This window comes from Schistocerca nitens, unplaced genomic scaffold (genome assembly GCF_023898315.1).
Source record: "Schistocerca nitens isolate TAMUIC-IGC-003100 unplaced genomic scaffold, iqSchNite1.1 HiC_scaffold_376, whole genome shotgun sequence".
Taxonomy (NCBI): Eukaryota; Metazoa; Arthropoda; class Insecta; order Orthoptera; family Acrididae; genus Schistocerca; species Schistocerca nitens.
The window spans coordinates 4049913-4194091 of record NW_026045910.1 but is presented as its reverse complement, the minus strand read 5'-3'; the positions used below and the strand labels follow the sequence as shown (position 1 = coordinate 4194091).

At 41.4% G+C, this 144179-nt stretch overlaps 2 protein-coding genes and 2 non-coding genes across 8 annotated transcripts in view; 1 reads left to right on the top strand and 3 right to left on the bottom strand.

The window, feature by feature from the left end:
* LOC126229618 (uncharacterized) overlaps nt 1-348 on the bottom strand; it is a 215277-nt gene extending 214929 nt beyond the window's left edge. For all 5 annotated transcript variants that reach the window (XM_049942361.1, XM_049942360.1, XM_049942359.1 and 2 more), the window contains exon 1: nt 214-348. In XM_049942361.1, coding sequence (XP_049798318.1) covers nt 214-324 — 111 coding nt within the window. In that variant the 5' untranslated portion in view covers nt 325-348. The remainder of the gene's footprint in view (nt 1-213) is intronic.
* Nucleotides 349-76203: 75855 nt separating this feature from the next.
* Nucleotides 76204-76276, top strand: Trnav-aac (transfer RNA valine (anticodon AAC)). The gene has a single exon. It is a non-coding gene; the product is annotated as a tRNA-Val (tRNA).
* A 14646-nt stretch (nt 76277-90922) lies between these two features.
* Nucleotides 90923-90995, bottom strand: Trnaa-cgc (transfer RNA alanine (anticodon CGC)). The gene has a single exon. It is a non-coding gene; the product is annotated as a tRNA-Ala (tRNA).
* Nucleotides 90996-95909: 4914 nt separating this feature from the next.
* Nucleotides 95910-137703, bottom strand: LOC126229623 (anamorsin homolog). The gene is made up of 5 exons (XM_049942366.1): nt 137479-137703; nt 113361-113698; nt 102103-102295; nt 96421-96542; nt 95910-96330 (listed from the first exon to the last, which is right to left on the bottom strand). The coding sequence occupies exons 1-5, from the start codon at nt 137630-137632 to the stop codon at nt 96217-96219; spliced, it is 921 nt and encodes a 306-aa protein (XP_049798323.1). The 5' UTR covers nt 137633-137703; the 3' UTR covers nt 95910-96216.
* Between the last annotated feature and the right edge of the window lie 6476 nt (nt 137704-144179).

Here is a 144179-nt window from a genome sequence, read left to right as displayed (position 1 = left end):
ACAACTATAATGTACTCTGTTTTGGATAAGACAGCGGTCTGTCGCCAGTTACTTCTTTCTGACGTATCATTTCGAGCACTAATTTACATTTCTCTCGGTTACAAGCTAGATGCTGGGTTTTTTCTTCCATTTTAGAAACCTCACACAAGAAAGTGACTGTTGCATCACCGAATACAGTACGATAGAATTTCAGCACTACGATAGTGAGCCTACCTTCTGCATGCGCAGCCGCATGGGAGGTGGCTCGACCTGGCCTGCTGCAGCCACCTGCTCCTCGTATTCGGCGGACGGCACCGTCACCAGGAACAACACGCCGTTCGACATGGCTCTTGCCTTGCACTATCTATACGTGTTGCACAGCACAGCGCACCGCACATCCGTTACTGCCCCACCGCCGTCAAAGCTCGCCAGAGAATTTGTACTTCCGCGTAAAGAGACGCAGCACGTGTCTCGTGTCTACCATTCGCTAGAGCGAGTAAACAATGTAGATAGCCACTAGCTAACTCTCCGATTATCTCACCCTTTTGAATATCTCATCGCAAACAGCTGCCGAATAGAATATTATATTTTCATTTCCATCTGAACACATTAAGGTGCTATTGTTGCAGTCATATGTAACTAGTGAATACAGAAATGTTACTGCACTACCAGACGTAAATTGTGATTGAAACTAAGACGAATCATTCAGAACATGTTGGCGAAAAAGTACAAGTCGTCTTCCCTGCCTCACATATTTGAAGATAAAAAAAATTCATGAAACACTCCGCCCCATAAATCGGGGATCAAAAAGTGACTGGTAACAAAAAAGACTGGTAACTCGCACAGTCACATTATGTTCCACAACCACCACAGTACGGATAAGGTTGAATGGTATTATTACAAGACTCCATGTCCCCATTTACTTTGTATTCACTGCTCAAGTAGCCGCTATCCGAACTCCCACTTATCAAGAATCTCTCGCGCATAGCATCTGTTTATAAGAAAAAGGAAAGAAGATTAACTGAGTTATTAAGAGACGGAGCACAGGCTGTGTTTGATACATATATAATTAAAGTCGGAGAAAGTAAGAAATGATAAAGTTGATTTTTCTCGCACAGTCAGTGGAACACCTTAACATTTGTTAAATTGTATCGTTGGAGCTAGTGATACGAATTTTAAAAATAGCCAGCCCTGTGAAAGTGCTAGCGACTAAGCATCGGAGAGACGTCGCACGTTACAACATATCACCAGGCCTGACAAATCCTATTATTTCGTTGTTATAGCTTAGTTTAAAAAAAATTGTATGCATTTAGGTATTTATTCCAATACGAAATAAGAAACAAAGAAATCAGTGTCGTAGGATAAAAAGATCTTATAGTGTTCCGGTTAAAATACTCTATAACCCAATGAAACAGTATCGCCCCAGTGTGCCCCCTCCCCCCCCCCCCCTTCTTTCCGCCCTGTGATATTTGAGCACTGGAGCATCCAGACTGGTGAATCATCGATTAGTGGCGTAGGAATGCATGTTTATCTTTTTTTCTCCTCTGTAGAAACTTAGTTAACAGCTCATCGGAGACGAAGGAGAAGAACGAGGTAGCAATGCCTGATTCGCCTCCAGTGATTTAGAGAATCACTGATAACTCCTCTTACGAATACGACTTCCATGTTGTGCTGACCACCGTTCCGCTTCACTCAGATTTCTGTTTGAGAGCAGACTTGTATGGGGCCTTGTTGGGTATCCATCGCACCACGTGGCTTGGCAGTGTTGGATCACACTAATGAAGGAACTGGAAAAAGATAAGACTACAACATCTATGTGTTAGTAGGACAGACAATAGATGTCGCTGTATAGAGTCCAACTACAGAATTAAATTTGAAATAGGTGGTAGAGATATTAGCAAGAATTTTTCACGATTTTTTTTAAACGGTTTAACTGCATACCATTGAAAGATGTCTAAGCTTATCCGTCACTTTAAAGACGCTGCAGCTTCATAATTACTTTTAAAATAAGCAATAATTTGTTTAATAACTTAGTAACATATTGCTTTAGTTTTGTCTAACAGGAGCAAGTTTGAGTCCTGCAGGAATGCTTATGGATGCTGAAGGCACTGTTGATAATTCAGTGAAGAAATGTGCAGTTCGATGAGTATATGTGGGGTATACACACGTGCCAGTTGTCTAGATATAAGTTTTAAGCAATGTTTCGCACTCACTTTGAAAATGTGTCAATGGTTCCCCATCCAAAGAGTCACACATTTGTTCGACTTACTGTTGCATATGTGCAGGTGTAAACTGCGTTCTTTTTCTATCACGGGGGCAGGAACGAGACATTCTTGATAAACTGAGACAGGAAAGAAACTAACTCGGCAGCGAATTCATTGTGTAGGCTTTAGGAAATATTTCCACATTTGTTTAGGTGAATATATCGCTGGCTCCCCCATTTCCGCCTCAGGTATATAATACACGAAATCACACACAACAGAATTCATACCATTCTCAAATTCTATTTCCCTGTCCTTCAGTTAAGATAGTGTTGTGGCAATAATAACAGCATGTGAATTGAGCACGATGAACAGTGGCTCATCAGGTGTGGGCCCTGCAATGAAACCAGAAGCATTTATCAGATGACACTTAAAGATATTATCGACAGCTGATGTTTTAAATTGAACTCAGTAAAACACTGATGTACAAAAGTTAACTGCAGTGAAAAAAAGGACCATATTTCTTCAGAAGATTACGAGAACAGGTACTGAAATAATTGCTAGTAAATCTTATTCACAGAACATTTGGCATACAACATGGTCGAAAACGTGATTACAAAAGTTATGGATGGAAAGCTAAGAGTTTCGAAAGCAAAGAAAACAAAAAATAAATAAATAAACTGGAAAAATCTCTTCGACAACAACACAACCAGGAACACGAATACGTTTGTATGTCTATCCTTGCCAAAGCACATGCTTGGCAGCGGCGTGGCGAGTTTTGTGTGAGGGGGTTCAAGAGTTCTATTGGCAGTCGATCCTGTTCCTGAAAAGAGCTGTGATGAATTCCAAGAATCCTTGATTGTTGCAGAAATGATCTACAGAATTCAGATCCGCCGATGTCCGTGGGAATTGCACGTGATGGCTATCTTCAGCGACCATAAAAACATCTACCAATTCGATGCGGACGAGTAATTTTGTGCAAAACAGAAAGTCTGGCCCGACCGCATCTCCAACTCGCACGTGTGGTTACATACTCACAATACCACAGGGTGTAAACGTTATTCTTCCGGTAACGAGGAAACTCTGCGTCCCCGACGGAACTGCCAAACTGCGCACTACTCCTCCCCCCCCCCCCCACGAAAATCTGCTTTTCTGCAAATGTTTCTACGTATGGGTAGAAAATTTTCATTCGGTGAGTAGGTTTAATAACACCTTTTGAAAATATTGTAATGTAGTCATGCACTTCATATTTTAAAATTTTGAACAATATATTTACTACTTTAATGGCTTCTTATACCAGGTACCGTAATTGTTTGAAATTTTCAGTAAAACTTAAGTCTTCGTAGAGGATGTGACTTTTTGCACCAAGTGCCAAATTTATAATGTATTTAAAAAGTATGTTATTGATAAAAGTTAACTACAATTAACGATTTTTTGTTGTGGTCATAAAGTACCTCTCCCCCCAACCCATTCCTCTCCTTGGTATCATAAGTTATGGAAAATGTGTTGGTATTGTTAGAGTTAACTCAATGCCACAGATGTACAGACGGTCATAGTGTTTAGCGAACACAATATTTTGACAGTCAGACATGTCGCCATCGTCAGGTGCACTGGCGAATTCTTCTCCTTCTTCTTATTATTATTATTTGAATCTTTCACTCTTTTGCTGGAACGCGGAAAGGTGGCACTTGGAGAACCTTATTGTTTTGCGCTTTGACTTAACTTGTGTTATTCTCGTTTGACTCAATTTATCGATAGATTTGCAAGGGCAAAAATATATATATGTATCTCTTGCATGGCGCAGGGGGTGATGGAAGTCCGACATTTACCTGACGGCGAGGGAAGACCACTTGCCCTGCTGGGACTGATCGTGCGCGTTAGCACTTTTGTGCCTCTTCTGTTGCGGAATGGATTGCCAAATTTATCCTATATAGAAACTTGGTTTCGAGCTAATTGTAGAGTCTCGTCACCGCCGTATCACATAGTACTTCGATCTTAACTTCAGTTCTACGTCACATGTCATCTGCTGGTCTTGCGTCGCCTTCCGTCAATACTACGACTTTTCGCCGAGTTCCAGCATAGCCTCCTTTCGACCCATGCTGTGCGATCGCTGAACGTTGGCGTAGGCCTATATCAGTCGAGTGTGCCGCTGATTTTTCGACAGCGCTCTTCGGTGATGGAATTTTATATATGTTTGACGGTCATATGAAATTCAAACGAAAGTATTCAGAAGTCATTCTCCCACAAAATAGAAAATAACAAACACTTTTGAAGACATAAACGTGAAGCGTTCACTGATTGTAAACAAATGCGCTCTGGGCGTGACATCATTTGTCTCTTAGAATTTACATCTACCCTTTGCCAGTCACCTTATGGTGTGTGGTGGAGGATACTTCTAGTCCACTATCACTCTCCTCTTCGCTGATCGATTAGTGAATTGTGTGTGGGAAGACGAGTGTGCAGGTAAGTCTCCGTAAGGGCTCTGATTTCCGTAATTTTATCGTCGTAGCCACTTTGCGAGATGTAGGCCTATGTAGGAGCAAGTAATATGCTGCCCAACTCCTTTTGCAACGTCCGCTCTCGGAATTTCAACAGTAAAACTCTCCCATAATGCCTATCTTGTGTCATCTGCCACTGGAGTTTGTTGGTCTCCGTAACTGTTTCACGTTTATTACAAGATTCCGTGACAAAACGCGCCGTTCTTTGTTGGATTTTTGCTGTCTCTTCTATTAATCTAACCTGTCACTTGATTCGTGGATGAGTTGCATGTCATTAACATTTTTGCAATGCGTCTCAGCCTGCCATCTGCTTTTCCTACAACTATTTTTTTGCGGTCGTGACACTTAAGTTCGCTCCAAATGTTTATTGCTAACTACTTTTGGTTTTATTGTTCCCATTGATTTTTCTCCAGTATTATAATCGAACAGCAACAAATCTCTTCGACTATTCCTGCAAAGATCGTTACTTTTATTCACGTTAAGGGTCAATTGCCGCGTATCAGTTGTTGATCCTCCTGCGTTTCTCTACAATGTTTTGTCCTATAGACAAAAATGAGAAGTCTCAAGGACCTTTCGACGTTAAACACTAGATCATTCACGTATGTAGTACACAGTAAATGGGCTGTACCAACCCCCGTGGGTACATCCGTAATTACCTTTACATCTGTCGACTCTGTCCTGCTCCTAGAAGAGCCAGACAATAAATCCCACGAAGATAAAATTAGAGACATTCGAGCCCACGCGGAGGTGTACCAACAATCGTTCTTCCCGTGGACTATTCGCAACTAAGCCGTACACCATGGGGTAGCTTGCAGTGTATAGATGTAGATACAAACGGCGGTGTCTTGTTCAAGGTTCTATCACAAAATTCGTTCGAAGTGTTGCAGGAAAATAACCGAACATGTATTTATCGTGACAGGAATTCATTCCCAGCCGGCCGCTGTGGCCGAGCAACCTAGGCGCTTCAGTCCGGAACCGAGCTGCTACTGCTGCTGCCGTCGCAGGTTCGAATCCTGCCTTAGGCATGGATGTGTGTGACGTCCCTAGGTTAGTTAGGTTTAAGTAGTTCTAAGTCTAGGGGACTGATGACCTCAGACGTTAAGTCCCATAGTGCTTAGAGCCATTTGAACCATTTTTTTGATTCATCCCCTGAAATCCCAAATATGAGTCCTGTGTCTTAATTGCAACGCCATTTCGCTGCGTGCTTAGTGTGAAAGCGTTCGCTGTTCGGTAAGTGCGTGCTGAATTTTACCCACTCTTGTCATAACATCAATTAGTACGAATTCTCCCAAACAAAGCGCTCTCTTTTGTTATGAGGTCGTCGTCGGTTAGCGTAAAAATTGCCCCTGCCACTGCTAGAGAATATTGTTCAAAACACACACAGGCTAACTCTTGAAGTCTGCTCTGCCTTGTTTATTTCAGGAGCTTCTCCGTTGCGATTATTTCACTCTTCCTAATATCCTTTAATTTTCAACTATATAATTTAACAACCATACGAAAAAAATCGTATAAAGTCACACGCGTTGTTCTATTCGACTGTAATGATTCATGTACTCAGTCATTCCTGCCTATGGCATGCACTAACCAGTCAGTAAAAACACGATATCATTAAACATTAGTCGTAAATGTTGACATTACTTCAGTCTTTTGGAAGAACCTACAGAAACGGGAGTGGAATTCACACCATCTGTTCAAAAGTATCCGGACACGTATTAGTGGACACTAACATGGGGTGAGCTAGCATTTCGCCTTGATGACGGCTTGAACTCTCATAGGCACACTTTGTAATGACATGGCTGAAAGGCTGTGGAAGAATGGCTGCCCATTCTTCTCAAAGAGCAGAAACCAGAGAAGATAGTATGTTATATACTGGGGTCTGGAACGAAGTCGACAACTGACTTTCTACTGCGTAAAGGCCGGGACTCTAGGAAGTCCACTGCATTTCAGAAACCTTATCGTCCACAAACTATTGCCTCACAAACAGGGGCGGTGGCAAGAGGAGGCTATGGGGGCTATAGCTCCCCCCCCCCCCCCCTCCCCTGCTGGAGTATCATATTACACTGGATAAAATGACTTTAGAAATCGACGAATTCATAACTTCAACAGATTCAGAAGGAGAGCTGAAACTACGAACGAAGAAGTGGGTTGATGAAAGTAAAAGATCTGAAACAGCAACTGAGGCTTTGAAGAACTGCGACAAGCAGTTTTTCTCAAATATGTATGTTTTACTTGAAATATTTGGGACTATTCCCGTCACCGCAAGCACTCCCGAAAGCAGCTTCTCTACATTGAGACGAATAAAGACTTATTTTCGTAACACAATGGGGAAGGTGAGACGAAATGGATTGGCTCTTGCAAATATCCATAAAGAAAGAGATATGGACATTGAAAATATCATTGACATATTCACTAAAAAGAAACAGAGACGAATAAGCATGACACATTGGGCAGAAGACGGAAATAACCAGTGAATTTTGTTACAGAATTATTTTTTATATTCATGTCAAGTTCAAGTATTTACATTCATGTCATCTTCTGTATCCAGAAAATTAATGAAAACTTATTTGTTGTAAGTTGACCTTTTTTATGGTTTATGTAATGTATAAAATCTACCATGTTAAAATAAGTTTTTTTTTTTTACCCGAACTCCAAAACAGTTACGAAAAACTACTTTAAGCAACACCAGAATTTACCAACACTTTTGTTAAAAGATATTCTATTCCCCCCCCCCCCGTTTGACCGACTTCTAGAATTGCTTCTGCCCACAGATGCTGCTTTACGGTAGTGTGCACTGTCACACTCATGGTCACACTGATACAAACGTAGTCTCTGTACTGTTTTTATGCTACAGGCGGTGCAAAACGCTATAAAATGTGTTTGTAGCCTTTTGCATTTAGGACTTTCTTAAACGCAATAAGGGGACCACACGCAAACCACGATAGCACCTTCATTCCGTAACAACACCTCCCCCGTACTTTACTGCTGGCACCGCATGTGATGGCAGGTAACGCTTCCCAGGTGTTCGCCAGATCTAAAACCTTCGGTAGGATTGCCGCAGGGAGTAGCCTGAATTGTCACTCAATTCTTTTCCAGTCATCCACTGTACAATGACGTCACTTTTTACACCTATTCAAGCGTCAGAAAAGTATTGCGTATGATGTACTGTTCGACCATTCTACCCCATGCCTTTTAACCCCATATGCACAGTCATTGTGCTAGATGGGCTGCTGGTAGCACGTTGGAACTTTTTACATCAATGCTTGTAACGGTACCACCTACCACCTTGAAACGGCAATCGATACTAACGTTATACCTCTGCGAGGAATTTTTATGTAGTTGACTGTGAGGTAACCTAATGGAAACAGAACAATCAAACTGCGATTTGTTTCTGAAACACTCCAGCAGAGTATAACTAACAGTGAACAAGTGGGTCAGGAACAGACCTTCTCCCAGTAAGAAAGTAAGTTGTAACATTACATATTAAAACCGGTCGCCATACTAATTAGGCGTTCTTGTGTCAAGCAAAATGATAAAGCAGAAGGCAGTGCTAAGGCTAACCTAACCTGCCTTGACACACACACTAAAATCTTTCCTTATAGCTGTTCATACTACAACACAGTGACCTAACCTTGCAGATACATGTGCTACTAACAAACAAATGGCCAATGAGATAGTAAACAGTAACATATGCCTCCCAACAACACGTATCTTAAATGAACTAGGTGTAACAGTTTATAAAACCAATTTCTGACACACATGAAACTAGTAGCAATAATGAAAATGGAAGAAGTTTGAAATGATTCTGAATTTAAATCAAGGGGTCTGCTAATAATGATAATCTAGAACTTTATTGCTTATTACAGGCCTCTATGCCTGTGCATTAGAATAGATAGTTCTTTTTTAAACTCGGTTTCAAGCAACCAAAGAGAATGCAGATCTACCTACACTGGCTCGAGAAGGAACCTTTGCAGTGCTTCATTAACTAACTAGCCTAGTATATGAGGACCCTTAAACTTTCATGGTTTGAAGAACCATGCTCATTAAAAGAACTACACCAGTTTGTACGAGAAATGGTAAGTATTCTTATCTTTTATTATTAAATAAGGAAAGCTCAACAAACTATAACTCTTTAAATAACAAATGTGCTTTGATAAGCAGTCTTTTGACCTACTCAAACGTATAACTGTCCGTACAAATGACAACACAACATTAAATTCAAGCTCAATCACTTTCTCATAATAAACTAGGACACTCGGAATTAAGTTCACTAGGATACTATTCCTGTCCAGGTTTGTGATTTGGGATAATCACGGGTGCAAGATATGAGCTTTTAGTTAACACCACGATTATTATTAAAATCAACCAAATTTCACAAACACCTGGTCCACTTAGAGAGTGCCAAATATAAACAATTTAGTGGAAGGCTGGTGGTACTGGTGCCGTAATTTGCAGTGGCTGTTAACCTGCCGGCGATCCAATCATAGCAATACTGTTGGCCTCGCCCTGTTACATATCTTCTTGGAGTCAGAATTATATTTATAGGGCCAGAAACAATGCCATGACAATGGTATCACCAAAAGCTGCATCCGAGGCCCATAAATATTGCCCTTAACCTCTTCTGGCCTCAAAAGTCCAGAAATATGAGCCACAACGATCCGCTACTGCTACCAGAAAGTTGTTTACAGAATTTAAAATACTAACTGTTCATAATTTGTTTGTACTGAAGATAATCATTATGGCAGTAAACAGTAAAAAACAATAAAGAAATACATCATCACAACACTGGAGGTTGAGAGAGACTCCACATCATCTCTCATAGAGCAACACTTTATGAGAAAAGCCCTCGCTATGCAGGCATAAAACTACTGAATTGCTTCTATCCTAATACCTCGAAATTGCCCACTACAAAACTAAAAAAGAAATTAAAATTATGGCTCCTAAAGAATCCGGCATATTCAATAGATGAGTTTCTAGGTTTAGTACACTCGTATGATGGAAGATCACCTATCTAAAAATATATGTAATCTCAGACTGTGTCACAAACTGTAAATATTTGAGGCTCAGATCTGAATACTGTGTCACAAACTGTAGATACCTTAATCTACGTATTCCAATAATAAGTTATTTTTATATGTAGTCCATATATTAACACTGTTCTCTCAACTAAATTTAGAAAAAGTTGTGTAGATAAAAATGCCAGGTAATAATATGTAACTCAAGTAAGTAAGGCTCTGACTTATCCAGAAGACTGTTTTTTGTAATCAGTTGATGTTGGATCAAAATAAATAAATAATCACAGCACTGCTCAGTCCAGACTCCTTACTCGGCACAAAGGATGAGTTGCCACTTGTGCGCCAACCACATCTTTTCCACTCCACCAGGCTACTTCCGTAGCTGCGGGGCTTCCCCACATCTTTTACATTCAACACTAGGTTCCCTAACTATGGATCAAGTCATTTACAGTACATTATATGACAATCATTTCAGTAGTTATTTAAATTCACAAGCGTAATTTAAACAACATCATTCAAAAGTTCACGTAACTAACATGTATACAAAGTCAAAGAATTTCCATGACAGATGCAATACTCCACATAAGCAACACAACAAACTGACATAGAAATATCGATACACATACAAAATAGGTTGAAAACAGGTGTTACATGATCTGTAGGGCTAACTGGCTTCTGTTAATCGGTATATGAGGTCTGCCTGGCCTTGATTTAGCTGTGGCTGTTCCTTCGCGTTTCCACTCCACAATCCCATCACCAACAATCGACAAGGGCAGTTTTAGAAGAGCCGAAATATCCCTGATAGATGTGTTACTCGTGTGACGTCTAATGACTACTCCACATTCGAAGAGTCTGAGCTCTCCCGACCGACCCATTCTTCTGTTAACTGCTTCTCTACAGGCAACACAACAGTTCTAACTTGCATTTATACTGACGGGTCCGCCTCTCGTTACTTCTGATGGTGATTTCCACATTACATAGTCGTGTGTGGACAGTTTTGATCGGATTGTGTATTAACAAGACTGCGATTCGCCTAAGCTACTTATTCGTATTTCAGTGACTATCCTGCAGGTGCAGAATCGAATGACAAAGAAGCAAGATTTGGAAAAATTGGTTACGTTCGTTCATTTTTTATATTTTTCCATGACAGCCTCACATAATCATTTCACAATACTGTGACAGGTTTCTAGCAACCAGTGGTCATCTTCAGACTAAGGTATATGCTACAAGCGGTTCCCAATGCACAGTTCTGTCGTAAGAAATGTATAAAACGAAAGAACAGGTGCAAGAAACATTAATGCCAAAACCAAAGGTTAAGGCGCGGAAGAGGCAAAAATCGTTTAGGACTTGCGATGGTATGCGATTTTCCATACATTTTATAGCCACAGTTTGAAAGTAAATAATTTCGTTGAGTGGAAGTGAAATCTCGTACTCATTTTGAATATAAATGAACAAGCTTTATTAGTTGAATTATATGCATTTTTGATATCGAGGATAATCGTTCAGAATAAAAAAATTTAATCATCTTGTAAGAAGATTTATTAGGGAACAAGTCTTGTTTTGCGTATGTTATTGTTTGCATCAGGTGCTCCTCCTGGACTTGATGCCGTTCCAAGACAGTTGAAGAATTACAAGGAGTCGTGACGGCCAAGTAGTCAAAGGCGGTAAAGAGCCTTCTGCGCCAGCGACGCTGTCAAGGAAGACCAATGACCAAACGTTTACATCAGTAACGTATATATGTAGGTACTGAAAAAAATAACACTTGTTATTCGTAACCCAGAAGGTCTCCTGTAACAAGATATTTATCATCTAATATGTCTTGCATTGAAAGGTGCAGTAAAAGCATTAAGAAATCGGACTTGCCAAGTCCCGATTTTTAGTAAAAATTAAGTTATTCTACAGATAAGAAGAATTTTTAGCGAGTCGGGGTTCGCAGACTACTCCGAGCTGAAGATCACAACGAGGTAACTTAAAATATCAACGAACCATCGCAGACTCGTCGTAAAGCACCAGGATTGCATACAATCGTGTTGTGCTACAGGATTTCATTCATAAAAGGCAAGACTAAAAAAACAGGGGATTCATTCTATCATTAGCAGATATTAAACAGTATCCTCAAAAACATTTCCTCATAGACATCCTAAGAGCAACTGTTAACGTCTGTCTAATGCCTACAATGACAGATGTTCAAGTCCCCGTCCAGGAATTCAGCTTTAAGCTTCCCGTGATTTTGCTAAATCGCTCCAGACAAATGTCGGGATTGCTCCTTTCAAAGTGCATGGCCGTTTCCCTCCCCCATCCTTTCATAACCCTATCTTGTGCTCCGTCTCTAACGAACATACTGTCGATGGGACGTTAAAATCTAATCTCCCTTCTTATTTTACACTGACAGACGATTTTAAAATTTTGTCGTAGACACCTAGATAAAGAGAGATAGAATCTCCCAGATTGGTCTTTTCCATAAGAGATCGTTTATGAAGCAGCAAATTTAGACACAACATAGCTTTAAAAGAAGTTAGAAGACCAGGCTGCAGTGTTAGACTCCATAGAACTGTCGTTTGTGGCTACTCATCAATGAGAAATTAAAGTTTTAAAGAAATGTTGTCAGTTAGTTAATTAGTTAGTTAGTTACGTGTTCCATTGATCAATAGCAATGAAAACCGTTATTATGTGGAACATGTCAAATACACAAGAAATGCGCACAGGAAATAAGTTTATTTTTCTTTTTTCTTTTTGTTTACATTATAGTGTTATACCTAAATATTTCTATTATCTATCCCATTCCCTTAAATGGGGAAATGAATCACATTTTATGTGGACAGATGGTCGTTGGCATTTACGGCCCTGCGACAATCGTCAGAAGGGTCCAGGTTGGAGGAGGGAGCGTTATGGCCTAGGAAACGTTTTCGTGGCATTCCCTGGGCGATCTCGTCATTCTGGAAGGCACAATGGATCAACAGAAGTATGCACCTGTCCTTCAGGATGGTGTCCATCCCTGCATCCATTTTGTTTTTCCTCGGCATGATGGCATCTACCAGCAGTGGACAGCAACGTGTCACACAGCTCGCAGTGTGTGTGCATGGTTTACAGAGCACTGGGGTGAGTTTACCATACTCCCCTGTCCACCTAACCCTGAGGATTTACACCGAATCGAGAGTCTGTGGGACCACTTCGATCGGACTATCACACCACGCATCCTCATCCGTGAAACCTAGCACATCTGGGTACAGGATTGGGATTGGCATTCCATATCCTTGGTGGTACTTTCCAAAATCTGACTGACCCTCCAGCTCCACGTCCAAACTACAAAGGGTTGTTATTCAGGCTTTTGACAGATGGTCACATAAATGTGACTGAACAGCTTATATTTGATGGTTCTTCGAGAAAATTAGGCAAAAACACTAAAAGACACATTCCAACGCAAAAAGTATCGGGACATCTCACCCAAAGGTCTCATTGTGGTATCAGATTACGCATCTTGGGGGGTAAAAGGTGCAGAGAAAATCTGTCAAAATCACAATATTTTTCAGGATGAGCCAACAGACAGATCTGGTTGAGCTGTAACTGAAATTGGGTGCGAGTTTGGGGATTCCATCCGAGGGATTACATAGGGGTTACATGTGCTGAGACCTACTGGTAGTGATGGTATTGGGGGTAGTCTCTGGGAGACTTAAGAAATTAACTGATTGGTCCCAGTGAAGTCTAATGGTCGCAGGTGGTGAGCAACTGGATTTGCACTGAAGAGGAAGAAGGTTCAAATCACTGTCCTTCCATCCGTATCCAAATTTCCCATGCCTCTCCCAAATGGCTAAAATCGAAAAATAGGAGGGACTGATTGAAAAGGACATGACGGTTTGCTTCCTGCCCATCAAAGTTTGTGCTCTGTCTCTGATTACTTATCTATTAATGGGCCGTTTAACATTAGGCTATATTTGCTTCTTTATTCCGCCAACCATCTTACAATGTTTAGCGAAGGGTACGTTGAATAGCAAATCATGCTGCCTCTTTCTCGTTCCATTCATCAATGGTGCACATTAAGTGTGATTGTCAGTAGAGTATGAAATGTATTTTTTCGTTGTATTCATTTAACGATGTATATCTACGAGGAAATAATATGTTCCTTGCCTCTATTTAGAACACACAATCTCAGAATTTAATGTTAAACCTCTCCTTGATGCAGAACGTTTCACCTGTAGTTTGAGACTGTTCAACTTCTCTGTAACACTTTAATGCTTGTGAAGTCCTTGAAGAAACGCATAGCTATTTTATCTTTCTATGTTTTCTATTGATGAAACGTGATAACGATCCCGAAGTGAAAATCAATACTAAAGAAAGGGTCTTACGAAAGTTTCGTGTCGTAAATCGAATGAGAGATTTCAACCCACTGGCCATTTTATCTATGAGGGGCAGTCAAATGAAGACCAAACACCCACCACAACGGAACCGTGGTATGGTTCCATTCAAAAGTAATCACCACACACGTCAATACATTTATTCCACTGGGAGACGAATTGATCAATTCCTGTTTCGCACAATGTGGTCAGCCGCTGACAGATCCCCAACCGTACACATTCTTGCACTTCCTCGTCCGACTGAAACCAACTTCCACACCTGAATTTCCTCAGGTCGCCAAAATGAGAAAATCACACAGTGGAAGATCCGGGCTGTGCGGAGGATGCTGCAGTGTTCCCCAACCAAATAGCTGAAATGTAGCCTTTGTCCGATTGACAGTGCGGGGGCAGGCGTTATCGTACAACAGGATGACTCCATCTGATAGCATTTCGACAGCCCAAGGGCAAATGGTAAAGCCAGCAGTGGAAACATCCTACATCTCCCCTGAATCTACATCTACATCACAACTACGTGATTACTCTGCTATTCACAATAAAGTGCCTGGCAGAGGGTTCAATTAGCCACCTTCATGCTGTCTCTCTACCGTTCCACTCTCGAACGGCACGCGGGAAAAAGGAGCACTTAAATTTTTCCGTGCGAGCCCTGATTTCTCTTATTTTATCGTGATGATCATTTCTCCCTATGCAGGTGGGTGCCAACAGAATGTTTTCGCAATCGGAGGAGAAAACTGGTGATTGAAATTTCATGAGAAGATCCCGTCGCAACGAAAAACGTCTTAGTTTTAATGATTGCCACTCCAATTCACGTATCATGTCTGTGGCACTATCTCCCCTATAACAATACAAAACGAGCAGCCCTTCTTTGTACTTTTTCGATGTCATCCGTCAGCCCCACCTGATGTGGATCCCACACCGCACAGCAATACTCCAGAATAGGGCGGGCAAGCGTAGTGTAAGCAGTCTCTTTGGTAGACCTGTTGCACCTTCTGAGTGTTCCGCAAATGAATCGCAGACTTTGGTTTGCTCTACCCACAATATTAACTATGTGATCGTTCCAATTTAGGTTATTTGTAATTTCAATCCCTAAGTACTGTATTTAGTTGAATTTACAGCCCTCAGATTTGTGTGACTTATCGCGTAATCGAAATTTGGCTGATTTCTTTTAGTACTCATGTGAATAACTTCGCACTTTTCTTTATTCATCTGCAAGCAATCTAAGACGGCTACTCAGATTGTCTCCTATGTTGTTAATATACACTCCTGGAAATGGAAAAAAGAACACATTGACACCGGTGTGTCAGACCCACCATACTTGCTCCGGACACTGCGAGAGGGCTGTACAAGCAATGATCACACGCACGGCACAGCGGACACACCAGGAGCCGCGGTGTTGGCCGTTGAATGGCGCTAGCTGCGCAGCATTTGTGCACCGCCGCCGTCAGTGTCAGCCAGTTTCCCGTGGCATACGGAGCTCCATCGCAGTCTTTAACACTGGTAGCATGCCGCGACAGCGTGGACGTGAACCGTATGTGCAGTTGACGGACTTTGAGCGAGGGCGTATAGTGGGCATGCGGGAGGCCGGGTGGACGTACCGCTGAATTGCTCAACACGTGGGGCGTGAGGTCTCCACAGTACATCGATGTTGTCGCCAGTGGTCGGCGGAAGGTGCACGTGCCCGTCGACCTGGGACCGGACCGCAGCGACGCACGGATGCACGCCAAGACCGTAGGATCCTACGCAGTGCCGTAGGGGACCGCACCGCCACTTCCCAGCAAATTAGGGACACTGTTGCTCCTGGGGTATCGGCGAGGACCATTCGCAACCGTCTTCATGAAGCTGGGCTACGACCCGCACACCGTTAGGCCGTCTTCCGCTCACGCCCCAACATCGTGCAGCCCGCCTCCAGTGGTGTCGCGACAGGCGTGAATGGAGGGACGAATGGAGACGTGTCGTCTTCAGCGTTGAGAGTCGCTTCTGCCTTGGTGCCAATGATGGTCGTATGCGTGTTTGGCGCCGTGCAGGTGAGCGCCACAATCAGGACTGCATACGACCGAGGCACACAGGGCCAACACCCGGCATCGTGGTGTGGGGAGCGATCTCCTACACTGGCCGTACACCACTGGTGATCGTCGAGGGGACACTGAATAGTGCACGGTACATCCAAACCGTCATCGAACCCATCGTTCTACCATTCCTAGACCGGCAAGGGAACTTGCTGTTCCAACAGGACAATGCACGTCCGCATGTATCCCGTGCCACCCAACGTGCTCTAGAAGGTGTAAGTCAACTACCCTGGCCAGCAAGATCTCCGGATCTGTCCCCCATTGAGCATGTTTGGGACTGGATGAAGCGTCGTCTCACGCGGTCTGCACGTCCAGCACGAACGCTGGTCCAACTGAGGCGCCAGGTGGATATGGCATGGCAAGCCGTTCCACAGGACTACATCCAGCATCTCTACGATCGTCTCCATGGGAGAATAGCAGCCTGCATTGCTGCGAAAGGTGGATATACACTGTACTAGTGCCGACATTGTGCATGCTCTGTTGCCTGTGTCTATGTGCCTGTGGTTCTGTCAGTGTGATCATGTGATGTATCTGACCCCAGGAATGTGTCAATAAAGTTTCCCCTTCCTGGGCCAATGAATTCACGGTGTTCTTATTTCAATTTCCAGGAGTGTAGATCAGGAACAATACAGGGCCTATAACACTTCCTTGGGGAACAGCGGATATTACTTCTGTTTTACTCGATGACTTTCCGTCAGTTCTACATCTACATCTACATCTATACTCCGCGAGCCACCTTACGGTGTGTGGCGGAGGGTACTTATTGTACCACTATCTGATCCCCCCTTCCCTGTTCCATTCACGAATTGTGCGTGGGAAGAACGACTGCTTGTAAGTCTCCGTATTTGCTCTAATTTCTCGGATCTTTTCGTTGTGATCATTACGCGAGATATATGTGGGCGGTAGTAATATGTTGCCCATCTCTTCCCGGAATGTGCTCTCTCGTAATTTCGATAATAAACCTCTCCGTATTGCGTAACGCCTTTCTTGAAGTGTCCGCCACTGGAGCTTGTTCAGCATCTCCGTAACGCTCTCGCGCTGACTAAATGTCCCCATGACGAATCGCGCTGCTTTTCGCTGGATCATGTCTATCTCTTCTATTAATCCAACCTGGTAAGGGTCCCATACTGATGAGCAATACTCAAGAATCGGACGAACAAGCGTTTTGTAAGCTACTTCTTTCGTCGATGAGTCACATTTTCTTAGAATTCTTCCTATGAATCTCAACCTGGCGCCTGCTTTTCCCACTATTTGTTTTATGTGATCATTCCACTTCAGATCGCTCCGGATAGTAACTCCTAAGTATTTTACGGTCGTTACCGCTTCCAATGATTTACCACCTATGGCATAATCGTACTGTAATGGATTTCTGCCCCTATGTATGCGCATTATATTACATTTATCTACGTTTAGGGAAAGCTGCCAGCTGTCGCACCATTCATTAATCCTCTGCAGGTCTTCCTGGAGTACGTACGAGTCTTCTGATGTTGCTACTTTCTTGTAGACAACCGTGTCATCTGCAAATAGCCTCACGGAGCTACCGATGTTGTCAACTAAGTCATTTATGTATATTGTAAACAATAAAGGTCCTATCACGCTTCCTTGCGGTACTCCCGAAATTACCTCTACATCTGCAGATTTTGAACCGTTAAGAATGACATGTTGTGTTCTTTCTTCTAGGAAATCCTGAATCCAATCACAAACCTGGTCCGATATTCCGTAAGCACGTATTTTTTTCACTAAACGTAAGTGCGGAACCGTATCAAATGCCTTCCTGAAGTCCAGGAATACGGCATCAATCTGCTCGCCAGTGTCTACGGCACTGTGAATTTCTTGGGCAAATAGGGCGAGCTGGGTTTCACATGATCTCTGTTTGCGGAATCCATGTTGGTTATGATGAAGGAGATTTGTATTATCTAAGAACGTCATAATACGAGAACACAAAACATGTTCCATTATTCTACAACAGATTGACGTAAGTGAAATAGGCCTATAATTATTCGCATCTGATTTATGACCCTTCTTGAAAATGGGAACGACCTGTGCTTTCTTCCAGTCGCTAGGTACTTTACGTTCTTCCAGAGATCTACGATAAATTGCTGATAGAAAGGGGGCAAGTTCTTTAGCATAATCACTGTAGAATCTTAAGGGTATCTCGTCTGGTCCGGATGCTTTTCCGCTACTAAGTGATAGCAGTTGTTTTTCAATTCCGATATCGTTTATTTCAATATTTTCCATTTTGGCGTCCGTGCGACGGCTGAAGTCAGGGACCGTGTTACGATTTTCCGCAGTGAAACAGTTTCGGAACACTGAATTCAGTATTTCTGCCTTTCTTCGGTCGTCCTCTGTTTCGGTGCCATCGTGGTCAACGAGTGACTGAATAGGGGATTTAGATCCGCTTACCGATTTTACATATGACCAAAACTTTTTAGGGTTCTTGTTTAGATTGTTTGCCAATGTTTTATGTTCGAATTCGTTGAATGCTTCTCTCATTGCTCTCTTTACGCTCTTTTTCGCTTCGTTCAGCTTTTCCTTATCAGCTATGATTCGACTACTCTTAAACCTATGGTGAAGCTTTCTTTGTTTCCGTAGTACCTTTCGTACATGATTGTTATACCACGGTGGATCTTTCCCCTCGCTTTGGACCTTAGTCGGTACGAACTTATCTAAGGCGTACTGGACGATGTTTCTGAATTTTTTCCATTTTTGTTCCACATCCTCTTCCTCAGAAATGAACGTTTGATGGTGGTCACTCAGATATTCTGCGATTTGTGCCCTATCACTCTTGTTAAGCAAATAGATTTTCCTTCCTTTCTTGGCATTTCTTATTACACTTGTAGTCATTGATGCAACCACTGACTTATGATCACTGATACCCTCTTCTACATTCACGGAGTCGAAAAGTTCCGGTCTATTTGTTGCTATGAGGTCTAAAACGTTAGCTTCACGAGTTGGTTCTCTAACTATCTGCTCGAAGTAATTCTCGGACAAGGCAGTCAGGATAATGTCACAAGAGTCTCTGTCCCTGGCTCCAGTTCTGATTGTGTGACTATCCCATTCTATACCTGGTAGATTGAAGTCTCCCCCTATTACAATAGTATGATCACGAAACTTCTTCACGACGTTCTGCAGGTTCTCTCTGAGGCGCTCAACTACTACGGTTGCTGATGCAGGTGGCCTATAGAAGCATCCGACTATCATATCTGACCCACCTTTGATACTTAACTTAACCCAGATTATTTCACATTCGCATTCGCTAATAACTTCACTGGATATTATTGAATTCTTTACTGCTATAAATACTCCTCCACCATTGGCGTTTATCCTATCCTTGCGGTATATATTCCATTCTGTGTCTAGGATTTCGTTACTGTTCACTTCCGGTTTTAACCAACTTTCCGTTCCTAATACTATATGCGCACTATTTCCTTCAATAAGAGATACTAATTCAGGAACCTTGCCCTGGATACTCCTGCAGTTTACCAATATTACGTTAACTTTTCCTGTTTTTGGTCTCTGAGGACGGACGTTCTTTATCAACGATGATAATGTTCTCTCTGGTAAGCCGTCAGGTATTTTATCGTTTCGCCCAAGGGGGGGTCCCTCTAACCTAAAAAAAACCCCCGTGTGCACGCCACACGTACTCTGCTACCCTAGTAGCTGCTTCCGGTGTGTAGTGCACGCCTGACCTGTCTAGGGGGGCCCTACAGTTCTCCACCCAATAACGGAGGTCGATGAATTTGCAACCATTATAGTCGCAGAGTCGTCTGAGCCTCTGGTTTAGACCCTCCACACGGCTCCAAACCAGAGGACCGCGATCGACTCTGGGCACTATGCTGCAGATATTAAGCTCAGCTTGCACTCCGCGTGCGATGCTGGTTGTCTTCACCAAATCAGCCAGCCGCCGGAAGGAACCAAGGATGGCCTCAGAACCCAAGCGGCAGGCGTCATTCGTTCCGACATGTGCTACTATCTGCAGCCGGTCACACCCAGTGCGTTCAATAGCTGCCGGAAGGGCCTCCTCCACATTACGGACGAGACCCCCCGGCAAGCACACCGAGTGCACACTGGCATTCTTCCCCGACCTACCCGCTATTTTCCTGAGGGGCTCCATAACCCGCCTAACGTTGGAGCTCCCTATAACTAATAGGCCCGCCCTCTGTGACTGTCGGGACCTTGCCGGAGAATCGGCCACTGGCCCAACAGGCGAGGCATCCTGTGGTGGCTCGGAAACGATGTCATCACCACTAGGAAGCACCCCGTACCTGTTGGAAAGGGGTAAGGCAGCCGCCACGCGGCCAGATCCCTCCTTCGCCTTTCGGCCAGGCACGCGCGAGCCCACCACTGTCCGCCATTCACCCTGGAGTGATGGCTGACCGGTAAGATGCTCACTGCCGGAAGACGCAGCGACATCAGGGGTTCCATGTGATTCCAAGGCCACCGAAGTAGGCATAGGTCTCACCACAGTTGCCCCAACGCCACTACGAGCCGACGCCTGCGCCTCGAGCTCGATGAGCCTAACAGACAAAGCCTCCACCTGTCCCCGAAGAGTGGCCAATTCTCCTTGCGTCCGCTCACAACAACCACAGTCCCTACACATGACTATGTTTACCCTACTCTATACGGTGACAAATTCCCAAGATAATCTTCTGATGAGCTACTCTGATAATCAAGAAACACTCACTGAAATACGAGACGCGAAAACTACGCTAGGTTTTCCCAGAAAAACTATTTAAAAGCTAAGCGCAGCAAATAAGTACAAAAACACTGTTATTGAAATAAAAGGTTCTACCTAGTAAGCACTCGAACACGCAAGAAATTACAAAAATAAACTAGTAATTACACAGATAACTGAAAATAAGTCGCTGCTGTTTGTAAAATATGTAAGAAGCAAACGGTGTACTCGCCTTAGTAGTAGCAGGAGCTAGCGATGCGCTCTCGCTGACGGTCTAACTGACACTGACTCGAACTGTGACCTTCCTGACAGGAAATCACGAATCCAGTCGCACAACTGAGGCGATACTCCGTAGGCACGCAGTTTGATTAGAAGACGCTTGTGAGGAACGGTGTCGAAAGCCTTCCTGAAATCTAAAAATATGGAATCAATTTGACATCCCCTGTCGATAGCACTTATTACCTCATGAGTATAAAGAGCTAGTTGTGTATCACAAGAACGATATTTTCTGAATCCGTGCTGACTATATGTCAATAAATCGTTTTCTTCGAGGTACTTCATAATGTTCGAATACAGTATATGTTCTAAAACCCAACTGCAAATCGGCGTTAGTGATATAGGACTGTAAATCAACGGATTACTCCTACTTCCCTTTTTGGGTACTGGTGTGACTTGGGCAATTTTCCAGTCTTTAGGTACGTATCTTTCTCTGAGCGAGTGGTTGTATATAATTGCTAAATATGGAGCTATTTTATCAGCATACTCTGACTGGTATACCTGACTGGTACACAATCTGGACCGGAGGCCTTGCCTTTATTAAGTGTTTTAAGCTGATTTGTTACACCGAGGATATCTACTTCTATGTTTCTCATCTTGGCAGTTGTTCTTGATTGGAATACAGGAATATTTACTTCGTCTTCTTTGGTGAAGGAGTTTCGGAAAACCGTGTTTAATAACTCTGCTTTAGTGGCACTGTCATCAGTGACTTCACCGTTGTTATCGCGCAGTGAAGGTATAGATTGGTGCCTTGCCACTGGTGTGCTTTATGTATGACCAGAATCTCTTTGGGTTTTCTGCCAGATTTCGACACAGAATTTCGTTGTGGAAATTATTAAAAGCATCTCGCATTGAAGTACGCACCATATTTCGAACTTCTGTAAAACTTTGCCAATCTTGAGGATTTTGCGTTCTTTTAAATCTGGCATGCTTTTTTCGTTGCTTCTGCAACTACGATCTGACCCGTTTTGTGTACCATGGGGGATCAGTACCATCACTTATTAATTTATGTGGTGTATATCTCTCAATTGCTGTCGATACTATCTCTTTGAAAACATTCCACAACTTGAAACTTCCTAGCAGATTAAAACAATGTGCCCGACCGAGACACGAACTCGCGACCTTTGCCTTTCGCGGGCAAGTGCTCTACCATCTGAGCTACCGAAGCACGACTCACGCCCGGTACTCACAGCTTTACTTCCAAAGGAGAAGGTAGGAGACGAGATACTGGCAGAAGTAAAGCTGTGAGTAACGGGCGTGAGTCGTACTTCGGTAGCTCAGATGGTAGAGCACTTGCCCGCGAAAGGGAAAGGTCCCGAGTTCGAGTCTCGGTCGGGCACACAGTTTTAATCTGCCAGGAAGTTTCATATCAGCGCACTCTCCGTTGCAGAGTGAAAATCTCATTCTGGAAACATCCCCAAGGCTGTGGCTAAGCCATGTCTCTGCAGTATCTTTTCTTTCAGGAGTGCTAGTTCTGCAAGGTTCGCAGGAGAGCTTCTGTAAAGTTTGGAAGGCAGGAGACGAGATACTGGCAGAAGTAAAGCTGTGAGTACCGAGTGTGAGTCGTGCTTCGGTAGCTCAAATGGTAGAGCACTTGCCCGCGAAAGGGAAATGTCCCGAGTTCGAGTCTCGGTCGGGCATACAGTTTTAATCTGCCAGGAAGTTTCATATCAGCGCACACTCCGCTGCAGAGTGAAAATTTCATTCTGGCATTCCACAACATTTCTACATTTGCATGATCAGATCGGAAGGAGTGAAGACTGTCTCTTGAAAAGGCGTTAAGAGCATTTTTATCAGCTTTTTAAAATAGGTATACTTTGCGTTTCTTTTTGATGATTTTAGGTGTTACTGTATTCAGCCTATCAGCAACTGCCTTGTGGTCGCTAAACCCTGTCTTCATCACAACACTCACTATTTGTCCAGGCTTATTTGTTGCTAAAAGGTCAAGTATGCTTTCGCAACCATTTACGCTTCGAGTGAGCTCATTAACTAATTTTCAAGAGAAAGCATTCAGTACAATTTCGGATGATGTTTTATGCCTGCCGCCGGCTTTAAACGTATAATTTTTCCAACATATTGAGGGTAGATTGAAGTCACCACCTACTATAATTGTATGAGCGGGGTAATTATTTGAAATAAGACTCAAGTTTTCTTTAAACTGTTCAGCAACTGTGTCTTCTGAGTCGGGGGGTCGGTAAAACGATCCAATTAATAGTTTAGTCCGTTTGTCAGGTATAACCTCTACCCATACTATTTCACATGAACTGTCTACTTCAATTTCGCTACAAGGCATACTACCTCTGACAGCAATAAATACTCCACCACCAACTGTATTTAATCTATCCTTTCTGAACACTGTTAGATCGTTTGAAAAAATTTCGGTTGAACTTATTTCCGGCTTTAGCCAGCTCTCTGTACCTACAACTATTTGAGCTTCAGTGCTTTCTATTAGGGCTTGGAGCTCTGGTTGTTTCCCAACACAGCTACGACAGTTTACAACTACAATACCAATCGTTTCTACAACTACCTTACTGTGTTTTACCTGCCCACTTTCTGACGGACGCCCCTTCTGTGGTTCCCTGAGACCCTCTAACCTAAAAAACCGCCCACTCCCTTCCACACAGCCCCCGATACCCGTGTAGCCGCCTCCTGTGTGTAGTGGACCTATTAAGCGGAACCCGGAAACCCACCACCCGATGGCGCAAGTCAAGGAATCTGCAGCCTACACAGTCACAGAACCGCGTGAGCCTCTGATTCAGACCCTCCACTCGGCTCTGCACCAAAGGACCTCAGTCGATTCTATCGACGATGCTGCAGATGGTGAGCTCCGCCTTAATCTCGGAAGCACCGCTAGCCACCCGAAACCAGACAGAAACTGCTCCGATCCAAAGCGACACACGTCATTGGTACCGACATGAGCCACTACCTGCAGTTGACTCCACCCTGTACTCTTAATGGCATCCGGATACACCCTTTCCACATCCGGAATGACTCCCCCCGGAATGAACACAGACTGCACACTGGCTTCCTTCACCTCCTTGGCAGCCATGTTCCTAAGGGGCCCCATTACGTATCTAACATTGGCACTCCCAACTACCAGCAAACTCACCCTCTGTGAATGTCCAGACCTTGTGGGCCGAGAAGCTTCCTCTGGAACGGGGTGGGCGACTGCATCCGGCTCAGAGACATCGTCAGCCACAGATAACTCCCGAAACCTGTTCGCCAAACGAACCAGGGAGGCCCTATGATCGGCCCCACGGAAAGTTTTTCGCTGCCTGCCAGACTTTGGAATGATCTCCCACTCGGCCACGGGTGAGGGGTCAACCTCAGTGCAGGCAGTACCCGGGGAGGTCACAGCGGTGGACTAATCGGAAGACACGTCGGACGTGCTCGACATCGCTTGCATTCCCGCGTCCGATCCCCCACAGTGACGCCCCTTGGCAGCAGCCTCAAGCTGTGTGACGGAAGCCAACGCAGCCTGAAGCTGTGAGCGAAGGGTCGCCAGCACAGCTCGCATCTGTACACCGATGTAGATGTAGATGTAGATCTCCCCTGCCAAAGAAATCCACAGCTGTTCACTCAAGTTCCGATACTCTCATGATGACTCCATTCTTTGACTGTGGGGGCCCCCTACTCGTCAAGATCCTCGAGCACGGAACCAGAATCAATGCACAGCTCCATGAAGACACTTTGTAGACACTTCTATGCACCCTAAAGTCAAAACGCCAGTGAATCCTGTTGCACGATAATGCCCGCCCCATGTTGCCAATCGACAAAGGCTACACTTCAGCGTTTTGGTTGGTAACCACTGTAACAATTTTCGTACACTCCAGATCTTTCACCATGTGATTCTTACATTTTTGGCGACCTGAATAAAGACAGAAGTTCAATCGGACGAGGAAATGCATCTCCTCTCCCAGTAGAATACATGTCGTAACGCATGTGGTGATTACTTTGGAATGAAACCATTCCAAAGTCCCTTTGTGGTGGACGTTCGGTTTTCATTCGTCAGGAGGAGCCCTTATATTTGGGGCTTTGACACAAAACCCCACGGTAGACCAGACGCTGCAGAGACTAACAAAGGGGCCTTAAGGCCTGGCCTTCTTCCATTTCCTTGATACTTTTATGGAACTGCTTCAGAGATTTTGCTTTAAAAGGTACACTGATTCACTGATTCACGAGGCACGCCTGTGTATTAAGCTATAAATATTTCGTATAAATTGTCTGAGTGATGATGTATTAATGTTGTGAAAACAATGCCATTGCCACCCAGCGAAGAGTCGCCATATCTCGAGAGAACAGCAGTGACACGAGAGTGCAGCAAGCATGATGAATTTTGCATCTGGTGTGGTGGTCTATAGGTAGAGCCTGTGACTAGAAACCGAGAGGCTGTGAGATAGAATCCTACTTGGGTCAGTTTTTTCGTACTATCTTTTAACCTCTACGATGTGAAGACTCGCGAGAAAAGAAACGTGGCTCGTATTCCACGTTACCTGGCTCCCCTGTCCCCAGCTAGGTAACTGGTTAGGCACATGCATTCGCTTAAGTAATATCCAACAGCTTGCAATCGTTTTAGAACAACTGCGTAGCAAAAAAGCATGCAAATCACAAAATTTGCGGTTTTTCCATTTTTTAACCGTAAAGTAAAACGATTTCGAAAATCTACTTTGGCATGGGATGCAGCTTTGGCTCGTTTATACAGGCTGATTTTTTTCCTCCGAATACAAACGCTTGGGATTGATCGATGAGAGGAAATGGAACAAATAAGGTCTAATGGACTTATGTCCGGAAATGCATGGTTTCCATGCTAGAGACAGTTTATTCAATCCTATTTTGTTACAGAGATTGCGGTCTAATACGCACTGTACAATACAGCCACAGTTATAGTATGCATGGTTTCCTCCTAGGGGATGGTACTGTTCCTCATACGTCATGCCCTAGCCCCCTCTCCTGCCATAATGACTGGTAATGTTGTGTCCAATTCACTTCTCTTGTTGACTCACCTTGTAGTGGATGTGATACGGCGTTGTGCACAGTGGTTCCCTAATCAAATCGAGAGCCTGCCAACACGGTGTTTGCTTAGGTAAAGGCAAGGGCGGCGGGCAGCAAGGTTGTATCAAGAGACCTATCCCTCCCCCGATAGCAACCACAGCATTCAATGTTTGCAACAGTATTTCGCCGTTTGTCTGAGGCAGGAGCGTTTCAGGAAGCAGGAAATCATGAAGGATGTACCCAAAATGTTCGAACACCAGACTTGGAAGAAAATGTGATTAACACTGTGGAATGCTACCTCTGTGTTAGTATCAGGCAGTTGGCCCATCAGTACAGAGTAAGCCTCACGACGGTGTGGAACATTCTCCATGACAATTGTTACTACCCTTATCACTTACAGCGTGTGCAGGGCTTATTAGCATCAGACTTTCCACATTGGGAGCAGTTTGGTAACTGGCTTCTTCTCCAGGCAACCATGATTTCGACTTTGTTTCATCCATCCTATTCACAGATGGGGCCACCTTTATGCGGAGTAGTATCTTCAACTTTCATCTGTGGGATAGTGTACAGAACCCCCATGGTATGGTGACAGCGAACCACCAGCATAGGTGCAGCCGGAATGTGTGAGTATTGGGACTCTGGATTCCAGCGGCTATCTGATTTGGTGAAGGCTGCCGGTCTTGCTTACGAGATGAAGGCAGAGCTCACCATTTGCAGCATCGTTGACAGAACCGACTGTGGACCTTTGGCGCAGAGCCGGGTGGACGGTCTGAATCAGAGGCTCAGACGGTTTTGCGACCGTGTTGGCTGCAGATTCCTTGACTTGCGCCATAGGGTGGTGGGGTTTCGGGTTCAGCTGAATAGATCAGGAGTTCACTACACGCAGCTGGCGGCTACACGGGTAGCGGAGGCTGTGTGGCGTAGACTCGGTGGTTTTTTAGGTTAAAAGGCCTCGGGAAAGTACGGGGTGGGCTGCAATCTCAAAGGGTGCATGGCAAATACAGGACGTGCTTGGATCAAGGAACAGTCGGAATTGTAGTTGTAAATTTTTGTAGTTGTGCTGGGAAAGTCCCTGAGATTCAAGCGCTAATAGAAAGCACAGAAGCTGAAATCGTTATAAGTACAGAAAGCTGGCTAAAGCCTGAAATAAGTTCTGCAGAAATTTTTACGAAGTCTCAGACGGTGTTCAGGAAAGATAGATTAGGCAGAATTGGTGGTGGAGTGTTTGTGCCTGTTAGTAGTGGTTTATCTTGTAGTGAAGTCGAAGTAGATACTCCGTGCAAATTGATATGGGTGGAGGTTATACTTAACAGCCGAACTAAGTTAATAATTGGCTCCTTCTACCGATCCCCAGACTCCGATGATATAGTTGCTGAACAGTTCAGAGAAAATTTGACTCTCTTAACAAATAAATACCCCACTCATACGGTTATAGTTGGTGGGGGCTTCAACCTTCCCTCGATATGTTGGCAAAAATACTTGTTCAAAACCGGTGGTAGTCAGAAAATATCTTCCGAGATTGTCCTAAATGCTTTCTTCGAAAATTATTTCGAGCAGTTAGTCCACGAACCCACGCGAATTGTAAATGGTTGTGAAAACACACTCGACCTCTTAGCCACAAACAATCCAGAGCTAATAGAGAGCATCATGACTGATACAGGGATTAGTGATCACAAGGTCGTTGTAGCTAGGATCAATACCGTTTCTTCCAAATCTACCAGAAACAAACGCAAAATAATTTTATTTAAAAAAAGCGGATAAAGTGTCATTAGAAGCCTTCCGAAGAGACAATCTCCATTCCTTCCGAACTGACTATGCAAATGTAGACGAGATGTGGCTCAAATTCAAAGATATAGTAGCAACAGCAATTGAGAGATTCATACCTCATAAATTGGTAAGAGATGGAACTGATCCCCAATGGTACACAAAACAGGTCTGAACGCTGTTGCAGAGGCAACGGAAAAAGCATGCGAAGTTCAGAAGAACGCGAAATCCCGAAAACTGGCTAAAATTTACAGACGCGCAAAATTTGGCACGGACTTCAATGCGAGATGCCTTTAATAGGTTCCACAACGAAACATTGTCTCAAAATTTGGTAGAAAATCCGAAGAAATTCTGGTCGTGTGTGTAGTACACTAGCGGCAAGACGCAGTCAATACCTTCGCTGCGCAGTGCCGATGGTACTGTTACTGCTAAAGCTTTTGACACCGTTCCTCACAAGCGACTTCTAATCAAGCTGCAGGCCTATGGGGTATCGTCTCAGTTGTGCGACTGGATTCGTGATTTCCTGTCAGGAAGGTCGCAGTTCGTAGTAATAGACGGCAAATCATCGAGTAAAATGAAAGTGATATCAGGTGTTCCCCAGGGAAGCGTCCTGGGACCTCTGCTGTTCCTGATCCATATGAATGACCTGGATGACAATCTGAGCAGTTCTCTTAGGTTGTTCGCAAATGATGCTGTAATTTACTGTCTAGTAAGGTCATCCGAAGCGATTTAGAAAAGATTGCTGTATGGTGTGGCAGGTGGCAGTTGACGCTAAATAACGAAAAGTGAGTTCCAAAAGAAATCCGTTGGAATTCGATTACTCGATAAATAGTACAATTCTCAAGGCTGTCAATTCAACTAAGTACCTGGGTGTTAAAATTACGAACAACTTCAGTTGGAAAGACCACATAGATAATATTGTGGGGAAGGCGAGCCAAAGGTTGCGTTTCATTGGCAGGACACTAAGAAGATGCAACAAGTCCACTAAAGAGACAGCTTACACTACACTCGTTCGTCCTCTGTTAGAATATTGCTGCGCAGTGTGGGATCCTTACCAGGTGGGATTGACGGAGTACATCGAAAGGGTGCAAAAAAGGGCAGCTCGTTTTGTATTATCACGTAATAGGGGAGAGAGTGTGGCAGATATGATACGTGAGTTGGGATGGAAGTCATTAAAGCAAAGACGTTTTTCGTTGCGGTGAGATCTATTTACGAAATTTCAGTCACCAACTTTCTCTTCCGAATGCGAAAATATTTTGTTGAGCCCAACCTACATAGGTAGGAATGATCATCAAAATAAAATAAGAGAAATCAGAGCTCGAACAGAAAGGTTTAGGTGTTCGTTTTTCCCGCGCGCTGTTCGGGAGTGGAATTGTAGAGAGATAGTATGATTGTGGTTCGATGAACCCTCTGCCAAGCACTTAAATGTGAATTGCAGAGTAATCATGTAGATGTATGTATGAGCACAATGTACCGTCATCCAAGATAGCGGCTGTGACGTCACAGACACACCCCAGTGACGTCTTCCAAGATGGCGGCCGTGACGTCACAGACACACCCCCAGTGGCTTCAATCAAGATGGCGAATTTTGGCGGGAAGTTTTAATTTTGGCGGGAAGAAGGTCAATTGGGTTACCTCCACTAACCTGACCTTCTCCCCCCCCCCCCCCAGAAAGTGGCCGGAAGTTCAATTTCCAACATCATAAAGCGTCACACCTAGGAAAATGGCGGGAAAAATGGACTTGTCTTTATTATTTAACCTATTTCAAGCATGTGTGTCCGCCACTGGGTCTGGACTCCAACTGACTTTATTCATATCGTCGCCACCAGAGAGTGCCACTGTGATGTCAGATCATGACGCAAGTACCATTATTCAAGATGGCTGCACCCAGTGTATCCACCACGTGTTTTGGTACACAGAGGACGCTGTCGTGACGTCAGCTTATCACGCAAGTACCGTTATTGGAGAGTGCTCTGACATCCCGAACACGCCACGCTGTCCGACATTTCGCGAGCATGTTGGGGCAGTTGACAGCTGCCACGTCGTCTGACAGTAGCTAGCACGTGGCACTGCCCGGTTGCCGCAGCCGGCGAATGGGCCCACGCTAATAGCGCGCTGTGGTCCTGCCTGTTGCTCCAGCGGAACTGTACATCACCGTTTGACTCACGGTGTGATTCTAAATTTAGCGGACCGCTTGCGCCTACTACCCATCCTAAATACAGAGAACTGTCTGCAGCAACGTAAGATTCTATTTCACATATTTGAACGCAATTATAAATATATTTTCAGAGCACTATAGTCTAAGTCTCAATAATATTTCGAACGTTGGCGTAGGATCCACGTGTAATTATAGATATAACAGTCCAAATATTTCATAAAAATGATCGCTACAGACTCAAAGTTCTAAATAGAACTACCTAACGCATTTTGAATATATACTTAGGATTTTATTTCACATATACGAGCGTAATTATTTGCAAACCATAGAACATATATTGTACTGAACACTGATCTGCCAGACTAGTACAGTAACTAAAAGTGATAATAATTTAAAGCACCAGTCGATAATATTTCCAACGTTGTTGTTGTTGTGGTCTTCAGTCCTGAGACTGGTTTGATGCAGCTCTCCATGCTACTCTATCCTGTGCAAGCTTCTTCATCTCCCAGTACCTACTGCAACCTACATCCTTCTGAATCTGCTTAGTGTATTGATCTCTTGGTCTCTCTCTACGATTTTTACCCTCCACGCTGCCCTCCAATGCTAAATTTGTGATCCCTTGATGCCTCAAAACATGTCCTACCAACCGATCCCTTCTTCTAGTCAAGTTGTGCCACAAACTTCTCTTCTCCCCAATCCTATTCAATACCTCCTCATTAGTTACGTGATCTACCCACCTTATCTTCAGCATTCTTCTGTAGCACCACATTTCGAAAGCTTCTATTCTCTTCTTGTCCAAACTGGTTATTGTTCAATGTACCATGATATTAAACTAGATACTCTGTCCTGAATCAACTGACTAGTTCCAAATTCTGCCGCTAGTATCGCAGGGGACGCGCCCAACTTTCTCCTCGATACCCATTGGGCAACGTCATGATCACATGGTACGACGTCACCACTGTTATATAAGGACTCGCTTTCAGGCAGTCTTTCTCACGCCGCTCTAGCCTATTCACCTGTTCGGTCGTTCGTCCGTGTTTTTTTTTCACCGTGAAGAGGGCTAGTGGTACTGCTGCCAATGGCGCTGACGACGCCAAATGTGTCTGCTCATCTGTGACCTAATGTAAGTTCATACGTGTACTATAAAGTGGGTGTTCAACCCCATTTAGCTCGCTATCTGTAGCTTTTAGTTTCTACCTATTCACTGTCTCTATCCATCCAGACCCTGTACTATTTAGTTTATAGTCTTCAGTGCATCTCCTTCAATGTGTGTGTGTGTGTGGATTATCATTCCACAATATATATTCATAATTCTGTAACATAAGGTATTATGTGTTGTTGCAGGTCGCTGGTGGGATGATGAAATGGCCAATTCCAATTATTTAATTGTCGATACACAGGCACCAGCTGAAAACAGTGAGTGGGAAAATATATTCCTAATATAATCATTCTTGTTTTAGTGTATATATGTCGCTGACTGTATTACTTGTTACAGTGGAAATTGACGGGCTGCAACCCCGCTCCCCAATACCAGACTGGGTGCACCAGATGGCCAAGGAGGGTGGGTACTGCACTCCCAATGCAGTGCTAGATGGGGATATTTTGGGGGTCATGGAGTCCTGCCAACAGGCTGACCTAGGTAATTACAATTCTTCTTCTTTTTATTATTATTATTATTATTATTATTATTATTATTATTATATGAACAAGTGTTCTTTTCCTTGTGTGAAATTATTCATTCTGTTCTATCTTTACAGAACCACCTTCTCAGTGTTTGGTGTGCGCTCCTGTATCCCTCCCAGATGCACGCGGGGCTGCGAGAGTGACACGCCCCCACTGTCTCGCATCGCCAGTTCTCACCCCATTGGTTGCTGCATGTCAGAGGCTGCAGGCGCATCTGCAAGTGGCTGCGGGCTAATTGATGGTGGGTCAAGTCCACTCAAAAGAGCTAGCGTTATCTGCTACGCCCCACCTGCACCTGCACCAAGCCCGGGTCACTCTCACCAAGAAGTGGCTGCCGCCGCTGGAGCTGCTGCTGCGCAGGGACCTGACCCCACCCCTGGCGGTTCTCACTGGAGGTCGGTCGCAACGCCTTCGCTCATGTCTCCACGGGTTGCTGCCCACTCGCAAGGTCTTCCTCCTCCAGAACAAGCTCGCCACCGTCCTCGCAAGGTACGTGTTCCTCCACATATACCCCTCCCTGTAAATGATGACGACACACCATCGCCTGCCCCATCCTCTACCGGGTGGACCCCTAGCTGTAGTAGTAGTAGTAGTAATAGTAATTATCCTGTGGCTAGCGGTAGTTCTCTCCCCCATCCTATCGATAATGATTTGGATCAGAATGGCGTAATGACCCCCTTAGAATACTCAGCAGTTGCTAGGGCTTTTGAGGGCCGAATCTCATTCACTAGAATTGAAAATCCGGGCGGGAGGTATCGCAACCCTGTTGGGGTTTTAGATGTGTGCCTCCCTGTCTTGGAGGCCAAGCACCTCAAAGTCCTAAAAGATCCGGTATTTAACGCCATTAAACGCATCGCAGTGTTATGCTGCGAATTGAGTCACCCACCTAAACTTCAAGGTGAGGCGGAAACAATGACTCTGCACTATATATGGGGAGATAATGGCGTTATTTCTCGGAGCACATCGATTGCTGAGTGGTATCGTGAATCCACCTTGAGCACTATTATGGGCCGATTTTCTGAGAAGGAAGTACATGGGTCCGCTAAAGCACTCAGCTGTATACCACACCTCGGCATCCACATACATGTCTATAATCCAACAAATGTAGGGTCCAGTTATATTAATTTCCCCAAGGATATTACGAAAAAGCAGGTGTGCATTAATGTTCAAAATAATTATGATAACGCTTGTTTTGCATGGTCAGTCCTGGTTTGTCAGAGAAATTACAAGAAAAATCCCCAGCATCTGGGCAGTTACAAAGTCAAAGATATTAAGAGACAGTATAACTTTGATGGAATAGAGTTCCCTGTAAAGATACAGGAAATACATGAGTTTGAGGCTCAGAATACTGGAATATTGGTTCACGTATATGGCCTGTAGAATAAAAAGACGGACATGTCAGATGAGCAGGACAAGCATACAGTAGTAGGTCCCCTCCATTTCTCAAAATTTGCAGGTGAGCGAGAGTTGCATGGAAACATGTTGCTCTTCTCTGAAGGTGGTAATTATCACTATGTCTGGATCAAAGACATGTCCCAACTCCTTTCCGCCCAACTATCAAAGAATTTCTATAAAAAGCATATTTGTTTAAGGTGTTTGAACCATTTTTCATCTTAAGAGTTATTAGCGACACATCTATTAGATTGTGCCTCCAAGGATGCGGTATGTGTGGTTATGACCACTGAGGAAAATAACTTCATTAAATTTCAAAATGCTCACCACCAGCAGCGTTGTCCTTTGGTTCTGTACGCCGATTTTGAATGCTTGCTGGCTCCTATTACTCGTTGTGAAGGGAACCCCCTAGCCTCACACACAAATTTCACTCAAAAACATGTACCTTATGTGGCAGCGTTCCAAGTTGTATGTGCATATGTCTCTAAACTTAACCGCTATCAGTCTTATGTAGGGAATGGTCCAGCAGTTTGGCTTCTCACTGAGCTTTAAAAACTTTAATGGGCAGTTGACAGGCTCTACAGCACCAACATTCCCATGACCAATTCAAAGGAAGATGATGAATTGTATGAAAAGGTGGTTAATTGTCATATTTGTGGGCTGGCCTTAGATAGAAAAGCGGAAACCCCTCATAGAGACCACTGTCATCTTACGGGTAAGTTGGTGCAGCGCACAATGCATGCAACTTGAAGTATGAGTTACCTAGACACAAGACACATACCCGACTTTTTTTATAATTTGAGCGGGTATGACGTTCATTTTCTCGTTGAGCACTTGGCTAAATTTGGTATGAAGAATGATCAGGTCAGTGTCCTCCCTGAAAGTGTTGAAAAGTACATTTATTTTTCAAAGCGAATGACGCCAAAAATTACTCTCTGCTTCCTTGACTCTCTATGCTTTATGCAGACTTCACTCCAGAAACTGGTTGAGACTTTACCTCGGAATGATATGCATATCACTCGATCTGCATTTTCCGATGAGGAAAAGTTCCAGCTTGCGACTAGGAAAGGAGTTTTCCCATACGAGTATGTTTATAGTATGGCAAAACTCAATGAAACCAGGCTTCCCAACATATCTGCTTTTACCAGTGCTCTCATAAGCGATGTCATAGCTACCGCAGATTATGAGCATGCCGTGAACGTCTGGCGGGAATTCAACGTCCCCACTTTGGGAGAATATACAAGGTTATAAGTGAACACATACGTGCATTTGCTTGCAGATGTTTTCGAAAAGTTCCGGAGTGTATGTATGACCACGTATTCTCTGGACCCCACCTTTTATTACACGGCACCTGGGTTGTCCTGGGACGCTATGCTCAAAAAAACGGGGCGCAGCGTTGAACTTTTGACTGATCCTGCAATGCTTTTATTTTTTCAGCGAGGGATCTGTGGGGGACTTTGTCAATATGTTCACAGGCACGCCAAGGCAAATAACCCACGCAGGGGTGTCGAGTACAATGCATCCCTTGGTTCTAGTTACATTTTATACTTAGATGTTGAAACAAGTATGTTGTGTGGCGGCGATGGCGAGGCACTGCAGAGTCTCTGACCAGAGAGCTATTTGTCGTTCCTAGTCTGCACTTGACTGCGCGAGAGTCGCAGTTCAGTGCAGTTGCGAGGCAGTTGCGGTCGAGTCGCAGTGCAGTTCAGTTGCGAGGCAGTTGCGGTCGAGTCGCAGTAGAGTTCAGTTGCATGTAGGGAGTTAGCTGTTGTGTGAGGAGTCGGCGGGCGTCGACATGGCACTCTGGTCAAGACTCACGACAAGGTATATTTTTTAATAAGGTAATGAAGCAGCATTGCGCACATCTGATAATGTAGTGTAAATTAACTGTAACTAATTTGTTCAAGAATCGCCCCAATAATAATTTTTGTTTTCAAACCAAGCACTTTAACAAAACAAACATTTTATTGAAAGAATATTTGCCTTCCATTTCCTTTAAAAAAAAATTTACTTAAGTTCAAACAATGTTTGCGATGCATTTCCTCCAAGCTATGGCGAAAAATAAGAGCAGATGCAGTTTTACTGAGGTAAGAATTTGAGTTTAATTATTGCACAGGGCCTAAGATCTACATTTCGGTCTATTTGCGTTTTCATTGTCACTGAGATTTTATTATCACTGAATTGACTTTCATTTTGTGGGGAGCTTACACTAGGGTCAGATTGCTATTATATTTTCATTTAATTGTCATTGTCTTTAAATTTAATTGCTGGGAGGTTACACAATTGTCATTTTAAATTTAATTGCTGGGAGGTTACACTTGGCTCTATTCCCATTAACATTTCTTAAATATTGTCTTTCGAAAATTCTCTGGGGAGGTTACACTTGGCGACCCTGCCAGGATCGTATTTCTTTGAGAATCTTCTGATACGTAGCCAGATATCTGCTCTTATTTGCTTAAATATAATTAGCATTTGGCGCAACGCTTTTACTAATTTGTGAATTCTTTCCTCAGATCATCGGCAATTCTTTGCTCTATTGTATTTGTGTTTGTTGTTTTTGCATTGTGCTTATTTGTTTTTTTTGTGAATAATTTTGACTATTGTGAAAATGCCGCGAAAGACTGTGAATAGTGTATCGCGAGGTATAATGAATGAAACTACCGACTTAAACGACTTTACCAATAGTGCTTGTGACGCGCAGGGTAATAATGACAATCCACCGTTTACTGACAATCACCCTAATGATGAACAAACGAACTCGATTGTGTCGTCTGTTAACTTAACGACAATTGATGATGCGGGGCGCTCTATTGTAATGAGCGCTGCCCAGCTTAACACACCCGGTTTGAAAAATTCAAGTAACGCACAGACAAATTTGTCTAATGAAAATGAACAGGATACACAAAGTAGGACGGATTCATTTAATTCCGAAATAGTGACCGACAGTGTACATTTGACTGGTAAACAATTTTGTAAATTACAGAATGGCCAAATGGTCGCACAAAACGCGACAATTGAAGATACGCAATCAAACAGCACAGAGAATAGAATTGCTACTGAGGCTCAATTTATAGCATTTTTGCTACAAATGAATAAACAACTTAATGAAAAACTAGATAACTATTTCAAACAACGTAATGAAAGTTTGAAACAATTGATGAAAGAACAAGAAAAGTTTTCCAAAAAACTTGACGAACAGCACAAACAACTTAGCGAAATGATTGATGAAAGTTTCAAACTGACGAATGAAAAACAAGAAAACCTTAATGAACAGAACAAAGAAGTTAGCGAACAGATTACAGCTGTTACCGTGCAATGTCAGGACGCTAAAGTACAATTACGTGAGGATACTAAGGCTTGTGCTAGTAACAGTAATAAAGAAGTTGGCACTGTTGCACAAGAATTAAGTGGTACACGTATAGACACAACAGAATCACATAAAGACGAAATTAATGCAGTCACTGAACAATGTTCAGCAAACGCAACACTGATACACGAAATTAATGCAGTCACTGAACAATGCTCTAAAAACGCAGTACAGATACGCGACGAGTTTAATTTAGAGTCACTGGAAGTTACACACACTCTGAATACGGAAGTCAATAATAAAAGTGAACGACAGAACAACCAAATTGACGAAAGTATTAAAGTAACAGAATTGAAAACTATTTCAGTCACCAATACGCCACAGAATCCGCCACGTTGCGAGCATTTGTCAGAGTCACGCAGCGCGTATAATTTGAGCAATTTACAGAGACTACGCGACTTAAAATCCGAAAAGCTACGCGACTTAAAATCTGAAAAGCTACGCAACTTGAAATCCGAAATGACACAGACAAACAGATTCTCACAGAAACCGGAACGTGTTCTCAAATTCAGTGACGAGAACGTAGATTATGAGCAAATTTTATCTGTAAGAAAATCTAAAGAATTTAATAATGACAGAATACAGGTACACGATTTACACTATATAAGACAATTTATTTTTGTACTTTCACCGCTATTACCTGTAATGCAGAAACTGGCTTTGAACCCGATAAGACAATTTGCTATTGTATTTTTAACAGCATTGCCTGTAATGCAGAAACTGGTATTAGCATGGATACAACAATTTGCTTTTGGATTTTTACCGCTATTGCCTGTAACACAAAAGCTGAAGTTTATTTGCAGTGCGTAAAAGACCTCAGGGGATTCATTACGCTTTAATGAATATGTTCCGTAGCGTGCATAGGGCCCTGAGCTGTAGTAGTGCTGTTTCATCTTTAGTCTTCTGCACTGCTGCCTTCTCTTCTACTATCCTTTATATCTATCAAAACAGCTCTTTAACTATTGCTCTATCTAGTATTAAGAATGTGTAATGAAAAACCGATAAGACAAATTTTTACCGAAAGTGACAATTTTCATTAGGCACTGCAGAACTACTGCCGTAACAGACAAAATTCTAATTATCAATATCGTCAAAATTTTCAGCAACAGGAACCACATTTTAGTAACAATAGATGTTTTTCACCACAATAGCATGAAAGTCAGCCTGTTAGCATACCTAACCAACAATGCAATGTACAAGGTCAACAAGGCTTTAATGTTTCGCCGCGTGCACGTATAGTCCCTGATACAACAAATAGTAACGCACGGCAGCAAAGAAACAACTACGTACAGAAAACACACTATTTCAATTCCTATCGCAATGCACCGTATAAAAATGACTATTACGACAGACGTAAAAATAATGAGCATAATTTTTCAGCGTACATTTAATAACAGTTTATCTTATCAGCAGCAAGGACATCCGCCACAACAAATAATCATGAATGAACCAGACAATAGGTGTCATCTATAGCGTAACACGTCTGTAAGAAATAACAGAGCAGTTCAAATAGTGGATATGCCACAGCATCCTCCCGTACAATAAATAACAGCAAGTACGATAGAATTTGACCACATACTGTACAGGTTGCATATTCCAGTAACGTAAGCAATAATTTTTGACACGCAGAATTTTGTTCATGAGAATGTTATTTGAAGCATGCTTTATTAAATGCACCACTTTTATCGCACCCAGATCTTACCAGAATTTTTTCCATTGCCACCGACAGTTCCAACACCGCTTTAGGCGTACACATTTTTCAGGAAATTGAAGAAGATGGCTCAACAGTAATTGAAAACATCGCATTTGCAAGCCGCATTTTGTCACCTGCTGAACGAAATTATTCCGTTACAGAACTTGAAACATTATGTGTTGTTTGGGCATTTATTAGATTACGGCACTTTCTTTATGGCAGACATACCACCGTTTACACAGACCACAGAGCGATACAATTTTTACTTTCAGCTAAATTCACACACGATAGATTAAGTAGATGGAAACTTTATTTACAGGAATTTAATTTTACGATTGTTCACATTCCCGGCACACAAAATGTTGTAGCAGATGCATTATCTCGTTCTCTCAGCAACAATCAGCAAGACGTCGCAACCAACTTCTGCAAAGCAAATTTCAGCGTCATGTACATTCAGCAAGTTGCATTTGAAAATTTTATTTCGTCGTCATTACAGGACATAGCAAAAGAGCAAAATAAAGACAACGTGTGGAAAGAAATTAAACACCTTTGGCAAGATAAGAATAATGTTACGATTACAAACCACTACACTGTACGCAATGACATTCTGTTTCGCCGCTCTCATCCAAACAGCAACAATTGGTTATTATGCATTCCTGACGAACTGGTTAACAAATTAATATGGTATACTCATTTAAGTTACGCACATTACGGAGGCAGAAAATGTTTTCTTATACTGGGACAGAACTGTTATTTTACCAACATGGAAAAACGTATACGACGAGTTTTAGCGTCATGTAAAATTTGCCAGAAAGCTGTCAGACACCACTTCACACATCCCTCCATCATATCCCATTGTACCTGTTAAATTAAGACATATGGCCGCAGTAGACATTTTTGGTCCAATTCCGAGAACTAACAGAGGTTTTTGCTACATCTTTGTCGGTGTTGAACTCACTTCAAAATTCGTTACTTTCACTCCGTTACGCAAAGCTACTGCTAAAACTGTTTCGAAAGCATTTGTAAAACATTTTCTATTTCATGTAGGGCATGTGATGAGAGTAATTTCCGATAATGGATCACAATTTCGTTCTGCTATATGGATACGCATGTTACGAGCTAGAAACATTTCTCCGATCTATATATCCAAGTACCATGCTTCTTCGAACCCTTGTGAACGATTAATGAAAGAAATTGGTAAACTGTGTAGAATATACTGCCACAAAAGACATATTGATTGGGACACACACATATTCTCATTCCAAGATGTAATTAATTCCATTCCAAATGAATCCACTATGCTATCTCCGTCTGTTATACTGAAAAACGTTGAACCACCAAACAAAATTAAAGAATTAGTAAACTTTCCTACATCTCGTCGATTACGACACAACGAAATAATTGACATTGCGCTGAACAACATCAAACGTGCCGCAGAGCGCCGGAGAAGACAGCAAAAACAGGTTTGTACGCGCCGAGACTTTCACATTGGACAGAAGATATTAGTACGAACACACTATTTATCCAATAAAATAAAAGGTAAGTGCAGTAAATTTGAACTTCCATACGCAGGTCCATATCGGATTCGCAGCATTCCTCACCCCAATGTTGTACACGTCGAAACTCTGAGAACCAGAAAATCGAAAGGAAACCACCACTTATCCAACATAAAACCCTTTATTGAGTGAACGTACTTTACGATTTATCACACTGTAATGCTATTTACTAATTTTTATGATCATTTATGCAATTATATTTATGTGACTAATTATTGATGACTATCGTATTTTTTCTTGGCAAGTGCCCGGCAAGGTAAGGTTAGCAGGTCGCTCTTCTTGTCGTTACACATCAGACCGTGCATATTTTTCCAGATGAACTTACGCATTTTATGAATAATTATGCAATTCTATGTAGTGACGTATTAATTTTATCAAATTCTCTCTCCATTAAAGTCTTTAATTCTCGCCTCTATTAACTACACTACATACAAGCTGAACACAACGAACGTCACATTTTGTCTTTTTTATGTACGATTGTTTTCGTGTTTTGTTTGTAAGTGATGAAAAATATTATTTAAAGGCAAGAAAACATTTTATTAGCTTTGTAATTACACCCTGGATACGAAAAAAAAACACATTTACTGTAAGAAAAAACACAGAAGTTACACACAAGCCAAGAATAAAGATATTGACAGCAGAGTCATGGAGCAGCACATAAATACAGACGTCAAGGAGTTTTTTCTTTTCTTATAACACTTCCTCCAAAAGAAAAAATCATGAAATTATTGCTTTGTCTCTTGCATGCCAATTTCTGAACACAGAAAATTAAATCGAACTCGTTCAAGAGGTTTTGTCAAAATATCTGCCAACTGGTTGTGTCCATCAATGTGTTCCAAGAAAATCTCACCGTTCAGATATCTTTCACGAACATAGAAATGTCGGACCTCTATATGTTTAGAACGTCGATGATATTCTGGATTTTTTGCCAACTTCAATGCACTAGCATTGTCAATGTAAAGAACTGGAGGCTGCCCCGACATTTCCACTAATTCTGATAGCAGACGACGTAACCAAACTAACTCTTTTGCTCCTTCACTAGCTGCAATTATTTCCGCCTCGGTTGTGGATGTGGCCACTACTTTCTGCAACTGACTTGTCCATGACACTGCACCACCTGAGTACTTTGCAAGAATTCCAGTTGTTGAGCTCCTTGTCCGGTTATCACCTGCGAAATCTGCATCAGCGTAAATCTTTAACTCTTCTTTTTTATTATATACAATTCCAAAATTTAAGGTCCCTTTCAAATACCGGAAAATGCGCTTTACTCTATTCCAGTCTTCAGTGGTTGGTTTCTCCATAGCTCGAGCAGCTTTATTGACTGCAAAAGTGATGTCTGGACGAGTTACTGTTGAAAGGTACATGAGACAACCAATTGCTTCACGGTAGGGTACAGATGACGAAACTTCTTCGTTTTGATTATTGTCCTCACGTCGAATAGGAGTTGAGATTGTAATGCATTCTGCCATTCGAAATCTTTGCAGAATTTCTTCTGTGTATTTCTCTTGACTTATCATTATTGCTCCATCTTCATATTGCTTTATTTTTATGCCAAGAAAATTGTCAAGACTGCCAGTTGTTATTTCGAATTCATGTTGTAAAACATCCATAAAAACAGCAATTTCTTTATTGTTACTGCCGACAATCAGGCCATCATCAACGTAGATTGCCACATAAAGGCTATTTCCATTTTGTCTACGATAAAATAGGCATGGGTCTGCATCACTGTTTGAAAAACCAGCTTTCTTCATGAACTCAACAAAACGTTTGTTCCAGCAACGTGGCGCTTGCTTCAACCCATAAAGACCTTTTTTTAAGAAACATACTCGGCCTGTACCATCTTCGAAACCTTCTGGTTGTTCCATATATACTTCATCTTCAAGTATTCCATTCAAAAAAGCTGTCTTTACATCGAATTGTTCTAGCAGCATTTTCTTTGAAGCAGCTACAGCCAACAGAGTTCGTATGGTGTCATAACGTGCCACAGGGCTAAAGGCGTCGTCATAATCAATTCCTGCTTTCTGAATACAGCCTTTTGCAACCAATCTGGCTTTAAAGCGAGTACCTCCATTGACTGCGACCTTTCGCCGTAGAACCCAGCGGTTTTGCAATACTTTGGCATTCTTCGGACGGTCAACCAGCACCCAGGTATTGTTTTCCTTCAGTGATTTAAGTTCTTCACTAATAGCTTGCATCCATTCTTCCTTCTCGTTTGACTGCAATATTTCTGAAAAACAGTTTGGATCTTTGTATCCAAGTGCATCAACTTTTGTTGCCATACAAAATTCACCACTTTCCATCCAGGTTGGTTTTCTTCGTTGTCTTTTATTCTTCTGTTTCTCTTCATTAGAAGATTCAGCAGCTTCTGCTTTTAGAAATTCTGTTAATTCTTTATTTTCTTCAGATTCACTCGACTCTTGACTTTCTCTAGAATCGAGAGTGCCAATTTTTTTCTTGAGTTTGGCTTCCTCCAGAAGTGTACAGCCTAGGAGATTTACATTGGTCATCTTTAGATGAATTCGGATCATTAAATTCTTCCCGAGGGACTTCAAATTCAACATGATCACTATGTAAATCACAAACAATTTCTGGCTTAAATTTTACATCGTGACTCAACACCACTTTTCTTTTAGCTGGAATCCAAACTCTGAACCCATCTTTGTCATTAACATATCCAACAAGTCGTCCAAAAACTGCCTTATCATCAAACTTGGAACGGAATTGTTTGTTAATGTGAACATAGCAGCCTGTACCAAAAATTCTGAGATGATCAAGTCGTCTACTGGTCGATTAAACCATAGTTCATAAGGGGTTTTATTTTCAACTGAAGATTTTCCAGTACGATTTATTAGGTAGACTGCTGTGTTACATGCCTCTGCCCATAACCCTTTAGGTAATTTACTCGGATTTACACTCCTGGAAATTGCAATAAGAACACCGTGAATTCATTGTCCCAGGAAGGGGAAACTTTATTGACACATTCCTGGGGTCAGATACATCACATGATCACACTGACGGAACCACAGGCACATAGACACAGGCAACAGAGCATGCACAATGTCGGCACTAGTATAGTGTATATCCACCTTTCGCAGCAATGCAGGCTGCTATTCTCCCATGGAGACGATCGTAGAGATGCTGGATGTAGTCCTGTGGAACGGCTTGCCATGTCATTTCCACCTGGCGCCTCAGTTGGACCAGCGTTCGTGCTGGACGTGCAGACCGCGTGAGACGACGCTTCATCCAGTCCCAAACATGCTCAATGGGGGACAGATCCGGAGATCTTGCTGGCCAGGGTAGTTGACTTACACCTTCTAGAGCACGTTGGGTGGCACGGGATACATGCGGACGTGCATTGTCGTGTTGGAACAGCAAGTTCCCTTGCCGGTCTAGGAATGGTAGAACGATGGGTTCGATGACGGTTTGGATGTACCGTGCACTATTCAGTGTCCCCTCGACGATCACCAGTGGTGTACGGCCAGTGTAGGAGATCGCTCCCCACACCATGATGCCGGGTGTTGGCCCTGTGTGCCTCGGTCGTATGCAGTCCTGATTGCGGCGCTCACCTGCACGGCGCCAAACACGCATACGACCATAATTGGCACCAAGGCAGAAGCGACTCTCATCGCTGAAGACGACACGCCTCCATTCGTCCCTCCATTCACGCCTGTCGCGACACCACTGGAGGCGGGCTGCACGATGTTGGGGCGTGAGCAGAAGACGGCCTAACGGTGTGCGGGACCGTAGCCCAGCTTCATGGAGACGGTTGCGAATGGTCCTCGCCGATACCCCAGGAGCAACAGTGTCCCTAATTTGCTGGGAAGTGGCGGTGCGGTCCCCTACGGCACTGCGTAGGATCCTACGGTCTTGGCGTGCATCCGTGCGTCGCTGCGGTCCGGTCCCAGGTCGACGGGTACGTGCACCTTCCGCCGACCACTGGCGACAACATCGATGTACTGTGGAGACCTCACGCCCCACGTGTTGAGCAATTCGGCGGTACGTCCACCCGGCCTCTCGCATGCCCACTATACGCCCTCGCTCAAAGTCCGTCAACTGCACATACGGTTCACGTCCACGCTGTCGCGGCATGCTACCAGTGTTAAAGACTGCGATGGAGCTCCGTATGCCACGGGAAACTGGCTGACACTGACGGCGGCGGTGCACAAATGCTGCGCAGCTAGCGCCATTCGACGGCCAACACCGCGGTTCCTGGTGTGTCCGCTGTGCCGTGCGTGTGATCATTGCTTGTACAGCCCTCTCGCAGTGTCCGGAGCAAGTATGGTGGGTCTGACACACCGGTGTCAATGTGTTCTTTTTTCCATTTCCAGGAGTGTAGCATTGACCGGGCAGCTTCAACAATGGTCCTATTTTCCCGTTCAGCCACACCATTTTGTTCAGGAGTGTAAGGAGGAGGAATCAGTAGCTCTATTCCCCTGTCTGCCAGCAGTTCACTGACATTCTTATTGTTAAATTCTTTGCCACCATCACATCTAAATTGTTTGACAACATGTCCATTAGTTCGTGCTTCATTTAAAAACTGCTTAAGCACAGTACACACTTCACTTTTGTGTCTTAAAAAGAAAATTCGACGAAATTTACTAAAATCGTCTTTGAAACATACATAATAATGCTTGCCTCCAAAAGATTTCGTGCTCATTGGTCCATTTACATCCGCGTGGATTAATTCACCAGTACTGGTAGCGCGTATTGTTCGTGTTTTGAATGGCAGCCTATGCATCTTTCCAACCGCACAGCCGTCACAAAATTCACTCTTGGCATCCTCCACATTAATGTTCATTCCTTTTTAAATATTCTTCACATGTTGTTTATTCTGATGACCAAACCTTTCATGGTACACTTGCAATGTTTCGGATGAAGTCATCAAGCTCATACGATTCATTTTTGCATTTCTAACAACACGCATGTTCAACACATAAAGTCCATTTTTCACATAACCTGTCATAACAATATTGCCACTGACTTGTTTTCGAACACAGACATTATTATAACTAAAATTAGTACTGTAGCCTCTGCAGGCAATGGCTCTCACAGAGAACAGATTAGCACTTGCGTCAGGGACGTATAAAACATTGTCCATTCTAGCATTGTACCATTTATTGTTTCGTCGGATTTGGATGTAAACTGTTCCTTGACCGTACGCACACATTTTCACATCTTGTTTTCCCAATGAAATTACTTGAGGAACATCAAATTCACTATACGAAACAAAATACTGTTTGTTGGGAGTGATATGATTTGTAGCGCCACTGTCGCAATACCATTTATTCGGGTCACTGTGATTATTGGTACACACACCCATAGCGTATGAAGTAAATGCAGCCTGTTCACTGTCTCGCTTCTTCTCTTTTCTTTTATTGCTGTCACGAGTGTTCTGTGGACACTCTGCTGCCCAGTGACCTAATTGTTTGCATTTATTACACGGAAACTTCTGTTTTAATTGTGATTTCGTCGTCTTTACTTGCTGATTACTTGTTTGCCGTTTTCTTGTTTTAGAAACGACAAAAGCTGCACTTCCATTAACGTCTTGTTCACGCAGTTCAATAGCACAGAGTTTTTCAATCAATAAATTCAAGCTTTGCTTTTCTGTCGGTATCGTATCCCAGAGATCCTTAAAATTGTCGTAGTCTTTTCCCAGTGTAGACAAAATTCGACCATTTAAGATTCTTTCAGATAGCGTATTTTCTTCATGTTTTGATAATTCATCGTTCAGGTCCACAAATAACTTTTGCAGTTTGGCCACATGTGCACTAATATCTTCCGATTCATCACGTTTAACACGGAAAAATGTTTCAATCAACATATTCAAACGCTGAGTACTGCTACGTTCAAATCGGGCGCGTAATTTTTCCCAGATTTCTTTAGCATTCTTGCACGTTAAGACGAGTTCTGCAACAGGTTTACTTAGCGCACTTGCTATAAGACTTGCTGCCTTTGCGTCGTCCTTGAGCCATTCCACATACGCTTCTTTTTGTTCACTTGTCGCATCTTGCGGCAACTCAACACGTTCACATGTACCGTTAATAATATCTTCTAGCCCATATGAACGTAGCACCATAGAAATATGCCATTTCCATTTGGCCCAGTCGTCAGGTCCTTCAAGCTTATCAATGCTGACCTTATAATCGCCGCTAGCAGTCATGTTTCTTTACAGACATACGCTCATTTCAAATATTGTTTTAATTAAACTGTGTTGTTTGCCTTTACACGTGTACTGGGCCCATAACCTGATGAAAAATATTATTTAAAGGCAAGAAAACATTTTATTAGCTTTGTAATTACACCCTGGATACGAAAAAAAACACATTTACTGTAAGAAAAAACACAGAAGTTACACACAAGCCAAGAATAAAGATATTCAGCAGAGTCATGGAGCAGCACATAAATATAGACGTCAAGGATTTTTTTCTTTTCTTTTAACAGTATGCACTGTGAAATAGTTAAGGTATAACACACCATTTGACTTTGACATTTTTTGCCCTATTATATCTCAACATCGTGACTATTTTACATTTTTCTTTTTTTTTTCTGCCGCATTGTGATATTCTCTGTACATTTTTGCCTCTGAACACTGTCTATGCCTTTGACATATTACGTTTTCTGTCATGTTATGCTGTATGCTTAATTATGTCACCATTAACCAGTCATTATTTAGTGGGTATATGATTTAAATGCAAGGCATTAATCTTTGTTCATCAATTTCAGAAAGAAATGATACGTAAAGGACATAAATTAAACAAAAATGGGAATTTCACATACAGAATAAACGAAAGAAGATGCAAAAACCTTATGAGGAAGAGTAAATGGATCAGAATTAACAAGCATTAAGAAGAATATACTATGCACATCGTAGAATAGCAGTCTTAACTAATTTTTTCTTTCAGAATACAAGGCGATTGATGCAGGCTGTCAGACAGAACTACACATCTTAGTTTTAGTGATGAAATATGCTAGAGATAAGGAATAGTTGTGTAATGAATAATGAAGTGATTTTTTTTTGCAGATGATAATGAATGCTGATGAAGAGTAATGATGAAGAATATGCTACTATGAATAATGAAGTTTTTCTTTACAGGTGATGATAATAATGAAGTTAAGATAATATGGATAATGAAGTTTTTCTTTACAGATGAGGATGATGTTGAAGTTTATGTATTTATGCTATGTAGTTATTTAAGTATTTGTTGCAGTTTGTTTTGACAGTATGTTTTATATCGTATGGTATGATGACTGAAGGTTTTGGAAAGGACAGCTATGGAACACATTTTTATACACATTTCACTACCTGTTAATTCGAAGTTCACTACTTTTCAGCATAGTCTGCGTTTCTTCTTTCAGCTCAATAATCCATTTTGTATTTTTTTTTTCTTTTCAGGAGAAGCTTTTCATGATACTTACTAAACCTGTTACTTATTATACCTGTTCTAGTACTTGCATTTTTATTTTTTTACCCATTTGTGTCTATCATTTATAAATGTGATCACATATACTGCCTTGTTACATAACTTTGCTACAGATGACGAATGACGTTACCTATCCTCATTTGCAGCAATAGGTTAAAAGCAAATATTGTTATGCCTCAGCAATTAATTATCGATCCCAACGCAATGCATTGCTAGCACAAAAAAAATGTATTACCAGTCCCAAATAATGCTACTAGTTTAAGAGAATTCTGAATAATACTGATCAGCTCTGAATAGTATGTCACTTCAGTAATGACTTCTTAATGATACAAAAAAAATATATAAAATAATGCTTTGTAACTGGCAAATAACTGCCACTGTTTATTGTAATGAGACTACTTATAATGCCCATGATTATTAATGCTATGACTGTAATTAACTGATTTTTAATAATGACTTCTTAATGGTATGTATCACCAGTTTCAAATAATGCTACTCATTTAAGAGAGTTCTGAATAATACTGAATGATGAACAATGTTTTATACTATTCAATACTTGCTGGCCATTAAGTGCCGATAATTAATGTAACTAAATGAATTATGTTATTAATTATGCCATTAATTAGCTCCTGTTTTCAATGATGACTTTGCATGTTTTGGTAACTGGCCAATGAGTGCCAATAATTTGTATAACTCAATGAATTATGTTAATGCTATGCCAATAATTGACTCTCCTTTTCAATGATGACTTTTGATGAACATTATTCTGTCATACTAAATATGCTTAGTGACTGGCCAAGGACTGCCACTGTTTATTGTAATACGATTACCCATGATGCCAATAATTTAATTTTATGAACATTATTCTGTAATACTAAATACATGGTACAGAAATGTTCAAGAACTGGTCTATGAATGCCGCAAACTACTAATGTAATCAAGACTAGTCTGTGACTTAATGTCCTTCACCTTCTGACCTAACTACCTGGAATTACTGTAATATCCATTTGTCCTGTCCATCCTCATAATCATGGAGCACTATATTTGGTTTTTGCACTAATTCTACGATGGTATGCCTTGTAAGAGCGTGGTGTTGACACGACATGCTGTCCACCACCGTGAGCGATGAAGACGTTATTATGTTCCCACTGTTTGGTGTACCTGATGTACTGCCAAAATGATAACAGGAAATATTACTACGACATTTCAGTGTCTTGGATACGCTGATAAATACTTCTGGGAAAAGATCTGCAAATTGTCTCACTTGGTGTTGTACTCCTGTGGAAAGATATGGACTTTCAGTGCAGCTGCGTGCAACCTAAGTGCTACAACCATGATGCAATCCTTCCTATCCCTTCCCTAATTCTTGTAAAATGAAAAAGTCATATACAGTGCGTGTGCACTTCCTTTCTTTTGTTAATAAGATCAGTTATCCTGAAATTACTAAAGACTTGTATAGTGCATGTGCACTTTATCACACTCCTTGATTTGTTTGTTTGTTGTAGAAAAATACTAGAGAGTACTACAGTCCGTGTGCACTTTTGTCATTTGTCAATATAATTTGTACTCATTAGGTTTATTTGTCGTTAAAATATTAGAGAGTTTTTCAGTGCGTGTGCACTTTATGCCATTTGTACTCATTCGTATATATTTTGTGACTTTCTGATATGCTCTGTACTACAGTGCGTGTGTATTTTTGCCGTTTATTAATATATTTTCTGATTTGCTGATATATTCTCAACTGCGCTGCATGTGCACTTATGTCACTTGTCAAAATGATTTTTTTTTTACCTTTGCGTTTTTTTGTTATGAAAATCCTAAAGAGTTTTTCAGTGCATGTGCACTTATGTTATATGTTAATATGTTTTCTACTGTACTTCAGTGCCTGTGCATTTTTCTCATTTTTTAATATGATTTGTACTCATTCTGTATACTTTTTATGATTTCCTGATACGTTCAATACTTCAGTGCGTATGCACTTATGTCATTTGTTACTCATTGTACACTCCTGGAAATGGAAAAAAGAACACATTGACACCGGTGTGTCAGACCCACCATAATTGCTCCGGACACTGCGAGAGGGCTGTACAAGCAATGATCACACACACGGCACAGCGGACACACCAGAAGCCGTGGTGTTGGCCGTTGAATGGCGCTAGCTGCGCAGCATTTGTGCACCGCCGCCGTCAGTGTCAGCCAGTTTGCCGTGGCATACGGAGCTCCATCGCAGTCTTTAACACTGGTAGCATGCCGCGACAGCGTGGACGTGAACCGTATGTGCAGTTGACGGACTTTGAGCGAGGGCGTATAGTGGGCATGCGGGAGGCCGGGTGGACGTACCGCCGAATTGCTCAACACGTGGGGCGTGAGGTCTCCACAGTACATCGATGTTGTCGCCAGTGGTCGGCGGAAGGTGCACGTGCCCGTCGACCTGGGACCGGACCTCAGCGACGCACGGATGCACGCCAAGACCGTAGGATCCTACGCAGTGCCGTAGGGGACCGCACCGCCACTTCCCAGCAAATTAGGGACACTGTTGCTCCTGGGGTATCGGCAAGGACCATTCGCAACCGTCTCCATGAAGCTGGGCTACGGTCCCGCACACCGTTAGGCCGTCTTCCGCTCACGCCCCAACATCGTGCAGCCCGCCTCCAGTGGTGTCGCGACAGGCGTGAATGGAGGGACGAATGGAGACGTGTCGTCTTCAGCGATGAGAGTCGCTTCTGCCTTGGTGCCAATGATGGTCGTATGCGTGTTTGGCGCCGTGCAGGTGAGCGCCACAATCAGGACTGCATACGACCGAGGCACACAGGGCCAGCACCCGGCATCATGGTGTGGGGAGCGATCTCCTACACTGGCCGTACACCACTGGTGATCGTCGAGGGGACACTGAATAGTGCACGGTACATCCAAACCGTCATCGAACCCATCGTTCTACCATTCCTAGACCGGCAAGGGAACTTGCTGTTCCAACAGGACAATGCACGTCCGCATGTATCCCGTGCCACCCAACGTGCTCTAGAAGGTGTAAGTCAACTACCCTGGCCAGCAAGATCTCCGGATCTGTCCCCCATTGAGCATGTTTGGGACTGGATGAAGCGTCGTCTCACGCGGTCTGCACGTCCAGCACGAACGCTGGTCCAACTGAGGCGCCAGGTGGAAATGGCATGGCAAGCCGTTCCACAGGACTACATCCAGCATCTCTACGATCGTCTCCATGGGAGAATAGCAGCCTGCATTGCTGCGAAAGGTGGGTATACACTGTACTAGTGCCGACATTGTGCATGCTCTGTTGCCTGTGTCTATGTGCCTGTGGTTCTGTCAGTGTGATCATGTGATGTATCTGACCCCAGGAATGTGTCAATAAAGTTTCCCCTTCCTGGGACAATGAATTCACGGTGTTCTTATTTCAATTTCCATGAGTGTATATACATTTCGTCATTTGCTGATATGTTCTCAACTGCAGTGCATGTGCACTCATGTCACTTATCAACATGATTTTTTGCCATTCTGTTTATTTGTTCTGAAAATGCTAAAGAATTTTTTCAGTGCGTGTGCACTTTGTTATCTATCAAATAATTTGTATATACATTTTTCTGATTTGCTAATATGTTTTGTACTCACATTTTGTCTTTGTCTGAAATGTTTTGTACTCGGTGTATGTGCACCACATTTAATTCATGTACTACATCTGTATATATGCTGTAATTGTAAATTTAATTAGTTAAGAAAAAATTTTGCCGCGCTTGGCAAGTCCAAATGACTCACCATCGCTGCCAAATTTTTGCCCTCCCAGTGGAGGGTTATGAAACAAGTATGTTGTGTGGCGGCGATGGTGAGGCATTGCAGAGTCTCTGACCAGAGAGCTATTTGTCGTTCCTAGTCTGCGCATGACTGCGCGAGAGTCGCAGTTCAGTGCAGTTGCGAGGCAGTTGCGGTCGAGTCGCAGTTCTGTTCAGTTGCGAGGCAGTTGCGGTCGAGTCGCAGTAGAGTTCAGTTGCATGTAGGGAGTTAGCTGTTGTGTGAGGAGTCGGCGAGCGTCGACGTGGCACTCTGGTCAAGATTCACGACAAGGTATATTTTTTAATAAGGTAATGAAGCAGCATTGCGCACATCTGATAATGTAGTGTAAATTAACTGTAACTAATTTGTTCAAGAATCGCCCCAATAATAATTTTTGTTTTCAAACCAAGCACTTTAACAAAACAAACATTTTATTGAAAGAATATTTGCCTTCCATTTCCTTTAAAAAAAAATTACTTAAGTTCAAACAATGTTTGCGATGCATTTCCTCCAAGCTATGGCGAAAAATAAGAGCAGATGCAGTTTTACTGAGGTAAGAATTTGAGTTTAATTATTGCACAGGGCCTAAGATCGACATTTCGGTCTATTTGCGTTTTCATTGTCACTGAGATTTTATTATCACTAAATTGACTTTCATTTTGTGGGGAGCTTACACTAGGGTCAGATTGCTATTATATTTTCATTTAATTGTCATTGTCTTTAAATTTAATTGCTGAGAGGTTACACAATTGTCGTTTTAAATTTAATTGCTGGGAGGTTACACTTGGCTCTATTCCCATTAACATTTTTTAAATATTGTCTTTCGAAAATTCTCTGGGGAGGTTACAATGTTAACAACTTATTCAGGCATGCTATGATGCAACCACTGCCTGTTGGTGGGTTTGGGTGGGTGCCCGAAGACGAAATGAAGGGATTAGGTGAACATATAATGGGTCTTGCGGCTGATTCTGATGTAGGGTATGTGCTTGAGGAAGACATTGAATACCCTAATAATTTGCATGTAGAGACAAGCGACCTGCCGTTATGTCCAGAGTAACAAATTCCGCAAGGGAGCACCATCCCTAAACTGTTGGCTACTGTTGGAGATAAGCAGAAGTATATTATTCATTATCGTAACCTGCAGCAGTGCCTCAGATTAAGGATGAAGCTCGTTAGAGTCACCCAGGCAATCTCCTTCAAGCAGTCCCACTGGTTGAAGGAGTATATTGAACTAAATACTGAAAAGAGGGCAGTCGCGAGTAATGATTTTTATAAATCAATGAATAATTTCATTTTCGGGAAGACTATGCAGAATTCATGAAATGAATGCGATACTGTCATTAGAATCGAATGGGAAGGGCGTTATGGCGTGAGAAAATGTATAGCCAGGCCAAATTTTAAGCATGCCACCATCTTCAATGAAAACTTTGTTGCTTTGGAGATGTCGAAGACTGCAGTAGAGTTTATGAAGCCTATCTACTTGGGGATGTGTATACTGGATATCTCCAAATTCTACATGTACCGATTCCACTATGAGTTTGCAAAACCTCATTTCGTAGAATCAAAGTTACTTTATATGGATACAGACAGCTTTATCTACTGGGTCAAGAACTGTGGTCCATATGAAGTAATTAGGTGCAATGGTAAAGAATTCGATACGTCTTCTTATGAGGTCAATAATCCTTACGGTATTGATCGACAGAACAAGAAGGTTATTGGTCTCATGAAAGACGTGTTGAATGGATTACCAATTGTAGAGTTTGTGCGACTGAGGTCCAAAATGTATGCATGTCGTACAATAGACGGGGACACTCAGAGGCAGGCAAAGGGTGTTAGGCAGATCACATCTCGTGCTCTTACAGTCGAGGACTATTTGCAATGCCTGCATACTCACAGCGTTGAAGGCGCTGGTCCATACATGCTTCAACAAACTAGCATTCAGTCACGAGGTCACGAGGTGTACACTGTGCTACAGTCTAAAGTCGGATTGTCCCCTCATGACGATAAAAGAGTCATTTATGAGTATGGGGTTGAAAACCTCCCATACTCACACTATTTACTGGAAACGAAAGCAGGGGTGGGGAATCTCGTTGATTGATAGAGAGTGAATGAGCGTGTGAATATTATGATTGGGGGTCATGCATATAAATAGTATGGCTGTTTTATCAAAGTGTAAATATTGGATGAGTGTGCTGTCTGGTGTGTATCAGTTTGCTAGCTTCTGTGTATGTCTGAGTGTGTGTAAACGAGTGTGGGAGCCAGTGTTACGTATATATATATATATAAGTGGTCCAACTAAAGAATTAATATATATTTCTTTATGTGGTACTCGAATATGTAATAAAAAATGGGGGTTCCTATTTAAAAAAAAACTCAGTTGATATCCGTTTGACCTATGACAGCACCATCTAGTGGGCCAACCATAGCGCCATTGGTTTCCCCCTCAAGCTAGATGAGTTTCGTTCTTTGTAATTTTTTCGTTTGTTGCTTATTTTGTGAGATATTTGGCCCAGTCACTATGGACCACCCTGTATATATATGATCACATCGTTCTTGTAGTGGAAAATGTTTAGAGCCACTTACTTGAACCAAATATATTTTCAATTGCTCGTGCTAGTGGAAAATATTTTAGAGCCACCCACTTGAAGTAAATACACTAGCCTTTAGTTAAAAGTGTTTTTTTCCGGTGGAACTTCACTAGAGATAGTATTTACCTTGTAAGATAGTGTAATTAGCTTGTAGTACCTCTGCATTAGTTGTAAAATTATATATAATTTATGTGAGAAGAATGCTTGTATTTCTCAATAATGTAAAAACTTAAAGACGTATCTGCAAACAGCAGAAGGTTGATATTTTTCATCAAAAACCAATCATGTATCTGTAAACTCATATATAATGTGAAAACTGAATCATGTTACTGTAAACTGATGTTTCGCAAACACTGTTAAAAAATTCTTAATTCAATAATAAATTCACTTATTTTATTGTAAAAATGTCGAATGTTGCTATTATTTCACCCCTAAATAATCATCATTCTTTTTATTAAAAAAATATGATAAATGTATTTTTGTGTGTGCACAAGACGTGGATACAACCACGTTGCACTGCACAGACCTATAAGGTTTGCTCCTTTAAAAAAGAATCATTTCTGAATGACACGTGCTGGACTTCGTCCGACGGTCACGAACACGCAGGGGTGCCTCAGCACTGTCTTTCAGCCCTGGCGCCGGCAGCCGCGCGGCTGGCGTCTGATGCATCGCCACCAAACTGTCACAGTCGCTGGATTCCACGCAGGTGAGGTGAAAGCTGGTCTATTACTGACTCAGGTAACGTTACTCAGCACGTCAAGGCTGAAGTATGTGTCTCAGACAGTTACAGTTGAATTCCTTCATATACAATATCTCCCAATAAATTTGCATTCTGCCGGCCGAAGTGGCCGTGCGGTTAAAGGCGCTGCAGTCTGGAACCGCAAGACCGCTACGGTCGCAGGTTCGAATCCTGCCTCGGGCATGGATGTTTGTGATGTCCTTAGGTTAGTTAGGTTTAACTAGTTCTAAGTTCTAGGGGACTAATGACCTCAGCAGTTGAGTCCCATAGTGCTCAGAGCCGTTTGAGCCAAATTTGCATTCTACGGACGTTGGGTTTCATAAAAAGAAGGAAAAACAGCCAATTTTATTGAATAATAAATGATTATTTATTTGTAATCCAACTTAAAAGTAATTTTAAATTCTCATATGCAGATACAAAAGCACTTTTTTCGTAAATGTTCTTCAGTCGATGGATAGATGGACATCCATACAATTCCAGGTCTTGAATAGAAGCAAATTTAAATATTCCGCGCCTCCAGGAGATTTTGTCTTTTCCCTTCACGTAAACGATGGTGTCCATGTAATCGAATACTCGGAGCACTCGCACCAAATCATTATAAGAGATGTCAGGGTCATCCCAGTGAATTCCATGTCAGAAGTGTGTTAACCACATTGCACTTCTATATGTTTTAATGCACTTCACATCGTTGAATGGTTTAGGTGATGCAACTCTTGATGCAAATGTTCCTATTATTCCATCACTTTGTGTGAATGCTATTGATGTACAGTCTTTAATTATCAATCCCCTGCGTTCATGGTAGTAAAATCCTTGAATGTCAGCTACAATCCTAACATCTTGAGGTAACATCGTGATCTGCCTTAGAGCTAGCAGAGGGCATATTAATTTATACAACTCGTTGCACTACACCAGTGAGCGGGCAGTAGTTAACAACACAATCATACAGAACTACAGCATACGCTCCAATGTGATCTGGGAAGTTTGTTGAAGATTCAAATTCAATCTGTACATCTACAGGCCCTGTTTTAATTATCTCATTCTGTTTTGAACAGTCAATCACGATTATTGGTGCTAGCTTCTTGAAATTCTGTGGACTGAGTAGGCATCCTTCATTTTCAACGCCATTGTAGTAAGATGCTCGGAATCTCACATACATGTCAAATGCCAGACTGTATACATTGGTGTCCCACTGTAGATGTAGATTCTTGTATTGGTAGTGTATTCGGAATTCAAGTAGACTCTGCCATTAGTTAACTTGCAGTGGTCAAATTCAGTTGAGTCCTTTGATACATTCCCACAGCTTTGAGTTTGAAATGCGAGTATGATGAATCGAGGTGCTTCCAACTGCACAGATGTTCCAACTGCCCAAGTATGTGTTGAGGCTGTAGGTAAGACTGAGTATTCAAAAAGCTCCCATGATCAGAAGGTTAGCGGTAGATAGGTGCCAGCATTCAGAACTTTCAAGTGCTTCAAGCGTTCCTCATCAGCAACAGTGATGTGAGCCATTTTCCATGCTATACTATTAATCTTGATTTGAACATTCTTTGCGGCTGTTTGAAAGAATGAATTCGCATCACTTGCATTCCGCACCAAAATACGCTCCTGTTTAGCGTTCATAATAATTCGCTGCATGTCCTCAAAATAACCCATAAGCATTTTTAGTGGCATCCATGCAGTAAATCGGCTGTATCCCCCCCTCACCATCCGGCGCATCTATGATCCATCCCGCATTTTCCAAGCTGTTTGAATCAGAGACTGAGGCTGAAAAGTATGTCTTAAGGGCTGACGTTATGCCAACATTGCGTGTGCGATCGATTTCGATACCGTTAAGTTCATAACGTATCTTTTGAAACAGGAATGCTAGAGCATTTTGCGTCAGCTTCGGGCGCGTTACCGCAGTGCCATCAGCTTTCTTAAATGTACAGTCCAGACACAGGAAGCTCTTTCAAGGCAGTGTTGCGGCGTCCTGATGCTGGATAACAATCCTAATTTCATTGTTTTTGTTAAATGTGCTTGAAGCGTACGATCTGTGTGAGTGGTATTCATGACGTATAATTCGATCATCATACTCTACTAACTCAGTTACATTGAGCGATGTCATTTTGCGGTTTGAAACCCGCCGAAATAAGGAATTCGTAATTAAGGCGTGCTATCACCTTGCGCTTCCGCGATACACTGACGGGTTGTGAGCTCGGTGTGCTAGCTTCATACCTTACTCCCATCTCGCCTTAGATGCAAGCGTACAATAGTCTCTTCTCCTCGAAAGTTAACAAGCTGATTATTCTGGTCAACATTACGCAGTTCTAGGTAATCCATTGTCTGAACTGTCACTGGAAGATATATAGCGTTTGTGGGGGCTTGAACTATTTTATACCCAGTACCGACTGTAGGGAAGAATCCGTAAATTGAGTAAATCAACTTATAGTTGAGGTATGAGTTTGTGGCAATATTGCACCAAACATGGTGACTGGAAGTATATCTACAGCTTGATGCAATGCGTAAAATTTACTGGGCTCCTTCACCAAAACACGATCCTTTGCAAAATCTAGCAGTGGACCTATTGAATCTCTCTGTCTAAAGTCGATCGTAGCTTTCTGTGTCCGTATTTCAGATTTAAGGGTATTAATGTTTGCCCGTAGTTTAATACCTTTCCCTGACTGTTTTAAGACTTCGTTTAAATCATCAATATCGTAGGCACCATGTTGAATCTCTGAATCTCCTTCTGACCGTCAATTTCCAGATGCATTTTATTGTTGCTCTTCATGATATTTGGAATGCTGTTATACGTCTCCAGACCAATCAGCGCATTACTCCAGTCCCCTGCACTTAAATCAGTCGGTCGAAAGTAATTTTCACGTAATAGTGATCCTCGCTCTTTTAAAGTCAGAGTATATAACATTGCATCTAAACCTCAAAAAAATGGCTCTGAGCACTATGGGACTCAACTGCTGTGGTCATAAGTCCCCTAGAACTTAGAACTACTTAAACCTAACTAACCTAAGGACAGCACACAACGCCCAGCCATCACGAGGCAGAGAAAATCCCTGACCCCGAAACCTCAAATGATGGGCGTGCATTCAATGATGGCTCTTTTATATGTGTGGATGATCACACACCTGCTCTGATGAGGAGAGGAGAAAGCGCGCATTCCAGACTTCTCACCGCTTGGTCTAAATATAGCGTACATTCCAGAGGTTCGCTGATGCGGGCGAAGGCTAATTTGCCATGGCTGTGATGAGGAACATAGCGCAGAGATGCCCATACAGGTATGTGTTAACGTCCTGATATCACCAGAAATTGTAGAAGGCACATCTTTTGCTGGTTAAGTAGCGTTGTAATTCTTCAGGCGGCTGTAAATCCCGAAATGAATCGAAATATTGTACTGTGTTTGCACTTTTCTTAACATACGCCACCCAATGGGTCCCTGGGCCCCCAGTAACATCTAAATTTACAATTCTGCACTCATTAGTCCGTCACATGGTCTTCGGTAATGTATCCCGCATAAAGACGCCACGGAATCCAGGAATGTGAAGTTTTTCTTTAACAATATTAACGAGATCTTTATTCGTGAGCGCTCGATCAGGTAGGATAACTAATGGACTTTTTTTTATTTATGAGGAGACCTAGTCCTTTCCTGTATGGTTTCAAGTAGAGACCGTTTCCGATAGCTGCTGCTTCCATGGCCCAATTATGTCTTCTGGCTTCCTCTAGTTGCGCATGTGCATTTTGTGCGTTTTTGACCGTTTTAGCTACGGCTGCAGGCCCACCTGTAAGTGAACCTACCGCCGACAGAGCTGCAAGGGCTGGAACGAGGGACGGAATTATTCCACCTGATGTGTTTGGTAGTGGTAATACCCTAGGTGGTTTAATTGCACTCTTCGTCTTCTTCTTGTTCTTCTTTCCCCCGTTCAACACACGTTTAGCTGCACACATCGATGTGAGAATACAGTTTTTCAAACAACCGGGTTTCTTCTTCTTCGCCCCCAAAGCTGTTCGCGCTGCATTCACAATTCCTTTGAAATTCATCACCCCCCAAGCCTAACTTAATTTTTCCACACATTGTTTTATCAACTACGAATGCAGCAACGTGCTGACCTATTCCGAGATCTTTTCTTCGTCTTATTTGCTTAGCTTTATCGGCTAGTATTCGGTCGGCAACATGGCATGCTGGGAGATCTTTATTTGCAGCGTATGCAAGGTCGTGTTCAAGGCAGGCTTCGTCTAGTAGGTTAATACCTCTATCACTGCATGCCAGGCGTTTCTGAAGCTTTGTTCCAGGCCCACAGAAGTTATATCCCGGAATCTGCAATTCAACAGGCAATTTGTTGAGAATACCACCTCCACCTCTTATTATGGTGTGCCTCCTATCATGCATGGTACGCTACTGATGAGATAGAGGTCTAAGCTCCCTGTTATATACTAACTCGTTGGAAGGACCTACAATTATCGCTCGTATGCTGTCAGGAAGGAGTGCTCCATTCTTCTTCTTATTATTGGTCTTCTGGTCTTGGTCATCGTCTCACGACCAGTCACCTACAACAAATTACTTGTGGCAGGGGTGCTTCACCCACCCTGCCATGATACCTACTGTGCTAGGTACAGGCGTGAAATAGCCTTTTATATGATAAATAATATGTGTGTGTAGCCACTATAGCGCAGTTACCTTACCAACTGAGCTACAACAGCTACACAATAGAATGAACTCCAAGTGGTATATTTCAAGGGAAGAGTGTCACATACATTAACGTACATAAACGTATACTAACGTGCATTAAGGTATGTGACATTTTTGTCTAGAGAAATAAAAAGACAAACAGAAATTTAAGATTATAAATATATTTATTTATTCACGATCTACAATTATGATCAGCATGGAAAAAAATAACTTCATTCTTTTTTAAACGGTGCAGCAGAAGTACAGTATTTGGAAAATAGCTGCTTCTTGTATCTCTCAAATTCAGCATGTATATCTCGTAATGTTATAGGCGCATTGCAATAGTCTGGTATTCTATCAGTAAATTTGAGTTCAACATTTTCAACGCCTATTCGAGGAATAGCACAAGACTTCAGCACTGCAGATAAATACAGATACTAAAACAATGATCTATATCTTCTATGTGAATGCTACATGTGTGGAGCCAGTTATTGATGTTACTGTATACAGCTTGAACATATGGGCGCCATTTATTTAGTCTCTCTATTGTACTAGTTACTGCCATTTCTAGATTGAACAAGCTATCAACACTCGAGTGCTGCATGAAAATATTATAACCCTCAGCACTTTTAATTCTTAGTGTAGCATCGTCATACGTTGATAGAATACTCACAGTTAGACTGCCGCAGTACATGTCCTGGTAGGAGTGGGATGGAGCGTATTTGGTAGTCATATGCTTCTTGATGTATGTTCTTACATGACAGAGTTCATCCCACTCGTAGTCAGAAAACCTAACTTTAATACTTTTGGGAACATTTTCGAGCATTAACACAGCTGACAGGGTACTGTCTTGTGAAACTTCAAGTCCCACATGAAGACGTTTTGAACCACTAACTGTTAACACATAGCATGAGGCGAACAGTAAAGGCTGTGGTGCTCTGGAGGTCGGTATCTTGTCATCCACAAGATCCACACCAGCGCGGTTAGCCTGCTGTTCTTGCACTGATGGTTGTACGTCTCTTGTGCAATGATCAATGGATGATGCATACGAAGGAGTCCAATACTGTGAAGCCGCCTCAAACGCAGTCTCTGGCACTGACATTAGCACCTCGCTATCCTGCTGCAGCATGCTGAGAAGCTGTACTACAGGATCCTGCGTGGAAGAGTCCAAGGTCACCATGTGTGCGGACCCCGACTGGTTGGAACCTGCTGATGCTGACGTCATGGGTGAAGCTAGCAGACAAAGAAGAATATTCATAAGCATAATATGCTGCTACATATGCCAAGAGCTACTACTGCAGCGGATTACCGCTACCTACGGATTATGACTCGGAGGAACCGTGACAGCAACGCCACCATGTTGAATAATGCTTTTCGTGCAGCCACAGGACGTCGTGTTGCGTCTCAAAACTGTGTGCAATAGGCAGCTTGATGCGCAACTTCGCTCCTGATATCCATGGTGAAGTCCATCTTTGCAACCACAATACCATGCAGCGCAGTACTGATGGGCCCAGTAACATTCCAAATGGACCACTCAGGATTGGCATCATGTTCTCTTCACCAGTGAGTGTTGCATTTGCCTTCAACCACACAATTGTCAGAGACGTGTTTGGAGGCAACCTGGTCAGGCTGAACGCCTTAGATACACTGTCGAACGAGTGCAGCAAGGTGGATGTTCCAAGCTGTTTTGGGGTGGCATTATGTGGAGCCGACGTACGCCGCTGGTGGACATGGAAGGCGTCGTAACGGCTGTACGATACGTAAATGCCATCCTCCTACCGATAATGCAACCATATCAGATGCATATTGACAAGGAATTCGTCTTCATGGACGACAATTCGCGCCCTCATCGTGTACATCTTGTGAATGACTTCCTTCAAGATAACGACATCGCTCGACTAGAGTGGCCAGTATGTTCTTCAGACATGAACCCTATCGAACATGCCTGGGATAGATTGAAAAGGGCTGTTTTTGAACAAAGTGACCTACCAATCACTCTGAGGGATCTACTCCGGTCACCGTTGAGGAGTGGGACAATCTGGACCAACACTGCCTTAATGAACTTGTGGACAGTATGCTACGACGAATATAGGCATGCATCGATGCAAGAGGACGTGCTACTGGGTATTAGAGGTACCAGTGTGTACGGAAATCTGGACCACCAGCTCTGAAGCTCTCACTGTATGGTGGTACAGCATGCAATGTGTCATTTTAATGAACAATAAAAAGGGCGGAAATGATGTTCATGTTGATCTCTATTCCAATTTTCTGTACAGGTTCCGGAAGTATAGGAATTTTATTTATATTGGGTCGCCATCCACCTCAATATATCAGGACAGTCAATGTTGTGGACCTTCTTGTCACGACATCCCAACAAGATCCAATTTTGTCCCGATTTTGCAAAATTCTGTAACAAGCTTGGCTCAAATACTGAAGTAACGTCATCTGTTAGCGCAACATGTAAATGCAGCCTGTTAGTTTTATTTGTTTCAACGAGTTTATGTTGACAAGTTCGTCTCACAGATGGCGTTACATGTTGCGTATCCTGTATCGACGATGGAAGCACCCTCTGGATCCCGCGCCTTCACTCGAGAAAATGACCTTTTTTAGAAATTAAAAGTGACTCAGAACAATGGAAGTCGAAACATTGCTTGGAAGAAAGGTAGATTTGCTTTCTTAAGGAAACCGGAAATCCCGAAAGCAAATGCTAACTGCTAAAATTATCCGATTATTTTGTTTTCTACTCCCACACACAAAGCCACTGTGAAAAAAAGAGTATTTTCGCTGCTGTCGGCCTAGTGGACTGACATCTCAAGTGTTGGATTCCCTCACTTCCAAATCGGAGGATTACGCTGCCTGGGCTACACTCAGGGTGCAATCGACGGTTTTGGAAGAGATCCCCGCTGCTGCCGTCTGCTCGCCGGCCGCTGCTGCTGTCCGTCTGTCCGCCGCCGCCGCCGACGACGACGACCGTTGCTTGCCGCCGTTGCCGCTGCCGCCGCCGCCGACGCCGCCGCCTGCCTAACCCGGACTGGAACTCACGAATACGAAACTCCAACGGCAAGAAACTATACGAACACGCACTAGGACGAAACTACATCACACTAGCGCCGACCAAACCGACGCACATTCCCTACCGGAGGGGAAACAGGCCAGACGTGTTAGACATGGCCCTCATCAAGGGCATAACAACGACACTCAACGTTGCCGTTGAAAACGATCTGCCCTCAAATCACCAGCCCGTTATACTGTACATTGAAGAAACACTACAGCACACGGAACAACGCATATGTTAGACTACAGGCGCGCGAATTGGACCCAGTTCAAGGAAACGCTTGACAGTCGCATCCCACCCACCCACGCGATTAACGAGACAGCCCAAATTGACGAGGCAGTCGAAACCCTCACCGGCGCCGTCCAGGACGCAACAGCCGACACCATACCAATCCGCACACCACAACAACACAGTGCTGCCCTGCCCCAGGAAATCCTGGGCCTAATCTCAATGAGGAACCGCCTCAGGAGACACTGGCAGCGTACCAGGCGCCAGCACTTCAAACGGCACATTAACAGGCTCCAGGGTATAATCCGGGAAAAAATACAAACATTCAAGACACAACAGTGGGACCAGAAACTCGAAGGGCTGGACACCACGCGACCTGGCGTGTGGCAGCTAGCCCGACACTTCACCAGGGAGAAACTGTACACCCCCACGTTACAAGGGCCCGACGGACCAGCATATTCTGCGGAAGAAAAAGCGCAACTGATGGCCCTCACACTCGCAGCGTCATTCACACCGAACCTGGATCCCTCAGACCCAGCGTTCACACTTGCTACGGACCAGGAGGTCACACGCATCTTGGCCCAACCGGCGCGCAACAACATCCGACAAGCTAGTACAGCAGAAGTCAAATGGGCCATCATGCATACCACCGCTAGGAAGGCCCCTGGTCACGATGGCATTCAAAACCGTCTCCTCCAGGAGTTCACGGACAAAGCTGTAGACTACCTAACACACGTTACGAATGCCATACTCAAGCACCAACACTTCCCCGCCTTTTGGAAGACGGCCAAGGTCCTGATGTTCAGGAAGCCGGGGAAAGACCACTCCCTCCCACAAAATTACCGACCCATCAGTCTGCTGAGCGAGACCCACCAGGCACTGCATCACAAACGACACCCTGAGACCGGAGCAATTCGGTTTCAGGAATCACCACTCAACAACACAACAACTCCTCCGCGTCGTTGAATACATAACACACGGATACAACACAAGCAAGGCAACTGGGGCGGTGTTCCTGGACATCGAAAAGGCTTTCGATCGTCTATGGCACAACGGCCTAATACGCAGACTTAGTGACGCAGGGTTCCCCGACGGGCTCGTACGTCTCATACACTCATATCTCACGGACAGGAGTTTCAACACTGACGTGCAGGGCAAACAATCGACACGACATGGTATACAGGCAGCAGTACCCCAAGGAAGTATCCTAGGGCCCTTACTGTTTAACCTCTACATTAACGACCTCCCAGCTACACATAACACGACGGTAGCAATCTACGCGGATGACACTGCCATCCTTGCGCAAGATTGGAAGCCGTCTAACATTAACTCACGACTACGGACCGCACTCAGAACGGCGGAGCCTTGGCTGGTGAAATGGCGTGTTAGAGTAAACGTCGACAAGTGCGAGGCCGTTCTGTTCACTAGAAGACCGAAGCAACTGCGCAAACATCAGCACTGCAACCCAATAACACTACACACACGCCCAATACGTTTCCCCGAGAAGGTCAAATACCCCGGTGTCTGGCTGAACAGGAAACTACTCTGGGGGGACCACATTCAACACGTGACCAACAAAGCTAACGCGAGGCTCAAACAACTCTACCCTATGCCTAACAGGCGTAGCACACTGAACAGGAGGGTGTCTAGGTCCATGTACATGACACTTATTAGACCCCTGATGACGTACGCAGCCCCTGTCTGGGGATACGCTGCGCCAACTCGCCTGCGCCGTCTGCAGCTCATACAGAACAAAGTACTCAAAATCATAAGCAACGCTCCGCGCTACACACGCATCGCGGACCTTCACCGGGAATACCGGCTAGATACTATCTTGCAGGTATTCCAAAAACTCTCCACACGACTGTACAATAACACGAGACACTCGCGCAACCCGTTTATCCTTTCTCTGGGTAACTACGACCACAACCATAGATGGAAGCATAACAGACCAAAGACATTACTGGCTAGGAACTGAACATCTATGGTCCATAGAACGCTAACACGACAGTACTGGCGAGCCCCTGCAACACAGTTATTACTGGAAACCCAGATGTGCGACTAGCCGAAAAACAGGCAACCGCAGGGAAACCGTACTGTACACAGCACGCAAACCAGCCACACACACCCCCTACACCGTCTGTGAGCCGATCTATGACCGATCGCCCACTAATCCACAACGACCTTGAACTGTTGCAGGGACGCAGCAACTGCAGCAAGCGCCGCAACAAGCTCCAACAACGACAGGTAACGATGCACGATACCTCGAACTAACACAACCACACCTTGCATGCACTGTCGCAGATAGCAAGCCGCTACTGCCCTTACTACCCGTCCTACTGTCGCAGAGGTTTTTTTCCCTTGGCTCTTGCCTTGGCACTTTTTTTCCTCTGCCCTTACAACCGCTACCCTTCAATCGTTTTCGACCACTTCTATCTCCTGATGGGCCATGTTAATGAGTAATCTTACCCAGACGCATGGACAACATCAAAGCCCGCATCCTGTGACGCCTGATTCAAAAACTAACATGTTTACGGAGGTGACAGTAGAACTTTTGGTTTGGTCACCACGTTGGTGTGGGCGTGGAGGGGCCCCATCCTCGTGCCGCCGCCTACCGGTGCTCATCGCCGGCTGCTGTCTGTCCGTCCGACCGTTGGCGCTCGCTATCAGCCCTCCAACGTCCCTTGTCATCTACACATCCTCTCCCCCACTTCCACTACCACTTCCTGGAGTGCCGTCCGCAGCTCGTGATCGTGCGGTAGCGTTGTCGCTTCCAGCGCCCGGGTTCCCGGGTTCGATTCCCGGCGGGGTCAGGGATTTTCTCTGCCTCGTGATGACTGGGTGTTGTGTGCTGTCCTTAGGTTAGTTAGGTTTAAGTAGTTCTAATTTCTAGGGGACTGATGACCATAGATGTTAAGTCCCATAGTGCTCAGAGCCATTTGAACCTGGAGTGCCGCCTCTGGCCTCCCCCCTTACGCCTCGCCTTCCATGCCCCCACTAACCCGTTCCCCCATCTCCTCCCCTGCTGTCTACCCCACCTCTATTCCCTTCTCCCAGCCTCCACACCCACAACAGCTTCCATTCCTGCCTCCACCCTCACATATGTCTACACTGCCACCTCCGCTGCCACCCCTCAGATGGTCGGTTTCTCCCTCTCTCAACCTCCCCATCACTTCATCATCTGCCTCCCCCACCCGCACCGAGCGAGGTGGCGCAGTGGTTAGCACACTGGACTCGCATTCGGGAGGACGACGGTTCAATCCCGTCTCCGGCCATCCTGATTTAGGTTTTCCGTGATTTCCCTAAATCGTTTCAGGCAAATGCCGGGATGGTTCCTTTGAAAGGGCACGGCCGATTTCCTTCCCAATCCTTCCCTAACCCGAGCTTGCGCTCCGTCTCTAATGACCTCGTTGTCGACGGGACGTTAAACACTAACCACCACCACCACCATCCCCCACCCGCATCACATCACGCCGAGCCATGATTGCCAAAACAGAACCAACCGCACCTCCCAACACCTCCACTACACCTACAGGATCTGCCGCCTGCCACCTCTCTCTCCTCCCCGCCCCTCTCCCCTCCTCCCAGGCTACCCTCACCAAAAAAAACCAGAAGAGCATCAATGTCAACTCCACTCCACTCTACTTACATTATGTTCCCCCCTTTTCTTTTACACCTCTGTTTCGCCATATTTTCTCCTTTATGTTGTTTTAAATGTCTCCATGTTCTGTACTTACAGTCTCTTGGCTGAAGAGTGGCGCCGATGCTGCTGCCAGCCCTCCCCTGACGGGGAATTGAAACTCAATAAAGAAAAAAAAAAAAAAAACAGTGGACTGATGAGAGAAATGGATTGCTGCCAGGGACTTTGGAATCAATCTTTACAGTGGAAGTTTAACTGCAAGCTGACTTGTATGGAATTTTATGACTTGCTGAAAATGAATTTTTTACTTCATTCCTCCACCCCCATCTCTGTGTGTCCCAACGAGGTATAATATTACTAGTATTTTTTTTAAATAATGTAATATTATGTTTATCGCTTTTGCTGGTGACAAAGCTTCTGAAATGGTAAAATGGTGCACAGAAAATTTTTACTTGTGGATAATGAAATTACACATTCCGCCAACCAGCATTAGATTCCCATCAGACCGACGAGAGTATTGACCGACGGCATTGCTTAGAGGCCAGTTTGCGTAATTACGCAGTTTGCGTAATTACATTGCCCGGATACTGATAGAAACGACTGGTAATAGATATCTCAGGGACGCTGAAATAAAAAAAGTTTGATAAAGTAATAAACCGATTGAACGCTAGTAGCGTCCGACAGTGGCCACCAAACAATTCGTTGGCAACTCTCCTTCACTGCAACCTGAAAATGTTCTAAAATGCAGCGTAATAGTTTGATACGTGGAATTAATGAAAAAGGAAAGTAGATTGTTAATTTAAACACGGTTATTGTAATTAAATTAGCGTAACTATTTAATCAAAGGTTATAGATACGCGAGCGACTCTTACATTTTGTGAAACAAACGTCGAAAACAAACGAGAGAGAGAGAGCTAACAGCTCCTGCTTTTATATAATCCAAAAACAAATTACGGAGACTGCCTTCAAGTTGCTTTACAGTTTCGATAGATAAACATTCCTCTGGAACATTCGGTAACGGAACAGCAAAAAAATAAATTCCTTACATTACATCGTGACCTTTTCTCCTTTACAGATTTATTTACACAGATAAAATTTATTCTTAACGTATTTTAGCCATTATTAAAAGATTGGGGCACATTCTATTATTATTCAAAAGCAACATTTCAGAAGATATGTCAACCCTATACTTACATCATGATGTGCTCCCATCATTTCCATGAGATTGTATTGTATTGTATGTTAACCAGGGACCTAGAAACGACAGACAGGCTTCGTCCCCACCGCAGCCGCAGTGGTCCACAACCCCACAACTGCCGCAGTCCACTTCACCCCTCCGCCGCCCTACACCGAACCCAAGGTTACTGTGCGGTTCAGCCCCCGGTGGACCACCCAGGGAACGTCTCACACCAGACGAGTTGCGTGGTAGAGTAATGGTGGTGTATGCGTACGTGGAGTACTTGTTTGCGCAACAATCGCCTACATAGCAGGGGACCAGGCGCTCCTTCCCACTCCGGAAAACCGTGCGTTAGATCGCTCGGCTAACCGGGTGGGCTTGCCTTGAGGTAGTCGCCAATTAAGTGTAGAAAGCACAACATTGATGACTCCAGACAACTTTTCTGGTGTGCGCTGCTTACATTGCGTAAGTTATATGAAAGTGATGATATTCATTTATGTAACATTAATCACTGAATTTTATTCTCAACTATACACTCTGTCCCATAAACAAAATACAATACATCAGACAAGTCGTCTGGCCATAAGTACTTGCGAAGCAGCGCCGGGTCGCCATTAAAGTCAAAACATATCACGCTAATTCGCTCGTAGCTTTTTTACAACTTTGTTGCGCTTTGTATTTGTCCATGTTCAACTACAGAACGCCCCTGTCTTATTTTTTAGAGGTCTTGAAGACGTGATCATCATAGAACAAAGTAATAAAAAATGGTAGCTTAATGTTTTGCGTTCTAGTCTCGTAGTGGTGAGGTCCCTTGTTCGTTTTTCTCTACGGGATCAGCATTGTTATATGAGATGAAGCAGTGTTAGTGACAGTGGGTAGCTAAATGTGCTTCCTGGGACGGGATCTGTGAACCCATTCAATCTGCATCTAAAGTAAAAAACATGTTAGGGTGTGAGAACGCTTTCTAAATGTCTGCATAACGTGTATCTTCGGTGGGACATGGGTACCAGCCTGCCAGCCTGCTATTGCCTAACTGAACCGCTGAAAAATCATATCCAGACTGGCCGTCACACCGGTCTTTGTCGATAATCCGCTAAACGGATTCGATCCGGGGCCGGCGCATCTCCCTCAATCCCGAAAGTAGTGTGTTAATGCACTTGGCTAAGCGGGTAGGAAAAGTGCTAGAAAATGGGGGAGCAGGACATAAGCATGCTGGCCTGGCAGATAGCAGGACCCATGCCTCCCAAAGAAACCTTAGGCACCAACAGGTAGTAGCCCCAAGTCATCTGTACCTCCACAGAGTGGCAGCTTGTGGACTAAGGTTTCTGTTTACAGGAGTCGTTTCATACTGAACATGTTCTCCGACGCCGTTGTAGTTACTGTGGGTAGAACGAGGAAGAAAATGCTCCTTCAGAAGGTTACGCCTTCGGATTCCAAAAATTGTTAAAATGTGGTGAAGTGCAATGGACATGAAAATTTAAGAATTGCATAACATTTATTAAAACTGCCCCCAATGAGGAAACCAATATGCTCGAAAGTCAGGACCTCAACCACGCAAAAATAGCTGGTGATAAAATTCAGAGGCAGAAAATAGTTTGTGATATGAAGACGAAAGATACAGAATATATATGTCACAGACCATCAAAACTTGCATATAATCAGCAGAAAGGAGAACACACGGACATGATTACCATTAAAGATACCGATAGCCTTCGCAAATCCATTTACAAAGCTAGGCAGATAATTGTACAGAAATTACCCTAAAATTACCAATAGGGTGGATTTTTGTTACGTAATGAAGCTGTTATAACCGTTGTAATATTCTGTAAAGCTGGAAAACCTTAAATTGCTTAGTGTGTGACAGCATATGCTGAAGTGACAAAATTTCTTGGGATACCTTCTAATATCCTGCCGAACCTCCTTTTTCCCGGAGTAGTGCTCGACTTGGCATGGACTCAACAAGTCGGAAGTCCCCTGCAAACATCAAACAATGGAAAATCCAGGATGGAATGTAACAATATCGGAGAAGGAAAGTTGCTACTCAGCATATGGCGGAGATGCTGAGTCGCGATAGGCACAACAAAAAGATTCACACAGTTATAGCTTTCGGCCATTAAGGCCTTTGTCAGCAGTAGACACTCATACACCCACGCACACACACACTCACACAAATGCAACTTGCACACACGTCTGCAGTCTCAGAGAACTGAAACCACACTCTGAGACTGCAGACGTGTATGCAAGTTGCGTTTGTGTGAATGTATGTGTGCGTGTGTGTATGTGTGTCTATTGCTGACAAAGGCCTTAATAGCCGAAAGCTATAATTGTGTGAATCTTTTTGTTGTGCCTACCGCGACTCATCATCTCTGCTATATGATGAGTAGCAACTTTCCTTCTCTGATACTGTCCCGTGCAAATGTATTGACGCGTGCTGCGTCTATTGCCATCCACAATTGCGAAAGTGTTGCCAGTGCAGAATTTTGTGAGCAACGACCAAGATTATCCCACTAATGGCGATCAATTAGTGCATCACTAGAAGTGCTCGTTTGAGCGAGTTCGAATTGCGAGTGGATCCGCTGTGAGATTTCAAACCAATCGCAAACAATAGTGGTCCAGTAACATGGTGCATTGTCATCCATAAAAATTCCATCGTTGAATGGATGCAAATGGTCTCCAAGTAGCCAAACACAACCATTTGGAATCAAATGGTTCAAATGGCTCTGAGCACTATCGGACTCAACTTCTGAGGTCATTAGTCCCCTAGAACTTAGAACTAGTTAAACCTAACTAACCTAAGGACATCACGCACATCCATTCCCGAGGCAGGATTCGAACCTGCGACCGTAGCGGTCTCGCGGTTCCACACTGCAGCGCCTAGAACCGCACGGCCACCTCGGCCGGAATTTGGAATCAATGAGTGGTTCAGTTTGCTCAGAGGGCCCAGTCCATTCCACATAAATATAGGCTAGGTAATTACAAAGCCACTACCAGCTTGCGCAGTGCTTTGTTGACAGCTTGGGTCCATGGCTTCGTAGGATGTGCGCCATTCTCGGACCCTACCGTCAGCTCTTACCAATTGAAATCGGGAGTCATCTGACCAGTTCCACGGTTTTCCAGACGTCTAGAGTCCAACCGATATACTCACAAGCCAAGGAGCGGCGCTGCAGGGTTTGCTGTGAGGTTAGCAAAGGCAGTCGTGTCGGATATCTGCAGCCACAGCCCATTAACGCCAAATTTCGCCGCACTGTCCTAACGGATTCCTTCTTTTTACGTCCCAGGTTGATTTCTGCGGTTATTTCACGCAGTGTTGCTTGTCTGTTGGCACTGAAAATTTTCCGCAAATGCCGCTGCTCTCGATCGTTGCCGCGCAGGGTAGCCGCGTGGTCAAGGCGTCTTGTCACGGGTCGGGTAGCTCCTCTCGTCGGAGGTTCGATTCTCCCTCGGGTATGGATGTGTGTGTTGTCCTTAGCGTAAGTTAGTTTAAGTTAGATTAAGTAGTGCGTAAGCTTAGGGACCGATGACCTCAGCAGTTTGGTCTCGTAAGATCTTACCACAGATTTCCAAATTTTTTCTCATTCGTTAGGTGAAGGCCGTCGGTCACTGCATTCTGCGTGGTCAGGTTTAATGCCTGTAATTTGGTATTCTCAGCACACTGTTGACACTGTGGATCCCGGAATACTGAATTCCCTAACGATTTCCGAAATGGAATGTCCCACACATCTAGTTCCAACTACCATTCTGCATTCAAATTCTCATTCCCGTCGTGTGGCTATAATCACGTCGGATACCTTTTCACACGAACCACCTGAGTACAAATGACACCCCGCCAATCATCGCCCTTTTATACCTTGTGTATGCACTACTATCACCATTTGTATACGTGTGTATCGCTATCCCATGACTATTGTTACATTAGCATATGTTGCCGTGCAGAATTTTGTGCACGAACTGACCTCTCAATTACGTCCCATGTCAAGTACTCACAGAGTTTTTGAGTCATCTATTTACGATACATGGGCTCATTAACGAATATTATTTTCCAATAGTTTTTTCTTTGTTGAACGATAAGAAAACTTCAGCTTACTACATGTCTTTTTAACAGTTGTTGATAAATGTGATGATCTATGTCTGAAATTATATCCATCAACAATGTTTCAAAGTTTAAGAGAGAAGTTCCTGTCTTATATACACTCCTGGAAATGGAAAAAAGAACACATTGACACTGGTGTGTCAGACCCACCATACTTGCTCCGGACACTGCGAGAGGGCTGTACAAGCAATGATCACACGCACGGCACAGCGGACACACCAGGAACCGCGGTGTTGGCCGTCGAATGGCGCTAGCTGCGCAGCATTTGTGCACCGCCGCTGTCAGTGTCAGCCAGTTTGCCGTGGCATACGGAGCTCCATCGCAGTCTTTAACACTGGTAGCATGCCGCGACAGCGTGGACGTGAACCGTATGTGCAGTTGACGGACTTTGAGCGAGGGCGTATAGTGGGCATGCGGGAGGCCGGGTGGACGTACCGCCGAATTGCTCAACACGCGGGGCGTGAGGTCTCCACAGTACATCGATGTTGTCGCCAGTGGTCGGCGGAAGGTGCACGTGCCCGTCGACCTGGGACCGGACCGCAGCGACGCACGGATGCACGCCAAGACCGTAGGATCCTACGCAGTGCCGTAGGGGACCGCACCGCCACTTCCCAGCAAATTAGGGACACTGTTGCTCCTGGGGTATCGGCGAGGACCATTCGCAACCGTCTCCATGAAGCTGGGCTACGGTCCCGCACACCGTTAGGCCGTCTTCCGCTCACGCCCCAACAACGTGCAGCCCGCCTCCAGTGGTGTCGCGACAGGCGTGAATGGAGGGACGAATGGAGACGTGTCGTCTTCAGCGATGAGAGTCGCTTCTGCCTTGGTGCCAATGATGGTCGTATGCGTGTTTGGCGCCGTGCAGGTGAGCGCCACAATCAGGACTGCATACGACCGAGGCACACAGGGCCAACACCCGGCATCATGGTGTGGGGAGCGATCTCCTACACTGGCCGTACACCACTGGTGATCGTCGAGGGGACACTGAATAGTGCACGGTACATCCAAACCGTCATCGAACCCATCGTTCTACCATTCCTAGACCGGCAAGGGAACTTGCTGTTCCAACAGGACAATGCACGTCCGCATGTATCCCGTGCCACCCAACGTGCTCTAGAAGGTGTAAGTCAACTAGCCTGGCCAGCAAGATCTCCGGATCTGTCCCCCATTGAGCATGTTTGGGACTGGATGAAGCGTCGTCTCATGCGGTCTGCGCGTCCAGCACGAACGCTGGTCCAACTGAGGCGCCAGGTGGAAATGGCATGGCAAGCCGTTCCACAGGACTACATCCAGCATCTCTACGATCGTCTCCATGGGAGAATAGCAGCCTGCATTGCTGCGAAAGGTGGATATACACTGTACTAGAGCCGACATTGTGCATGCTCTGTTGCCTGTGTCTATGTGCCTGTGGTTCTGTCAGTGTGATCATGTGATGTATCTGACCCCAGGAATGTGTCAATAAAGTTTCCCCTTCCTGGGACAATGAATTCACGGTGTTCTTATTTCAATTTCCAGGAGTGTATATGGTTTGCCAATGCTGGATCCTGATATTGTAGGTGACTGCTTTCTTGGGGTCTTAATGTCAGTGATACCAGGGTGTGAAAAACTACAAACGTTCTGCGACTACTTAGTAGATACTTATACAGACAAAAACACAATCTTCCTCCCATCCCTGTAAGCAGAACTATATTGCAATAGACAGGAATAACCAATGCTTGCTAAAGTTGCTACAGCAAGTACAATAGTTCAACTCCTGCAGCCCATATAAATAGAGATTCCTTGAGGTACTGAAGCAAATTCAACTCTATACCACAATACAATCAATTCTTCAAAAAAGAAAAAGAAGGAAAGGTCTAGACCGGATTTAAAATTCATGAAGAAACAGTTGGCAAACTTCAAAGATGGAAAAGTTGCAAGAATGCAGTATGTGAAATTACTTTCATATAAAGTAAAATATGAGAGAGTTCACCTCCTCGCAGTGCTCCCTGGGTAACGCTAAACCAAGTGATACAGAACCATTAATTCATATTTAAGCAATAGCAGGATAATCAGATTCGTTTTCCATTATTACTTTTGACAGAAAAATGTTTTAAGCTCCAACTGGAAGTATGTATTTTCTACTTGCTTTGCCGGCCGGAGTGGCCGTGCGTTTCTCGACGCTACAGTCTGGAACCGCGTGATCGCTACGGTCGCTGGTTCGAATCCTGCATCGGGCATGGATGTGTGTGATGTCCTTAGGTTAGTTAGGTTTAAGTAGTTCTAAGTTCTAGGGGACTGATAACCACAGCAGTTAAGTCCCATAGTGCTCAGAGCCATTTGAACCATTTTGAACTACTTGCTTTGATGAAAGGGATGATTGGGTTCTTTCTCAAGTGAGGAAGGATTGGTTCCTGTGCCCAAAGCAGGCCTTTAAGGATCCGGGAGACACAGGTCCTATTTTCTGACCGTGGGAGGCTTGGCTCTTGCGCACGAAAATGGAGTATCAAGTGAAAATACTCACGCATTTGCGACGTTGTTGTTTGCTTTGGGTTTCTACGAGGACTCAGCGGAGGCAGTTCAAAACATTTGTGTCTTGTAAGGACCAAGTGCCATCGCATAAATCACGTCAGAAAATGGTTTTCTCGTTTCAATTACGATAGTTTTGGCGTGAATGATTCTCCACAACCAATTATGATGTATGTCAGTGTACGTTGTATTGGCAAATGTGAGGAACTACGACTATTTAACCCGCTTGTGACGAGATCGCTACTAGTGACGAGATTTTGTACCTTTGTGTTAACTTCATAAAAAAACCAATGACTGTGCTCTAACAAAAACCACCTCCTGAAACAAAGGCCAGTATGCATCCACAAAAAACAATGTCAAGCAGCCCGTCATACTCTACTAATTGCTCCTCAGTGGTGTGTAGATCGTAGCTGTCATTTGTTGCCATATACGAGGTGCGGCTGGAAAAAAACCGGACTAGTACTGGTGAAACAATAAAACGAATGCAATAATGCTGAAAGTCGCGTGGCCTGTCACGTGACTCTCGCTCCGCCTACTGCTCGAGTTTCATCTGCCTCCTGCACTCAGTCTGCCCGTGGCGTCTGGTTTAAGTAGTTGACGTTTTGTCTGTGCGTCGGAAAATGTTGAGTGTACAGAAAGAACAGCGTGTTAACATCAAATTTTGTTTCAAACTAGGAAAATCTGCAAGTGAAACGTTTGTAATGTTACAACAAGTGTACGGCGATGATCGTTTATCGCGAACACAAGTGTTTGAGTGGTTTAAACGATTTAAAGATGGCCGCGAAGACACCAGCGATGACACTCGCACTGGCAGACCATTGTCAGCAAAAACTGATGCAAACATTGAAAAAATCGGTAAACTTGTTCGACAAGATCGCCGTTTAACAATCAGAGCAGTGTCTGAGTTAACAGGAGTTGACAAGGAAAGTGTTAGGCAGATTCTTCATGAAAGTTTCAACATGAACAAAGTGTGTTCAAAAATGGTTCCAAAGTGTCTCACAATTGAACAGAAGGAACGCCGAAGAATGATTTGTTCTGACATCCTGGAAAACATTGAAAGTGATCCCACCTTCTTACAAAATGTTATTACTTGCGATGAATCGTGGTTTTTTACTTATGATCCCGAAACTAAACGCCAATCGATGCATTGGAAAACTCCTGGTTGTCCACGACAAAAAAAAGCACGAATGTCAAAATCGAAATTCAAGGCAATGATGATTGTTTTTTTTTTTTTTTTGACATCAAAGGGATTGTGCACATTGATTGGGTACCAGAGGGACAAACAGTGAATCAGCATTACTACATTAGCGTCCTGGCTACCCTACGTGAGCGAGTGCGGAGAAAACGGAACGATTTGTGGAGAAAAAACTCATGGATCCTTCACCAAGACAATGCCCCAGCTCACAGTGCGTTGTCAGTGAAGACGTTTTTGGCAAAACACAACATTCCCATCTTAGATCATCCACCCTACTCACCTGATTTGGCCCCCTGTGACTTTTTTCTTTTCCCTAAAGTCAAGTCAGCTTTGAAAGGAACTAGATTTGAGACTGTTGAAGCAGTAAAAGAAAAAGCGACGGAAGTAATGTATGGACTTACCGAATATGATCTGCAGCATTGCTATGAACAGTGGAAAATTCGTATGGAGCGGTGTAGAGACCGAGGAGGAGAGTACATTGAAGGAGATAACATGAAATTGTAAATAATTGTAAATAAATGTTTTTTCCAGCATCAGTCCGGTTTTTTTCTAGCCGCACCTCGTACTGAGATGCAGTGTAGTCGCAGTTTTTGAAAAATGACCAACCAAACTTCATCAGCTACTGCTACTGCACGATAACGACCTTACTACCAATACCAACAAAAAACTATCCAGGAGCTTTGTTGGAAGGCCATATCTCACCACATGAATATGCTCTTGATCTTGTACCTTTAGATGTTTAGCTTTTTCACTCCTTATCGAATGCTCATAAGAAAATTCATTTCAGGACTAAAATGCGCTTCAAATTCGCCTTGATAACAACTTTTATTTTAACTCCAAATCAGTTTATGGAGTGGTTATAATTGAGCTTCCATTATCCTTAGGAGTGCCCCGTAACAAATGAGTGCTTGCAGGTCAAAGAAACTTTCTGGAAACATTTGTAAGGACATGCAGAAGAGCAATAACAAATAAACCACACATTTTGATTTCCATATGACAGAGTAACATTTGCTAATTGTTTACAATGTTTACGTTCCAGGTTAGAATCACTGCTCTGTCTGAAGACCATCTGACTCCCCGACAGCCTACAGCCACACTAAAGACGGCTCTACTGCTGTCCGGAGCAGCGGTGGATCTTGGAATGTTCAGTTGTTGTAACACTGCTCGTGCACTGCTTGCCAACGAAGTGATTGCTTTTGGTGACATCATTTGCAATAGCGACTGCGGGAATTGACGGTACCTCGTACGGAAAGAAAGAGTAGCTGATGCTACTGAGGACTCGGCCGCGAGCATTTCCGACGACTTCTTGGGCTCTTATTCGTGATGGCATTCAGACAGGCAAGGGTGCTGTCGATTGTTGCATACGAATGCGAAATACCTGCATTGTGCGTTTCCGCAAAGTGATTTTTACGCCAAAATTGCGATCGTCCTACAAGTTGTGTCAGATGTGCAGCGCAGAGCATAGCAGTTTCCGTGGTGTAGCGGTTATCGCGTCTGCTTAACACGCAGAAGGTCCCCGGTTCGATTCCGGGCGGAAACACTTTTTCGTTCCACTCAAGACACTTGCTACAATCTCTACTGTGATCATTTAAATCAATTTCTAACGTCCCACCACCAGGGTGCTGATGGCTCAAATGATACATGAAACTCTTTCAGAACCGGCTACTTGGTTTTTGTGCTTACTTGGAGGGCTGGAGGCCTTCTCAGCCATAGAAACAGTAACTTCTGTAACAATTTGTGGCGCAATTGGTCGTCGGCCTGTCCCAGGAGCAATTCCCAAATCGCCAGTTAATTCAAATAATCTTATCATGTTCTGCAACCACAGCACAGAAAGAGGACCTCTCTGGACTCCTTTAATGTGTCGATACGCGCGAAGAGTTATTGCTGTTATTTTGATGGAACAGCTTTACTAGTAAAGACCTGTTCACCTTGCCCAGATCCATGTTGATTGTCTGCAATCGTAATGAACATTGATGCTTGTGTTTCAGCCCTACTGGCGCCTAACGATAAGTCAAGACACAAAGACTACTAAAGCTAATCCTGTGGCACACAGTTTGAACATCATTTCTATAAAGTTGGGTACCCATACAATAAATTGTTTGCCGTCGACACTGGCTAAAGTAGCAAAAGCTTAATTGTAACCACCCTGTATAGTCCGCGCAGACTCTCGTGGCCTGTAGACAAGGTTGCTACATAGGGCCTGTAGAGGCACAGACAGCACGGCACTCGTGGGGAGAGCGATAGTGGTGGGGGTTCCGGGCAGGGCAGGCACCATAGGGGAAATGCAGATATCTGGAGGGGGAAGGACCATTCTAAACTGAATCCTGCACTTACACTTTTTTGTAAATATTAACCCAGATAGTCCTGAATTATTTGTTTTTCAGAATTGATTTATATCTTATCTACATTCATTCACAAGGTTGTAAGGAAGAAAGTAAAAACAATTTTGAGTATTTATTTTTATTTAGTATTTCCAAAAATGAGAGTCCTCCCAGAAGGACGTCAGGACAATAAGGGAACATATTTTTAAAGTATATGACATTGCACAATTAACTTGTTTTGGTTTTTATGCTTTTAAATAAACATAAATAACTTTGAATTATGAGCTAAAACAGCTAATAAATACAAAGAACAAAGAAAATAACCTATACAAATACTTTATGCACTAGTGTGATAAGACAAAAAGCAGCAAACATGAAGTGGTTCGTCACATTTTATGCACATAGTAGTAGTTTTTTGTGGCAACTTCGACATTTCAGCAGCTTCTCCTTTTTTGTTATCTCGTCCGTTGGTAATTCTGAAACGTAATGTTCTCTTCCATCAAATCTAGAATCTAGTTTTGCCCTTATACTAGGGCGTCCTCTTCTGGTAGTGACTCTTTTTGTTACTTTCAAGAATTGCAGTGACAATTCGACGACGAAATGTCAGATGATCTATGGGTTCTTCGTTGTGCTTGTAAAGATCCCAGGCATTTTGCTTTGCAATGTCTATAAAATGTGCAATGATCGGGAAATACCACTTTTTCCCTCTTATAGAGCATGTATATAGGGATACATTTTGGTCAGCTCGATCTATGCCTCCCATATGAATATTGTAGAAGTGTAATAAGTTAGGTTGAGGCACGCTAATCCTTCTCTTTTGTTCCCTGGAAAATCTTGCTACAGAACATAGTGGTTGCACTCTGTCAAAGTTGATGGCTACAGTAACAATATTGTTGTCATTCCAACGTACAATGGAAATCCTGGATGCTGAGTCAGAACAAACTTCATATGATCCTCTATTTTTATTTATCATTTTATCTATAGATGATAGAGTACAATTCTTAACTCTGTTTCCTCTTATTGTTCCTGTTGCTTCCACGACCCTCTCTTTTGGGTCATGTAATAGTTCAATGCTGGTAAAGAGGTTATCAAAGTATATTCGATATGGAACATGTGGAAGTAACTGGTCAACATAAGTCATTACCACCCCGTACCCCATACCTTTTGCTTCATAATCCTTACTACACGTGCCAGCTCCTTGGTAGAGTTCGAGCCAAATAATATATCCACCACTTGTGCCTCCACACCAAAATTTGAATCCACATCGGATTGGTTTCCCTTTTATGAATTGTTTGCACCTGTGACTTCCGAAGTATGGGACCATCCATTCATCGATAGAATGATGCTGCACGTGAGCCGCAAATTGTTTGAATCTATCATTCAGCATACACAGTAATGGGCGGATTTTCCCAAAACGGTCTGATTTATCTAAATTGTCATTATTGCATATATGCAAATTGGAAAAGATAAAGTCAAATCAATCTCTGGACATGGCATTTGTTACTGTCTTTATCTGATTGCCAGTACATCTTTCTGCGTGACACTGTTACATATCCACTTAGCAGAAGTATTGCAATAAACACCAACATCTCATCTTCTGAACAATCACCTAGTCTATTTCTCTTGGCTGCGTACTGATTTGTGTGAGTGATCATCATTTGAAGCACTTCGTCATCAAAAAACTGTTGGAAATATTCAAGCGGTGTTCGCCCTTTCTTCATTGCAACAGTGAACATAAGAGGCCATGCTGGTGTTCACCGCTTTTCCAGTTATATTTCTTGAGGTTTAGAACTTTATTCTTCGATAGCCTTGCTGGTTTGTTTGTGGTTGTTGTTGTTATTGTTGCTGTTTTTGTACTGTTGGAGGGTCGTGGAACAACATCAGAGGTAAATCATTGTTTCCTTGTTGCCAAATCACAAAGCGCAGTAGCATTGAGCTGACTTGCTGGTAATTTATTTACACTTTGATTTTCTTCAGCACCCGAATCTTCATTTGTTGCGTCATCAGTTGAATTTAGAGGAGGGTGTAATGTTACATTCACACCAGTATTAGGTATTTCCTCATCTTTTGATTCTAACATGTCCAAAGGTTCCATCAGTATACATCGTTTTCTGTGAATACAAAATGACAGCACATTACCCTGACGTCCTTCTGGAAGGACGGTTGAAAAAGTTATTGAATTACAACTGACGAAAACTTTCAATCGTAATATGAACCCATAAATAATATAGGTTAATTCTTTAAGATATTATATGACAAGTTTCAGAATTATTGACGCAATATGAAAGAAAATATACATACCCATCGATGACAAGGTCAGTCAGTTCGTCCATGGTAAAATCGGCCCTATTTGCAAGACACAGTTTCTCACTCACTGTGAACGACAGCGTCAAACTGACTGTCACAGCGCGCAACTGACTCTGCCTACTTCATATAACAATGCATCACAGTCCGTTGCAACAATGCGTTATTCGCAAAAATAAATAATTTCAACAGTGAGTTATCTGGGTGTGGGGCTCCTCCACACCCACACTTGCATGGTGACCATTCAAAGAGATCTGTCACCCTGCTTTGATTTGTATCTAAAAATAATGCTGCTGGAAATGTCCATCCCCGTTAGCTGAGTGGTCAGCATGGCGGAATACCACGCCAAGGGGCCCGGGTTCAATTCCCGGCTGGGGCAGGAGATTTTCTCCGCTCAGGGACTGAGTGTTGAGTTGTCCTCGTCATCCTTTCATCCCCATCTCTGACGCGCAAGTCGCCCAATGTGGCGTCGCATGCAATAAATACACTCCTGGAAATTGAAATAAGAACACCGTGAATTCATTGTCCCAGGAAGGGGAAACTTTATTGACACATTCCTGGGGTCAGATACATCACATGATCACACTGACAGAACCACAGGCACATAGACACAGGCAACAGAGCATGCACAATGTCGGCACTAGTACAGTGTATATCCACCTTTCGCAGCAATGCAGGCTGCTATTCTCCCATGGAGATGATCGTAGAGATGCTGGATGTAGTCCTGTGGAACGGCTTGCCATGCCATTTCCACCTGGCGCCTCAGTTGGACCAGCGTTCGTGCTGGACGTGCAGACCGCGTGAGACGACGCTTCATCCAGTCCCAAACATGCTCAATGGGGGACAGATCCGGAGATCTTGCTGGCCAGGCTAGTTGACTTACACCTTCTAGAGCACGTTGGGTGGCACGGGATACATGCGGACGTGCATTGTCCTGTTGGAACAGCAAGTTCCCTTGCCGGTCTAGGAATGGTAGAACGATGGGTTCGATGACGGTTTGGATGTACCGTGCACTATTCAGTGTCCCCTCGACGATCACCAGTGGTGTACGGCCAGTGTAGGAGATCGCTCCCCACACCATGATGCCGGGTGGTGGCCCTGTGTGCCTCGGTCGTATGCAGTCCTGACTGTGGCGCTCACCTGCACGGCGCCAAACACGCATACGACCATAATTGGCACCAAGGCAGAAGCGACTTTCATCGCTGAAGACGACACGTCTCCATTCGTCCCTCCATTCACGCCTGTCGCGACACCACTGGAGGCGGGCTGCACGATGTTGGGGCGTGAGCGGAAGACGGCCTAACGGTGTGCGGGACCGTAGCCCAGCTTCATGGAGACGGTTGCGAATGGTCCTCGCCGATACCCCAGGAGCAACAGTGTCCCTAATTTGCTGGGAAGTGGCGGTGCGGTCCCCTACGGCACTGCGTAGGATCCTACGGTCTTGGCGTGCATCCGTGCGTCGCTGCGGTCCGGTCCCAGGTCGACGGGCACGTGCACCTTCCGCCGACCACTGGCGACAACATCGATGTACTGTGGAGACCTCTCGCCCCACGTGTTGAGCAATTCGGCGGTACGTCCACCCGGCCTCCCGCATGCCCACTATACGCCCTCGCTCAAAGTCCGTCAACTGCACATACGGTTCACGTCCACGCTGTCGCGGCATGCTACCAGTGTTAAAGACTGCGATAGAGCTCCGTATGCCACGGCAAACTGGCTGACACTGACGGCGGCGGTGCACAAATGCTGCGCAGCTAGCGCCATTCGACGGCCAACACCGCGGTTCCTGGTGTGTCCGCTGTGCCGTGCGTGTGATCATTGCTTGTACAGCCCTCTCGCAGTGTCCGGAGCAAGTATGGTGGGTCTGACACACCGGTGTCAATGTGTTCTTTTTTCCATTTCCAGGAGTGTACTTGCCCTCGGCAGCCGATTTTCCCCGAATGGGGGGCTCGTGGCCCACAATGCCGTACGCTCATTTCCATTTCTGCTGGAAATGCAGTGATTTATTTTCGCTTGGCTTATTAACCATTTTTAACTTTCAGAGAAGCCTCCTGAGTGGCGAATTTTGAGTAAAACCTACACAGTTCTCTGGTTGCCATGTTAAAATTTGCTTCTTTTTCCAAAATACAGTGGAGCCCACACAATGCGACCTCACTAACATGTTGCACAGACACAGTTTGCAAGAGAACTCTGGAACAGTAGTTTATTAAGTGAGGAACTGAAGAATAGTAAGGTCTGTAGCTTCTGACAATGCATATAATCGATAAAAAAATCATAGCATTTCTCGTTCAACAGCTACCGATAGCCCATAAAAATTGCATATTTTCATCGAAGAAGACTGTAACTAGTGGTAGATAATTAAGTTTTGCATAATAATTATATAGTAAAATACTCTCCTTTTGTGTGCCATCATTTGCCAAAATCTCATATCGAAATCTCAAACCGTTTATGAAATATGAGGAATGTTGTGGATATTTCATTCTGGATTCATTGCTGGCGTGGCACGATCTCAAGTCAGTGTGCTATATCAGATTAGTGGCAGATAGAGACCTCTACCCAAGTCTAAAGAAAAATTTGATGTGTTAGCTAAATTTCATATGCGGCAATATATTTATGTAATTTGCACCAAACGCAAAATCATAGCGACCCCCACTTTTTATTGCAAACTTTTTAGAATTTCGTGCAGTGTGTTACTTCCGTGTAAATATCACAATAAGTACTACCATTAACGAAAATATGGGCACATCATCATGGACCTGACACGCAAAGCTATAGTGATTAAATTTTTTTCTTCTCGAACAGTTGCTGTAAAATCGTTTGAGAAAGATTGCAGGGCGTGCGCCTCGATTCAGTTATCGCCGACCAGCCAAAAGGTGGCGAACACTGGTCCTCCCCTTCCGATCAAACGAATGAACTCGCCCAGTGCTTTGGACAAAAACTGGCAGCTGGGCATAGGCCTGTGCGAACTATGCACTGAGATGACAAAAGTCATGGGATAGCGATATGCTAATGTACAATATCGGTAGTATCGCGTACACAAGGTATAAAAGGTTGCTGCATTGAGAGAACTGTCATTTGTACTCAGGTGATTCCAAGTGATTGCGGCTGCACGACGGGGATCAACAGCCTTCGAACACGGAATGGTAGTTGCAGCTAGACGCATGGCAAATTCCATTTCGGAAATCGATAGAAAATTCAGTATTCCGAGATCCACAGTGTCAAGAGTGTGCCCTGAATTTAAAATTTCGGGCATTATCTTCACCACGGACAGTGCAGTGACCAACGGCCCTAACTTACCGACTGACAGCAGCGGCGTTTTCGTACTGTTGTCAGTGCTAACAGAAAAGCAGCAATGCATGAAATAACCGCAGAAATCAGTGTGGGACGTACGACGACAGTGTGTGGCGAAATTTGGCGTTAATGGGCTGTGGCAGCAGACGACCAACACGAGTGCCTTTGCCAACAGCATATCGCCTGCAGTGCCTCTCCTGGGCTACATCTACATGGTTACTCTGCAATTCACACTTAAGTGCCTGGCAGAAGGTTCATCCAACCATTTTCATACTACTTCTCTACCATTCCAGTCTCGAATGGCGCGTGGGAAAAAGGAACACCTAAATCTTTCCGTTCGAGCTCTTATTTCTCTTGTTTTATTATGATGATCATTTCTCCCTACGTAGGTGGATGTCAACAAAATATTTTCGCATTCAGAAGAGAAAGTTGGTAATTGAAATTTCGTAAATAGATCTCGCAAAGGAAACTGCCTTTGTTTCAATGACTACCACCCCAACTCACGTATCATATCAGTGACACTCTCACGCCCATTGCGCGATAACACGAAACGGGCTGCCCTTCTTTGCACTTTTTCGATGTCCTCCGTCAATCCTATCTGGTAAGGATCCCACACCGCGCAGCAATATTCCAGCAGAGGACGGACAAGTGTAATGTAGGCTGTCTCTTTAGTGGGTGTTCTGCCAACAAAGCGCAGTCTTTGTTTCGCCTTCCCCACAATATTATCTATGTGGTCTTTTCAATTTAAGTTGCTCGTAATTGTAATTCCTAGGTATTTAGTCAAATTGACAGCCCTTAGATTTGCGCGATTTATCGTATACCCAAAATTTATCGGATTTCTTTTAGTACCCATGTGGATGACCTTCCACTTTTCATTGTTTAGTGCCAATTGCAACTTTTCGCACCATACAGAAATTCTCTCTAGATCATTTTGTAATTGGAATTGATCGTCTGATGATTTTACTAGACGGTAAATTACAGCATCATCTGTAAACAATCTAAGGGGGCTGCTCAAATTATCACCTAGGTCATTCATGTAAATCAGGAACAGCAGAGGGCCTATGACACTACCTTGTAGAATGCCAAATATCACTTCTGTTCTACTCGATGATTTACCATCTATCACTACGAACTGTGAGCTCTCTAAGAGGAAATCACGAATCTAGTCACACAGCTGAGACGATACTCCATACGCACGCAATTTGATTAATAGTCGCTTGTGAGGAACAGAATCAAAAGCCTTCTGGAAATCTAGGAATATGGAATCGATCTGAGATCCCTTGTCGATAGCACTCATTACTTAATGGGAATAAAGAAGTAATTTTCTTCAAAGTTATTCATAATGTTCGAGTACAGTATATGCTCCAAAATCCTACTGCAAAATGAGGTCAGTGATATGGGTCTGTAATTCAATGGGTTACTCCTATTTCCTTTCTTGAATATTGGTGTGACCTGTGCTACTTTCCAGTCTTTAGGAACAGACCTTTCGTCAAGTGAGCGGCTGTATATGATTGCTAAGAAAGTCAATTTTCTTACAATCTTCCCACTTCATACATAATGACCACAAAAATATTCACACCAAATAAGTAGGGTGCACTTCCCTGTCAGGTTTAAATTTTGGGAAATGTTTTGTTAAACCCATACCACTTCCAAGCTGAAGTTCCTCCACTACATCACCTAATGACCCAGTACTATTGGTAGCCATTTCCTCACTAAGTTTACTGCTTGCCACAATTTCTGGATTTCTTTCTGGTATTTTACAGTATCACCCAAAGACTTAGTTGTAGCACTATCGAATACAAATTACTCTTGTACTTTTGTTCAACAGCCACTTGTAGACGGTCCTCCAAACTAATCAAAGGGTTTGCAGCACTAGCAACTTCACCAAAATCTCTGCTTCAATCTAATGCTTCTACTCAGTTTTGTGTATTTGAGATTTGACTATAATATCTTCAAACATCTGGGTGGGTAATTCATTTATATGTTGGATCTTATCGCGTACTTCTTTAAACTCTTCTGCAACCTCCTTCCTGACTAAATCTAGCTCCTTTCTGTTTCAGGCTGTAAATCCTTAGTTAGTTTTACTAAATTCGTAACTTCCCCCTAACTAAACTCTGTCTGCCTATAGTTTTAATTCTTTCCCTGTAAACTATGCGGAGATCTGTGTTATACATATGATTTCACTGCTCTGCTGGAGTACTGGCTATTCTTTGTAAGTAAACTGAATTTCAAGAAAATCTGTGTGGTGTTTATAGATAGTAGTTTTAATGGTATATCTGTTAACGGTGGGAGGCAGTAGCACACAGCAACTACTAAACAAATGAACTGACATGCATAGTATTGACTACCTATAACACATTCATAAGGGATACGACATTGTGCATATGTCATAACTCAGGTGATATGTTACTTGATTATAAAACAGAAAAATAGTTGTCTCCATCACAATACAGCAATTGATGGTAATAGATTCAGCTGATATAAAAAACAGTTTATCATTTTCCCCTAGTATCATTGCATTGTAATGACCACACACATTTTGTCTACATGACTTAGATGAACAACTAATACTATTGCTTGGCATTGCATGATTTTAAGTCATTTATCAGGATTTTAGCTATTTTTTCTGGTTTTTTCATTTACATGATACTTCAGACTTGACTTGGATATGTTAATTTTTTGGATATTTTGCATAGTTTACATTGCATTAGAGACACACATTAACTGTTCATCAGAGACAGTTATAGTTCATAGCACACATATTCTGTAGTTTTAACATTAGTGGTGGGAGGCAATACCACAGGCAGCATTATAATACTTAAAAGAGCAAGAGACTGAGAGGCATATTTTAGATGATACGAAAATCTATATTACGCATCTCATTCCCTTGTTGTACTGGAGTACTGGCTATTCATCATTAGCAAATTGCATTTCAAAATCAATATGCAATGTGTATGCTTTACTTTTATTGTTAATAGCATGAGGCAGTACCACACACACAGAATTACTCTACTTAAAAATGGGGGATTGACAGCTGTTCATGACATGGCTTGTAGGATGCTCTGGTAAATAAAGTAGGCTGCTCCCCACAGAAAGGTGGTGGGGGACCACCTAAGGCAAACTACCATCTTGAATAAATCTGGCAACAATGTAGACTGTGCTGACTTCAGCTTTATTCCCCTACTGATATTTGTTGAAAATTCTTGTCAGAGGAACTAGTGGTTTCTATGGGAGTTGTTGAGGATGGCCATTCACAATCTCATCTAAATCTAGACCAGATTGACTATCTTGTACTTGAAAGATGGAGTTGTCAAAAGTGGTTGGTTATTACACTGGTGTATTTAAGGTTATTTTATTAGCTGTTTTTCCCTCATTTGTCCTCTTGTTTATAATTGAGGCAGTATTTTGTACTTCATAAGCATTGCAGTGACTATAAATGGCTCAGGACATAGTCCCTGAGGAGTTATTGTTGCACATCGTGCAGGGCCAGTTCAGGAACATTTTTCCGCACAATTGATTTCTCAGTTTCTGGTACTAATTGTGATACATACTGTACACAAATCTTGCAGCTGGATGCCCCTGGTGTCCCATTCAGCTTAGTGCCCAGGTGGCTGCTACTCTACTAGGCAGCATTTCAGCAGCCTGGCAATTTTCTGATGATATGAAGACATCATCGTGACGGGTGCAATCATACAAGGCAATGTTTGAAAGTTGTAGTCACTGTTCACTTGATTAAATGCTGCTGACCTTAAGTGCAATCTCAAGAAGTGCAAATTCTACCAGCAGTACATCGAGTATCTTGATTTCATTATCAGAAAAAAGGGTATTTGTCTTACTGTGCAGCTCATCCATGCCATAGAGAACATGTCCAGACCCCGAAATTTTGAGGAACTTCAATCTTTTATTGAAAAAACTTAGCTGCTATCCCCTTTTTATTCCCAACATCACAAAAAATTCTTACCTGCTGAATGCATAATGAAAAATAGGGGCAAAATTTGACTGGTCTCCAGATTACAATGTAGTCTTTTGCTCTCTGAAACGAGTCCTAGTCAGAACCATGCCTTATACTGTTTCTGCCAGGTAAGCATCCACTTCTCACCACAGATGCCTCAAAACACAGAGTAGATGCAGTGCTGTTCTGCAAGGAAGCTGATGGTTCCAAATACCCCATTGCATTCATTTCAAAGACACTCAATACCGCACAATGAAATCATTCCACAATCAAAAAAGAGAATTAGGCTATAGTTTACACAGTCACATAGTTCCACATCTTCCTATAGGTGTAAGGTTCCAACTGCTAACACACTACAAATGGTTTACCACACTGTCTGGCCCTCATACCATCCTTCTGAATATGACAGCACGACGACTGTAGCAGTGAGTGTTGTTCTTATCAGCATGTAAATACATCATCTGCAAGCTGTAGCACGGTGACTGTAGCAGTAGGTGTTGTTCTTATCAGCATATAAACACATCACCTGCATGCTGACAAGCCACCATGCTAATGTCGATGCACTACCCTGACTCCTAGTAATCACAGACTCTGAAACTGACATTCAGGAAGTCATCATTTTCCAACTGGAGTCTGAGCCTTCTTTTGCTATTGACAAATTTCTCCTCAATGTGGAGATGGTCACAGCCCAGACTAGAATGGACCCTTACCTCTGCAAGACTTCCAAATGAATTGACAAGGGCGACCTCAGTATTTACCCTCATTTGAAGATTCTTTCCTCAAAATATTCCTTGCTTTAAAAAACAGGCTGTCCCTCTGAGATGGTGTTCTCTTCCAATAAATGGAACAAAATTCCTCCAGATCTCTCCCCAAGAGTACTCACACTCCTGCATGCTGGTTATTGGCACATATCCTGTATGAAACTGCTGGTACATCATCATACATATTGACCAGCCATAGAGATCATGGTATGTTCCTGCATCAAAGTGTGCTCAGCAGGAAACTGCGCCACCTAAGGCATTTTCCCCTTGGGCATTGTCTGGCCCTGGGCAACATCCCCAGCTCAACTTCACAGGCCTCTTTTAGAATAAGATGTGGCTCATAGTGGTGGGTGAATATTCTAATGTCCCATATGCCAAACCATGTGTTCAATGACAACAGTAAACATTATGAAGGCATTTTTGCAAAGTTTTGCACTTTAGGGTCTTCTGAAGGCTATTATCTTGGATAACAGCCCCCAGTTTGCATCTGACCTATTTTCAAAATTCTGTGAGCAGCAAGAGATCCAAGACCTTCTCATGACACCATCCCATCTCTAATATACAGTGGACATGTGAAGCACACAGTGAATGCTTTCAAACAGAAAATGGGGGCAATAACAAAATTCACTCCATTGGAAGATGCCCTTATTTTGTTTTTAGCCATTTACAGACACACCAATAGCAGGGAAGAGCCCAGTCTAGTTGCTTCATGGGAGGAGCCTCAGATTCTCCTCACTCTGCTGTCACTGGTTGGGTACCATTAGCCCTATGCATACACCCACGACTGGTATCAGCAGGTGCCCCTGTGTGGGTATCATCTGACCTGGATTCCAGCCACCATATGGAGAGCACAAGGCCGCTGGATGTACAAGTTCACCACCGAGGAGGCAATGCTTGATATCACACCAAAATCAACTACGCTACAGGTCACTCCAGCAGACCAAACCATGCCATACAACCTGTGGCCTGGCCACATCTGTAGCAGCCACACTCCAAGCTGTCTCACAAGCGATTGGCCTCTCATGACCAGTGTAGCATGGACTGGGTTCCGGCAGCACCCACTCTATTTCAGTACTAGCACTAACCAACCAGCCTTCGACAAGTTGTGTCAGCCCTAACTTTCTGTGACACTGTCCGCAAAACAGGACACTTCTGGGCCTATGTGGCATTTCAACAGGAGGGAGGGGGAGGGATGCTGTAAGTGACTCCCAAAACAATACTGAATTATTGTAGCTGTTGGAGATCAGCTATCACTTGTGGCCCTAACCTCATGTGGTGCAACAATCAATGCCAGTTCACCAAGGTTGGTGCTATCAGAACACATCATACCCCTAACCACATGTCGTGTCACCTGGTGGAACGCAGTGATCAGCAGATGTGCTTAACAGAGCTTCCCAGCCTGGAGCAGTCACTTCTACTGGGATCACACCTGTACAATAAGGAGTACCATGATAGAAATTGGCTATGAATCTGGACTTCAGTGGACTTTGTCTCAGCTGGCTGTATTGTCATAGTGTCAAAACAGTCCTGCATGTACTAAGTTTAACCAATGTGTGCACTTTGTATGAGAGATATATGCAACAAAGAATAAAGGGTGTTCATAATTTCAATTTACAACATGAAGATTGGTTGCTTGTGAGTAAATTATGCCACAGCCTCTCTACAGGTTTCATCAATCTAAATATTTCCTCTGTACTTGGAAGCAGAATGCAACATTTCCCCAAAATGGTTTTCTCATTACAGTACGTGTATTTGAGCGTGGCAGCACTGCAGTAGCAAAGTTGCAGAAAAACAGAGGAGTTTCATAACTCATTGTTCTGGACTTTGTTTATACACTACAACCATTTCAGACAAAAAATATCAACATCTAATTTCAACATTAAATAGCTATCACCTGTTGTTGCTGTATAAAATTGGGAAAAAAAAGTTTAATTTTGAAGGAAACTGTTGCATGTGCTCTATATACATTTCCATGACATCATTTCTTTCCTCAAACCTGCATACGCTTATCTTAATTTCCAGAATCCAATACATTTCTTTCAGCAAAGAAGAAGAACTACTGGGGTAATACATATTCCTGATTGAGGAGAACAGTGACTTCGTGTCTTGTATTAAATACACAAGACACAAACTATGATCCTTTCTGCACAATTAGAAAAGAACACTGTGTGAACTAATGCAGAAAGTCAGGCTTGATCATCAAAAAAATACAGGCTTGATCATCTTTATTCACAAGAAGATGTATGGGATGTCCATTAGTTTTCATCAGGAGGTTCAATTCCCAATACAACCGATATGCACACATAAAAGTAAATAGTCAGTATTTCTAGCCTTTGGAACCGTGGGTTTCTTCTCCATCACAGAAAAGAGAAAATGGGAAGGGGTACAGTTGCAGATAGCAGATGGGTAAAAGGAGGGGGGGGAGGGAGAGGGAGGGGGATAGAGATGGAGAAAGAGAGAGAAAGCCGACATTAATAATCCAAGTTAAGTGGAACCTATCTAGTCCGCATATGAATGGAAGTAACCTCTGTTATTTTTACCAACATAACACAAAATTGGAGGTTTTTATTAAATCACGCAGAAGTAGTATTTTTACCTATTTCCGGGTAAAAAAAATTTACATTTGAGGATATAAATGACAACTGATAGCTATTTAATTTTTAAATTAGTTACCGACTTTTTCGTCAGTACTGACTGTGGCATATAACCTTGTTTCAGGTACCACTTCATTTCCTGTGTAAGAAATGAGAACACAGGTGTTTTCAGTCCACTTATTTTATTATTGCTGATGCCTATTTTTGTAACAAAAGTGGCATTGTTGAACATGTAAATCTATTAGATGATATATATCTAAAAACAAAGATGATGTGACTTACCAAATGAAGGTGCTGGCAGGTCGACAGACACACAAACAAACACAAACATACACACAAAATTCAAGCTTTCGCAACAAACTGTTGCCTCATCAGGAAATAGGGAAGGAGAGGGAAAGACGAGATATAAATTTACATCAGTTGAAACATTTCAGGATTCATTATATGGTTAAAAGCACAACAGACTCTGTATCTGAAGCAGTGTAAACTCAGCTTTAATATGTACTAACTGATGAAAATATTATTTAATTTGGACTAACTGTTTGGATGTTATTTTCAAAAATTATTCAAAGAGTTCCAACATTCATGAAAAAATATATGCAAATAGTTATTTAGTCACAATTTGTCTTGCTTCACATGTTTTTGGCCATACACCATAGCTCTTTCACATGGATGTTCAAAGTCTGCAGCATTAATGTTTCCTCTGAAAGTAAAACTCAAATGACAACGAATTCTGTCTCTATGCATTGCACCCTAAGCTCGGTGACACGCACATGTACCACAGTAATTGGGTTAGGGTTACGTTAGTGGTGTTTAACGTTCCGTCGACAACGAGGTCATTAGAGACGGAGCGCAAGCTCGGGTTAGGGAAGGATGGGGAAGGAAATCGGCCGTGCCCTTTCAAAGGAACCATCCCGGCATTTGCCTGAAACGATTTAGGGAAATCACGGAAAACCTAAATCAGGATGGCCGGAGACGGGATTGAACCGTCGTCCTCCCGAATGCGAGTCCAGTGTGCTAACCACTGCACCACCTCGCTCGGTCCCACAGTAATTCCCAACTGTGAAAATGATGAAGCTTTCAGTGGTTTCTGACAACAGTGCACAGCAACCTGAAACTGAAGGGTTTTATGCTCCTGTTAAAACAGCAGATTTTTGTAATTACTGTACTAGCAGAGTATCAGGAGAGTCTAATGACATTATTTTGAAACACTGGCAGAATGGAAAACATAACAATAACACAATGTAGCAATCCAGTTTGCTAATAAAGTGGCAGTCTTCAATTAGCATTAGCTCTGAGACTGTGGAAAAGAAGAAAAGGGACTGTGGGTATCTGGCCCAAAGGACTGTTGAAATATTTTTGAATACCAATATTTATACCCCAAACTGGAAAACAAAGGTTTTTGACAATGGATGACTGAATTTATTGAAGATGAGCAGCATTTTGTTAACATTTTGTTAAAAGTTAATACTTATTGTTTAATAAAGTAAAGGTTTTTTGTCTAGTACAGTATAATATTATTTTAAAAACTCAGGCAACTAATGGAATAACTATACCTTTTTAAGTGCTGGTAACACCCCATGCATACAAACAATTCTGAAGAAAGCAAGAGCCGACATTTGCGAGAATGATCGCATAATCAGCTTAACAGCACATGCATCCAAGTTGCTGACAAGAATAAAATACAGAAGGATAGAAAACTGAGGATCTGACAGGGAACAGAAAGACTAGAAGACCAAGAATGAAGTGCTCCGATTAGAAAGGGTGTAAGGCATGGGTGTTTTCTTTCACCCATGCTGTTCATCTATAAATTGAAGAAGCAGTGACGGAAAGAAACTAAAAGTTCAAGAGTGGGATTAAAATTCAGGGTGAAAGAATATCAGTGATAAGATTTGCTGAGGACACCACTGTCAGTGAAAGTGAAGAAGAATCACAAGATGTTTTGAATGGAATGAACAGAATAATTTATATAGACTATGGATTGAGAGCAAATTGAGGAAAACAAAAGTAACGGAAAGTCACAGAAATGATAATACTGAGAAACTTAGTATCAGAATTCGGGATCATGGATTAGACGAAGTTAAAGAATTCTGCTGTCTAGGCAGCAAAATAACCCATTAAGGATGGAGCAAGGACATAAAAAGCCAACTAACTCAGGCAAAAGGGCATTCCTGAGCAAGAGAAGTCTGCTGATATCAAACATAGGTCTTAATTTGAAGAGGAAAGTTCTGAGAATGTAAGTTTGGAGCACAGCAATGTATGTTAGTGAGATGTGGACTGTGGGAAAACTGGAACAGAAGAAAATCGAAGCCTTTGAGATGTGATGGTACAGAAGATTGTTGAAAATTAGGTGGACTAAGATAAGGAATGAGTAGGTTCTCCACAGAATCAGTGAGGAAAGGAACACATGGTAAACACTGCTGACAAGAAGAAGGGTCAGGGCACGAGGACATCTGTTAAGACATCAGGTAGTAACTTTCCTGGTTCTAGTGGGAGCTGTAGAGGGCACAAACTGTAGAGGAAGACGGACACTGGAATACATCCAGCAAATGACCTAGGACGTAGGTTACTACTCTGAGAAGATTAGGTTGGTACAGCAGAGGAATTCGTGGTGGATTGCATCAAACCAGTCAGAATACTGAGGGGGGGGGGGGGGGGGGAACCCTTGTTTCCTGCCCAGATTTAGAGATACTCAAAGAACTTCTAGAACAAATTATGGTTTTAAAATCCCAAATACGAAATCAGTCAAAAATCCAAGTCCAGTAACATTTCTCAATAGTAACTACAAGATATTTGTGTGCACTGTAGCAAACAGGTTGAAACGGTAATAGGTCATCACCTAACAAACATCGGCAAAGGTAGGTCACTTTTCCAGACTGTGTGAGTACAGACATTATATCAACAGAAAAAGCATGCAAAATAAAATGTCCAGTAGTCCCGCATGACTTCGAAAATGCTTTTGACAGTTCTTACTTGACAGTATGCAAAAAATGGATTTCCCAGAGTGGTTTACTGGTACTGTCCACAAAACATTAAAGAATAATAACTAATTCTGTAAGGCAAGGATGTCATATGTCAAATGCCCTTTTTGTCACAATAGTTCAGTCAATAAATGAAAATTAGGGAGAAAAATCATGTAATCACAAAATTTTCTACAGTGGGAGAAGGGAGTGTCATGAACAACATACTAAAAATCCCCGCCGTTAGGGAGTGATCATTGGGGTTGGGAAGGGGGCATTTATAGATCCTCTTTTTATGTTTTCTTGAATAACTCAAGAACTGCTGCTTCTAGTGAATATGTTTCCCAGTACAAAATTAAACTGAATTAAATTTCCTACACAACAGGTCCCATTCATTTCTCTCCGACAGAGGTAGTTTTCACATTGCAGGGGATTGAAAAACCACAGGTTATTAAAAATAGTGTTTTAATGGTATAAGTTACTGCTTGCTGTTAAATGAAATGCGTTACGGACAAATATTAAATGTGTATACCACATCTAAGTGCAGTAAAGCTGTATTAAGGGATAAATTGTGTTCTGGGGGTGTAACAGGGTAAAGGGGTGGGTGTGGAGGGTATAAGGTGATGGAATGTTGGTTGCCAGATTGTAGTTATGCACGTCTCTCCTTCATAGCTCTGCAAAGTGAACAGCAAGCAGGAGGTTCCCCACTATCTACCCCATTACGTCACAAGAAGCGACAACAAGATGTTTCACAAAGTTATACCGATCTTCTGCAGCACGCCTTTGAATCACTGGTGATGCAGTGCATTAGCACACCTGAGGGAGGTGTTTGTTTTCCAAAAAGTTGATTAATACTGGTACTACACGGAAAACAGATATGACTTACTAACAATACTAACGCAAGAAACACATATGAATAGAATCTACGTAAATTTCTTCACACTCTTCTACGCTTCTAGAGGGGAAATTGATCCTTAATCATCCTGTACAGCAGCTGTAGCATGCTACTGGGAAAGGCAGCTTCCCCCATCATGAGCACTCCTTGCTTTTCAGTTTACAGGCAGACTACACCTCCCCAGCATTTCCTGTCCAGTTTTGTTGTGTTAACAAGTTGTGTTATTGTTTCCTGAGTCAGTACAAATTTTCAGATGTTAAGTGAGCCTTTATGGAAGATATGTTCCTGTAAACAATGGTTGAGAAATGTTTAATTTGTAAGCATTATGTTGTTAATGTCCTATCATAGTGTTGGTGGGAAAGGTATTGGGCTGGTAAATGAGGCACCTTGATGCTGTTGGTCATCGATAGCATATTGTACAGTTGTATAACTGTGTTGTAGTTTCTTGGTGATGAATTAACGAATAACCAGAAAGTTACAGCACTTCTGTCACCATTAAATGTATGGCACACAGTTTTAATCTGCCAGGAGGTTCCACATCAGCGAACACACTGCTACAGAGTGAAAAATATCTTTCTGGTAATAATATTATGAAAAGGAAAGTTCCTACTCCCCACACAGCAGAGGTGCTGAGCCACAGATAGGCACAACAAAAAGACTGTCAGAAAGTGAGCTTTCGGTCAACAAGTCCTTAGAAAGTGAGCTTTCGGTCAACAAGTCCTTCGTCCGAAATAGACAAAAACACACACACACACACACACACACACACACACACACACACACACACACATGCACATGCAACTCTAATGACCACAGTGACGTGTGTGTGTGTGTGTGTGTGTGTGTGTGTGTGTGATCTATTTCTGACGATGGTCTTGTTGGCAGAAAGCTCACTTTCTGACAGTCTTTTCGTTGTGCCTATTTGCAACGCAGTTTCTCAGCTGTAAGGTGAGTAGCAGCTATCCTTTCCACATAATATTGTCACATTCCATCCTGGACTTCCCATTGTTTCGTTCTGGTAACAATTATTTGTATTTGCAGGGAGAAAGAATCCCCTTATTCACGAATAATTTATTAACAAATAAATGTGTTTCAATGATCTATTTATTCAAATAATTATCTAGACAGAAATTTATTAGAATAATGCCCATCCTGGTTCCTGGGTGGTGGTCTGCAGATGAGTAGTTACCTTTACACCTTTAATTAAGAAAATCCATTATTTCAGTAAGATCACCTTCAAGTCAAATCAAACAAAAAAATTCAACATTGAATGTTGTTGTCACTGGAGCAGGCAGTTATCTACTAAGTGGAGGGACACAAATTTCTTGCAATGACTTTACCTAATGGCCACAAGTACTTAATATAATGTTCTTTCCTGGAAAAATAAATCCTGTTACTGCTCTATTTGGAACACATCTCGCTCAAAATACTGTGTGTATCATACCTGTTAATTGGACCTACATAATGCTGAGGGACTTAATAATGATGTTAAAATTAGATGAGAATAAAACTGTGTTGTACAATTTTATTACAAATAACATATCCAACCTATATTGTAGAACATATACATAACTTAAAAGGTTGTAAAACTACTTACTCTACTAAATTGTTCATATCACTCTGCTTGTCCCAAAGAAATAAAAATTTAAAAACTATCTAGAGACATGTAACATTTATTTTCTATTCAAAAAAGTAGCTGCACACACATGAAGAGAAGCAATATATGCCCATCATGAACACTGTATTCACAACATGAACGAAAACAGAGTTCAAAGTCTCAGTGTTTGTGTTTCTCTTTGTTTTTGGAAAATGGAGTTACCTCAAACAAATCTGAGTGATGTTGCAAATATTACAAAGAAACTGAATCTTATTACAAACACCATGACATAACTATATCAATTAAGTAAAAAAAATGGATAAAGTATTATATGCAGGTGATTATACTCTTATGTATTTTGTGATATGGCCATCTCTCTCTTTGCACAGAGTAATGGTAGAAGAAAAGCAATAGTAAATAAATGACTGTGTAAGGAAACACAACCTGTAATTTTTTTAAAAAATTGAAATTTCTTATACCAAATGAGGAGGTACAAAACAATCTTGATACAGTTGGCTTTATTATAGCAATACTTCATTAGATGACAGGAAGTACAGACATCAGTAAGTTCTATGTAAATCATAATCTGCTGTTCTGTTCCAAATACTCTTCATATTTACTGTGCAACTTCATTCAATGAACAAGAGTTGTTTTCTAATACCTTAACTGCATATCTACCCTATTACCTATAGCAATAGACAATTAATACAATTCAATGTAAAATTATACGCAATATACTGCTATATTACCCAAATAAATATTATCACAAATTTTGTTTGTCGTGACCTTGACATAATTCATAATAATTTCATACATCAGCCTTTAATTGAAAATCAGACAGTTGAATCTTCTCTCCAGGTTTGAAAGCAGGCATCCCAAGGTAAGGACACGAGGCACAGCGAAAAGCATCTCCAAGATAACACTGATAATAAAAACAAATATATCAGAGTTTACAAACACAACTGTATAAGGTTCGTATATTAGAATAATTTGTGATTACTGTATTGCTTACATTTCCACAGGACGATGTTTTTGGAGCAGTAGCAGCTTTTGTTGCACTTTCAGCAGCAAGTTCTTCTGCTAGACCACATGAACAATTCTTACAAGCTTTCCTCTTGCCAGTAGTCCCACATACTGCAATAATGAGCATATTGGCATATTAATTATTGAATAAATTTAAGAAAGGAAGACAGAAAATATTATGGTCAAGAAAATGAATACCACTCAAATTTTAAGACATGAGAAAGAGATGACTTAATACATGCGAAGAGCAAATTGAATTAACAAAAATTAAAACTACCATCACAACTGAATTTTTCCATTTTTTCCCAAAATGGTTCCAAGGTAAGACGAGAGTTAAAAGTTAGTGCCATGGCATGAGACATACATGAATTTCAGATATAATAAATCCCAACAGTTCTTTTCCAATGTGCCGATATTTCTTCCGGTGATTAGCACGTCCGGATTCATGCACTACAATACATGGCAAATGACATTAGCATTACGAAACTGTCTGTACCCCTGTGTTGGTTTACTTGTGTTCTACCTGTTTCATGTCACAAGGAGGCAGATTCGAGGGTGATGGTGCTGCAAGCTGAGAAGAATATTTCTCATTAATGGTATTAGATCAGTTTGCGCCCTTGATCCGTGTAGTACTTACAGAGTTAAAATTTATTGAGGAAAGATAGAAGCTGTTATGCTCAAGGACTGAAGGGTTACATGCTATAAAGCAAGTTGATGTGTTCAAATTACACATAGAAAATATTACTGATACAGAGCAATCTCGATATATATTTGGACTGACTGAATGAAACTTTGCGGAATTATCTGGTCCAGGTAACTACTATGAATCATAAACAAGTAGTTACACAAATACAAAGAATGTAACCAGAGGAAATGTGAACGGTTGTCACACACGGTCCGATAGATGCTCTACTATGTGCAATTGTCTCACAATATTCCCAACAATAAACTATAATCCATATCAAAATTTTTCTTACTGTAACCTATGTTTTCTGTTACGACTTATTTTAGAAAAACACTTTTAAAAACTGAGTAATGCTGCTTCAAGATCTGTAGTTCATTTACTACAAGACCCTCTTAACATACAGTCTGCTTCAGATTATACATTTCAGTACAACATCATTTGAGCTGAATGTTCCATTTTTAAAACCTTACATTTCCAATGGACACTGGTATCGTTGGTGGAGTGCATCCACTTGTAAGAAGAAAACTATGGTCCACTTTTGTCGGTACACTCTTCCAAAACTTATTCCATTTTTATTACTAATACTCCCATTATTTTCAGAGATCTTACAGATTTTATACTTCCGGATGGCTTAATTTCCGCAGTTTGGCATCCATGGGTCAGTTGGGCACTTGCTTCAAGTATTGCACTACAGACAGTCTTTCAACATCTATAACACTGCATTTAATTGTCAACAAAGAGAGCAATAGCCAGATGACTTCACAAAAACCACAATAATACAAAGACTATTGTGGGACTGAAGCTGTAATACAGCACACACACAATCCAGGAAGAAACTACCAGCAGACTGACTATAGTAGTCAGTAAAATAAATTGGCAATTGTGAATATCGAGAATGGACACAAAACTTGAGAAAAATTCACCATTGTAGTGAACTGAAATATCCCTATATGGAATTCTTACAATTCCACCCCTTCCCCCTGTGCAGAGAGGCTTTCCATTAGCATTAGTTTGATTGATAACACTGGTCAACAATGGATTTGGCTCCTAAATGGAAGTAATGGCTATTAAATAAATTCAGCACGCTGATTTTAAAACTACCAATAAAAATCACCAATTGGTTCTAGTTTCTGAGATATCGTGTTAGGTTAGGTCACTTACTCTTATAATGAGACCTCAATTTTCTTTTACATTATTTAAATAAAACTTTTTTCCAGGTCTGTGTCATTCGCTGTGAGCCAGTGATTAGATCTGCGATAAAATGCTAAGCTCGTGTGTGAGCAAAGTGACAATTTCTGTTACACTTGTGACGAGTTCACATTTACAACACAGAAGAGGAGGCTCCAGCCTGTTGTTTGCAAAGCTTATGAATTTTACTCTGGATGCAAGGTGAGTGGCCAGGAGAAAGGATGGGCTTCTCATTTCTGCTGTAATGCCTGTGCTGTGCATCACAGGGAGTGGCTGAATGGGAAGTTAACATCTATGCGATTTGCATTTCTCATGATTTGGTGAGAACCAAAGAACAGTATAGACATCTTATTTTTATGCAACACCGTCAATAAAAGGCATGACAATGGCAAAGAAAAGGAGGATTGTGTACCCAAACTTACTAACAGCACATCGGCCTGCTCCCCACAACCCAGAGTTGCCCGTACCTCAACCCCCTATACAATGGACTATCGACGAAGCAGAACATTTATCATCTTTCCATGAACCTGAGATACAAGATGAAGATTTTACAGTTAATGAGTCAGACATTCATCATCCCACATAGGAAGACCTTGATGACCTTGTTTGGGATTCTGAACTTGGCAAGGGCAAAGCATAACCTTTGGGCTGAAAGAGTGGAATGTAATTCTTACTGGCATTAGTATCTCATATCAAAAGAAGCACAATGCATTTGTACACTTTTCTTCAATGGATGGACTCATTTATTTCTGTAATAATATTGAAGCGTTACTGGCAGCGTTGGGCATTGAACACAACACAAAGGTCTGAAGGCTTTTCATAGATGCCTTGAAGGTAAGTCTGAAATGTGTGCTTCTCCAATACGGGCATGAGAAAAGCTCCATTCCTGCCATGCATGCTGCACAACATATAATCAATATCAATTTTTTTCTGATTGTAACCTACGTTATACTGTTAAATGAATTATTTTAGAAAAGTGCTCTTCAAATTTGAGTAATGCTGCTTCAAGATTTGTAGTTCATAAACTACAAGATCCTCTTAACACATGGTACAATTTGCTGAAGCATATTTTACAATGTCTACAATACCCTATCTATAAGTAGAAAATCTGTGCCGATCTGAATGTTAAAGCACTCCTCCTAGGTATGTAGTTACAATACCTCAAGTTCTCTTGTTTCATTTGTGTTTTGGACAGCCATGCAACTGACATACATTACACTGTGAAAGAGTGAGCAAAGTGAAGCAGAATGTACAGTGTAATCATCTTGTTGATAGGGAACAGATTCTGCTGCCTCCACTCCACATTAAGTGATGTCTTATGAAGACTTTCGTAAACGCCCCGAATAGGGAGGATGCAAACTTTGGGTGCCTTCAGATATGTTTCCTCACATGGCAGATGCTAAACTCCATGAAGGTGTATTTATTGGCCCATAAATTAGGTTATGAAGAGCGGTAATTTCACTGAACTACTGGACAAAAAGGAAAAAAAAAAAAACAGCATGATGCTTTTTTTAATATGTAACCATTAATTTCCTTGGAAACAAGAAGGCAGAAAATTATGTGGAACTGGTAGGGAATATTGTGAAATCTTTCCGAAACATGGGGTGTCACATGTCTCTTACGTTCACTACTTACACTCCTATATAAACTTCTTTCCAGAGTCTCTCGGTGTTGTTAGTGATGAACATAAGGAGAGTTTCCATCAACAGATGGCTACTATGGAGAAGGGTTAACAAAGAAAAATGGCATCTCAGTATGTTACCAGACTACTACTGAACGATCAACAGGAAGATTTCAGAAACTATCTACACTCCTGGAAATTGAAATAAGAACACCGTGAATTCATTGTGCCAGGAAGGGGAAACTTTATTGACACATCCCTGGGGTCAGATACATCACATGATCACACTGACAGAACCACAGGCACATAGACACAGGCAACAGAGCATGCACAATGTCGGCTCTAGTACAGTGTATATCCACCTTTCGCAGCAATGCAGGCTGCTATTCTCCCATGGAGACGATCGTAGAGATGCTGGATGTAGTCCTGTGGAACGGCTTGTCATGCCATTTCCACCTGGCGCCTCAGTTGGACCAGCGTTCGTGCTGGACGTGCAGACCGCGTGAGACGACGCTTCATCCAGTCCCAAACATGCTCAATGGGGGACAGATCCGGAGATCTTGCTGGCCAGGGTAGTTGACTTACACCTTCTAGAGCACGTTGGGTGGCACGGGATACATGCGGACGTGCATTGTCCTGTTGGAACAGCAAGTTCCCTTGCCGGTCTAGGAATGGTAGAACGATGGGTTCGATGACGGTTTGGATGTACCGTGCACTATTCAGTGTCCCCTCGACGATCACCAGTGGTGTACGGCCAGTGTAGGAGATCGCTCCCCACACCACGATGCCGGGTGTTGGCCCTGTGTGCCTCGGTCGTATGCAGTCCTGATTGTGGCGCTCACCTGCACGGCGGAAAACACACATACGACCATCATTGGCACCAAGGCAGATGCGACTCTCATCGCTGAAGACGACACGCCTCCATTCGTCCCTCCATTCACGCCTGTCGCGACACCACTGGAGGCGGGCTGCACGATGTTGGGGCGTGAGCGGAAGACGGCCTAACGGTGTGCGGGACCGTAGCCCAGCTTCATGGAGACGGTTGCGAATGGTCCTCGCCGATACCCCAGGAGCAACAGTGTCCCTAATTTGCTGGGAAGTGGCGGTGCGGTCCCCTACGGCACTGCGTAGGATCCTACGGTCTTGGCGTGCATCCGTGCGTCGCTGCGGTCCGGTCCCAGGTCGACGGGCACGTGCACCTTCCGCCGACCACTGGCGACAACATCGATGTACTGTGGAGACCTCACGCCCCACGTGTTGAGCAATTCGGCGGTACGTCCACCCGGCCTCCCGCATGCCCACTATACGCCCTCGCTCAAAGTCCGTCAACTGCACATACGGTTCACGTCCACGCTGTCGCGGCATGCTACCAGTGTTAAAGACTGCGATGCAGCTCCGTATGCCACGGCAAACTGACTGACACTGACGGCGGCGGTGCACAAATGCTGCGCAGCTAGCGCCATTCGACGGCCAACACCGCGGTTCCTGGTGTGTCCGCTGTGCCGTGCGTGTGATCATTGCTTGTACAGCCCTCTCGCAGTGTCCGGAGCAAGTATGGTGGGTCTGACACACCGGTGTCAATGTGTTCTTTTTTCCATTTCCAGGAGTGTACATTCTTAAACGTGCATGGATGTATATGGAATTGTTGTTTGTAATAATTGATATACAAATATACTGAAATTACTTGTATATGTATGGAAATGCCTTAAACGAAAACAAAGAGAATAGAGAATAGTTAGTATTACGTATATACAGTATGTGTATACAGTTACAAGAAAAAGTCTATATCACAAAAATAAAAACCAACTAAATAGTTTTAGTATTGTTTTCATATTCACTGAAAAACAACACATCAAATAAGTTTGTTTTATTCAGGAACCTGACAAAAATATTTTGTTTGTTGATCAGTGAACTCAAAAATATATAGCAGAACAAAAATAAAATGCACTTTTTATTAGTGCTAACGAAGAGTCATGCAGTAAGCTTTCTATCTGTCTGAAAATTGCCTAAATAAATAAGTTGGCTTTAAACAAATAATTGAGAGCGTAAATAACATAAAGATTAATTTTGCATTTGCTATTTAGGAGAAACTGTATGGTAATGCGTACATCTGTACCTTTATTATGTCACAGTTTCACATGATGGTCAGGGATATTATTGCAATATATGCTACCTACCCCTTAATTTGCTAGGATCAGGTTTCTGGAGATCCTCTTCAGCTAGCAACTGGTCAGCATCAATTGTCTCTACACTGTCATCAACTGTATCATCAAGTTTCCAGACTGCAGCTACATCCACTGGTGGCTTGATATCATTCTCAGCAGATATTTTCAAACTGCCACCAAATGATAATTTTACAGAAGATCCTACCTGTAAAGTAAGAAATATTAATATCTGTAAGAATCAAAGTTAGTTACATTCTACACTGACAAAGAAACAAATGACTACACAAATAACTACATAAAAAAGTACAATTGTTTAACAATTACTGTTTTGTGGTGACTGATTGATTAAAGAGGAAAAGACAAAATGACTACGATAACACAGTCAGGAATCAGAAGCTGGTTAATGGAATAAATTTAGACAGGTGTACAGATCAGAATAATCTTTTACATATCTCAAGCTTTCTACATTCATCAACTGCTTCTTCTGGAAGTTCCCCAGTCCCCTATTACTACAAATGTGTGTCCTGTCTTTTCTGCCTTATCCTCTCTTTCATGCTACCATTTCTCTCTCTTATTACAACCTTATCCATCAGTATACTATTTGCGTCCAAATGTACCTAAAACATGCATCAGCCCTTCTCTACTACATGATACTACCCATTTACCTGATTCTCCTCCTCGTGCACTGCTGCAGCTTTCCAATATTTTGCAGGAATTTGTTGACCAAGACAAGTGTGTGACCATATAATGACAATGAGGCACCAATTTCTGGTATGTTGGTTGAAGTAATGAAAGAGACCTGATAGAGCTGCAGCTTACAGACATACAAAGCACGTCTCTTCTACAGTTGCATTGAAAGGGCTACATAATACATCATTTTATCAATGTCTATAGGACTGTGGACTTGTGGAAAGGTGAAAATTTATGATGCTTGGACTTTGACATCCTGGTTTCCAGAAGCTGACTTAATATATGTTTAAAATAATAAATTATTGTAAAAAAGAAGCAGTTTAAATACCTGTTAAGTTAACAGTCAGCTAGAAATTTGTATAGGAAAATTGACAGATATATGATAAAACCATTGCAAGATATACAAGAGAGGCAAAATATCCGTAGACTTCAAAGAGCAACGTAATAATTCCAGTTCTAAAAGAGGCAGGTGTTAACAGGTTTGACTATATTACCAAATTGTTGATGTAATAAGCCTGTCAAAGTCAAAGCTGTTTAATGCACACTTGTGAGGAGGCACTCAATTCGGGATAAGCTGGTTTGAATCCTGATGGTGGATGACATTTTCATTGCCAATATTTGGCCAGCAAGGAGAAGAGAGGCTGTGGCGTAAGGTTCCTGATCACCAGTCTTTGTGCCAATGTTCTGGATTAAATTCCAAACCTCTCTGCAGTGCCTCATGAACTGAGGACATGTGACACAGTTGATGGTGATCCATCAGTCCGATAGGGACACTAATCTTGGCAACCCTCATGGTGCTACTCGAGAGGACTAGGTCATGTGCCGGCACCAGGTATCATCCCATTCCCTTCTCTCATCATCATCATCATCATCATCATCATCCAACACAAATACAACACTAAACTATACATCCTTCCATTATACTCACCTCCACTCAACAAATACACATATGACAACTCCAATGTTTCTACAAGGAAAGGGGCAAATGTGCACCTGGCAAGCAGTTGAACACAGCCTGTGGGATGTCCCAGTCAACAATGCCATATGAAATTTACATTTTTAAGTTAATAAGTTATGCTTGCAAAATACTGACATGACTTTTTTTTAACAAAAAATGGAAAAACAGGCAGTAACCAGCTCGGGGAAGATCTGTTTGGGTTCCAGAGAAATTTAGAAATATGTGAAGCAATACTTCCACTATGATTTATCTTAGAACAAATGCCAAAATAAGCAAACCTACTGTTCATAGCACTTGCAGATTTACAGAAATATGCACACAATATTGACTGGACTATATTCTTGACAATTATGAAAATACTATGGATAAAATACAGGGAGTCAAAGATTATTTACAACGTCTACAGAAAGCAGACTGCTATTATGAGTCACAAGATGTGAAAAGAAGCACTAGATGAGAAGGGAGTGATACATGATTGTATATTTCTCTGCCTGATTTTATTCAATCTGTAGATTGAGCAAAGAGTACAGAAATGAAAGAACTTTGTGAAAGAAAAAATTTGGAGTAGGAATTCAAGTTCAGGGAGAAAAACAAAAACCTTTAGCTTTCCTGATGAAATCATAATGCTATCAGAGAGTGCAAAAACCATGGAAGTGCAGTTCAACAGATTGATTGGTTGGTTTGTTTAAAAGAGGAGGGGGGATAGTGGGGGGGGGGACAAACTGTGAGGTCACCAGTCCCTTGTACCTGGTAAAATAATTACACAAATGAAAGAAGAAAAAAAGGAGACGTACAGCACAATAACAGGAGAAAGGAAGAACCAGAAGGACAACCAATACTACTATGGACAAAACAGGAAAAGAAAACCACAGAGAGGAGCAAGAAACTGGTAGAAGGGGTAAAAAAAATGAGAGCAGATGACTATGGCTGGCCGACCACAAGAATAAAAAGGAAAAGCCAACCACTCTGCGACACATTAAAACATCCACCCTAAAAGCATTAGAGTGGAGAACACAAAGGGACAAAGAACATGCGCTAAAACTTATATAGAATGATAAAACCCACCGTCACATATAAAACGTAAAACTAAATTAGCTGATGAGGCGTTATCAGCTAAAATTAATGGTAACAAGTCCAGTAACTGAAGAGTCCATCGCAGGGCAGCCAAAGAAGGGCAGCTCACCAAGATATGGGCCACTGTCAGCCGGGCGCTGCACCGACACTGAGGTGGGTCATCATGGCACAGGAGATAGTCGTGTGTCACTCAAACGTGGCCAATGCGGAGCCGACAGAACCACACAGTCCCTGCAAGAGGCTCACATGGAGGACTGCCACAAATTTGTAGTCTCCTTAATGGTACACAGTTCGTTGTGCATGCTGAGGTTATGCCATTTCGTCTCCCAAAGCCGCAAAACCTTGAGGTGTAGTACTGAACGCAGGTGAGTTGCAGAGAAGTTGCAGAGAAGCTGATCACCATAAGCGGTTTCCGCAAAGCCTGTTTGGCCAACCCGTCGGCAAGTTCGTTGCCTGGGATTCCAACGTGACCTGGGGTCCAGATAAACACCACTGAACGACTGGACTGTTCCAGGGCATAGATGGACTCCTTGATGGTCACTACCAAAGGATGATGAGGGTAGCACTGGTCGATAGCTTGTAGGCTGCTCAAGGAGTCAGTACATAGAAGAAACGACTCCCCTTGGCATGAACGGATATGCTCAAGAGCACGAGATATAGCCACCAGCTCGGCAGTGAAAACACTGCAACCATCTGGCAAGGAATGCTGTTCAATATGCCCTCCATGGACATACGCGAAGCCGACGTGAGCATCAGCCATCAAGCCGTCAGTGTAAACCACTTCGTGCCCTCAGTAAATGTCAAGAATTGAGAGGAAGGGGGCAGCGGAGAGCCGTAGGGTTAACTGAGTCCTTAGGGCCATGTGAAAGGTCCAGGCGAAGCTGCAGCCTAGGTGTACACCATGGAGGTGTACATGAATGGACCTCAAGTATATATGGTAATGGCAAGGACTCTAGTTTGGAAAGAAGAGATCAGACACGAACTGCAATTGGCAGCCCTGACCTGGGCCGCCGATGCAAGAGTTGAACCGCCATGGGTGGGAAAAGGAGACAGTGATTCGGATGCGCAGGAGAACTACGAACGTGTGGAACGAAACTAGCCAGCAGTTGTGCACGCCTAACCTGCAATGGAGGGACTCCAGCCTCCACAAGGATACTGGTCACCGAACTTGTCCTAAAAGCTCCTGTCGCTAAGCGAACGCCACAGTGGTGCACTGGGTCGAGTAAACGCAATGCTGAGGGAACCGCCTGACCATAAACCACACTCTCATAGTCAAGGCAGGATTGAACAAGGGCTATGTAGAGCTGCAGCAGCGAAGAGAGATCTGCACCACAGTTGGTGTTGCTCAGGCAGCAGAGAGCATTTAGGTGCTGCCAGCATTTCCACTTCAGCTGACGAAGGTGAGGAAGCCAAGTCAATCAGGTGTCAAAAACCAGTCCTAAGAATCAATATGTCTCCACTACAGTCAGTGGATCATCATTAAGGTAAAGTTCTGGTTATGGATGAATGGTAGGATGCCGACAGAAGCGCATAACACACGACTTTGCAACCAAAAACTGCGCCTTGTGGATGGCTCCCTGTAGGCGTTGCTCAGCAATACCTGAACTGGTGGAGCAGTACGAAATGCAGAAGTCGTCTGCATACAGAGAAGGTGAGACGGAGGGCCCCAACAGCTGCTGCTAGACCGTTAATGGCCACTAAAAATAGAGACACTCAATACATAGCCCTGCGGGACCCCATTCTCCTGGACATGGGGGTAACTATGGGAAGCACCGACTTGGACACGGAAAGTATGAAGCGACAGGAAATTTCGGAAAAAAATCTTGAGCGGGCTTCGGAGACCCCACTCATATAATGTGGCAAGAATATGATGTCATCAGGTGGTGTCATATGTTTTTCATAAATCAAGAAAGAAGGCAACCAGGTGTTGGCGTCTGGAAAAGGCTGTTTGGATAGCAAACTCAAGTGCCAGAAGATTGTCAACGGTAGAGCGACCCTGGCGGAAGCCACCCTGACAGAGCCAGTAGGCCATGTGACTCCAGGACCCAACCCAACCACCGACCCACAATAAGTTCCAGCAGCTTACAAAGAACGTTGGCGGGTTTTTACCGGCTGCTTTTGGGCTCTTCAGCCACTGGCGGGTGTCATCTTTCCCACTAGAAGAAACCTGGGAAGGGAGTGACCCAAGAGACCCCTTCCTAGCGAGAGGAGCCGAAGATGACTTACGCTTCTCCAGTTCAGAAGTGGGGACTGATATCACTGATGGTTGGGGAGGGGGGTGGGGAGTGTTGCTCCAGAAGTAGATGGTGCAGGAGCAACAGGGAGAGAAGTGTCCCCCACCATCAAAGGGGCAGGTGGAATCTTCTGGTTCTGAGAGGCAATAGGAATGCGAGGAAGTGATGGGGCAACAACTGTTCTCGTAGCAGCGGCGTAGGAGGTGATCATAGCCACAGGATGTAGGTGCTCAAATTTCCTCTTAGCCTCAGTGTAGGTCAGTCAGTCCAGGGTCTTATATTCTACGATTTTCCTCTCTTTCTGTAAAATCCTGCAGTCTGGCGAGCAAGGTGAATGATGCTCAGATACAGATGGGAGGTGGGGCACATGGAGTATTGGGATGTGATGGACGTCCACAATCTCGACACGCGATGGAAGTACAGCAGGAAGACCTATGGCTGAACTTACAGCATTTAAAGCACCACATCGGGTGAGGGCTATATTGTTTGACATCACAGTGGTAGACCATCACCTTGACCTTCTCAGGCAATGTGTCACCCTCGAAGGCCAAGATGAAGGACCGGTGGCAACCTGATTATCCCTCAGACCCCGATGGATGCGCCGGACGAAATGAAAACCTCACCGCTCTAAATTGGTGTGCATCTCATTGTCAGACTGCAAAAGAAGGTCCTGGTGGAATATAATACCCTGGACCATGTTTAAGCTCTTATGGGGTGTGATGGTAACAGAAACATCCCCCAACTTGTCACAAGCGAGTGGGCAGAGGATGCTGTTTTTATCGAGACTGACCCAGAGCGTATTTTGGACAAGCCCTCCACCTCCCCAAACTTGTCGTCCAAATGATCCACAAAAAACTGAGGCTTCACGGACATGAAGGATTCCCCATCAACTGTCGTACATACAAGGTACCGAGGCAAATAAGCTTCTCTGCCATCCTTAGCCTGGTGTTGCTCCCATGGTGTGGCCAGGGATGGGAATGATTTTGGGTCATATTTCTTAGAATTGAAGTTAGACTTTGCCCACTTAAGAGACTGCTGGCGCTGGACCACCAGCAAGAGATGACGTACTACGCTTCATGGCGTGTCATCTGCCCTGATGCCACCTACTCTGACCAGGGGCCCTCCAGACAGGCGCCACCCAGCCTCAGCAAGGGCCATCAGGCAGGATGGCCATTGCCGGGAGTCCCGATGCCCCAGCGAGATGGGTATCTACTTCATGGCATACGTGGGGAGTTAACGGCACAGGCATGAGCAGAGGGATCCCTGTGTTGTCAGGGGGCTACAACCAACAGGGTACATGGCGGCCCCACCACAATGGACTGGCTACCGTGCTGGATATAAGATGCTAAGAAGTCCATGGTCATCGTCAGCGCGGAAAGCGACACTGCATAGTGCACGGTGGAAAATGCACCCAGGAAGGTGTCCTCACCCAAGAGAAGGAGAATGAGCGGGACTGCAATGTGACGACAAGAAAGTGGGCTAAAGATCTCAATGCACAATGGACATGATGCACCATGTAAGGTGCCCTTCCCCAATTGGCTTGCTCTTTGGGAAAATTTAGAAAGATGGAGGTCAAACCCGACGGGGGATCATCACAAAGACCAAAATGTGAGAGACTCCTTTTAGTCGCCTCTTACGACAGGCAGGAATACCTCAGGCCTATTCTAATCCCAGGACCCGCAGGGGGTTGTTGACCAGAATAGACAGTGTCTTGAAAGGAAGATGGATATTGACAAAAGCAAAACAAGGATAATGGAATATTGTCAAATTAAATCAGGCAATATTGAGGGAATCAAATTAGGAAATGAGACACAAAAAGTAACATATAAGTTCCGTTATTTGGGCAGTAAAATAACTGAGGATGGCTGAAATGGTGAGGTTATAAAATACAGACTGGCCATAGCACAAAAAGCATTTCTAAAAAAACATAGAATATAAATTAAAGTTCAGGAAGTCTTTTCTGAAGCTATTTCTTTAAAAATATAGCCTCATACAGAAGTGAAACATGGCCTATAAGCAGTTCAGAAAGATAAAAACATAAGCTTTTGAAACATGGTGCTACTGAAGAATACTGAAGATTGGATGGGCAGAATGAGTACATAATGAGGAGGTACTGAATCGAACTGGGGAGAAAAGAAATTTATGTCACAACTTGACAAAAAGGACTCGATCTGAAACTCCCTTCCAGTGCAGACTCCACTGCAGTGTGAAACTTCACTGCGGAAGAGGTCAGTTGATAGGACACATCCTAAGGCATGAAGGAATCATCAGTTTGGTAATGGAGGGAAGTGTGGGAGGTAAACATTGTGAAGTAACATGTTCTAAAACTGATACAACTAAAATTTTTGTAAAAGTGATACATCTAGTCTATTTATAAAAGAACCACACCCATCACAAATGTTCCTACCATTTTTTAACCTGGACTGTTTAGGATTAATGATAATATTATGAAATGGAAAGATTGTTACTCACCATACAGCAGAGAGGTTGATCTGGCCCCAGCAGCCAGAGACAGTAGTCGTGTGTGTGTGTGTGTGTGTGTGTGTGTGTGTGTGTGTGTGTGTGTGTGTGTGTGTTTCCGCTATTTCGGAAGACGGCCTTCTGGCCGAAAGCTTACATGTTTAGTAGCCTTTTGTTGTGCCTATCTGTGACTCAGCATGCCTGCATAAGGTGAGAAGCAATCTTTCCCTTTCATAATATTGTCATTATTCCATCTCGGATTTTCCACTATTTAGAATTAGTTAGTTATAATTTGTTATTTTATTAAAGACTTCACATTTCAGGTAAAAAATACTTTTGACAAATGTCACTTTGGGATTGAAAATAAATATACACAAATATAGAACATTTATCAGAATACAGACTTTCTACCTAACAACTTTGTGTTGCATGCACAGAAAATTGTGCTTTGTTTGCTGGATTATTCAGTAGTGTCACAGTGGTTACCTGGAGATATTTACAGTGAAACCACCATTTTAAGTTTTCACGTGGTCCAGACTTAAAAAGAACAAAACTGAGGAAAATGTTAAACCCCTCCCCAAAAAAAATATTAGCAAAAACACATGTAACTGGCATACACGATTAAAAATTGCAATCCTTTCGAATACTTTATAGGAAATCTGTCTATGTGAAGGAAATTAAATGTACAGCACAATGTTTATACAATAATTTGTGGTAAAGAATTTCATCAGTTCTTAAAAAACCACATATGTGTAACAGCAAGTAAAAACTCATCAAAGAATTAAATTTGGTATCTGAGTACAAGAGAATCAAGCTATTTCCTGATGTGCTACGGCCCCAAATTTATATGTTCAAAACACAAATTTTTGAGAGATCATCCTTTGTGCTAACCCAGAAAAAAGCAAAATCTGATGAACATGTTGAATTAAACAAGAAACATTACAGCAGCTATGTGGTTAAACCAAAAGCATAAATTCAGATTATCTGCTTAATGACAAATTTTACCACCATTGCCGTTATTGTTTAAGGCTTTCCTTATGAGCCACACTTCATATGCTCACCACCATTAAAGTGTTATTTTAGTCTTGACGAGAAAAACAGACAACTGAAAAAATGAGTTTACTTCCTCATCTGATGTTACAAACTTATTAGAAATTGGCTCAGTGAATTTTTGTACACTGTGAAAAACATTAATTTGAAAGAAAGCTCAGGTGCTACAGTTTCATGTACTGGCCTGGTCTGGAACATTTCATGTCGATTGTCTTGTTCTTCCATTACTACTGCAACCTAGCAGTAGCTGTATCATAACTGCACAGTGGAGCTAAATGTTGCAAGTTATGCTAGCAGCACCAATCATGGATTACATCAGCATTTCCTCTCTCACGTCTCCCCTCTCCACAACAACCTAAAATACTCCCTTAACTCCTCTACCACCACCACCACCACCACCACCACCACCTGGGGTGCGAACCATCTGTCTTTCGTGCCACTTATAACTTGATGAGGCACATCAAATGTTAACAGGAGGAAAATGGAATGAAGCCAAGCGAGACATCGAGTAAGAACTCAGAATCGAGGTAAACCTTACTAGGAACAAATGTAAAATCAGGTAATTTTTTGCATTGATCTTACGGGTTTTTCAGAGGAACTATGAATTTATGGTGTAGAATCGCAAGAAACTTAAAATCAGAGAACATAAACTCGAAGTTCCACTGCATTAAGCAGTAAGTAAAATGCTTGAATATGATCAACTTTATTCCAAAATATTATGCAGTTGATTACTGAAAGTGATACACAAATTTATCATCATTCAGTTCTATAGACTGAAATATGTGCTTCTAGCTTCTGTTCGTAATAATGCAGCAGTTTTTGTACTGTGTTTCTTGCTATCACTGACACTAGAGCACCAGATAATATAGACTCTGCTAGGTTTTCATCTTATTAGTTGTGTACTAGATTCTGAGGTGGATGCACAAGCATTAGGCGGAGGAAGAAAATTTTAAAGCGTTATTCATCTTGAGTCTCAGCTATAGGTAAGTACTGGTTACACTCTGAATGCCTGGATGATAATGATCCCTATGAAGAGTTCATGCCAGATGCTATTGTAATGGCTGGGTGGAGAAGATAATATCTTTGTTAAATTTCTAGGAGAAAAGAGGAATTCATATAGCTGCAAATTGTCTGCCCAATACATAAAGTACTGAAAAATACCTAGCACATTCTGTTTCTACAGTCTGTGCGTAAGGGCAAATTAGTTTTTAAATTAATCAAAAAAGATATTTATCTTGCCAGTAAGAGGGATGTATAGGGAAACTGCCAATTCCTAGGAGGGGAAAAAATACAGTGATTCTCTTTTTGTATATGTATCCCAATTATAGACGTGCATTAGTTTTTGAGTTTTCCATCTCATTTCAGTGTATATTAGAATATCAAATGTGTATTGTATTTTGGACCAGCCGTATAATTTTAAAAATTTTAGTACATAAAAATGTTTATTTTTTCTAACCCCCAATTTTAATTAAAGAAAATTAAATACACTCTAATTTTAAAACATCTTACTCTCCCTAACGTGTACAAATGCCTAACATATGCTACTTTTTTTAAAAGAACATATTCAGGTGAATTTTATGATTTTGTGTAATTTTTCAGTAACCTTACAGGCAGTGTTGTAAAATTCCCAGGAATTTAAAATCAAAGAAATATTCCCAAAATTCATAAATTCCTGGGAATTTATGACTAATTAGCAAGATATCTCAAAAAACTGTTAATAGGTAAAAGCAGTAATTATATGGTTAAATCTTGTATGGGTCTGGACTTAACCTCCTTGTTAGAATTACACACATTTTTTGGTTAGCCCTCGAACTGCCAAGCATCGACATTTATGACTCTTACTTTTCCTAGAACTTCCAATGTCAAAATAATCAACCTTTAGAAAAACTGAGTTTATAATATTGATATGCCAGCTATTTTAGGCTATAAAGTTTATTTTAAACTTGTGCAAATTCTGTAAACGTTAAGTCATTGAAAATGATATTTCGGGGAAATATTATGCAAATAAACTGGCAGAGATTTATGATTTACTTGAAAATACAAATGATTTTATTCACATAGAACATGGTAAAATATTAATTAACAAGTCTAAAGTGAAAGTGATCACGATATTTCGGAAAATAAATTTATAAATCATAATTCATCACATGAAATGAGAAGACTTTGAATTCTGACAGTGAAACACGTATAGTCATTCATTTGGAAAAATTAAAAAATACTACAGATAACGGCCGGTTGAGAATTACACCTTCAGAGAAATATTTTGTAAGTTTAGGATTCATTCAGAGAAATGTGGAGTTTCAACTTGCCTAAGAATAGTAGGCCTAGCGAATATTTTAAATTATTTTTTCCATCAGACTTACGATAAATGTGTTTTTCACGGGATTTGCACGGAAATTAATGAATGGAATGATAAATCTTCGATTAAAATGTATGAATTTACTTAGTTAACCTAGTTTTAAGGTTCTTAATCGTTAATAAGTGTTAAAACATTCAAAATCTAAAAATTTTCATTAATTCCTAATTTCTGGGATTCTTCCTGGGCCAAAGAAATATTTCCAGCAATATTCCCATTTTATAAGCTCCCTCCCGCTGGGAATATACCCGGCCCACATCACTACCTACAGGGAGACAACTGTATGAATATGGTAAGCAGTTTCAAATGGATGTACACTGCAAGAGTTTCTTAGAGAATAACAGGCTTGCACAGAATAAAACAGTGTAGAAGGCTGAATTAAACCACTCACTGGAAGACAACAACAACAACAACAACAACAACAACAACAACAACAAGGCACAATTACCTCAAAATCCGGTTTATAACACTGAACTTCTACAATGCAGAAATCATCAGTCTCATGTAAAAGATCCTTGATTAATTGCTTTTCATCATTGGTGAGTTCAATAGTCCTGAAATCTGACACGTTTTTTAAGCCAGCAATTTTCAGTTCACTTCGCAGTTTCTCTTTGCTTATTAGTGCTTCTGACTGCTTGCCAATGTTTACAGGCTCTTGTAAGATTAGGATGCCCTGTGGTTTCAGAATGCGGATAATCTCTTCTAAGATTTGAAGCCTGTGCCTCACTGTCTGAGGAAATGTAACTCCCGATAACACTGCATCAAACGATGATGTTGGATAAGCAGCTGAAATGAAACAACATATTCATCAGCCAGAAATAAAAATGGAAAAGAACAGGATTTAAATAATTAACTATGACTTCAAAAAAATATTATGTATTTTTCACGAGTAAGGAGTGAGTTTCATATTCCATGGATCATTTTACATTCACATCACAAATTAATTCATAAATATGCCTACATGCTAAACATTTTTAAGTTTTCTTTTTTATTTATCTATTTTTTTTAAACTACACAGATGTGAGTTAGTAATTCCTACTCACCACTTTTTACAATTATTAGAAATTATTCCATCGATTAGGAGTTGTCACAGAGAAATTTTCTGTTTGTTTCCAAATTTTACCTTGCTGTCTGTCGGGCATTTTATGTTACTGTATAAGTGATCAAAACAATTTTTAGCACCATTGTGCATCCCTTTTTGTGCTAAGACAGTCTGGAAATAGGCATCACATTGTATGTGGTGGGAAGCACTGTTAATCATTAATTATTTGCTTTCATACAGTGGTAAGTCATGAAGGGCATGAAGAGAATAATAATATTGGAACAGTTGTGGAGTATTAAGTGTGAATCTATTTTTCAAACTATTAGTTCTTTAGTGCCGATGTCAGCAAGGGCCGTTCTTCACGAGGAGGAAAAAAATGTAAAGGTTAATTTTGGGAGGTTATACAAAAATTGTCTGTCTAGAATCTGGATTGTAGGTCGTACTGGAGCCAATCAATATGAAGTGGTCCAGTGATGGTTGCTTGGCCATTTTTAAATATTTCAATTTTTTTATATGTAATTGCCCTATATTTGAGAAGGTCAAAACAGTTTTTAAAATAATTTATCTTGCACCTTTACTGGATGGTGGCCAGTTTTATTTGTAGGCGCATGATGACTTTTCAGTCTGGAGACATGAGCGAACATTTTAATATCTCTGCACTGGGTTAAGTTACAACATTACAATTGACATGATTGTTTTTAGAAAAGCTTCCTCTACAACACTGTCTATAACACAAAATACCCTAAATTCAAAAACAGCCAGTCAAAATGACCTCCAAAGTTTGCTATCCAAATTTTCAAAAATCCACTTTTTAGGCCTTCCAAAAAACAAGGAGTGTTTTATTTACGAGATTCCTTTTTTTCCCTATTGTTAGATATCATACACTACTAGCCTCATACAGAGCAAGAACACTTACAAATGTTTCCTTAATTTTTTATGAATTTTTGAAATTTGAAAATTTGAGACATTCCATGTCAAATAAACACACTTTAAATAAAAATTTTACCTCACCCTCTTAGATTTTGCTGAAAGTTGGTATACTTATAGTGGGTGCTGAAACTAAAAAAAAATACCAAATTTCAATTTTTTACCTCAAACCATTCCTGAAATAAGGTCATGTAAACTTTTCAAAAATTGGGCAAAAACGTGTGAATGGACTTTTTTTAAATTGTCCTAGGAGCTGCCCTAATTGAGCTAGAGAACTGGGTAAGGTGTCAGTTTGCAGCATTTTTCATGCTCTTTCCAGTGATAGACAAAAAAAACATAGCTTCTAATTAATAACCTTTTTCAAAATGGTAATTATTATTTTGATTTAATTTTTTTACAAAAGTACATAATTGGAAATTTTCAAAATATTTCCATAACTACTTCATACTGTTGTAAATCACATGGCAAAATATAAATGTGGGATGATGATGGGTTCATTGTTTAAAAAAAAATTATTCCGGACTCTTTGTTTTTCACTAACGGCCCTAGTTTGACCAAACTGACAGACTGGAGCCATTGTTGAGATGATGTAGTCTGCATTGTTACCTTCTCAGGCTTTGTGTGCCTACACCATTATTGTGCACTGTGGTTTTAGTGCAAATCAATTGTTACCTCTGTGTTGACCAGTCTGTATCTATTATATTTAATAGTTCATTTTCAAGTAAATCTGTGCATTGAAGGACAGTTTATAAGTGGTTTTTGTATAAATATGGAACCAAGTAAAAAGTGCAGTGCTGTAAGAGTGCAGTGTTGTAATCCATTGAAGAAGTCAAATCATTTTATTAGAGATAGAAAAAAAACTGAGAAATGTCACAACATGGATGCCCAAATTATTTCCTCAAATGCCAAGTGGTGCCAAGATTTGTAATAAATGTAGGAAAGATGTAACCAAATTGAAAAATACACCAGAGCCCATCAGTGATGAAAGTGTTGAAGAAGAATCTTCCGGATCAGAGATAATCATCCGAGACCAAGACCCTGACTTCACTCCAACTTCAGTAGCTGTTAAAACATTTAACACAACACTTCAAGAACTAGGTGAGTCCCCAATTGACAAGAGAAAACTAACATCTAGGCATTACGCCAAATCAAAAGTGAAGAAAATCTCATCAATGACACGTAAACTTTTTGTTGCTCCTGAAACTACTTCGTTAGATACTGATACTGATGAATCCATTCTTGAAAATCTTAAAAGAAACTTTAAAAATCCTATAAGTAGAGCAAAAAAACTAATGATTCTTACAAGTTTACCTGAAAAGTGGAGTGTCAGGAAAATAATGAGGGAATTTAATGCTCCTAATTACATTGTTCGGCGGTCCAAAAAAATTTTGAAAGAGAAAGGATTCATGGAAGGTCCAAACCCAAAACCAGGGAAGTGTTTACCAACAGAAACTGTCAAAACTGTACATTCATTAAATGAAAATGATGGAAGTTAGCAGGGCAATGCCAGGTATTAAAGATTGTGTGACAGTTACAGATACAAGTGGAAATAAAACAAAAATATCAAAAAGACTTATTTTGTGTAACCTTAAAGAAGCTTACAAGCATTTTAAAGACAAGTTTCCTAACATAAAAATAGGTTTCTCTAAATTTGCTGAGTTGAGACCAAAACATTGTGTATTAGCTGGCTGGAGTGACACACACACACACACACACACACACACACACACACACACACACACTCTCTGTCTGCGTGTGCACAACTCACCAAAACATAAAATTAATGATAGAAAATGCCAAACTAAATACAGTAACAAACAGCAGCTTAAACAATTATAAGCAGTGCATTGCAAAAATGCTTTGCAACACATCATCAGTTGATTGCAACATGGGAAACTGTGAATACTGCCCAGGAGAAACTGTCATACGTAAAATTTTAAAAGACTCTTTTCATGAAAACTTAATTGAACAAGTTCAGTTCCGACAGTGGATGTCAGTTGACCGATGTAATCTGGAAATTTTTCAGAAAAATTCTGAAGAATTCATCGATTTATTTTGTAGTAAGATGTTGACTTTGATTCGGCATGACTTCATTGCCAAGCAACAACGAACATTCCTTAACTCCACAAGAGAAAAGCTTATGGAATCTGAATTTGTTGTCATATGTGATTTTCCAGAAAATTATAGTATAGTTCTACAGGATGAAGCTCAGAGTTTCCACTGGACAAGACAACAGATTACCATTCATCCTTTTGTTATATATTACAAACAGGAAGACAAAATTGAGCATATGAGCTTTGTCATTGTTTCTGATTGCCTGGAGCACAATACACCTGCGGTTTACACCTTTCAAAAGAAACTAATTTCATATCTAACAAATAAATTTCAAAGTTTCCAAAAAAGATATACTATTATTCTGACGGTTCTGCCGCTCAGTATAAAAATAAGAAAAACTTCCTGAACCTTTGCCTTCATGAGGAAGACTTCAACATAAAAGCTGAGTGGCACTTTTCAGCCACAGCACATGGGAAAGGGCCTTGTGGTGGAGTAGGGGGTTCAGTAAAGAGACTGACAGCTCGTGCAAGTTTGCAAAGGCCATACCAAAATCAGATCCAAACCACACGAGATCTATTTGAGTGGGCAGTAGATAATATCACAACTGTTGATTTTGCATATTACAAATGTTGATTTTGCATATTCCACTCAAGAAGACTATGCTGCTTCAGAAATATTCTTAAAAAGCCGACTTGAAGAGGCATTGACAATCAAAGGAACACAGCAATTTCACGCTTTCATTCCCAACACTACATCAAAATTAATAGTCAAATACTTCTCAGGTGATATGCAGAGTTGGGAGAGGGAAGTAACTACATCACCAGACTAACTGAAGTTACAAGATGTATCAGGCTATGTCACCACTGTATATGGCAGAAACTGGTGGGTTGGGTACATTTTAGGAAAAAAAAAAAAAAAAACGAGGAACTTGATGAAGTGAAAATAACTTTTCTTCATCCACGTGGACCAGCTACGTCATTCTCTTATCCTGCACATGCAGTTGTCCTGTGGGTGTCAGTTGTGGATTTTCTCACAAAAGTGAATCCATTTACTCCGACAGGGAGAACATACATTCTTAATGAAAGTGATGTAAACCAAACCCAGTCAGCTTTATTAAAATGTAATATGTGAAGTTCCAAGACAATTTATTGGGAAACTGCTTTCAACTCTAAACTTAATTTTTGTCTCAGGTTAGTGTTAATGTATATTTTATAGAAAGTTGTTTCAAAATTATTGTTAGTACCTATTGTGTTAAATTTAGCTATGTACAGATACCTGTCACTCAAAAACAAGCATTACGTATTTAATTTGTTTAATAGTTCCATTTCAAACATCATGGACCAGAATTATTATGTAAATACTTGTACTTATTCATACTTTATTTCAGTTTGTAGTTAAATGCTCAATTTCTTGTTTTTGTTACATCGGTTAATATACTGTTAGTGAAGTTGTATGAAATTAAAATTAGCAATCAACTTAATTATAAAATATGCTGATTAGTTTTGGTTTAATAAGGTGATGTTTTGATATTTCTAATACTTTTTTTACTTACCTTTCAGTATATTTTAAAGAAATTCCTGTTTCTTAAAGGTCAATTTGGTCAAACTAGGGCCGTTAGTGAAAAACAAGAGTCCGGGATAATTTTTTTCAACAATGAACCCATCATCAGCCAAGATTTATATTTTGCCGTGTGATTTACAATAGTATGAAGCAGTTATTGAAATATTTTGAAAATTTCCAATTATGTACTTTTGTAAAAAAATTAAATCAAAATAATAATTACCATTTTGAAAAAGGTTATTAATTAGAAGCTATGTTTTTTTTGTCTATCACTGGAAAGAGCATGAAAAATGCTGCAAAATGACAACTTACCCAGTTCTCTAGCTCAATTAGGGCAGCTCCTAGGACAATTTAAAAAAAGTCCGTTCACACGTTTTTGCCCAATTTTTGAAAAGTTTACATGACCATATTTCAGGAATGGTTTGAGATAAAAAATTGAAATTTGGTATTTTTCTTAGTCTCAGTGCCCACTATAAGTATACCAACTTTCAGCAAAATCTAAGAGGATGAGGTAAAAAAGGTGTATTGATTTGACGTGGAATGACTCATTTTTGTAAAGTTTGGGGTTAGTTATCTCAAGTGGGACTGAATATAAAAATATGATTTTTGCACAGTTAGTACACCTATATGATAACAACATACCGTAAAAATTTCTGACTGTGAACAAAGATATGAATTTTTGAAAATGAGGAAATATTTCACATTAATCTACAAATGATCTTACGGCTGTTGCATATTTAAATGGTTTATTGTTTCACTGTAATAAAATTTAATTGTGACATATATTTAGTTAACACTATCACCCAATATTCATTTGGTTTATTTATTTTCAATAACGCAATATTAAACAATAGGAGCTTTCGCTTTTGTTCTATGGGAATAAAAATGCCCATTTACATTTAGGTTTATTGTCAATAAAGAAGTACATTATTGCTGGGTGTGGCATTGTAGAAGTACATTATTGTTGGGTGTGGCATTGTTGTACTCAGTCTGTTCTAAAACCTCTGTTAGAGTGGATGTACATACTTCATCGAGAGTGTAGAACATGTTATGTGCTTTGTTCTGTGTGTAATTTGTAATTAATTTTGAGAGATTAACTGGAATGCAATAACATGGATGAACAGTGCTCTGTTGAACAGATAGCAAGTGAAGTGTGTCACAAAACAGTTTACGGTTCTGTTTCAAAAAACTTGAAAAATGTCAATGACTTCGTTGAAGTTAAACTTTGTTTAAATTTTGAGTAAGTTATTCTGTAGCATCAGTGTGTGATTATCATGCGGAATATATTCTGAAGTACAACCACATTTTTGGAAGAAAGTGCTGTGATCCACTTAAAGTTCATAAAAACCATATTACTAAAGGTTTGAGGGAAATAAAACTTGAACATTTGTCCTTGTTATGTGAGAGTGAAACAGCTTCCCAAGTGCAACGTAATGCGATTGTTGGAAATTCCCCGTGCCCAAATTGTTACTCAAAAATGTTTGTTGTGAATCCAGAACCAGAATCGTATAACCTTGTTAATGACATTTATATTCCTAATGAGGTAGCTGTTAGCATATTGGATTTGGCTTCCTCTAAGTTAGACGTATCTCCTGCTTTGAAAATAATAAAATTAAGAAGCAGAAAAAGAAAAGCACCTAATGAAAATAAGGTAAAACAAATTTCAGACAAAATTAGAGATGACTTGGAATCATGCTTTAATAATACAGATACCAACATTATTTCTGAAGAAGAAGAAAACCTACCACCAGCATCATGTGACACTGAATATTTGAGCTTAATAGAGAAATTAAAAATTAAATGTTCAGTGACATCTAAAGAGGAAAAAGTCAAAATTTTAAGTTTGTTCCCTGACTCATGGTCAAGAGAAAAAATAGTTCACGAATTCAACATTTCCCATCGTTTGGTTAAACTAACCCGAAAATCAGTGAAAGAGCAAGGCATTCTTCCAGTTTTAGGAAAGAAGAAAGGAGTAGGTATAAGTGAAGAAACAATTAAAAAGATCCAGCAGTTTTTTGAAGATGATGAAAACAGTAGAATCTGCCCAGGTTGCAAAGATGGCAAAAGAGTTGTTATAAATGGAGTTAAAGTAACAAAGCAGAAATGACTAGTGCTGTCAAATTTAAATGAATTTTATGCAGCTTTCAAAAATTGTCATCCTGAATGCAAAATTAGAAGGTCAAAATTTTGTGACATCTGTCCTAAGTGGTGCATTTTGGTTGGAGCCTCAGGAACACACTCAGAATGTGTCGTTAACAGTTATGACTGCATGATGAGTTTGTGCCCTGGTAAGGAAACCGTTATTGAACTGTTTCACGAATATGAGGAGGAAATGCCAGACAGTATTACCTTCAAACAGTGGGTCACAACTGACAGGGCATAAATGGTAAGTGGCTAAATCTCAGGAAGAGCACTTGGAATCATTAATTGATAACTTACAAAAACTCAAAAGTCACCACTATGTTTCTAAAATCAAAAGTAAGTTTTTGAAGGACAAGAAAGCACAACTTTATGAGCCTGAATGCATAGTGCTAGCTGATTTTGCAGAATATTTTACATTTGTGATTCAGGATGCAATACAAGGGTACCACTGGGTCAATGATCAGGCAACAGTGCATCCATTTATTCTCTACTTTAAAAATGAGAAAGATGTAATTTGCAATTCTTCAATTTTCATTCTAAGAGACTACTTGGAGCACAACACTTGGGCTGTACACGTGTTTCAAAAGTATGTAATAAATTACATAAAAGGTTGAGAAGCTGATATACTTTTTAGATGGAAGTGGTAGTCAGTATACGAACAAAAAGAATTTTTCAAATCTGTGCAACCACAAAACAGACTTTGGGTTGGAGGCTGAACGGCACTTTTTTGCATCTTGCCCTGGTAAAAGTGAATGTGATGGTGTAGGAGGTACAACAAAACGTCAAGTACAAAAGCCAGCCTACAAAGACCAACCACAGACCAAATTCTCACAGTACAGGACATGTATGTCTTTTGGAAGGATAATATTAAAGGCATTACCTATTTTCTGATCAAGAAACAAGTGGTTCTGCATATGAAAACAATACTTCAAACCAGATTTGGAAACAGTATAGCAATAAAAGGAACAAGGCATTTCTACAAATTCCTTGGCATTGCAGAAAGCTTAGTTCAATGCTATGTAACACCAGAAAACGAAATTAATGAGGATCATTGTGTCAGTAAAATTATATCTCTGTCTTTATCGCTGAATGACATAGTGGCATGTGTGTATGATGGACAGTGGTGGCTTGCAGAAGTTGAAAGAATAAGTTTGGAAAACGATGTTTTTGTGCATTTTTACCACCCTGCCGGCTCAAGAACATCATTCAAGAAATCTACTAGTGACAAAGTTAGGATACCAATGAAAAATGTTTTAAGGAAACTTTCAGTACTTGAACTTACCACAGCAACTGGGAGGCCTTATTATACATCACAGAAGCTGTCTGAAGAAATAAGTGTTCTTAACATTCACCTCCAGTTTTAGGAACAGTCGCATCTCGAAGGATGTTAATTGAAAATATATATTTTAAGTATGTCAAAATAATATAAATATTAATTTCAGTGATGTTTCCACTTCTTGTATATAATTCAGTACCTTACTTCAATAACAATTGATTATATCCTGCCAAAATCACACATGAATAGGCAAGAGCCATAAGATCATTTGTAGAGAAATGTGAATTATTTCCTCATTTTCAAAAATTCATATCTTTGTTGACAGTCAGATATCAATGTTGAAATTTTTTACAGTACGTTGCTATCATATAGGTGTACAAACTGTGCTAAAATCATATTTTTATTTTCGTACCCACCTGAGATAACTAACCCCAAACTTCACAAAAAATGAAAATTTTCAAATTTTCAAATTTAAAAAATTCATAAAAAATTAAGGAAATATCTGTAAGTGTTCTTGCTCTGTACAAGGCTGGTAGTGTATGATGTCTAACTATAGGAAAAAACAGACTCTCACAAATCACTCCCTGTTTGTAATTTTTTGGGCATAACAAGCGGATTTTTGAAAATTTGGATACCAAACTTTAGAGGTCATTTTGACTGGTTATTTTTGAATTTGGGGTATTTTGTGTAATAGACACTGTCTCCAGACCGAAAAATTGTCGCATGCCTACAAATAAAAATAGTCGCCATCCAGTAAGGGTGCAAGATAAATCATTTTAAAAAACTGTTTTGAACTTCTCAATTATACGGTAATCACATATAAAAAATTAAAATATTTAAAATTTGACAAGAAACCAACTTAATTTTTATTGGCCTACTTTATTTGAATTGACCCACTTCCTCTAACAGTTGATTGCCATTACTGCCGCTGAAGAGCGACTTTTCGTAATTCAGAAATATGGATTGTCTTATGTGAGCTGCTGGGTGTGCATAATTGATATTGGCAAATTTGTAGGAAATGCAAACATCAAACACCATCTCGCCAAGAGACAGTAACACCTCACAGTGGGCTGGACCAGAAACTCTGTTACATCAACAGCTTGCAACGTCATTTGACAATGGCAGTTTGTCATAAAGCATAATCCATTTGGAGAAATAAAAAGCGATTCAGACGGAGAATTTTTGTGTACGGGCATCATGGCTTCTGACCTCTAAGAAGACTTTCAGTCTTCGATTATTAATTCTGGGAGTGCCATTAGGGAGTGTTATGGGGCCATTACTATTTACCATTTATATAAATGATCAAGGTGATAATGTTCAAAGCTCCATGAGGTTGTTTGCAGACTATGCAGTTGTCTGTAGGAGGGTAGCAATGCCAAAAGACTGTAGCAAAATGGGGGAGACATGTGGAGCATCAACGACTAAATGGAAGTGTTGATCCTGAGCAGAAAATAAATGTAACATATCACTCATACATAAATAACAATATCAATTGTTGTTTAATTACACTACTGGTGAAAAGTCACTGGTAACAGTAACAATCATAACAGACATACAAGTAACCATATGGAGCAATCTAAAAGTGGAATTTATCCACATGAAATTAACTAGGGTCATTCCATGTCAACGAGTCCTAGAGCATGTTCCCCTTGGCCATCTTCAATTTTGATGGCTCTCTCTTCCTCTGTGACTTCTTCCTTCTCCAAAAGCTGTAATGTAGAGGTGGGGCGGAGAGTACGTCTGATCTGCCATTCTGAGTACCCATTTTTCCGGATTACAGTTTTGAGGTGTTACCACTCATGGGGCAAACTCTCTGCATCAGAGATGGTGCGCGAACTGTGCACCAGTGTTTTTAGCACCCTATTCCTCTGCAAAGGGTGGTGGCAGCTATCTGCATGCAAATACAGGTCTGTGTGAGTTTTATTCCTGTATACCCCGTGGTCCAGGGTGCCACCCATTCTTCTTTTGACCATGACATCCAGGAATGGTAATATTCCTTTTGCTTCGGTCTCCATAGTGAATTTGATGTTTGGATGTATGGAGTTCAGGTGTGTAAGGAAGTCTAGGAGAGCTTGTCCCTTCCATGGGGCCAGATCACAAATGTGTCATCCACATAACAGAGAAAACAAGTAGGTTTCCATTTGGATGACGCCAAAGCTTCCTCCTCGAAGTACTCTATATAGAAATTCGTGACCACAGGCAAGAGTGCGCTCCCCATTACAACTCCTCCTGTTTGCTCATAGTATTGTAGAATAAAGAGAAAATACGTGGAGGTCAGAACATGCCTTAAAATGTCAGTCATCTTCTCGTCAAATTTCTGTGCAATAAGCTCAACTGACACTAAATGAGGCACCTTGGTGAATAATGAAACAACGTCAAAACTCACCCAGGATATCTGAGTCTTTCAGCTCGAAGTTGTCGAGATGTTTTACAAAATCCACAGAATTACGAACGTGATGAGGGCATTTATCTAAATAAGAGCTTAGTAATTCTGCCAGATATTTGACCAGCAAATATGTAGGTGCCCTAATGTTGCTGACAATTGGGCGTAACGGCACATTTTCTTTGTGGACTTTAGGGAGTCCATAAAGTCTTGGCGGTACAGGTCCTTGAGGTGTCAATTTCTTGGTGAAACCCTCTGGTAAAGCCACGTCCTTGAGAAGAACCCTAGTCTTGTTCTCCACCTTCTTCGGGGGGTCAGCATTGATCTTCCTGCAAGATTCGTCATTTAGCAGGCTCTGCATCTTCTCAATGTAGTCCTTATGGGAAAGAACAACCGTAGCACTGCCTTTGTCAGCCAGAAAGACAACAATCTCAGGACTCTGTCTCAGGTCTCGAATGACTGCCCTCCCCCTGCTGGTAATATTCGACTTGATCGGTTTAGCTATCATCAGACCACGGCAGGTTTACCGGAATACTTCTTCAGCTGCTTCAGGTGGTAGTCGCGCAGCAATCTGTTCAACTGCACTGACAATGCCCGCTTCTCCGGAACAGAAACTGCATCCCCAGTCAGCTCAATGGCCGTGAGATTGATGACAGTCTTGCGTGGGGTCTCCAATGACAGTTTGTCAGAGAAACGAGAGAATTTATATATATGCCGTCCCGAGGCATTCTTATGTGCAGAATCGGTGGTCACCCACGTAACCCCACCAATCCAGTCCCAGGTCTCAGAATTAAAATGATTGGCTAGTTGTTGATGTAGTTTAAGTAGTTCCTTGGACTTGTACTCAAGGCTGCATCTGATAAAGTGCACCCTCTCACAAACCTAGGTGAGGCTAGTATGCTTCTTAATTCTCATAGCTGCTGCAGAATCGATGTGATGCATGACCTTAGCAAAGTTTGGCACAACCTGATCGGCATGACATCTCTTCAGAAAAGCAAGAGCACTCAGCAAACGGCTCCTTCGGTGGCACAGCTTGTCGAATTTCTTCATGCTGCTATACATCTCCTCCCTGTAGAGGTATATGATGTGATTCTTCAGTTTCTCCCAGAGTATTTTTTGCTCGAACAGTCCATAGTGTCCAACGGGCACAATATTTCTGTGATCAGACATGTCGCCATCGGCAGGTGCACTGACGAACTGAGCTCCTGAGGGTGGGTGGTCATCTTAAATCCCCTCCCCCTGCGAGGTGTTGTTCTGCAGTCCACACCCGCTGCCGTCCGCTGGCAGTCGCTGAGACGTTGTCTTTGGCGCATGTGGTGGCGTCAGTGTAATTGCCTCATCCATCCTAGTCGCCCGTTTGTTTCCTTCACTGAGGGTCTTTCTAATAAGACTCAATGCTGGTTCCCATGCCCTGCTGAGGTTGTAGCCGCAATCTCGGTTGATGAGTCCGTCCATGGTATGAATTTCAATAGCCTCTCTAAAGATGCTGTCCCAGTATTTAGATGTCTGTGTCAAGACCCTGGTATGTTAGTAGTCCATTCCGTGATTTTTGGACAAATAGTGCTCTGTGACCACTGACTTGTTAGAGTACCTAGGTCGAGTGTGCCTCTGATGTTCTCGGCAACGATCTTCGATGGTCCGCACTGTCTGTTCCCACACAGACACGGAATCTGGTATGTGCCGGCCTTCCACAAACCGAAATCGTCTTTGACACTTCCCAATAACGCTCATGTATTATCGGGTGGGCAAGTTGTGGTTAAAATGGAGAAACAAGATCAAGACAATAGGTGCAGTTACAGAGATGCAGGTTCCCCATGCCATTTAATGACATACAACACCTTAACAGGACTGAAAGCTGCAAAGGAACTTTCATTAGAACAACAAGAATTGCTTATTCGACAGAGTGGTTTATACACTACTGAAAATGCTGAACTATGCTTCCATCATGACCTTTACTACTACAAAGGTTTGAATTTTGGCAAAGATCATGCTGCAACACTTTTAGTAAGAAAAACCATACAGCATGAAAAAAATTTGCACTCAATCAACATGGAAACAGCTGACCAGCTAAAAAGGATAACCACATCTGACATTAAACGAGGCCAAAAAATGTGCCCATCCTGTAGAAAAAAATTTTATATAATGAAAAATCATAAATGAAAGATACGCCTCAATCAGATGAAGATTATGCAACTAATGTTTCTCACAATTTTAATGCAAGCTTAACAGCTGTTGGAATACCACCTTTAAAATTTCAACGAATTGGTGCAAGGGATGCAACAGACTATGCATAGAGAAAAATATATAAAGTTGAAGGTGCTATTATTAAGAAAATTGTAGAAGTTGGAGGATTTGCTCCCTGTGAACTGGAGCAACAATGCACAAGCAAGCCATGTTTGACTTTTTTGGATTACAGCCAGCTGATCTAAGAATTGAGAAGGAGGTTACATATATCATATCATAACAAGAAAATTCAAATTTTAACCCTAGTTCCCTGGTCTATCATAAAGACTATGGAAGAATTTTGTGTTCCAGAAAGAATGGTAAGAAAGGCTAGAAAGTTAAAAGCTGAACAGAGAATACTGAAACAGCCCAAAGGTAAATGCAAGAAAAAGCTTTCTGATACTGTGAAGGCAAGAGTCACGGAGTATTTTTATGATGAAGAATTTAGCCAGATTTGTCCAAATAAAAATGACTATTACGGTTTGAATAGATGGAGAAGAGGTTCACAAACATAAGTACCTGTTACTGACAAGGGAACCTCCCCATCGCACCCCCCTCAGATTTAGTTATAAGTTGGCACAGTGGATAGGCCTTGAAAAACTGAACACAGATCAATTGAGAAAACAGGAAGAAGTTGTGTGGAACTGTGAAAAAATAAGCAAAATATACAAACTGAGTAGTTCATGGGAAGATATGCAACATCAAGGACACTGGGAACGCAGGAGCACCGTGGTCTTGTGGTAACGTGAACAGCTGCGGAATGAAAGGTCCTTGGTTCTAATCTTCCATCGAGTGAAAAGTTTAATTTTTTATTTTCAGTTTATGTGACCAACTCTTATGTTTTCATCACTTTTTTGGGAGTGATTACCACATCCACAAGAAAACCTAAATCAGGCAAGGTAGAAGAATCTTTTTACCCATTCGCCAAGTGTACAAGTTAGGTGGGTCGACAACATATTCCTGTCATGTGACGCACATGCCGTCACCAGTGTCGTATAGAATATATCAGATGTGTTTTCCTGTGGAGGAATCGGTTGACCTATGACCTTGCGATCAAATGTTTTCGGTTCCCATTGGAGAGGCACATCCCTTCGTCTACTAATCGCACGGTTTTGCGATGCGGTCGCAAAACACAGACACTAAACTTATTACAGTGAACAGAGACATCAATGAATGAACGGACAGATAATAACTATGCAAAAAAAAAAAAAAGAAAGTAAAATTGTCACTCGAGGGAAGACTTCAACCAAGGACCTCTCGTTCTGCAGCTGCTCACGCTACCACGGCGCTCCTGAGCTCAGATCGTCCATGATGTTGCCTATGTGGCCCACGGACTGCTCAGTTTGTATATTTTGCTTATTTTTTCCACAGTTCCACACAACTTCTTCCTGTTTTCTCAATTGATCTGTGTTCAGTTTATCAAGGCCTATCCACTGTGCCAACTTATAACTAAATCTGAGGGGGGTGCGATGGGGAGGTTCCCTTGTGAGCAACATAAAATAAGTGTTTGTTGCTTACCACAATAAAAACAGAATGGAAATTGGATTTTCCAAATTTTGTGAATTAAGGTCAAAGTGCTGTGTGACTGTAGGTGCAGCTGGTACACATTCAGTTTGTGTCTGCACAATACAGCAGAATGTGAAATTAATGATAGCACACAGCCAATAAAAGAAGATTATAAAATTATACTGAGCAAAATTGTCTGTAATTTGGAAAAAGAAGGATTCCATGCTTCATTGCTGTGAAGTTATGTCCAGGAACAGAAGCTCTAAAGGAGTACTAGGAAAGTGTTTTTGCAGATATTGATTGTCAGGCTCCAATTCAGTTTTGGAAAGAACAGATACCACTGGTGATCTTGCAGCTCTCAAAGAATGAAATTACAACGAAATCCAGACCATTGACTGCTTACAGACATTGAACAGGGACAGTTGAAAATGTGTGCCCCGACTGGGACTCGAACCCAGGATCTCCTGCAGCTAATGTTCTGGACTTCATTGTAATTGCAGTTTAAACAATTGATTCAAACTCACAGACATACAACTGAAACCAGAGAAATGACAGTTGAAGAATTCATTGAAGAAAAAAACAAAACTTTCAGCCCTTTCTACTCACCACTACATTGTAAAGAATCAGAGCAGGCATTTGCAACTGACTAAAGAAGGTCTCAAACCAAGAGAATTGATTACATTAACATTCCTTTATTCCTTTATTGTCCAAGATGCAGTTCAAGAATTTCATTGCGAAAATACCCGAGCTACATCATAACCATTTGACATTTACTACAATGATAATGAAGAACTAAAAGTCATCTGCTACTGCATAATGAGTGATTGCCACTCATATGATACAGTTGCAGTGCATGTTTTTTTAACTTACTCGATCAAATCTCTGCAGTGCACTTTCACAGAAATTAAGCATATTAATTATTTTAGCGACAGTTCTCCTGCCCAGTACAAATATTTTAAGAACTTCCTAAATCTTTACCACCATCAAAAGATTTTGGCATTAATCCAGAATGTAATTTTATCCGGAACAAGCCATGGGAATTCATGTGATGGAATTGGGTGTCCAATTTAAAACCAGATCTTAACACCAACTGATCTGTTTTGAATATTGCAAAACAAATGGGCATTGAATTTATTTACACAAAAACGAAATTACTGAAGAAGCAAAAATTGACCAAAAAAGCATTTTGAAGATGGATGTACAGTTTCCAGTACAAGAGAGCATCACCATTTGGTGCCAATTGAATGAAGAGTGACTTCTCAGATTCGTAGAGTGTCAAATGATACATTGTCCTTCATAGAAAATGGTAAAGTTGCTTCTAAACATGTTGCCATTACTGAACTACAACCTGGCCAGTATTTTGATTGTATTTATGGTGGAAAATGATGGATAGGAAATATCTGTTAAGTTTCATATGAAGAAAAAGATGCCCTGATTAATTTCATGCATCCTCATGGAGCTGCTCAAACATTTCACTGGCCTGCTAGAAGAGAGATATGCTGGGTTCCAGAACAACAGATAATTGCAGCCATTCCAGTTCCAGATATATCACTGATGGAACAGCAATACAGTTTGCCAGAAGCAATAGTTTTGGACATCAGCAACAAATTTAAGGCATTCCACACCTTAAGAAGTCTGCATTATGCCTTGGGAACCAGAAAGAAACACACACAAGGCTTGAGAATCTGTCCGACACCCACATTCAGGCCTGGGAATCTGCTAGACACCCACATTCAGATTTGGGAAGGAACCCACACGTGGTTGACCTTGCCTGGCTATCAGCCATGGGCCATTAGTGATGGAGTTCAGTCACTGAGATTGGTAGTGGCACAGCCACCATGGACCAACACACGGGTTTTTCTTGAGTGGATACAAATGTAGATGAAAGCAAGAAGGCCCATAAGACGCATTCTGGCATTGGATTTTACCCACTGATAATGAAGATAGAGACTCTGGTACTTAAAAGCTTGGCTTTCAATATTATTTTGAAGCAACAGTAAAACTGAGTATACATGCTAAGAAGCCTTTCTGTTCACAGCAAGCATTAAGCACACAATCATCTACGACATGTTTGCCTAATATGAATCATTTCTGTCACTAGACTAATCTTGGTACTGTAAATCACATTGAAGTTTCCTTGCAAACTATACAAAAGTGATGTTCCACTGGTGTAGTAAGGAAGAATAACCTAGCTACAGCTTACTGAAACTTAAGAGTACGGTTGCAGTCTCGAATACAGTTTCAGTATGTGAATTACATCAATTTCTCAGTATATTCCACTGCAAAGTGCAATATGCCACTCACAGCTAAATTCTGCAGTAGCAACACCTTTGCCAGGACATATTTAGTCTTGGAAGGAAGAGGAGGTTTGGGGAGGGAGGGGGCATTCTAACTAGTTTTTAGGAGCACTTATGTGGTGCCAAAAGAGAAGATGAAGTACAGCAGCCTGCTGATTTGTGTTTGGTTCACAAGTCTTAACATGTTCAGTCAGATAAGAGAATATTATAAACAAATGTCAAAGACTCCTATCCAACTCTTGGTGCACATTATTACATTTTCCATCCTCTCAACATGTAAAAAAAAATCTACCAATAACATGCACTGACTACATAAGTATTTGATAAAGGAAGCACATGCACTGAACTGTTATCAACCTATCTGAGGCAGTGTCATGAGAGACAATATTTTGGTGTAGAGTGACCTGAACCTTCAATGGGTAGTTTCATGTGAAATCACCTGGTGGCTGTTGCCCTTATGTCACAGATTTTTCTGAAAATTTGGTGTAAGAATGTACATAATGAGTTAGGGTTAAAATATTTTTCTGGAATTTTTTGAGCAAAATTGTAATTAGGAGACCATTTTGAAATGTGGGATCCTTCTACCAACTGTCCTTGTAAGTTTGTAACCACTATAACTTTTTTATTTATGAATCAAATTTATTCAATTTGGTGTCATTGGAAAGTAAAAGAATAGATCTATAATATAAAAATTATTAAAGAGCTGTGTCTAAGCAACAAATGTTTGAAAATTTTTAATTAATGAAATTTCTCACCTATTTTTTGTGCAAATTTAAGGATTTTTTTTTTTCCAGCAGAATCACAAATTGTTCTACTGTCATACTTTTCAACATAAAAAAAATCAGAAGGGTGTTTGTTCTCTATAGTTAGATCTTATACTTTTTTAATAATGCTGTAATAATCAATTGCTTCAAATAGCTAATCAACAATACATGAAACAACAATAAAAAATTCAGTCTAGCAGCAACACTCACATGCAACACAGGCTGTGTGTGTCAAGTTTTTGTGTGTCTGTGCACTGTATATATCTGAAGGACTTTTTTGTCTCGATTTTATGCTCCTTACATAAGCAGCCATTGTCTGGTAGGTTATTTGAAAGTACAGTCAAACCCCTTAATATGATAATGTTCGGGAAAAAGAGGCCCCTCAATACGAGACAGTGAAAAGGAACAATTGAAATTGAAAAGAGAAAGAATTCATCCAATCCATGGATGTTGTGCTGTAATCTATAACCAGGGAGACTTAATTTGACTTCCATAAGCGCAATGGGTTGCACTTTTTCAACGCATTACAGTGCCCTCTGGTGGTGTATAATTTTTATGAAGCAACGCTAGATCACCCAATCATATTATAACCTACAAATGTTTGTTGCAGTATATGCTTTGTTTAATTTTATTTGTCAAATATTATAATGAGTGAAAAAAGATCATGTATTTTATTTAATGTTCTTTCTCACATGTTTTTATATCAATTATCATTAGAAATAATGATATATTCATATAAATATTATTATTATTTATTAATAATAAATAATTTTGTTTCATACAAAATTATATTATGATCAATGATTATTCATTTAAAAATACATTAAATTAAAATTTAGTCATATCTATAATTCCATTTTGAAGAGTTTTTATAATTAGTTATTACTCTTTAAATTATTATTTAGTCACTGTATGATATCATCAATTTAATTATAAATTAATAAATTGTGATTTGTATATTAATTTATTTATTAAATATAATTTATATACTTGAAATATATATTACCTTCAAACCAATCATTAAACCACTCCACTTTAACAATATAACACCAAGTAATAAATATATAATTATTTTGTCATTGATTTTGTTATTGATAGTTGAAAGTTAATTTTTAGGTATTTCATTTTAAAGGCTGTTAAGACATTGTGTAAAATTTATTACTTATACATGATAATTCAAATAAAATAAATAAAATAAATTATAATAAACATAATTCAATTCCACAATCAGAGGTTTTATGTATTATGAATCTTACTCTGCTCCTATAGCAGCATCTGATTGACTATAATAAAATACGTCACACTATCAACATGAGGGTTTTAGAATATCATATTGAGGAGTTTTACACATTGAGAGGTCTGACTGTAATACAAAGTTGTTCCCATAATGTGAATATTAGAGATCAGTTAATAAAGTGGTCGTTAACTCTTTCTCATTTCCCCCTTACAGATTCTTCATAGTACATTCTTGACTAATAGAGAATAAGAAAAAGTTTCAAACCATCCAGTTCTTTGTTGATTTAATAGATATGTCAAGCCTGAATCAAGCTGATATTGAATTACTGAACACGCACCTGTGAAAATATTGAGTGTGTTTGTACTTCTCACAAAAGGCTCTATTTGGGAGCATTTGAAGACAGACAAAGAATTTACTGTGACCCTTTTAAGAAGCATGGTAAAAAGGCTGCTAAGAAATCTTTGAAACCTATTTCTTTAACCATGGCAAGGCAATATAAAACCGTTGGACTTATCCCATGTACCAAGTTGTGCATAACATTCTGTAACGACATATTATCTCCTATGGGGGATAACCTTCCAGGGATGGATGAATGAAGTTGAAAATCAAGAATATACACCAGATCCATCTACAGCTCTTCAAAAACTCAATGAAAATTCTGAATTACTTGAAATTTCACCATTTAAGGTTACCAAGAGAGCACAAGACAGGCGTCCAGAATACATTCAATCCAAGTCTCGTCGCTTAGCTTTAAAATACCAGCAAACAGCATCAGAAGTGCTACATGTTCCAGTGAAAAATGTGTCTGAGGAAACTGGCAGTGTTGAATGTAAAGACTGTAATACTTTAATGCAAAAACTTACTGAAAAATTCAGCAGAAGTTCTGTTAAAGAAAAACTACAACTACTTACCTTAGCACCAGCTTCATGGAGTACAGAAAAAATCCAAATGTTTTTTGACACTACCGAATACATGGTAAAGAAATCAAGGGTATTGCTAAAAGATGATGGTATTTTGTCAAAAGGGAGTTATAAAGTGGGAAACGGAATAGGTAAGGATGTGGAAAAATGTGTCCAGAATTTTTACTGTTAAGATGATGTAAGTCACATTTCCGCTAATTAAAAAAAAAAAAAAAAAAAAAAAAAAAAAAAAGACTGTCTGTCTGTCCCTTCAGAAAATGGCAAAAGAGTCAATAAGACAAAAAGACTAATTTTACATAGGCCTAATCTGAAAGATGTATACTTAGCTTTCAGTGAAAAATACCCTGAAGATAAAACTAGTTTTACTAATTTTGTGAACTTAGGCCAAAAGAATGTGTTACTGAAAACAGTCGTGGAATGCATAACGATGTGGAGGCATGTATCACCAAAACGTAAAACTGTTAATGCATGCTGAACATGTGAAAGAACCGTACACTGAACTTCTACAGAAACTTGTGTGCCATCTGGAAAATGAAGAGTGCATGCTGCATTGCTGTTCTGTGTCCTGACGAATATGAAGTGTGCAATTTTTTAATGGAGCTGGAGTCTTTACGAGATTGTGAAAATGTTGTTTCAAACAATGGACGCAAACTGATCGATCTACACTGGAGACATTAATGAAGACTACCAATGAATTTGTTGAGTATCTCATGCAAAAACTTCAAAACTTAACATAATATTACTATGTATCAAAATCTCAGAGTCACTATTTCAAATCGGGAAAATACCCTCCCTGATACTACGTGCATCATCATAGTGGATTTTGCAGAGAACTAGACCAGTTTGCTTCAGGATGCTGCACAAGCATTTCACTAGCAGAACATTCAAGTCACCCTTCATCCTTCTGTGGTGTACTTTAAAACATGATTGCAGTAAGTCAATGTAATTGTGTTGTATAAGTAACTGTTTACAACATGATACAAACACATTCTATGTTTTCCAGAAAACTGCTCTCACTTATATACTGGAACAGTTACCACACATCAAGCATGTTATGTACTTCGTAGATGGCAGTTCTGCACAATATAAAAACTTTAAGAACTTTTTAAATGTGTGCCATCACAAGCAAGATCATGGAGAAACTGCAGAATGGAATTTTTTTCCCACTAGTCATGGCAGAAATGCATGTAATGGAGTTGGTGGTACTATTAAACGTTTAGCAACAAGAGCAAGTTTACGGTGTCCATATGACAGTCACATTTTAAGTCCAAAAGATCTGTTTACATTTGCCAAAACTCATGTTCCAAGAATAGAAACCTTTTATGTTACAACAGAGGAGATAACAAAGTTCACAAACATGTTACAAAAACGATATGAGACTGGTTCTACCATTCTTGGGACAAGAGTGAATCATTTTTTCAAACCACTGAATGAAAACAAGTTACTGATAAAGAGAGTTTCATCATCTACATTCAAGTTCCTCTTGGAATTCAAAACACTGCCTCTAACACAATTAAAGAAGAAACATTTGTCACAGCTATCTACAATAACCAGTGGTGGAGATGAGTGAAGAATACAGAGATGCAAAAGTCAAGTTCATGAGTCTAAGTGGCCCTTCCTCAAGTTATTCATGGCCACTTCACACTGATATTTGCTGGATACCTTATGAAAACATTTTAATGACTTTGCCTGCTCCTAGTGCAAGCACAAGTACTGGTCGTTTGTATGCTTTTGAATCAGACATAATATTGTGCATTGAAAATTTGTTTGAAAGAATGAATGCTTTTTAGAATGTTATGAATATGTGTTTTATGAGAACTGATCATCAATTGTGACCACTAGGTGAGAGTCACAAAATGAAACTTGTATATTATTCTGATCATCATTTGTGACCACTAGGTAAGTCACAAAATGAAATGCGTATATTATTATTTATGTTCTTTCTGTTTTAAATGAACAAACACCCTTCTAACTTTTATGTTGAAATGAATGACAATAGGAATTCTTTGAGACAAAATTTAAAATGGTGAAACTTGCGATTTTGACGGAAAAAATTCATGAAGTTTGTAAAAAAATGTTGAAAAATGACTTTAATTACAGATTTGCACATATTTATATGCACAGTTACAGGATTTTTACAGTTTAGTGATATAGTTGGTCCTTTTATCTTTCTAATAACACCAAATTGAATAAAACTGATCTATAAATAAGGGAGTTATAGTAATTAAATACTTTCATCCTACCTTTTGTACTGACGCCAGATGAAGAAAATCCTAGTCATTTCAAAACGGCCCCCTGACTAGTTTTGATCTAAAAAAACTGAAAAAAAATATTTTATCACTTTCTATTTATCTACTTTCTTACACAAAATTTTCAAAAATATCTGTGACATGATGGCAACGAGATTTCTTTATTTTGGGCGATTTTAAATGAAATGACCCCAAGCCTCTTCTCATTATTTATACAAAGCAATCACCCTTACATTACAGGTCAAAGCCGACGGGTGGAATCGGATGCCTCCATTGACCCAAGGTAAGCACTAGCCACCATACATGCTTCTCTGTAAATTTCACTTGTGAATCATAACAATTTGTACACTTACCCCATTAGCACTTGAATCAGACATGTCTACTGCCACAGTGAATAGAATAATTGGAAATACAGAAGCGTCCGATCTTACCCGTCGGCTTTGACCCATGACGTCACAAATACCGCGGAAACGACCATAAACAACAATTCCAATATGGCGGATATAAAAACATCGAATACGTATTGTAAACACTGAAATACACAAGTTTCACAAAAAGCCTAATGACTGTAACGGGACAAGCGTGGGAAATTGGGGGTTTTTGGGTGGGGAGAAACTAAATATGTCGTTATGCGGTGGGGGGAGTCTGCAGTGCCCCCCCCCCCCCATCCCCCCACAGGCTTCATTAGTGTCAAATCAATATTTTCGAATCATAGGCGGCCGCTGCCGCGGCCGCATTCCAAAAAAAAAATTCCCAACCTAACCTCAAGTGGGCTACGCTACAGATCAATATGTTCATCAAATTGCTTCATATTACGTATACATGTTCTTTAAACAAGAGTACATCAAACCATGTATTAGGTTTTCCGCGCCGTAATGACGTCACACACCACAACACGCTTACGTCACGGGTCAAAGCCGACGAGTAAGATCGGACCTTTCTGTTGACCCGAATAATTTGGCATGTCATATGACAAAAAGTATGAGTGCTTTTACTGCTACTGACAAGAATGAATGCAGGATAGGAATGTATCACGCATATAAGTTCACTTCATTGAACCAGATTGTCACTGCCAGGAACATGGGTCACACCATCAATATAAGTCCTATAGGTACTGGGCTTTTCGCACCCCATTATGTCGAGTGTGTACAAGATGTACCGTGAATCAAAGAAAATGGTAGTTACCACGAGAATCAATGCCTTCAAGATAATTATTATGTACTATAATGACCCAACAGATGGGAATCACACAACAGCAAAGTGTTCACTAGTTTCACGCTGGACACCAAACACGGGAAAGCGTATGCGTAATCATGCAACAGTGTACAGAAGCCACTATCCATGTTAAACTCCCACCACTGCCAACACAGAGCTCCAAGATTAGCATAGGCACACTATGTATGAAAAAGATGTCTAGACTGATATGTTGGGTACCACTGGACGAGAGAATGACAAATCAAAAGTGGAAATGTGTACTGCATTCCAACAAACACCACATACATAGATGATAATGACGACGACATGTGAATCTTTGGTCTGGGGACGCTCCACAGTGATGAGAGTCCCATAATACTGAAACACTTGCCATTAATTATTTTGAGAGCAACTGCGTAATACTGTTTATAAATAATGGTCTTTACTTTTCTGAAGCACACTTGAGGAATCAACCAACGTCCAGATGAATACTGTAATATTCCATTCATTCAACATGACAAACCTTGAATACATTATATTGCGAATAATAACTCCCTGAAACGTTAAAGATTTGCCTGATGATCCACGTAACAACCGCATTAACACAAAATAGTTATATGAACAATTGTGAACGAGGTATCGTTCGGTGACTTGCATTTTTGACATGCTGTACAATACTATTCATACACTGGAAACAACATTTGCATCATCCCATGAATATTAAATATTACCGTTAGAAGTGCTACAAACAGAGAAGATAATCACGCAAGTACGGATGAAAAAATACACACCCATTGTTAAACGTTCCGCATTTTCCACCGCTACGTTCCCGTTCGCTCCCGTAACATTCCTCACTTCTTTCACTACAGCTTCCAAAGTTCCTCCCGCCGATGACTTTCCCCACAACACTAACACATTCTGTCCTGCTCTTATTTCCTTCCACATTTTCTCGGTACGCTTATCGCTAACAACTAATTTCGGAACACACTCATCACAATCATAACAAACAGCAAAAATTTAATAATATCTCTGACTTGATATTTTTTTGCATCCATAGTCCACAGAGTAGAAACATCTCTGGCGTGAGCATTGTGTTCTGCGCATGTTGTGAACACTAACCTGGAATTATCACCTGATCTCGTGGAAACTGTCACGTTTTTATACTTTCTTCAGACTTCTAAACTAATAATATTACTCATATTTATTGCGTTTTCACCATTTGTCCATTCGTAATAGCAATTTGAATTACTGTTGATGCTACAGGTGCAAAGAGAAATACATGGAAGGAGACATGCATACGAAACGAACTGTGTCGCTGTTGTTAGATTTTGAAGAAATGTTTTAAATCCGTGCAAAATGTGTGTCATTTATTGTTAGTGATAAACATAAAAGGCTGTTTAAATCCAGATCTCGAAAAATGGTCATTTCTTTTGATAGTTGTGAACCTTAAAAAAGATGTAGAAGCTAGGCGTTTTTCCGCTTTAATCATTTCTGATAGCTCAGGCGAACGTAATTCGTGGCCACTTTGTTTCAAACTGAAATATACTTCACATGTGGTACTATGTAACATGAAGAAACAGTTTTGTGTTTTATTCAAATCAAAACATACATGAAATATTCCACTCTTGCTAGGGTAGGATGCTTTGCAATACAGAGAAGAAAAACGATTTGCGTGTGTGTGTGTGTGTGTGTGTGTGTGTGTGCGTGTGCGTGTGCGTGAGAGAGAGAGAGCACGAACATTTTAGACTATAGAAAATTGAAAGTAAACAGGAAGTGTATGAAATGAAGACATGCGAAGTACATGAATAATGGAAAATACGACATGCACAGAAGGAAATTTCAGCATTTATCATAAATACATTTTCTGCAGAAGTCTGGTACACAACAACTGCTTTCTTTATTCTTATCACAACGCTGGCATCTGTTGTATTTATGCAGGTTAACGCAGCTAAAAGACAGGTAACAAATATTTAAGGGACAAAATAAACTTATGCTTTATTCGCACAACACATTTGACTACCAAATTATATTACATTGCGCCATCAACAAAAACGGAACATGTATATTCCATAGAGTCTAATGCACACTGCACATCATATCTTGTGCGCCACTATGCACGCTGGAAAATGTTTTATGTAAGTCTGCAGGCTTTCGTGGCCATTGTCACTGAAGTTAAAATCTTCTGGGTTGTTAGGCCGCGTCATGTTTCTTCTAAATTGTTCGACGTTTCGACCCCTCTGCTGCGATCTTCCTCAGGATACACTGCTGTAGTGGACACAAAAAGATCCTGAGGAACATACCAGCAGAGGGGTCGAACATTTTAGAAGAAACATGATGCGGACTAACAACCCAGAAGATTTTAACTTCAGTGGAAAATGTTTGTTCACATATCCCCAACACTCCCCCTTGAAGAAACATTTTTCAGGTACTCAACACTATACATCTCAGGTTAAACTATAATGTTTCACCAGCTTCTGAAATTTGTCCTTACTGAGAGGCTTGGTTAGGAGATCAGATAACATTTCTTCCGTGCATAGGTAACTGAGTATTATATTCCCTTGTTCCACATGATATCTTATAAAGTGATGCCTTATGTCAATATGTTTGAATCTTACACTGGTGACATTATTTTTTGCAAGTTTAATAGCTCCCATATTGTCACAAAATATCACACTTGGCTTTAATGTTGGAGGAAATTCTACTTCATTCATCAGTGTACGGATCCAAAGAGGTTCTTGGATAGTGGAGTACAAGGCCATATATTCAGCTTCTACAGTACTCAAAGCAACAGTCCTTTGTCTCTTACAAGAACTTCCAGTGATGGAGTGTCTGCTTTCCAACTCATTTCCCCAGTCTGCATCACTGTATCCTTCCAAATTTACATTTCCAGTTCTAGAATATTTTAACTTGTAATCAGCAGTTACATTTAAATATCTGAATATTCTCTTGACTGCCATCCAGTGCTTTTCTCTCGGATCACTGCAAAACTTGCTTAATGCCTATGTGGCAAATGCAGTGTCTGGTCTGGAAGTCTGTGCTAAGCACAGTAGACTTCCTACAGCTTCCAGATAGGGTACACTTTCCTTACATTTCTTGTCATCATCAATTATTAGCAGTTTTGCATAGGAGTAAAAACAGGTTTACAATTTTCCATATTGAACTTTTCTAAGATCTACCTTGAGTACAGAGATTGATCAATCCATAATTCTTCTCTGTTGGCGCTTAATAGAATCTTCATGCCTAAGTATTGATTAATTTCCCCCAAATCATGCATATTAAATTCTGATCATAACTGTTCTTTTAAAAAGTCCATCTGGCTTTCACTATTGGCTAAAATAAAAAAATCATCTATCTATATGGCCATGATTGTAGTTTCTTCATTGCTCCTTTTATGATATATATTGGGATCTGCCTTTGACTGTAACATGCCTAGTTTTACCAAACTTTTATGCAAACATTTATTCCAGCAATGGCTACTTTGCTGTAATCCATATATGCCTTTCTTCAAATCCCAAATTCTCCTTTCCCCTTGATAAGGTCGCTTAACTTCATCAGGTGGAATCACATATACTTCCTCTTCCAGTCTTCCATTCAGGTAGACTGTTTTCACATCCATTTGATGAATTAATAATAAGTCTTCCTTTACTGACAGAGCTAAAAGATATCTTAATGATGAATACTTCACCACTGGTGAGAAAGTTTCATTGTAATCTATTCCTTCGTTCTGGGAATTTCCTTTAACTACCAATATGGCTTTGAATTTTGGTATTGCACTCTCAGGATTTTTAATACTAAGCACCCATCTTGTTCTTGGTGGCTTTTTTTTCAGGCATGTCAACCCATTCATATGTATCATTATCCACAAAAGATTGCAGCTCCTTTCCAGTAGCCTTTTTCCAATCTTGAGCATTTGAACTTGCTAAAGCTTCATCAACTGTGATTGGTTCATTGTTGATTGTTTGGGCAGCATACATTTCATAATCTGGATATTCTTTTAGTTTTGCTATATGTGAAGATTGCCTTAAACTGACTTCCTCTGTTGAATCTTCTTCCTCAATTTGATTCTCGGGTAGCACATCAGCTTCCTATTTATTCTCATCTTCCTCTGTTTGTTTCCATCTCTGTTTCAGCACTATCACACATTATGCATGGTTGCATTACTGTATCATTTTGACTACTTTCCTTTATTTTAGGTCTATAATCCTCCAAAAATTCTGTATCTCTACTACTTATTATCTTCTTATTCACAGGATTATAAAATCTGTAGCCTTTTGAATCCTCACAGTAGCCAACAAAAATATATTTTTGAGATTTTGCATCCCACTTTCCTCTTAATTGTGTTGGAATCTGAGCCATGGCTTCACATCCAAAGACTTTTAAGTGCTTTAGATCCAGTTTCTTCCCAGTCCACACTTCATAAGGTGTCTTGTGTCTCACAGCTTTGGTAGGTGATCTGTTAATTAAATTCACTGCTGCTGACACAGCCTCTGCCCAAAACCACTTAGGTTGCTCAGCATTGCTTAACATACTTCTTGCCTTTTCTACAATGCTTCTGTTGGCTCGTTCTGCATCTCCATTCTGAGAAGGACTGTAATGAATGGTAGTCTGATACCTAATACCCATTCCTTAAATCGCCTGTTCACAAATTCTGATCCATTGTCTGATCTAATAATTTTAATTTTCTTCCCAGTCTGTCTTTCGACCATTTTGCAATAAACAACAAATATATCACTCACTTGATCCTAGCTACTTATACAATAAACATGTATGTATCTAGGAAAATCATCTATGAATGTCAGGAAATAGATGCTACCTCCTAAGGATTCATTCTCCATTGGTCCACAGAGATCTGAATGTATGAGTTGCACAACTTCGGTAGATCTGCTCTGACTCGATTTAAATGGCAATCTAGCCTGCTTCCCTTGCAAACACACATCACATTGAACATCATGCATTCCATAATTTTCCATCCCAGTTGCCATATTATTCAGTAAAGTCATACTTTTCCTATTCAAATGTCCAAGTCTCCCATGCCACAAGAAACCTTTTGCAGCATAAACAGAGTGATTTCCTTTTTCAGCAGTATTTTGAACTGTATTCACTTTGTAAATGCCTCTTACATTACTTGCAGTAGCTACAATATCACCACAAGGGTCTATCACTTTGGCTTCCTCTACATCGAAGATAAGTTTATTACACTTCTTTACTACTTCACTTACTGACAACAAATTAGTTACAATATTCCTTACATAATATGCATCATGAGCAGTAACAATTTCCTTTTCCCCATTCACAAGCAAATTAAGATCCACTTTTCCTGCGAGTTCACACCTTAACTTAGATCTATCAACTCTAGAAATTCCAATGTCTGTCCCTGACTGAACATCATACAAACCTGACAGAGCTTTGTTAATGTGCACAGACGCTCCTGAATCTAGGAACCATTCTGCATGATCGTCACTCGCTTCATTAAAAGAGTGAAAAACAGAAAGTGCCTTACCTTTATCAGTATCTTTCTCTCAGGACTATTAGAATTAACATGCTTCTTTTTCTTTATACTAAACTTTTCATTACACTTTGAAGCAATATGTTCAATTTTCTGGCATCTGAAACATCTTATTGGCTTCTTCTTCTTGTACTTAGAGTATAAAGCCGACACTGTTTCTTTTTCTGGAGCATTAGAATCTGGTTCATTCTTCACGTCCTGTAAAATCTTTACTTTAACTCTAACCGCTGTAATGGATATCCCCGAACTTTCCAAGCCCATAATCATTGACGAATACTCCTCTGGGAGCCCAGCTAACAATAAAGTTCCAATCCATTCATCCGCAATTTCAAAACCAATATTCCTCAGACGATTGGAGATTGAAATTATTTTATTCATCCATGCTTTTACACTTATACAATCTTGTGGTTATTAGCTCAAGAAGTAAACCTACTTTTCTGGTTAAACCACCATCTTCAAATGAGTTTTTCAGTTTGTCCCATACCTCCTTTGCTGACGTAACCTTTTCAATGTGAACATAATTCAGTGGATCAATCAAAAGGATTAGTTTTGATTTCGCATTCCGATCCTTAGCAGCAAAACTTGATGCCGTAGGTGCCAATTTACCTTTTACGACGTCCCATAAATCATCCAAGTGCTAACAGGCCTCAATGGCAAATTTCCGAGTCGCGTAATTTTCGCGCCCTACAAGCCGCTCTATTTGCGGTATTTGTGTTGTACCCATTTTACAGTTATTTCTTCTTCGTATAGCGTACACAATCCAAGTTTATACGAACTTCTGCGCACCTTTCGCGCAAATACACGTCACCTTAAAGGTTATTATTTCGCTTTAATGCAGTACCTGGGCCCATAACCTGTTGTAGTTTATGCATGTTAACGCAGCTAAATGACAGGTAACAACTATTTAAGGGACAAAATAAACTTATGCTTTATTCGCACAACACATATTAGTACATTTGACTACAAAATTATATTACGTTACCCCATCAACAAAAACGGAACATGTATATTCCATAGAGTCTAATGCACTCTGCACATCATATCTTGTGCGCCACTATGCACGCTGGAAAGTGTTTGTTCACATATTCCCAACAGCATCCTCATGCATAGGCTGTATATTCTGCTTTGGAAGTAAGTCAGTAAGAAATTAACATACTGAATGTGAATCATAATAATGGGGAACAGAACTCAGACAAAACACATACACAATGTAATTAAAGTACAAAATCATCTGCATTGTCCGATTTTACTTTCAATCTATCGTCTTTACCTTTTGACTAACAAGCATAAAATATTGTTACATAAGATGCTGTCCATGAGTGACGCCCACTTCCCTTGAGCTGTTAAATGGTCTAACACTGAAGAGCTAAAGTAAATGTCACAGGAGCAATGGAATTATATGTTCATCCAAAATGCTGTGTGCTAAGGGAGGAGGGGTAGTGGCCAGTGGAGAGTGCAACGTCTCATGTACATTTGTAATATGTGGAGTACACTTGGCTTAGTTCTATATTTAACCAGCGATCACGTTTTTATTCACTTCATAATTAGTATTAATGAAGTGGAAAGCAAATGCACTAAATACCTATATCAGAGTGTAACCAGTAAGCAAAACGTGGCGCTAGCCTACAAGGAGAAGGAATAAAAATCAACAAAACTGGAAAAAATCCATGAAGCAGGTGGAATAGTCGCTAATGCGCGGCAAATTCGGTGGTTTTCAGACACTTTCAAAGGCACTGGCTTGTTATCAAGTCGTTTTGCGATACTATTGTAGCAGAAATCAAAGTCGGTAATACGATTAAGTGCCATGTAAAACCGAAAAATTGCGGTGCCTGCCACACACACCAAAATATGGGTGCATATAAGCTGTGATACTTGTCACAAAGAATATTTCAAAGTTTCAATTTCTTGCTTTCCTTATTTCTCTTCATACCGATACACTTCAGGTATCAAATAAAAATCGCTATGATGTCTATAAAACGTATGTGC

What these genes read in the sequence shown, in the direction of transcription:
- LOC126229623 (XM_049942366.1), bottom strand. Translation starts at nt 137,632, where the DNA reads ATGTGGAAGGAAATAAGAGCAGGACAGAATGTGTTAGTGTTGTGGGGA. An exon ending in TGCGGAACGTTTAACAATGG is followed by an intron (nt 113,699 to 137,478) that starts GTGTGTATTTTT and finishes GTTTCATTTCAG; the next exon opens with CTGCTTATCCAACATCATCG. An exon ending in TGATCCTAGCAAATTAAGGG is followed by an intron (nt 96,543 to 102,102) that starts GTAGGTAGCATA and finishes TCATTATTGCAG; the next exon opens with TATGTGGGACTACTGGCAAG.